Consider the following 141549-nt stretch of genomic DNA (forward strand, 5'->3'; position numbering starts at 1 on the left):
GACAGTGGAGACCCCCCTAAGCCCCACTAATTTTTTTTCCATAGATCCATAGGATATAGGGACTGGAGGTTTGATTTATGCTGATGTAGTTTATTCAGCCCCCACTACTATATTTTTCTAGATCCACCCCTGGTCTTAACGGTCACTCGCCTGATCTGATGACTATGGATTACCAGACAAGTTTGCGAGGAAAATTTGTGAAGTGATGGACGGGTAATTGTCGTAATCGGCAGGGGTGTAGGGCAGGAACAACTGGTGAACTGATTAATCATGGATTCATGGGTTGGTATATATTTATTCAAAAAAAAAAGGTGACATACATTGAACGCAATGTTGTCAGTATCCCGATCCATATCATAGTATCTTAGGATACTATACAATCCTACCAACCCGGAATGATACCGATCACATCTTGTATCCTAATTTCCATAGTATCTCGATTGTACTATTCATTATTACACGATCCTACGAAATCTTGGGTAATATCCTAATTCTACGATCCTACAAAATATTATTTAAAATAAGATGGTTTGAAAATAATGTAAATAAATATGCTCAAGTTTATATAAAAATCAGTTAAATATATCAAAACTAATGTGGTTTCTCTTAATAAATGTCTCTATTTGTATGATATATATTATTACTATATTTTTTTATATATAATGACTATATGTAATTAATACATATATTAATTGAATTTTAAAAAAAATTATAGTATCCCGATCCTACGATACGATATTACTTTGATCAAAACGGATAACCTTTATTGAACGGCGCTGATAGTGGGTATGATATAGATTGATAGACTTTGTTGTTGACTGACTTGGGTCGACGACCATTGACGAAGGCAGTCCAATGAAACAAACTCACATATAGAGAACAGTCATGATGAATAAACAACTGATCCAAGTGCACTAGAAAGTTAAGTTTCAAGATCCAGCAATAACAGAATTAAGGCAAGGCTGCAGCACCACCATGCCCAGTCTCGTCTTGCTCTTGATGATGAATTTCGTGATGATGGTAATTGCCACCTTTCCTGAATTCACATACAACGGATTCAGCGGCGCCAGGAACCTCCTCCTCGACGGCGCCGCTTCCGTGGGAGAAGATGGGATCCTCTCCCTGACGAATGGCAGCAGCGGCGCCCAGCAGCAGGGGCGCTGCTTCTATCCCTACCCTATTCCCCTGCAGTACACCGGTGGTGAGACCCGCTCCTTCACCTCCACCTTCGTCTTCGCCGTCACATGCTCCGGCTCCGGCAGCTGCGGGGATGGGATGACATTTGTCATCTCCTCGACCGCCGACTTCCCGGCCGCCTCTTCGCCGGCGTACCTGGGCCTTGCCAACCCGCACGATGCATCGTCAAACCCTTTCGTCGCCATAGAGCTCGACACCGTCGCAGACCCGGACGCGACGAACGGCAACCATGTCGCCATTGATTTCAACAGCCTGACGTCCAACTTGTCTAGACCTGCAGGGTACATCTACGACGACGAAGGAGCCGTCGGCAACTCTAGCTTTCAGGCGCTCAAGCTTTCCAGCGGCGACCCGATGCAGGCGTGGGTGAGCTACGACGCCGGAGCAGCCCGGCTCGACGTCACGCTTGCGCTCGTCCCCATGTTCATGCCCTCCGTGCCGCTACTGTCTTACAACGTCAGCCTCTCGCGATTGCTGTCGGCGGCCGACGATTCTCCCATGGCGACCAAAGCATATTTCGGCTTCACCGCTTCGACGGGTGGTGATCCCGGTGGCGCTGGCGCCACCCATCAAGTTCTTGGCTGGAGCTTTAGCAACGGTGGATTGCCACTCGACTACTCGCTGCTGCCCCTGAAACGAGCTCATCAGGGTCAGGATTATAGCAGAAGTAGACGAGCCAACAGGAAGAGCTTCGTCACATGGTTGCCTGCAGCTGCATCAGTGCTCGCCGTGCTTGCAGCCATGGCAGCGTGTCTTGTGCTCCGGTGGTGCTGGAAGAAGAACGCCCGGAGTCGGGAAAACTGGGAAGCAGAGCTGGGACCTCGCCGCTTCGCTTACCGAGACCTCCGCCGCGCCACCGACGGGTTCAAGCATCTGCTGGGGAAGGGTGGCTTTGGCCGCGTCTACGGAGGCGTTCTCTCCGCGTCCGGCATGCCCATCGCCGTCAAGCGTGTCTCGTCTGAGTCCAGGCATGGTATGACGCAATTCACGGCCGAGATCATCATCCTCGGCCGCCTCCGCCACCGCAACCTCGTTCGCCTCCTCGGCTACTGCCGCCACAAGGAGGAGCTGCTGCTGGTCTACGAGCACATGCCCAACGGCAGCCTAGATAAGTACTTGCACGAGCACACGTACTCCAGCAACTGCAGGACGCTGGGTTGGCCTCAGAGGCTTCACGTCATCAAGTGCGTCGCGGCGGGGCTGCTCTACCTGCACGACGACTGGGAGCAGGTCATCGTCCACCGCGACGTCAAGGCCAGCAACGTGCTCCTCGACGCCGACATGAACGGCCGCCTGGGCGACTTCGGCCTCGCGCGGCTGCACGACCACGGCGCCGACGCGCACACCACCCACGTCGCCGGCACCAGGGGCTACCTCGCCCCGGAGCTCACCAGGTTCGGCAAGGCCACCAAGGCCACCGACGTGTTCGCGTTCGGCGCCTTCGTCCTCGAGGTGGCGTGCGGGCGCCGGCCGATGGGGCACAACGCCCGCGGCGAGCTGCTCGTGCTCGTCGAGTGGGTGCGCGACGCGTGGGCGGCGGGCGGCGGCGGCTCCGTCGTCGACACCATGGACCCGAGGCTGGAGGAGTACTCCGGCGAGGAGGCGGAGCTGGTGCTCAAGCTCGGGCTGCTCTGCTCGCACCCGCTCCCCGCCGCGAGGCCCGGTATGCGCCTCGTCATGCAGTACCTCGACGGCGACGTGCCGCTGCCGGAGTTCTCGCCGGATTATCTCTGCATCAAAGACGTCGACCAGGTCCAAGTTGGAGACTACTCTCCCTCGGTGGTCACCACGATCACAGGTCTGTCCGGAGGAAGATGACGGCCAATTTAGGCGCCACCATGCCTCATCCTTGACCACGCTACATACTTACATAGTAGGCAAAAGTAATGCATGGTTCCTAAAGGTGAGATGGATGGGTAGCTAGTAAGTTTTCTTCTTCGTTTGTGTTCAAATGTTCTTTAAAGTTGTTGGATTTCTTACATGAGATTTGCTTCGGTTCAACAAAAAGTATCCCGAGGTACAGGTATCTCACGATATCAATCGTTTCCGATCATTGAATCTAACAATGCCCATCCTGTCCAACTAAATCAAACGATAGAAAATGATTTAGTACTGCGAGGTACCGGTACTTTTTGTTGGACTGGAGCAAATCTCCTAACCCTTACCTCTACGGCGGCGGCCACGACGCCCCCACGGAGGGGGTGCCCGACCCATACTATGCCTGGAGCGGCGGCGGCGTCTTACAAGCATGTAGAGGCTTGTGAATGATAAAGTGCTTACACACATGTGCGTGCAACGGATGAAGGCTATTTTAAACTTATTATTTTTATATGGTTTAGTTAAGATGAAATTCACCGTGGGAATTCGTTTGGATATATATATTTTTAGAAAATCATGAGCTGCAGTTTCTGTCCAAGCATCTCAAGTTAGCATGCGAGTTTTTTTAAACAGATTTCTTATATGACTCCTTTTGTATTTCCAAAAACGAACGAACTTAAAAATCGACTCAAATATGGACATGAATTTCCACAAGCGATCCTTCTGTATTTGCAAAAGCGAATGAACTTAAAAACCGATTCAAATACGGATATGTATTAACACAAGCGAACGAACTTAAGAACCGACTCATACACGGATGATGTACTAAAGTACTGGTAAAAACATCTTCAATTTTTATAATAGTAGAGATAGAGATATGTTGTGTGTGCGCGCGCGTATGTTGAATAAACTTGAAGCTGCTGATCTGCGAGCAATCGCCTTTGGTTGGTTGGTTGATTACTGATGAGCATGGGTACTGTAGAGTGCTGATGAGCTTCAGGAAAGAGCTAGAGAGCTTAATATACAGAAAGCCCAAACAAACAAGACAAACAAAGGGATGGCTTACGGAGAGCGCTACAAATCGAACGTCCGATGAAAGGCGAAACATCGGACAAGTTCCAGCACATGCAAAAAAATGTTTCATATGTTCATAATTCGATGAGAAAATGTTTCGACGAGAATTGTTTTAGCATGTTCCATGACTTGATCAAGAATGTTTAATTGCTCTATCGAAAAATGTTTTAATCACATGCAACATTCAAGAACACTTGTTGCAACACACAAAACCAGAATATTGCAACATCAAGAAATTATTGTACCAATTTATGCAACATCCAAAAGAGACTGATCGCAACATCAAGTAAATATTGTGCGCAACATCAAAAGAATATGGCGTGCAACATTCTTGCCCAACTAGTCGGGCACACCAGTCTCACCTTTGTCAGCACCAGCATCTGCTTCTTCACCTGCTCTGACGGAGATGGTGGTTGCAAGAAGCTCCCAAGCTGAAGCCATATTCGTGCCTCTCTCCCCATCTCTATGGTGGCCTCGCCCCGGATCTGTCGATCTGATACTCGAGGTCAGGGATGGCTAGATCTAGCCGGAGGAACACCCATGTTGGGAGAGCTGAGGGTGGGAGAGGAGGAAGAGTACACGAGTTGAAAAGGAGAAGAACAGGAAGGCTTCCTAGGAGCCAAGAGGTATGCGGTGGCGGCGTCTCGACGACTGACGATGGTGGCGTGTGGCGAGAGAGAGGGACGGAGCGAGAGAGAAGAATCGGGGAATTGAAGAAGGGGCAGTTACAACGAGGAGGAGGAGTTGTGGACTTGTGGTGCGAGAAGTGGAGAAACGTGTGGAGCGTCCGATTTTTGTGGTGGTATCGAACGACCGAGTTAAAGCGTTTTTGATGGCTTACGCATAGTACCAATGGGCTGCAAGATCGAACTTGATTTACAGTCCAAACAAAACAAAAAAAAAAGGCCGTAATTTACAGCCCAAACAAGCAAAAGAAAGAATTGGTGACGGACTCGGAGAACCGAACGTACCCGTATACACGCAACGTATAAACGTACGTACGGTCTCGTCGATCGATCGGTAGATCGGCATGGCTATGGCGGCGCTGCGCTCTCTGTCCCTGTCTCTGGCCAGGACGACGACGACGACGACTCTCCGCCGGCGGCCACCGCCGCGTTCTCTCCACCACCAGGTTCGTTTCTTTTCTTCTCTTCGTTCAATTCTCTCCCTCCGATCCGGCCATATATATTCTCAATCCGCCATGTCTGATATATATGTGTTCTTGATCTCTTGTTCAATCCGTCGTGGAACTGTATCTGTAATTCTGAATGTATAGGATAATAAGCTCATGATGAGCAGCTGGAGTACTTCTCGCAACACTACTGGTTGTAAGGGTTGCCAAGATCGGGATCGGCTTATCGATGAACTGGAACAAGAACGGAGGCGGTTTGCGAGGATGACGACGGTAATCATATATATTTATATTTTACTAGAAAAAATGCCCGTGTGTTGCAATGGGTAAAGACGTTTTTCACTGATATATTAAGAGCTGAGCAATAAGTTGAAATATTAGGATCGCTATATACATTATAATTGAAAAAGTTAATGAGAATTTTAACATTGGGATCACGTTAATGAGAATTTTAACATTGGGATCACTATAGATTATAATAAAAAAAAGTTAATGAAAATCTTTCCTGGGTTGGGTCGATAGACTTCCTTCCTTTTCAGCCCTAGGCCAGTCCGCTACCTCCCTTTGTTTGGCCTGCTTCCCTTCGACCCAGCCACAAGTGGAGCCGAAGCACAGCTCGCACAGTCTACTACCATCTTCAGCCAGTCTACTACCTCCCTCCGTTTGGCCTGCTTCCCTTCGACCCAGCCACAAGTGGAGCCGTAAGCGCAAATCTGCCACAAGTGGAGCTGTAGTGTAGCTCACATAGTCTACTACCATCATCAACCTCCCGAAGATAGTCAAGTGGCCGTTCGGTTGCCAGAGCAAATCTCCCCATTAAATCTGGGCCGTACGGTTGCCAAAGCAAATCAGCCCATAAAATCTAGTCGAATTTTTCTCGATCACATTATGGTTGAGGGTTTTTGATCATTCGATCTTCTCTTTCTGTTTTTTTTCCAAAATCAGAGTGTAAAACTATTTGTTCCCATCAAATCCGGTCAAATCTTTCTCGATCATCCAAAATTGGTTGAGGGTTTCTAATCCACTCCTCTTTCCTTTTTTTTCCAAAATTAGTGTAAAACTCGGAATAAAAACGACCATGGAAGATCGCCGTCATCATCTGCAACTGTTAAACGGAGATTAAATCCACCGAATCGAAAAGGAAAATAACGGAGAAAATGATGAGGGAGGAGTGGGGAGTCGATTTTTGCAATCAAATTGGAGGAGAAAACGCACAATCGATATGGCGGCGGCGCAGCGCTAGGGTTCAAACATAAGAGGTGTGCGGCGAATAGATCGGATTAAAAAGCCAGATGAAAAAACCAAAAGCGCATAGGAGAAAAAACCGACGACAAAAAAAAATTACGGAAAAAACCAAAAGCGCCAGGGAGGCGCGATCTTCTTTTTTTACCTATTTGAGTCGGACTTTTTTCTTTCCTCTTTTAACATACAGCGGAAATTTAAGTAGTAGAGATAACATAAAATTAAAAAATCGACTCAAACACGGATGACGTACCAAAATACCGGTTTAGTACTTCATCTGTATTTCTACTATTATAAATTATTATTATCTCTACTATTATAAAAATTGAAAACGTTTCCGCCAGAATTTTAGTACTTCATCCGTATTTGAATCGATTTTAATTCTATGTTTCGTTTTTAATTTTATGTTTTTGTCAAATCATTTTCTTTTTTCTTACTATATAGTGTCCCTCTAATACGCACGCGACTTAATTGGGTCTGCTCCTGAGTCCGTTTTCCACACGCGTCTTTGCGTGCCGCCGTGATTGTTTTACTTTCAAAAAGAACATGCCAATTAAAATAAAGAATAATCGAAGTTGCTCGGATCCATCAATTGGCTTATGTTGTTGCTTCTCAGCATAAGCAGTCTGATGCTTATCGGCATAAGCATTTCCATCAGCCGTAGAAAAGAGTCGGGAATGATTGGACCCACTACCAATGGCTGATGCTTATTCAGCCCAATAAGTGAACCGATGGGCTTTTGCTGAGAATCAGCCTCAGCAACAGCGAACCAATGAGGCCAGCTAATTATGTCCATCATCAATTCCTATCCGACTTGTGATCAAGCTGGATGACAAATCGAGCTCGTGTTTGAAAGCCTAATTGTTTGGCTTATTCAATCCTAGAAGTCAAATTTTAAATTTTAGAACTTAACTTTAAATTCGACTTTTTGGTTTTTTATTATACTTTATTTTACAACATTCGCTTTTGTGTCGCTAAGAACATGTATATAAAAGATTTGCACGCACAAATAGTCTTTTATTTGATAATAAGTGATTCGAATAAGCACATGAATAAATGAAACAATACGATGTGATTATTTATCCATTGCAACACATGTACAAATTAAATTTTCTCTACCCGTTGCAACGCACGGGCATCTTTTCTAGTTTTTATAATAGTAGAGAAGTGTTAATTTTGATGTTTATTCATCGTAGTTTATTATTATTATTATTATTATTATTATTATTATTATTATTATTATTATTATTATTATTATTATTATTATTATTATTATTATTATTATTATTATTATTATTATTATTATTATTATTATCCCTTTCCTTGATGGAACTGTAGGATAATAATAAGCTGGGCGGCACGACATTTGCCAAGACTGAAGCTCCTACAGGGCGGCGCTGGGGCAATTATTTTGAATACGATCCACCTCAGAATTTTGATGAATTGGTTAAACGATATGAAGAACGGATAAGCTTCAACAGGACGGTGATAACGGGTGCTGTTTCAGCATATTGTATTGCCCTCTTCATTCTGTCGTCTATGCGCAATGAAGTGAAGGAAAAGCTTCGCAATATGTAACATCTACGTACGAGTAGTAGTTTTTTACCGCCTATCCGGTGCCTACATATTTATATATATAGTACTCATGTCTCAATGTGTGTGTATTCTTAAAAAAAAAAAGAACATAAGACGCGAATATTGAAGAAAGATCTAATATCAAACAATTAGAATAGGTGAGGCTTCGAACCCAAATCATCAGCCAGAAGACCTTTGTACGTTTCTCTCTGCTCGTGAAGTTAGATTTACGATCGAGTTATAAAGAGCTGCCAGTCATGTCCTATTTATTACCTTATGGTCCTTATATATCTGTTGTCAGTAAAGTATATGGTAAGAAATTGCATGCTAATCCTACCAATTTGTGTTGATTTTCACTAATTTACAATGCAACGGCATGATGTATGCATCTGCTTTAAAGTAACACTTTGTGATGATTGATGATTGATCTATAGCGATGTTACTTCGGATTTTTCGATGAAATTAGAGCGCTATGCACCTGAAATTTCTTTTTAAAGTTTTTATATGACAAAATCTAAATGCTAAAAGTTATTATATTTTAAGATGGAGGAAGTAATATTCAATTAATGATGCACTAATGACTAACCTTATTTTGTGTATCTTACCACTTTTTCTTTTTTATCTACTCTCGAAAACACCCTTAGTGTAAACTTTTAAAGTTGTGTTCGGCACTTATTGAGAACTAATTCCTCGCGCATGTAAAGCGGAACAACTCATTAGCATATAATTAATTAAGTATTAGCTATTTTTTAAAAACAATTAATATGATTTTTTAAAGCAACTTCTGTATAATATCTCGTTTTCTTAGTAAAAAATTACACTGTTTAATAGTTTGAGAAGCGTGTGCACGTGAAAAACGTGGTAGATGAGTTGGGAACCAAACTCGGCGTAAAAAGAGCACGGTTAGCAGCCTAATAGGCTTCAAGAGAGGAAGCCCAAACATTATAAGAAAGAAGCCCATACACATAAGGCCATCATAACTGAGAGATTAAAGTGGCCTAACAAGTTGAGGCAGAGATCGTCGTACAGTCCGGTCCGCATCTATACCAATCTATTTCGATTCTGTTCCTATAAATCGGTTACAGAGATAAAACAGTTTCTCGATGTAACATTGATATTCTCAACCGATCTGCAGTACGGTGTGGTTATCTCGCATTCTCGCTAACATAAACCGCGGCTTGCATCCATCCATCCATCGATCGATCTATCTTGTTCCTGGATCAATCGGTAATTAATCAACTCGATTCTTTCTCTTATTAATCTCTCCTCTTCTTTCAATCACAATCAATCCCCAGCCATATTTCTCCAGCATATCTGATACTATATGTGTTCCAATTCTTGTGTTATTAAACTGTAGGTTAATTAAGAAGGTGAATATATCGATGAGCTGCACAAGTAGTTCGCCTGATCGTGATTATGGAGGAGGAGGCGATAATTACTGTAGGCGTTGCGCAGATCGGGATCGGTTTGTGGATGAACTGATGAGACGAGATGCAGGTCGGAAGAGGTTTTGGAGGATGCTCAAGGTTGTTGCTTCTCTCTATGGCGTAGCCCTTCTCATTGGGATGTGGTTTGAAGGTGAAGCACACCACAACCATGATCACCAGTAGCTTAATTTACCTGTTCTTTTAATTTTAGATAATTGATTGAAGGTTGAGAGAGCACCCGAGCATGCATGATCTAATTAATTATACGGATAAATTACATATTAATAGGTATGGTTATATTTCAGGTGCCTAAACATTTGAAAATTTTCAACCATAAAAAATTCCATGTTTCTATGCCTAATTAAAATTGTAGTGCTTTGTAATGTGCAATTATACTTCTTTTTAATGTTTGTTATATGGTTTTAGTTACTTTGAATGTTTTTATATGCAATTTTGTTTCTTTTTTTATGAATTGTAACATTTTTTGTAGTTTTTTATAGGCTATAATACTATATTGGCTGTGTTTAGTTCGTGTGCCAAATTTTTTTTAAAGTATATGGACACACATTTGAAGTATTAAACGTAGACTAATAACAAAACAAATTACAGATTCCGCCTGTAAACTGCGAGACGAATCTATTAAACCTAATTAATCTATCATTAGCAAATATTTACTGTAGCACCGTATTGTCAAATCATTGCGTAATTAGGCTCAAAAGATTCGTCTCGCGATTTACATACAAACTGTACAATTGGTTTTTTTTTCACATTTAGTGCTCCATGCATGTGTCCAAATATTTGATGTGATGGAAAAGTTGAAAGTTTGAAGAAAAAAAGTTTGAATCTAAACATGGCCATTGTTCGTCCTTTTATGTAAGAAAGAAGGGATTTTGTTTTAAGTCGTATTAGAGCAGTGACGATCGAGAACCATCTGATTGTCATCCAACGGACCCTAGTGCACCCAACAGAGAAAAACTTCTATTGGAATCTGTAAATGGTGCCATATCACTCCTCATGGGATTATTATCGGCTGGAAACACTCCCGTCGAGTTGAGCGGGGCACAGTTGAATTAAGGATGTAAAGCAGAGACAAGTGATTTTCTTCGCTACAAAGACAAAAACCTAGTGTTGGCTTTTATGGTAGAACCTGTTGGGAAGACCTGAGAGCCAGTGGTTTACCCTGTGGCGGATATCAGCAGTTCGAGTCCGCTTATCTCCAGTCCACGAACTTAGCGGATACTATGATAACACTAAAATTTGCCAATTTGATAGTTTGATCTATAATTTCACATGTACGTCATCTACTGATATGTGATCCTTATGAATCATGAATCCACCTGTTAGTGATAGAAAACGGTGTCTTTAAAAGCAAGCATCTCGATCCGATAGAATCCGGCGGGTGCAACCCCGGTGACACGTACGCCTAGTTAAAAAACATGTTTATACTTTATAGCTACATTAGCTTACAAGTGCATCGTGGGTACTGTAGCAACTACACAAATACACTCTGGATTTACTGTTTGCTAAGTACTATAGCGAGTTAGTTAATCCTGTCGTCCGTTCGTGATTCATCGTATAGATCAGGTTCCAAAAAATCACCACACAAAAAGTCATGTGACTGTTTACCTCTGACTTGATTCGTTGAACTCAAGTCTGATTCGCTGTTGAAGCAAACGTACAGGGCCATGACTGATTTGCCGTTGAAGCAAACCAACAAGGATAGAACAAACGGTGCCAAACGATATATATGGAAACGAAAAATAATTTATAAATAAAATATTTATATATGTGTTTTTAGTAATATAAAAGCAAAAGCTGAAAATAATCCACAATGGAAAATCCTAAAATAAACTTCAAATTTAAATTTTGACATACAATCATAAGCGGAAAGATGAGGCTAAAAATTTTCTAGCCTCCTCTCTCTCTCGCTGTATCGTCCTGGTTCTCCTCTGTCATGCACTACTCTAAAGATCGTACTGATATAGCTATAAGCTTATTTTAGCTTGCTCCTCTCTAAAGCTAGCCAAACCTGAAAACCAGCGGCCTCTGCCTGCATATATGATCAACGAGCTAGCTCGAGAAGAAAACGAAATAAAGTATCCCTCACTGATGGAATCAGCTGTACAAGTTTGCTTGCAAGCTTCAATTCCTCCCAATCTAACGCATGCCTTGCCTTGATCAGTCGATCAGGTACTACTGAATACATGTATGTTATGTACACGGTAGCATGTCCACTACTGCAAAATTATTTTCTGCAGACGGCCAAATGTGCTGCGTGTTAATTAAGACGTGGAAAGTGCTTATTTTCATAGTAATCAATCTTCACATGCGGCTAAATTATGCCATCCGTCTACACAAACCAAATTTCGCCGAAAAAAGAAATCGCAGCCAAGGGCAGCAGCAGCCGACGACAGCTTCTTCGAATCCAATCCCAAACATCGATCCCAAATCCACACCAAATCTGATCCAAACATCGCCCAAATACACCAAATCCAGTCCTAATTAAACTTTCCAAATCCACACCAAATCAATCACAGTCTGCGCGGCGGCGCCACGTTGTACTCCATAATCAATAACACAGCAGCTTGAAAAATAAAAACAAGTGTTGAGAAAAATCAAGTAATGCGAGCCTATGTACAGAAAGACGCAGGTAAGTACATGCCAGCTGATGCTAATTCACCCACTGCACGTGGGGCCCACTCGTCAGTGAGCCTTCCGGGACAGTACTGGAGTAGCATACAGCAGGGTTGATGTTACCGTCGATAACCGCGCGGTTACCACGGGGTACGGTAATAGAAAAATCACGGTAACCTCCTTAAATTTAAATAAATTTTAAAAATAATTTGATTTTTTGATAAATTTTACACGGTTTCGTACGGTTTTTCACGGTTACCGTGCTTACCGCCGAGGCGCGGTAACCCCGGCCCCGGCGGTTTGGGAAACCCCGCCATATAGTACGTACTAGCTGGAGTAGTAGTACAAACTAAATATGAACATCGATCGATCTGTACGTTCAATGCATATATCAGGCATATACTGCTGCCTATCCATTATGTAAAAAAAAGGTATATATACACTGCTGCCTGTCTCATGCATACATGAGGTGCATAAATTATTTAATCGAAACAGCTCTGGTACATGCATGGTTCGGTGAGCTAAGGTACATATATATAAGGCCAAGGTTTATCGATAATTAAGTTGCTAGTACAGTAAATGGAAGTACTATACCAACAACATATACTCGCCTTAATTAATAAATAAAGAACACTGCTACTATTACTAGCTACCAGCTCAATTAACCTGAACAAGTACACTGCAATTACTCCATTGCAGCAATTAATTGTGGATCTTCAATTGGATCCTCATAATGATTACCTCGATTGGTATAACTAACCAAATTAAGGACGATATCGGATTTAGCTGCTCTTGATCGAGCTACTACTACTCCAGCTTGCTTGTGATGCTGCCGTATCAATAGCTTTTAGTTACTCCTGATTTTGTACGTGTTGTGTGTGCTGATGTGTGTATCAGTGGAAGGAAGGAGTTGTGAGCAACAGCTGGACCTGGAAACTACTACCATCCATCATTCCATCTAACCACCCTTTGCTAGCTTGTACGTATATGTAGTAACCACACTAATGTTACTGGTTGCTTTGGATCAGCTCATTAATCTCAAGCTAGCAATATACTCCCTCCATCTACTTTTGATAGTCATATTTTATCTTGGCACACAGACTAACGATAAGTGATTCTACTTATCATCCATTTAAACATGCTACTAGTCATTCCTCGTGAACAAGCGATTCATTAATATTTACATTTCTCGATGCCCATGTAGCCAATCTTGTGTGGAGGAATAGAGAATCACGCATTAAATTCGAGAAAGACACTAAGATGATAGGTTGTTGGATTGAAATATGCCTATCAAAAATAGATTTTTCAGATTTGGAAATATGACTATCAAAAGTAGATGGAGGGAGTACTTTGTCAAGTGGTCCTGTAGAAAATGCTCTGTACACTATTTAAAATAATAATTTTCAGCAACAATCTCTTTATTCACCTTCGCCACCCGCGCGGGGGTGTGGGGGGCGCGCTCTCGAGACGGCGAAAGGATTAAAATCCTTTGCAGTCAAATGCACGGTGCATTTGTCACTAATCTATGGGCCCACATATCAGTAACAAAGTCACGTGATTTCGATTGCAGATGATCCTTATCCGCAGTGGTGACGCCCCGAGGAGGTGATGCCGCTGCCCCTGCCGAAGCACACCACTATCATCATCGATGCGCACCTGCTCCGTTGGTCTTCTCGCGCGTCGCTGGACCCACCGTCGTCGTCGTCGCAGTCCACCAACCTTCTCGCACGCCTTCGTCGGCCTACATATTGAGAGAGAGAGGATGGACAGCGGAGGTGAGAGTAAGAGAGAGGGAGAGGGAGCGGCGAAGGAGCCATCGTCGTCATTGCCCCATCCACTGGCGCCGGATCCGCCCACCGTCATTGCCCTAGCCACCATCGCCACCATTGTCATGGCTGAGGACTATATTTGGTGGAGGAAGGGTGAGAAAGGGGGGCGCTGGAGGAGGGGGTGAGGAGAAGAGAGAAGAAGGGAGGAGAGGGGTGAGGAGAGTGTGCGGTGAGGAGATTTTTTTTAAGAGATAGGAGAGGAGAAAAAAGAGGGGGAGTGGGGATGGGCCGATAGCTGACCTGGTGCTAGGTGGGCCTCTTAACAGAACCGCTTACGAAAATAAGTTTATTTTCGCATGCGGGCCTGTTAGGAAGTTCGCCTATAAAAATTGGTTTTCTTTTTCATACGAGTTTTGTCCTCTCGGACCGATATTATCACAGGTGGACGATGTAAGCTAGAAGGTGACTCATATGCCAAAATCCAATTTTATAGTGCGTTATGATCTTATATATCTTTTAAGACAAATATTTGCATGTCTTTTTAAAACTAAGCATCTGAGAAGTTATTGTTTTAAACTTTTGAATCTTATCCTAAACATATGGGTAGTAAATACTTTCTGTTGCTCTCTCTCGAAGGTTTTAAGACATGAGACTCCATTGCAAGAAGCAAACACCGACATACGCACTTAAGTTTCTCTCTTGGAGAAACAAAATGGACGATCAGCAGGCATGTACAGTGCTCCAAGAAGAGTAACAAAGAAACTACCACTACAGAACATGCATGTACAGTGCTCCAAGCTAACATTTAAACTATTTTATACTACTCCCTCCGTATTTTAATGTATGACGCCGTTGATTTTTCGACCAACGTTTAACCATTCGTTTTATTCAAATTTTTTGTGCAAATATGAAAATATTTATGTCATGCTTAAAGAATATTTGATGACAAATCAAGTCATAATAAAATAAATGATAATTATATAAATTTTTTTGAATAAGACGAATGGTCAAACGTTGATAAAAAATCAACGGCGTCATACATTAAAATATTAAAATATAGAGGTAGTACTATATATCAATTTTCTAACTTTCTATAAGTGCACATTGTGAAGGGAATTTGATCCATGCATGCATGAACAGAAGAATCATTTCTGATAATCTGATAGACTGATACTATACACGTGGGGGACGAGTACTGCACGTGTGAGAGTCTGCAATGTGCCAAGAAGCTTACTATTCGATCGCATCGTATCCTTCTTCATCGGGCATTACAAATTTACAATACACTGAGGAAGAAACAAGATCCGGATCATCTTACTGGGTCGTAGGACCAACATGTTTTTTAATCATAAACATCAATTATTTTACAGTCATTTGACTCCAAAGGCATATGTGTACAGCTAATCTCCATATATATTCTTCTACTAGTTCTTCGTTTCATTTCATATACAGAGATCTGATAGAGCCACTGTTTCTAGTCGCCATTACAAGACACTATAATTGGATTTGGCTAATTAAAAATATATTGATGATAAAGTAGCAATATAATGACAGCCCTATCTGCTTTTGACAATGAAAATAATATTGCTATATAGGAGTACTGACCTGGTTCAAAAAACTTTGCAGCTAAGATTCAATGTACTACAGTCCCAACGACACACACACACACACACAGACACACACACACACACACACACACACACACACACACACATATATATATATATATATATATATATATATATATATATATATATATATTACGTGCCAATATCGCCTTGCACGTCGCAATCTCACTAATTTATATGAAAAATTAATTTCTCAGGTCAATCCATTTTGATCTCCTTTAGACAAACATAAAGATATACTTATATATTTTTATTATTTTGTGCAATGTCTAATGGATATACTTATATCTTTATGAACACTAATCCATAAAGGCATTCATCATAATCCCAGCTAAGTAGTAGGAGTACTACAAGATTTCAGGTAGGTACATATAACACTTTTCACATAATTAGGAGTGGTCCGCATCATCAACAGCTAGCTAGCAGCTGCAATCCCCTTTTTATATATAATTTTTCAAGAACATATGATACAATTCAGATGGCTCCAATGCAAGCGATCGAAAGCTTTTGTTAATAACAAGACTGGATTAGACTAAACTAAACTAAATTAATGGCGAACAAGTTGAATTAAGCTGTCATGATTAGCTAAACAAGACGTAATTAACATGCTACCAGCTGATTAGTGTACTAATTAATTTGATGACGAGACAGAGTGTTGGCTATAGCTAGCTATATAGGTAAGGGAATTGATGAATCAAGGGAGGGTTGAGCTGGCATGATTTGGATCCTTGTTTAGGAGAAGAAGGCGAGACAAGAGATAGGTAGAGGAAGAATTAAGCTATGTTTGGTTGGATTTGGGAGGGTTGTCTCATGTCTGGCTGGCTGAAAGCTGCTGAACAACAGCTGGGCCTGACCCTCTTGCTTTGCTTCAATTCAATTCCAATCACATTCGATTTATTTTCCAAAATGGAGGCGTCAGTCGTTTAAATCAAGAAGACATTTGTACCGGAATTCCTTTTCTGCTGGTCCATGTACTGCTACCAGCAGTTGTGGGAAAGAAATTGTACTAGAGCTCTTTAGCATATTTCTATGGGTAATAATAATAATAATAATAATAATAATAATAATAATAATAATAATAATAATAATAATAATAATAATAATAATAATAATAATAATAATAATAATAATAATAATAATAATAATAATAATAATAATGTGTTTTTATAAAATATGCTAGTATTACTTGTTTGCTTATTTGAATACATAGTACTCATTCGATTAAAACAAATATTAGTTTATCGTGTAATATCAGAAAATATATAGTAGAACAATTTGTCAAAGTAAATAATAATGGTGAGCCACCACCACCATTAATACCTTTTCATAGTAGTATACATAAAGGTCTTTATAGGTTAAATGGCATTCGATCTTAGGTTACGTGGGACGGAGACGGTAATACTACTTTTGTCTCAAAATATAATAACTTTTAGCTATAAATTTAGACACATATATAGTGGTGTTTGAATCTCATGAAGATGAAAATAAATATAAAGATTAAGTGTTTCACGTAAAACGAGGTGGTAATAATATGTGATTAATTGAGTTTTAATTACTACAAACTTGAAAAATGGATTAATCTGATATTTTAGAACAACTTTCATATAGAAAGTTTTCACACGAAACGCACCGTTTAGCAGTTTGAAAAGCGTGCCATTTTAATCTACAATTTCATCCACTCCTTGCAGTGGATTCGAATGGGCCATAATTGTTTGGATTTATTGCTAAAAGTGCTTATATATTTTAGGATGGATGACGTATTTTTTTTCTTGCCCTGCATACTTGGATCTTGAAGGCTGGAGTTGTGGCTTGTAAAGTTGCGATGAGCATGGGCGCATGGCGTGCGCTAGCTACGCGCGGCGCGACGGCACCGATCCCAACCACCCACTTCGCAGCAGCAGCACACAGCTTCACTCCACTCTCCGCTCTCTCTGCCACCCGCTGGGCCCCACCCACGAGCCAGTGGGACCCACCCCGCATACTCAGACAGATAGGAAGAGTACAACCCGCCGGGTGGGCCCGGCCTGTGCAGCATGACCAAAGCAAAGCAACCAACGAGACATCCCATGTGGCCGTGGACCCCACAGCCCAATCACCCTTTTCCAGCTCGGCTGGCCCACTTCGGGCTCCTCAGCTTCGTCTTCTTCCTACTCTACTCCACTCCACTCCACTCCAGCTGGTGAGAGCGCGAGTTCCTCTCTCTTCCCTTCCAAGTTCCAACAACAACCCACACACCTTTTTGACTGCCGGGACCGATTTGGCCAAAATAAACTCCGAATTTGAAATTTAAAACATAATAGACACGAAAAGTTTTTATAACTTGTTCATTCATTCATCATGATCCCGAACTTGCTCTTCTTCTTCTTCTGCTTCCTCCTCTGCTTCTAGACTTTAAAAAGCACCTAGAAGTCTACCAAAATTACAAACCCCCTCATCACCATTTCACCACCCAAAAAAACCACAAAAAAATCACGAGTAGTGATTTCAAAAACAAAATAAAAAACACAACACAATCTGATCACCCAACAAAAACGACAGAGACCAGAAAACGACGACGACGAACGCTAGCGCTAGCTGTACAATGTTGTTCCCGATTCCGATCGATCGATCGATTCACCGCCGCCTCGTGTGCCTCACCGGAGCAGGTCGGAGCGCGACGCCGAGAGCTCGCGGCGGAGGCGGTGGGAGAAGAGCCGGCACGCGTCCATGCTCAGGTCGACGGCGGCGGCGAGCGCCACGAACGCCGCCGCGTCCTCCGCGCACCCGACGTTCTGCACGCCCACCTCCACCGCCGGCCGGCTGCATTTCCCCTCCCCCTGCACCGCCGCCGACATCACGAACCCGCGGCAGCTGCCGAACGGCCACATCCCGTAGTCGCCGCTCCCGCACGGGCTGCACGCCGGCGACCCGCTCCGCCCGAACTGTTGCGTTGCCGTCAGGTCGATCGCGAACCGGCCGCCCTTCGACGCCGGGATGGTGGACTCCGCCACGGACACGCCCACGCCCATGCCGGTTGGGTCGGGGAGGACGAGCTCGAACCGGTACCCGAGGCTGTCGCCGGCGGCGGCGCCCGCGCCGCGCTCGCGCCAGCATTCCAGGCGACCCCATGGCTTCCACGTGCCGTCGCCCGGGCGGAGCACCAGCCACGCCCCCGGGTTGGATTTGCTCACCCTGTCCGTCCCCGGCGACGCCACGAACGGCGTCACCATTGATGCCAGCGCCACCGGGGAGCCTGACAGGTCGTGCACCGTCACCGACCACCCCTTCCTCTCCTTCCCCGCCCGCTCCCTGTCGGAGCCGAACGCCGTCAGCCAGTTGCGCCCGCCGCTCCCCATATCGGCCGGCATTGACCTGAATCGTATGAAATTGTCGTCAGAACGATGTGACATTTGACTGGGAATTTGATCGAACACCATGAGGGCAAGAAATTTTACCGGGAGCGGAGGTCGCTGTTGCTGCGGCAGGAGAACTTGCAGGTGAACATGGGCTGCTTCATGCTCCCCTGCACCTGGAGCACCTGCGGGCTGCACTCCGGCTCGCCGTCGAACTCGAACACGAACCTCGGGTCGGGCTCGGCGCGCACCGTGATGTTGAGCTGCGCGTTCGCCGCCGACACCGACGAGGGCTTGCGCCCGCGCTTCCCGATGCAGATCCAGCTGCTGTGGTACACCACCGGCTTCGCCGAGGCGCCCTTGAGGTCGAGCGGGATGACCACCTTCCCGAGCAGCCTCCCGGAGCCGCCGCCGACGCCGCACGTGGTGCCCCTCCGGCCAGCGTACACCACGATCTTCAGCCTCGCCGTGCGCGACCCGAACAGCGACGGCTTCGCGGTGAGGCGGTCGAGGTCGGCCTTGGAGAGGTGGAACGCGGCGGCGAGCGCGCCCGTCGCCGGCGCTGGCGCCGGCGCCGCCGATGCCTCCGGCGAGGGCGGCAGCAGCAGCGGCGCGTCGGCGGTCTGGTACGGCAGCTTGTTGAGGCGGATCTTGCAGTAGCACGGCGAGGTGGATGGGTGCACCCCGGCCCCGGCTCCGGCGGGGCGCGGCGCCACCGGCATCTTCAGCGAGAGGTTGCCGACCAGCACCCGCACGAACGGGCACGGGTCCATCGAGATCGCTCCACTCGAAGCTTCTCCTCTTCCTCGTCGGCGGCAATGGCGATGGCGGTGGGGGAGGTGGAAGGAGTGGTGACGAGGGATCATAGGGTATAAGACTCGCGCGCCATTGCCGTGGCCAGCCTGGATCCCCCTCCCGCGCGAGGCTACTACTATTTCACGCGATCCAGCTCATACCCAACTCACTTCCATGTGGGCCCCGGTGTTTCGTGACCCCACCTGTCAGTGGCTATTAGGTTTCGTGCGTGTGGGTGTGGTTAGGGTGGCGTGGGGATGCGTGTGGCGCGGTCGCACCGGATCCGGGTTGCGGGCCGCTTTTGCGGCGGGGCCATCGCTGTGGCCGGAAATAACTCGAACTCCGCGGTAATTTTTTTCTTTTTTTTCAACCTTTTGCAGTTTTTACCGTGGGTGAAGTGGATGGAAAAGGAAAAAAGAAAGGAGAGGGTTTGCGTGGGAGGAGGAAAGGGAAGGCGGGAGTTCGGTGGGACCCACGGTGTCGGTGAGTGATGATTTGTGCGTGGAGTGGGATCGGGGGTCTCCTCGTGGGCCCCACTGTCAGCCTCAGTACGTGGAACTCCCGCGCCCGCGGGGCTCGGGTGGTTAGTTGCGATTTGAAGTGGAGTCAAGTCGTTAACGGTCGTGGGTAAAAATAACGGAACCCCATCTACAAAAATAATTCTACCCTCGATCCCAAAATATAAAAAATTTTAAAGTTAGAGACGATTATTAAGAAAATATGTAAAATTAAATATGTAAAATATAAAATTATTGAGAAGTGAAGGTATATGGGAAAAATGAATAGTGCAGGATTATGATTGGTTAAGAAGGGAATGTTGGTGAAGATATTATTATATTTTAAGCAAATTCTAAGTATTAAAAGTTATTATATTATAGGACGAACGGATTACTCCTAGTTGCAATAGAAAAAAAGAAAGTTCTTTTACTGCATTTTTTACTCATACTCTCTCCGTCTCAAAAAAAAAAAAAAGACAAACCCTGAGTTTCTGTGTCTAACTTTAACGGTCGGTCTTATATGAAATTTTTTTATAATTTGTATTTTTATTGTTGTTAGATGATAAAACATTATTAATATTTTATGCGTGACTTATCTTTTTAATTTTTTTTATAATTTTTTTAAATACGACGGACGGTCAAATATTGGACACGAAAATCAGGGTTTATCTTTTTTTAGACGGAGGTTACTGATGTTTTTTTTTACCGGGGAGTACAGAATGCCAGTGGCTGATACGGAAAGTGCGGTTTAAATTCCTGCTCGACGAATCACGAAACCTAAACAGCCTGTCGATTTGACCTGCACAAAAAGGATCAGAGTACGCTATCTCTGTTTTTTTCTTTTGCCCTTTTTGATAATCTTGCTGTCGTGCAGTGCAGACAGCAGGGCACGGGATAGAGGCAGAACGTACCAGTACCAAACAACACATGATGAGAAAAAAAAGGGAAAAAAGAAAAAAAAAAGGAACCCGTGCGTGCGTACAGGTACAGCCGCATCTATCCGTCCCGCGAGCTCACGTTACCCTACTGTCAATGTCATGGGGCCCGACGTATGCTGGCCCCACCTGTCAGCGAGAGTGTGTAGAGAGAGAGGATAAGAAGGGGTGACGAGGAGGGGGGCAGCTGGGAACAGGCTGTACTGGATGGATGGGGGTTTGTTCTAGTTTTGATTTAAAATTTTTGAAATTATTATGTTTTTTTTTCTTTCAAATTCGAAATGCCCATGCTGCGGTGGTGGTGTAGGCTGGGCTGGCTGGACCACCTCCCAGCTGTTTGTTTGGGTTGCAGAGCCAACCGAAGGGGGTGGGGCCCACCTGTACGTACTACTACACTGACCAGCTCGTGCTCGTGCCGCTACAGTTATTTTCAGGTAGGAAGAGGGTACGTGTGCTGTCGCATCCTGTGATTGTTGTTTTCCACATTGCCACGATTTCCACAATATAATTAACGCTAATGTATAATTTAACTTGTAAAATATACCAGTCACTTTTTTTAAAAAAAAAATCGTTGCTCTAACTTAAACTACTACTCTATCTGTAAAAAAAAACATAGCAACACAATAGAATATCATCTAATTCTACTAATCTGGACTTTTTTTTAGATAATGACTAATTTGGACATGTTTCAGATTAATTATATTATGTGATGTTTTATTTAGTAGTAGTATTAAGGTTGTTATATTTTGAAATGGACTGACTGACTAATAATAGTAATTTTTTAATGGTTAGACTACGATGAACGAAGATTAGTGCTAATGCTAAGGACATAATAATCTTTGATAATATGGTATCTTTAAGTGCTTATTATTCTTTTTGCAAAAAAAAAAAGATAAGTGGCCCAAACTTGAATAGTTCTTGGTGATAAGTAGTACTTAGGAATGAAGGGAGTAGTTTTTTTATATATAATTATCTAGATTATTTTTATACATAAAGTTATATGCATTCTGGGAGTGATATTTTGTAATTCAGATTGAACTGTTGAGCTAGACTGCCCTTCTAAATGGCAGTCTAAATCTTGTGTTATTCAGATTACTAGCTAGCCTGCTGATTTGGGGCCTGCACTATCATCAATACCAAGCTAATTGAGCTAAGCATGACCTTCCTCCGTTTCAAAATGTTTGACACCGTTGACCTTTTAGTACGTGTTTGACTATTCGTCTTATTCAAAAAATTTAAGTAATTATTTATTCTTTTCATATCATTTGATTTATTGTTAAATATACTTTCATGTACACATATAGTTTTACATATTTTACAAAAATTTTTAAATAAAACGAACGGTCAAACATGTGCTAAGAAGTCAACGGTGTTAAACATTTTGAAACGGAGGGAGTACGTCCTCTGACTTGCTCTCTGTCCTGTCCTGATTGCTCCCAGCTGGAGCAACAAATGGCCACTAATTCTCCTGCTTGCTCCATAGCTGTTGGTTATCACATCATCTTCTACTATCCAATTATTTGTTGCAGCTAGCAATCATTTCTTTAATGCCATCACCTTAAATTATTAACCCTAAATTGATTGGCAATTAGCTGCTGATAGCCAGTGGTTGGGTTCAGTTTCTTTGTCATTTGGCCCCAGCAGGAAGAGCTTTTGTCTGCAAATTCAGCTTCATTAGATTACAGTAGTAGTACTAGCTTAGACCCACAGCATCCTTCTTCTTTTCTTTATCAACAGTTTGACGTTTTGAAAAAGGGTGCACTTTTAATCATCCAAAAGTGCATCCTTAGTTGCATCCTAAATAGCTATAGTAGTACTAGGGGCTTTTTATTAGTTTTTGAAGGCAATTCAGTGTTTGTCGCTGTGTTGTTCATGATTGATATGATCTACCGTTAGGTTCAATTGTACTACTGTCACTCTGTCAGGTGATTAATCTGTAATCGCCCTGTCTTAAGCTAAGGTTTTGTTTGAAGGAGCTCATGATTCGAAATACGACTGATGAATAACCAAAGCTGAAATTCTAAGGTTTTCACTTCTAATTCATTTTTTTATTATATAATCATATATTTCTAGGATCCATGAGAAAATATGTATGGTTTTTTCACTTCTAATTTATTTTTTATTATGTAATCATATATTTTTAGAATCTAGAAGACAATCTAGATGATTTGAGGAGCTGGAGATTCTAAAAGAAACCATACCAGAAGCTCCTTAAACATGGCCTAAAGATCTTATGCTTTGCTTGGCAATGTTGATCAGTGAGTACAATTAGCACAAATCGTTCAATTGAAGAATAATTCAGTAATTAAGCTGCGTATGCTGTATCTGAGCAGGCATCACACAACAAGCTGAGCAGTACAACAACATAGGATTCCACCTGTGCTCTTCTGATCTCGTCTATTGTACAATTTAAACTACTACTAACCACGCCACTAATCACCAAGCTGGGCTTGGCTTTACGCCAGGAGATCATGTGATTAATTTTATCCGATCGAGTAGTGTGCTTGCACTGCAATTTACAGCAACTTGCAAACCTCTGAAAAAAACAAACAAACTTGCAGGCCTCGTGCGAGTAGTTTACTGCTGCAGCATGCGCCCGATTTGATTAATTACAAATGGGAAGAGAGAAATGTAATCAAACATACAGTTTACAAGGATTCGATCAGTGATGGCATGATTAGTTTAAACCCTCGTTGTGAACTTGTTATAGGTCAGAGCTGTGTCAGAGGCTAATTAACTTGCAGATTTTGTTTCAGTTGAGTTGGATACTTTGACCACTACTGCATTGAGGATACCGGTAGCCGATGCAATGCGGCGACAGGTGAACCGTTGCAAAAACTTGAAGACCTTGAGCTGATTAATCAATGGATTAGGAGTAGTAATTAATCCTGATCGACCTGACTGGCGATTAGGATGCAGGGATTAGGACAAGATGATCGATCGAGCTTGTAGTCAAGCCTGGTTAGTGATTGTACTTTGACCAAATTATTCAAATACTAAGGAGAAAGCAAATGTTTAATTGGGGCAACTTGTTTCTCTCCTATATTTGCAGGGAATCTTGCATTGCATTGTTCTTGTTACCATTTTTTTAATAAGAAACACAGAACAAACCTCTCATGCGCTCATAACACGCGTAAACTCATCCTTATAAACGTACACTAATTTACTATTCGATAAGTGCGCTAATTGGCTAAGGAAGTAGCCAACACTAATTTTTTTTCGATGAACTACATATAAGAGTACTACAAAGCTATAAAAATCTAGATAACATTAGTACTCCTATATACTTCCTCCATTTCACAATGTAAGTAATTCTATTCTACATTCATATCGATGTTAATATGAATGTAGAAAATGCTAGAATAACTTACATTGTGAAACGGAGGGAGTAGTAAAATTTTGGAAGAGAAAAAACATATAAAAGAGAGAAGAAATGGGCTAATTGGGCCTTATCAGCCCAGCCCAGCCCAAGCGACGCATGAGGCAGCAGCAAGCAAAGCCTATCTCCTTCTCGCGGCTACGCGACGCCACACGCCGGCGCCATCGCCTTCCTCCTCCTCCGACTCCGACGAGCTCCGGCGACTCCGATGGACTTGGTGCGCGCGCTCGCCGCCATCCCGGCTCGTCACCCTCTCCCTCCCTCCTCGCTGACAAAGGCTCGCCGCCATGGGCCTCAACCATCGACGACCGTTCTGGCGCCGGTGCCAGGTAAACTCGCGTCGCGTGTAGAGGTCTAGGGTTCTTCAAGGCCGCAGCTCGCAGTCTGGGGGAAAAAGAAAAGAATTCTTCATTTGAAAGTGTGAAATACTGCTGCAGAAATTTGTTGGGAATTTGTAGTCCTGTGGTGCTGCCAATACACTCAATAGCTTATAGGAACTCATTTCCAAGCATTTTCTCATGTTATACTTGTCTTGAAACCATGAATGATTAGGATTGAAGAAGCCATTGGTTATTGTGATAGTGCCACTTTAGGCCTCGGGATGCATTTTAATTTCCCTTGTCCAATTAAACTATGTGTTATACTACAATTCTGAATTGGGACTAGTAAAAAAAAATGGCCAAACATTTGGAGCATCAACATAATAGTACATCCCCAAGTCCCAAGTACATGCAATATGAGAACTCAATGTAGTCTTGAGGAGTTATGAGAAGATAAATTTCTTGGGATTAACAATGATGTTAAGCATGATATGCATGTTTACTGGATGAAGAAAAATAATAAGCGAAGAGAATCTGTTGCAAGAATAATTATATTGCATCGATGGATTTTTTTTTTTTGAAGAGCAGGCAAAAGCATCAATGGATTATTTTGACTCCAAAATTAAATGCTTATTACAAGACACTGTTAATTACTTCTGTACAGGTGGAATGTTGGATAGAAGAAGACTGCTGTTGATTCCTGCAATCAGCATCAGCATTGGCTCCTTCGACAAGGGGGCAGCAAAAGCTGAGTTTGCTGATAGTGAGTCATTTATCACACTCGATACTCCATTGAGTGATCTGTTTACTTTTTAGGTAGAATGGAATCACTCTTAGCACATACTGTTAATCATGTCTTGCTTCTTTCATGTCACAATTTCAGTGCCTGCGCTTCGTGGGAAGGATTATGGAAAGACGAAGATGAAGTACCCAGATTACACTGAAACAGAATCAGGTCTTCAGTACAAGGTGAATATATATATACTTTTATGGAGTGATTTACATTTTGTAGCATTATCCAGGCATGATCACACATGTTCCTTATTTCTGTTCATAATTATAATGGTAAATTGTAGGACTTGAGAGTTGGTGATGGGCCTTCTCCAAAGAAAGGGGAAACAGTAGTGGTGAGTTATAAGCACCACATTTGATGTTCACCCATAGATAATCTGTATATTTGCATGTGTTATACATATTTCAATCTTTAGTGTTATCATTTGTTGATTTATGCCAACCCTGATATAGATTTGGATTGTGTGAGTGCACTTAAGGTTGATTGGGATGGCTACACAATTGGATACTATGGTCGCATTTTTGAAGCTCGAAACAAGACCAAAGGTGGTTCCTTTGAGGTACATATTGCCACCTGTAGACTGTAGTTTACACTACAGAAAGGAATACACTCAATAATATTGGAACGCTTTGCAGCACAGATATTTGTTTAGATTTGATTTGAATTATTTATTTTATTTGATTGATTCCACATCTGTAATATGAATTGCAGGGTGGTGATAAAGACTTCTTTAAATTTAAGATTGGATCAGGACAGGTGAATGACAAATTTAATCTAGCCAGCATCTAGTGTATCATTTTTTGGTTCATACTATTTTCCTTTTATCATGGCCATGTTAGTGAAAACTAACTATTCAATTGTTCGTATACAAATGCTCAAAATTTCAACTCCATAGAAATGTAGTCAATTCTGCCCAATTGAGAATCTTGTAGCTGCTGTCTGTAACTCTGTACAAGTGCCTTTCTGACAAATTGCATTTTTAACATTTAGGTCATACCAGCTTTTGAGGAGGCTATATCAGACATGGCTCCAGGTGGAGTTAGGAGGTCAGGAGTCATTTTATCTTTTTTGAAGAACCAGTTTCAATATAGGTAGATCTTTATAGTTTATATTTATGACATGTAAATGTAACATGGATGAAATTTATGCATTTCAGGATAATAGTACCACCAGATCTTGGATACCCAGACAATGACTACAACAAGTTGGGTCCAAAACCAACGACATTCTCGGTAATTTCTCTTCTTTTTTTTTTTTGGCATGGATGCACAAATTATGTCGATCAATTTTCTTAAATAACCAACATAACATTGTTTTCAGGGACAAAGGGCTCTGGATTTTGTTCTGAGGAATCAAGGGTTGATAGATAAAACTCTCCTGTTTGACATTGAGCTTTTGAAGATTATACCAAGTCAATAGTACATGTATATGATGTTCATTTGTTCCTTTGAAAGTAAAGTAATTCTGGCTTCTTTCATGTTCATTTACCGTTCTATCATTTGTCTTGCTTGACCCAGTAAAATGGCTTGCAGGGCAATGTTGCTGACCACTTGGAGAAAAAACACACAAGTTTTTGGCGTCGTACCAGTACCAGTCGACATGTAAATATGGGCCTGTTTAGTTTTCAAACAAAATTTTTCACGCTGTCACATCGAATGTTTGGACACATGCATAGTGTTAAATGTAGAAAAAAAAACCAATTACATAGTTCGACAGGAAATTGCGAGATGAATCTTTTAAGCTTAATTGCGCCAGGATTTGATAATGTGGTGCTACAATAAACATTTGTTGATGACGGATTAATTAGGCTTGATAAATTCGTCTCGAAGTTTTCTGGCAGAATCTGTAATTTGTTTTGTTATTAGACTACGTTTAATACTTTAAATGTGTGTCCGTATATCCGATGTGACATGTAGGGGCAAATTTTTTTGCCAACTAAACAGGCCCTATATATGCCATCAATTTGAATATGAACAGAAAATTTTCTAAGCATATATACATAAATATTGTATGCCAAATGCTTGTTGTACAGAACTGACACCACGGACGAATTCATTACGACAGTAATTATTATTCAAACCATCTTGATATGAGATGAACCACTTATACATCAATGCTACAAACAAAAAAAAAATCTGAATTGACCTCTCAAAATAAGCAGTTGATGACCAGTTTACTCGATCAGATGGCTCGTTATTTGTCAAATGTCAATGGAACTTCAGAACTGGATGGATGTAGCCAGAGTAGCAAGGAATCAGAGCATACGCAGGGACCCCAATTGTTTCTTTCATAATCAGACGACAAGGACCCATTTCATTGACAGGAGTTGAACAATGAGTAGAAAACAGAGTGCATGGCTGATGCAATTGGACAGACATTGCTATGCTACTCAACATCCTCCAGAATTCTCCACAAAGAACATATGCAGAGCACTACAACCTATACTAACCACAAGCATCAACAGCCAGACTAAGAACATCTCCAAGGGACTTGCTATCTCATTCTCCATGCCAAAAGAACAAAAGAAGAAGAAGCAAACATGCAAAAACAGGTGCTCCAACAGATTGGTTTTTTGCATTGCTATTCCATCTGTCTGGCTAAATGTAAATGAGAGAATCAGGTGGCTAAATCTGGCAGCCCCTGTGACTCTCCATCCTGATGATCATCTCCATCTTCTAGCAGAGCACCGAGCTGAGGCTCGAGGTCCCATGCCGCCTCGGAGGCGCGTTTCTTGAGCTCCATTGAGCTTGGCTGCCTCGTCCCGCGCATTGCCGGCTCCCCCCAGCTCTGGCTCCTCCGTCTGCTGCCGCCTCACCCCTACCAGGGCCGCCTCTTCCCTTGGTGGCGTGTCCTCCTGAGCTTCATTGAGCTCAGCCGCCTCGTCCCACGCATAGCCGGCTCCACCCAGCGCCAGCTCCTCCCTCTGTCGCCTCCGCCTAGTTCTGCCTTCAGATCACTGTCGTCGTCGTCGTCTCCTGGTTTGGCAGTGTGCGTGTACTAGGAGTATTGTTGCAGCCATGAATTCATCGTCGTCATCTGAAGACGACGACTCCAACACAATTTGCATGGATAAGCTCAAGCCAAAGTGATTCATTTGTGGTGTGGAGGTGAAGAAGCAAACAAGGAAGAAGAATGTTGTGGTAGCCTGGTAGAGAGGTAGAGAAGGAGCCTATATATAGTGTTGCAAAATAGCTGTTGGGAACTAGCTGTTGTAATATGGAGTCTGTTGGAGTGTGTTGGAATATGGAGAGCGAACTAGCCGTTGGGATATGGAGAGTGGAATATGGAGAGTCTGTTGGAGTGTGTTAGAATATGGAGAGCGAACTAGCCGTTGGGATATGGAGAGACTGTTGGAGTGCACTGGAATATGGAGAGGGAATTCTGTGGAGAGATGGAGAGCCAAATTTGCCAATTTGGTACCTTTCTAGAAGTCAACAATCAGCATTCAGCAACTCCAAAAGGAAAAACCATTCCAGTTAAATGCACAGACTGCCTCCCAGGAGTGGCTTCCCGCTCGCTCACCGTAATCCCACTTGAAGTTCCACACGACGTTCTTCTTTCTGCAAGGGAAGCCAAAACTCAATACAATAGCACATTTGAACACAATCTCAGTGAGACCAGTGAGCAACGCTTTCCGAAAACAAGCAGCACTGTTGCTTTTTCAGATCACCAAAAAACCCAAAGTTAACCCGTCAAAATTAACTTAAGTGTTAAGGAAATTGTCTGCTTCCAAGAAATGCCTATGCAGATCATTACCGGTTAGTTACCTTTTTACAAAAGAACAAAAACACATCCTTAACAGCCACCAAACAAGATAAAACGAGAATCAGAAGCTTTATATTTGCAGTGATCAATGGAGTGGACCTTGCCTGCATACTTATCATCTCTTGTCGAGGTCCTTCAGAATTCTCCAACTTCCACAGCCAATTAGAAAGCAGACGTATATCATAAGATTCAAATCAACGAACACTAACCTAGCATTATTAGGTTTGCACAATAGGGTCCAGCAACAAGGTGGCATTTTTTTACTATACTAGTCTGGATCAGAATTCTCCAACTTCCACAGCCAATTAGAAGCAAACATATATCATAATTCAAATCAAGGATCACTAACCTAGCATTATTAGGTTTGCACAATAGGGTCCTGCAACAAGGTGGCATTTTCTACTATATTAGTCTGGATCTGAGCAAGTATGTTCTTTTTTCTTTAGGAATACCAGAGAAGGAAATCAAGGCAGAAATCTTATCTTTCCAACAACAATCTGTCTTCTACCTTCTGTCACTGTTGCTTAAACATACACCATATAATTTATTATTCAATGATCAAACGATTTATACACGCTGATACATCAAGGGATGATCTAGGCAGAGACCCCAAGGAATTTTTTGCATCTAATACAAGTTTTATTCTACTCACTGCCAATAGACATTCAATTAATTAATGCCAGACACTTAATCTCAATCCATTTATTTAGAATAATACATAAAAGCTACTCTTCAACCTATGAATCAAATAACTTATCCCTATTTTTCCCTGTTGCTTTTCTTTTTCTTTCCTTTGGCATGTGTGGATTATCTGCAAATATTTGAATGTCCAAAAGTTGTACTCTCATCAGCATGTATTGGTAGAATTACGCATTTGTGGACACTTCGATGAATTGGAATTATGTTACCATGCTAAAGACAAAGTGTTGTGTGCAAAAAGACTTCGTAACTGGTACTTACAATGGAGCTCACCATGCCAATGTGAAGGATGTACCACCTGTCAGTGATATTGTGTGGAGCTTTTATGAGAGTGTTTATCCACCAAACAAATAAAACGTAAGCATCTTGATATGTACAACCCTTACTTCCTTCTATATAAGGTGCCTATCACTTCTATCGATCAAAGGAGCACATTTTTGCTCGACACAGATCTCTATAAAACTATTTGCAGTAGTAATCATTTAATAGTATCTATTATCCGACTGAGGATACCTTTGTTGCTAAACGTAGATCTCTATAAAACTATTTGCAGTAATCACTTAATACTAATAGTAGTCCATCTATTATCCAATTGTTGAGGATACCTGCTAAACGGAGATCTCTGCAAAGCTATTTGCAGTTATAGCTTAGTGGATTTCATTCTCCATTCCAGGACATTTATGAGACAGAATTTAGGCATCAATTTCCAAGGATTGAAACTTCTTTTTCAATCATTGGAGCACATTTCCTGGTAAATGTGATCTATAGGAAGTTTTCTATAGCATTCACATAGTAGTATCCAATCTCATTGGAGTATGGTTTTCTCATAGATTTTAGCAAGCTATTTGCAGCAATAAAATTGCAATTCTCGTTCTCCCTTGCGAATGTCTTCCCCTCATACATCTCCACTAAGCTATTTGCAAACATAGCAATTTCCATTCTCCACTGGAGTATGGTTTTCTCAAAATAGGTCTCCAACAAGCTATAATCGATTAGTAGTTCCCATCCTCCATTGGAAAATGGCTTTCTCGCTGTAGATTTGTAGGAACTATTTGCAACTTACACGCGGTAGTTCCCATTATCCATTGGAGGATGCATTTCATACCATATAAATCAACCTAGCTACATGGTATGTAGTTAATCGCTTTCGTTTTTAGGCCATTCAACATCCAAAAATGTCTCTCACCATAAAACTATAATTAGATATTGTTGGTATCGTATTAATTTGATTTCTATTTGAGGATGCCCTTCTCGCTATATATATGTAGCCAGCAAGCTACACCGTATACTATACAGTATTCTCTCTCTATTTACTAGTCAAGTATGGTGAGGAGGGGTAGAAGGAAAGGCGTGAGGTACATCGAAGAGGATAGAGATCGCAGCCTCACCCTCAGCAAGAGGCGTGATGGGCTGTTCAAGCTTGCAAATGACCTCTCCCTTCTCACTGATGCAAGCGTCGCAATTTGCCTACATGACAGCAATAAGGTACTGTTGTCCCACTATGCTTATGAATATGTCATCATGCTGTACCTTGAATTGTATTATTATTATTGTAATGTTAAATGGAATTCGTTTGAAATATTTGGTTATATTATTGCATTATTTACAACAGGCACAATTCTTTGGGGCACCATCGGTGAAACCTGTTGTCGATGCTTTTGTATCTGAGGCAGAGCCATTTGCCGATGAACAACTGAAGGCCAAGCTTACGTCAATGCAAAGTGAGCTGGTCCAGCTAGAGAATGAAGAAGAAGAGAAGGACAAGAAGACTGAAGAATCAATCCAGCGCTTCAAGGAGGCCCAAGAAGAGAGCTTAGGTATGGGTATGGCCAAGCATCTATTCTCCAGGCTAGAGGATCTCAGCCACGATGATATGCGTGAACTTTTAGATGTACTCTTGCCGCTCCAGCAAGATTTCAAGAAGCGGCTGCCTCCCCTACGTCGTGGCAGCAAGCTGCAAATTGGTGGATCAAGTGCGTGGGCACATCAGCAGCCCTCGTGTTCTCGCTTCTTGGCCTCACACCGTCCATTCACTCCATTACTTCCTGGAGGGACATCAGGAGTTCCGATGATACCTCCGCCTCCAGTGCCGGGCTCACCATGGTCTCAGATATTTCCGCTACGGCCACCACTGTTTCCTTCTCCAGAGTTAGTGCCATCCCAACAATTACCACCAGTATCACCGCCGCAGAACACAGTGGCACCTCCTCCAATGCATGCTCCATTGGTGCAACAGCCACTTACTAATCAATCATCGGCGGTTCCCCTGCTGACGCAATGGCAAATGCGTTTTGGGGATCAGCCACCCGCTGAAGTGCAAGCATGCACTCCCGTAGAGCAACCTCAGAATGACAATGCAGTCCATACCCCAACCTTCAGCGACAGTTTCCTTTTGGAGTTGTTGGCTGATGTCAGCGATGATGGCATTGCTACTGCTGAACCATTGTGTTCTCCTCCTATTGATGACCAGTTTTTGGCTGACATCGACTGGCTTGCTGAATTGGACACTATCGATGGAAATTTATAGGTCAAGTTGCTGATGGTTACAGCCTTCCTCAAGCACTTGGTGGTTCTATGATATGCTGCCAGAGTTTTCTTCCGGTGGGGGATATGCTAATGCTATTGCAGGGCACCAAGGAACTGAATTAGTTTTTTTAAACTACTTAATCAGGCCTCTTTGGGGCAAAATTAAAGTGTCGTTGTTTAAGATTCTTAGTTAGGCCTCTCTGAGGCAACAGAATACATGTCTTCTATGTAATAGCAGTAGTACATGCACTGCTGTCTTGAGGTTCAAACTCATGAAGTTTGTTTTGTGAGCATGATCCTCTTGCATCATTGCAATGTCTTGTATCCTCATTTTTATTCGAGTAATGCACAATTATTTTGTTTGAGAAAAAAAGTGAACATGTATCTGCAAGAAGTACTTAACATGTTGTGAAACCGGGCTTAATTTTCTTACTACACTCATGATCTGAAAAAAAAATGCAGTTCATGTCACAACTGAAACCGCGACCTGAGTATGACAAAAACAAAGTGCAAGGTACAAAATAACAGCAAATCTAAAGCAAGATAAAGGTTTTTGGTTCATCTTACATCATCCTCATGTAGCACATTGCAGAATCTAGCCACGCAAACATACGGGAAATTTTCAGAGACAGCAAGAGAAATCGCAAGTAAGGAGAGGAAAGGACTGGATCGCAACCATATCTATCTTAGATCAAGAAGAAAACTAACACGAAGCTAAAAAGAAATGTAATTATGTCTCGGAACATTAACGTGTTCCTCACCTGCTCTGCTCCACGTCGTTGAGAACACCGGCGAATATAATGCTGGAGATCGCCGGCGGTGGTGGATCCTAGCAATTCCGGCGGTGGTGGATCCTAGCAATTCCGGCGGCGGCGGCGGTGGCGGCGGCGGAGGGGGAATGAGCGGCACGGCTAGGGTAACCAAGGCAACCTAGAGAGAATATGGGCCGGGCCGGGCCGGACTTGCACTCGGTTGCTTTGCATGAACCGTAAGGCCCATAAGTACGGCCCAATATAGTAGGTCCAGTAATGGCTTGTTGGAATCGTGGATTTAGGTAGTAGACTTCAGAAAAAGTTATGAAAAAACAATTGCTCTAAAAAGTTCAGTAACCATGAATGAAAAACAAGGGATGACACAGACAGCTAGAGCTTGTGCATGCATGTATCATGATGCATTGTTACTGTTTTCATATCTAACCCCTTTATTTTGAAATGGTGGTCGTTCTACACGTGTAAAAAACAACAATTAATAGCGCTCTTAGGGCTACCAACATGATAAATTTGCTAACATGGCAAATAAGTGGAAAGGAGACAGAAACATCCATGTTAAACTTAATGACGTTGGCTTAATATCGACTCTTACCATTCATAAAAAGAAAATTTTATTATATGGTATAGCCAATTGTAAGAGATTAGCCTCTAAGAGCAAGTTTAATAATATAACCAGCTGCTAGCTTTAAAAATTGACACATTTTTTACACCCAATCTAATAGCCTATGCATACAATAGTTTTATATAAATACATATTGCAACATTAATATTTGGCCTACCTTTCATACACACGCTATATAGCTTATGCTGTAGCTGACTACAAACAAGCAGCCCGTTTTTCTTCTCTCTCTCCTCTATATGTGCTTGTAACTAATCTATAGCATATGCTATTGTATTTGCTCTAAGGCTGTGTTAGCTAAGGTTGGGAACCTTCCCTCCAAGCAACGAAACGGAGCGGTTTATTAACATATGATTAATTAAGTATTAACGAAAAACTTAAAAAATAAATTAATATGATTTTTGAAGATCCTATGCCAGACTCATCCTTTAATATGCCTTGGACTTACGTAATTATATCAGTTAATGCAAAGATGGCTAAAATTGTGAAAACGGCCTCAAAATTGCAGGATAAGGGCTCTACCAGATCGTAGGAATTTCATTGGTGTATAGACCTCAAAATTAAGGTTATTAGAACAACACATATTTACAATCGGAGGGAGTATCTCATATCATATCTGCCACTTTAATCTGAATGCAGATAGAGCCATTCTAAAGGTCAATGGGTTCAGGAATCAGCATGCAGGATAAGCCTCTAGCAGTCTGTAGATGACATGCATGCATATGCATGCTAGCAAGGTGCCAATCTTTGTGTAAGAAAGATGATCAAATCATCATCAAACGCAGTCTCAATAATGACTCAATCCTTGGACCTCACACCAATATATCCAAATCCAACGTCGTCGTAAGCATTGGCTGCATCCTTGACTTTGCACTCGCTTCTACTCTATCTATCTGCTATATATATGTATAGGAATAGGAGTATTCTGCTCTGCCTAGGACTGCGCCGCTATGACTATCAGACTATGCCTACCTCACACAAGATTCAGCGGCAACATCCAATGCATCATCCTGTGTGCAGCTGTAAATTGAAAATAATTTCTCTGCATGCCTTTGTGACATAGGAGTAATATTCAGGCTATCATCAGCATGAACTTTCTGATCATTTGGGTGAAAAACCAATTCCCTTTTGGACTTTTAAGTCTTTCAGTAGAGTTGAATGCTGTAAAAGATTTGGAGAGTTTGGCGAGTAGTAGTTGTTGGTCAACACTTTGCTTGAAACTTCATCCCCTGCTGATTCTGACTAATGAGTAATACCATGATGCAAGTCATGGTGTATACTTTTTTCAGATGTTGCAAGTCTTGATATCCTCTCCCTTTCTTTCTTTTGCTTTTTCATAAGTCTAACCAGTTGGGATATTTTGTTCGGTTGAGTGAAGGAGAATACAAGTAAATTACTAGAAGATGAAGAAGATCATATGGTGATTCTGTTCTGTACCCTGCTTCAACATGACTGACAGTAACCTTGGTTTTTAGCTTTTGACTCCTTACAGATGCAGGAATCAGAACTCAACAATGACAATTGAGATCGACTGATAATCATGGCGCAATAATAAATGATACGTTTATTTACGTGGTCAGACTTTGACATTCATATTGTTGTGACAGTCTGACAAAATTGAGGTTAACTAAAATAAACTACACCACCTGAAGAATTATAGTCTTCACCTTACTTTCAAGCATATATATGTCTCATTTTCCACCTTAATCAGGGAAATATAGTCAACTGAAAACTTTTTAACTTTTTGAATCCTTACAGAGGCAGGATTCAACAATGACAGTTGATACTGACAATCATGGCACAATTAATAATAACTGGTACGTCATTTACATGGTCAGACTTTGACACTCATATGGTTGTGACAGTATGACCATTGAGGTTAACTACAATAAACTAGACCACCTGAACAGTAATAATCTTCACCTTACATTCAAGCATATATATGGCGATTTTGTCAACGGAAATCTAGCTGTTAACTTGTTATTGAAGTTCAGACTGATATATCATCCATTTAGGCTACTGAAATTCTGCAACTAAGCTACTACTTTGTTACATTCATGTCAAATTTACCACTTACATGACATCCATTCAGACTGATCATCATCATCATCAGGCTAAATTTACCACTTACATAGTTAATTACATCTGACGAAACACTTGAGCACTCATCTCAAATCAACCTGTCGATCTGAACTCTGAAAGACACGCACGAACACGACTTAATTAACATCTGATTGATTAACTATGTATTATATATATCATTCACGATCTTGATCGATCGATCGATCTCGCTATATATATATATTTGTTCTTCATCGATCGATGGATCATATCATCATCATCATCAGTATTAACAAATAATTATTAATTTGATCATGAGGAGACGCTGAATGGCTTGTAATGTGCGACGGATTTGATGAGGCCCTGGATGGAGCCGGCGGCGGCGAGGAGGGAGACGACGAGGCAGGCGAGGCTGAGCACGTTCATCCACGTCCACGTCGGCGAGAATCGCCGGACCTTGGCCTGAGACATGTACATCTGGACGGGGAAGTAGACGGTGAGCGGCCAGAAGGAGACGGCGCCGATGAGGCCGAGGAAGTCGTTGAAGAAGGGGAACGCCATGGCGGCGACGGCGGTGAGCACGACGTAGGCCGTGCGCCAGACGAGGCGGAGCGCGCTGACGGGGAAGTCGCCGGCGCCGAGCGGCAGCCGGAGCACGCGCTCGCCGTTGACGAAGGCGCTGTCCGGCCACCGCGAGCGCGCCCAGGCCTCGGCGAACTGGTAGATGGGCTGGCAGAAGACCTGGTAGGCGCCGACGAGGTGGACGACGATGCAGACGTTGCCGACGTCGACGAGCCAGAAGGGCTCGTAGAAGCCGAAGCCGGTGAGGAAGTTCCCCGGCGCGCGGTTGCCGAACGCCGCGTAGCCGAGCACGCCGCACAGCATGTAGAACGTCGTCGTCGTCGAGACTCCGATGAACGACGCCTTCTTCATCACCTCGTTCTCCGCCGGGCTCGACCGCAGCGTGTCCTGCACGTTTACGCACACATTTTTGTCATTTCGAGAAATTTTACAGTTCTTGAAAAATTAAAGTACATTGAGATTTAGACTAAAAATTTTGGTATCTCAAAATACATAAAATACATAGTATCAGGAGATATTAAGTTTTATACTTCCCGATATCTTTTTAAGAAAAAGGATAGGAAAGATTTTACGGTTCTTGAAATGAAAAGGTAGTTCGAGATTTAGACTAAAAATTTTGGTATATCAGAATACATAGTATCAGAAGATACCAAGTTTTATACTTCCCGATATTTTTAAGGATAGAAAAAAAATTACAGTACATTAACTCGAGATATCTAAATTTTATAAAATAATAGTATATTTTAATATCTCTAGATACATGCATATTACTTGAAGATACTCACCTATCGGTAACTCACCTATCGGTATCGGATGATAAAATTACCCAATCATGAGATGCTCTCAAAACGCATCAAATTATTTTCTCACTACTTCATACAAATTAGTGTAAAAATTTGTGTTTGATTGCAATATTGACCTAGCTAGGAGAAGTACCACTAGAGTTGCGTTGAGATTTGCGTGAGACGTAAATGTGCAATAAATGCAGTGAAATGTATTGCCTCGAGACTTGTCTCATTTTTGTCATCCATCAAAACGCCAAAGGAAAGGACAGTATTTTGATTGAGGACAAAGACATTTCAAGATTTGAAGCTCATATAGTATTAGAGCAGGTACAATAACAGGCTATAAGCTAGCTATAAACATATTTTAAAGAGATAAAAGAAGAGAGAGAAAAGCAGCGGGCTACAGATCTGTAGCCAGCTGCAGCACGGACTCCAAGACGTAATGTGTGTGACAGGTGGGACCAGGTATTACTAGTATAGCAAGTAATTATTGTATGAATTGGCTATTCCATTGGCTATAGAAAATTTGGAGCTAGTACTATGCTATACCATTAAACTTGCTCTTAGTAATTAGGTTAGGCAGTCATTTTCAGAAATGGTATTAGTAATTAGATTAGGTAGTCATTTTCAGAAATGTTCTTGCATGTGAACTCTGAATTTCTGACTGCCGATTCATGATCTGAAATTTGATGGCCGACAGGTTAAGTATAATAAGGGATATATCGCTATCTACTTGCAAATTTCATGGCAAAACCAGTGGTTTCAATGAAGAACAGAGACTCTATGTTGACCAGTATGACCAAGATTCTGAAAAGGAATATATCTGTATTTTTCAGAGTATTTTTCATGTGCAGGAAACTGCAAAATCTGTCCTCTTGTAGGGTTCACCCATACTGCTATCTTTCAGAAATCTGTCCTCTTTGACAGAGCTCAAAAGATCACGGGCATACGGAACATCCCCAAAATTTTCCTCCTATTTTTTTCTCTCACTTTTCCTAATGTACTATTTCCTCCCTCCTAAAAAGAATTAAATATTAGGGATAAATTTGGACACATAGATTCATCCTTAGAGTTTAATTTTTTTCTTTTAGACGGAGAGAGTACTACATCAATTTACTTTTCTCATTTTATACTTGTCTAAATTTGTTTCACTGAAAAAGATAGCTTATCGCTCATGTTTGTATCAAGAGAAATATAAGCAAAGGTTAATTAAAATTAATTTACCTGAATTTCTATGAGGACATTGGAGTAGGAGTATGCAAAGGCAATGTCACCAAGTGACTGAAAAGTTCTCCAGATTTTCTCACTTGCAGACACATCCACTCCAACAGTCACCCCTGTGAGGGTTGCCTCGGGGTGGGCCCCACCTGCAGAGAACCACATGAATTCAATCATACAAATGCACTGCATCATGGCCCCCCCCCCCCCCCAACATGGATGATACAAACAAAAACCAACATGTCAAGTGTCCCAGGCTATGTATATACATTTTTGCACGCCTCAATTTTGTTTCTGCCCTACCAAAAATGTATATTTATAATATCAGCATCATATCTTCTTTGTTTTGTCCATTTCCCTTGTGAATTAATTGCATGATGTGTACACGGGAACAGAATAGATGAAGTAAATTAAAGACTTGGTCTCCATTTTTGGACCGAGGAGGACTTGGGTCTCTCCTTTGGAAAGTAGCGGTTTTACAAGAATTTTGTCGGATTTTCACAGGAACCAGTTTCAGTTCTATGTGCGGCGAGAACCAGAAAAAAATATTTCTTGCAATCCTAAGAATAAGATAGCCACACAAATTTGTTTTTGTCATCCATATATATCAGATGGTATATATTTACCTGCAATTTTTGCAATGGAGAGGCCAAGGCCAATGGTTGAGTAGGCCAGTGACATGACAGCAGCGACAATGGAGAGCCACCAAATTTTGTGAAAATTCGGCAGCTGCGAGAGGAGGATTTGGATGCCAGCAAATATGATCATGTTGGTCGTGTCAGATGCCAAGCAGGCTGCGTCGTGGCCGTTGCGATGGAACCAGTTGGACCGTTTGATCGCACTGCATATCATCAACAGATTTGTAAATTAACCATATGTTAGTATTCAGAGAAATTCAGAGTAACACTGACGAAAATCATATCAGAAAGAAAAAGGAGTGTACTGAAAATGAAATGAAAGGTAGGAATCAAGGTAAAAGTGTCTGATTTTTTTGTTTATCAATCATTAGTGGTAGTAGTCTAGTAGATGCTTATCACGAATAAGATTCTTCTCCATAGCCATGCCAATATGCAGAGCAGAGCAAGAACCACTCCTTTTTAGCTCGCTGTTTCTTTTTCAGTGGAAAAAGTTTTGGATACTCACTAGAATCTGAATATTTTCCAACTACTTTTGAACTGTCCAGTAATGTTATCTTCCCCAACTTTTTCTCTCCCACTATATACTCTGCTTTTTTTTGCCTTTGTTGGATCCTCAAGAAGACCACCTAACGTACTCAACCTAATTAATTTGACTGTCATAGCAGCCATGCGACATTTCAGAGAATGAATGAATGCTTTAATTACAATTTGCTTTGCTTTTGAGAATTATGAGTAGCCTCTTACCTATGTTGTCCTAATCATACTGTCAAACCTAATTAAACATGGCGACGCATTCACTATGACAACAATTTTTGCAAATGGCCAAAACATATACTACCTCCTAATGTATGACGCCGTTGACTTTTTGTCCAACGTTTGACCATTCATCTTATTCAAAAAATTTATGTAATTATTATTTATTTTATTGTGACTTGATGAATCATCAAATGTTCTTTAAGCATGACATAAATATTTTCATATTTACACAAAACTTTTGAATAAAATGAATGATCAAACGTTGGTCGAAAAGTCAACGACGTTATACATTAAAATACGGAGGGAGTATTTTTTTTTTCTTTTTGAGGTGGTCGGGCCGCGGGCGTGCCGCCTGTAAGTAAAGGCACGTGGAATTATGGAAATGAGATATATATTTGCGCTCCAGAAACTAAATTAAGAAGCTGACGAAAGCTAAACGGAATTTGGGACATGCAAAACATTATCCTACCACCTAGATATATAGTTACAAACAAACAAATTAACAGAGGGGCAGGCTGCATGCAGAGATATATGATGGAGGACATGTACTTGTACACATGCATCATCATGCATGCTTGCACGGCTAATTAAATTGACTGAATTTTCTCATCTACTGCTACTCACTCTACAGTCTACAGCTCTCAGTAGCAGTAACGTGAAGAATGGGTTAGTGAAGTGTCCTAATCAAGGATTAAGCTTACTCCACACTCTACTATGTACGTGCTAGCTCTCTCCATCCTAAAATACAATAACAATAACGCATATAAATTTAAACAGACTCTGCTACTTATACTTTTTAGATAATGGATTATATTAACCCGGCCTCTACACCTCAGAAGGTGTACACAGTCTAAACCACAATCAAGAGTACATAAGTTATACTGATTCATAGCTAAAAGCTTACTGCCCAAATTTACTAGAGTAATTAGTCATAGTAGACAGTAGGTACCCCATGCTGATGGCCGTAGTGATGGTGTAGCCAATGGTGACGCCGACGAGATTGACGTACTGTGCCACCGAGCAGAGCCTGTACTTGGCCACACCTGCACCCACAAAATATCTCCATCTCCATATTAGTAACAAGCTAAGTACAGTAATTATTACAGTATTAATTAGCAGTAATTGTAGTGATTAATTAAATTTACCTAGGTTGGCCCTGACGGCTTGGCCGTAGGTGTAGTTGCGCTTGCCATGGACGGGGTCGGGAGATCGGTAGCAGTCGGCGAGGAGGCTGGAGCAGAACCAGGTTATGACCGAGAACGCCACCAGCACGGCCGGCCCGATCACCCACCCCAGCTGCGCTATCGCCCACGCCAGCGACAGCACGCCGGAGCCGATCACCGCCGTTATTATGTGCGCGCTCGCCGTCACCAGCGTCCCTGCATATATGCATCCAAGTGTTCGTCCGGCCGCCGCCATTGTTATTACCAACCCATTAGCTTGCTTAATTAGCTTAGCTCTAGCTACCTCATCCATGGACACCGGACATACACCCACCTGTGCGCTTCTCGCGGCCGTCGTCGTCGAGGTCGGGGCGGTCGGCGTAGCCGGACTCGGCGAGGTTGAAGGCGGCGGTGGTGGTGGTGGCCACCTTCTCTTGCGGCCTCTCCATCCCCATTTCAATTCCTAGCTTAGCTAGCGGCGGCCACGTACGTACAGGTAGTACAGACTGAGTGCGCGAGGTGGAGGTGGTAATGGGTTAATGGCGATGGGGGAGGAGGAAGAGGAGGAGGAGGCCCTTTTGTAAGCGGAGGGGAGAGGAGAGAGCGTGTGCGGGTTGGGTTTCGCGAGGAGGACGACGACGAGCGGTGGATTTTCTACGCTCAAAAAGGCGATCTGTGCGGCGTTTCTTGTGTCTTTTCTTTGCTTCTTTTTTTTTCTTCTCTCTTCTTGTCTCTTGTCTTGTGCATCTATACCGGGAAAGATAACTAAATCTCTACTATTATAAAAATTGGAGTTGTTTTCGTAGTCCGTCATTCGTGTTTGAGTCGGTTATAAAAATTGAAGATGTTTCCGCGGTTCGTCATCCGTATTTGAGTCGGTTTTAATTTTATGTTTTTGTTTAATCTATATATCTTCTCTATCTCTATCTCTTCTCTACTAATATAAAAATTGAAGATGTTTTTGCCGGTATTTTGGTACATCATCCGTGTATGAGTTAGTTTTTAAGTTCGTTTGTTTTTGGAAATACATATTCATATTTGAGTCGGGTTTTAAGATCGTTCACTTTTGGTAATACAGAAGGAATCATATAAGAAATATGTTTAAAAAAACTCACATGCTAACTTGAGACGATCGGACTCCTAACTACAGCTCATGATTTTCTCTCTCTCTCTCTCTCTCTCTCTCTATATATATATATATATATATATATATATATATATATATATATACATATATATCGAAGCAAACTCCCACAGCGAATAATGTCATCTTACCTAAACCATATAACAATAATAAGATTAAAATAGACTTCACCCGTTGCAACGCACGGGTATTTTTTCTAGTTTAATTAACATTAAATTTCTCATAGAACTACATGTTTAAGGTGGAGTATCACCAAACTATAGATTTAGTAATAAAATTATCACAAAACTACATGTTTAGTGAAAATTTAATCACAAAACTTACATGTTTATAACTCAAATATAACACTAGTGCTAAGCATTTAAACTCCAAAATCTGTAGTGTTGTGGTAACTTTGTTACTAAATTTATAGTTTTGTGATACTCTACCTTAAATCTGTAATTTTGTGGTACATCACCTTAAATATGTAGTTTTGTGATAATTTGATGAAAGTATATATAGTTTTATGAAATTTATTCATTAATGTATTATATACCACTTCATAAACATACAAATTTAAGTTTTACTTCTATAAATTATAAATAAATAATAATAATTATAAATGTGGATGTACGTAAGAAACGAGGGGAACCCCATCTCACTATCACACTAGCTAACTAGAATATAGTGTTACCTATATAGCTGGAATAAGAATGGAATGGGCTAACAATATATACTACGGACTATACCAACAATGAAATGACAGGGGGGAGAAAATTAGAATAAAGTTAATTTTGAGGAGGCATTAATTGACAAGATTGGAGCTTCTCTCTTTTCTTGAAAAATACCTGTTATCTGCCGTCCATTCTTTATGGTCTATCAAGCATCTGAACCAAACAATTATTGGGTTTGCTTTGACGACGCACTGCAAATCATCCCTAGTACATCGACATGTTTCTTCTTCCTCCTCTTCTTTTGTTGCTAGCACTTGCCTCCTGCAGCTGCTACCTAGCTAGCTATGCTCCAGGTCACCTAAGCTAATAACCTTGTCCGATAATACTAGTACATGTTAACAGGATTTCTCTATGTGCATATATATGTAATGGATGCATGATTTTCAAGCAATTCAAGTGTTAACTATTAACATAGGGGGATTGCTAATTGAAATTGCAAGGAATTTCGGTCACCTTTCAACCTAGCAATCCCCTTTGGGCACGATGAAGAAGCTAGTCTGGTCTAGCGGGCCCTAATACCGTTGTTGGCGTCTTCTGGTATTGACGAGGCTACGGGGAGTGGTTGGAATTGGAGATGATGGTATCAGAGGAGATGAGCGCAGGTGTATGTGTTGCAGGAAAGACGCATATGGGGAGGAAAGGGTACTAAGGTTAATGAGTTTGTTATCTAATTAAAAGTGACTGAAATTTGTGGGTGTTTTCAGACTAGTGGTTGTGTGGAATTATGGAACTAATGAGATGTGCATTGGCTATGTGCTTCTCTAAGGCCTCGTTCGATCTCCTGCTTGGGAGGGAGATTTTTGTTGCACGCAGAACGAGAAAGCTCATTAGTACATGATTAATTAATTATTAACTATTATAAATTTTAAAAATAGATTTATTTGTTTTTTAAAACAAATTTTATATATTGACTTTTTAAAAAATACAATTTAACCGTTTGAAAAATGTGCTAACGGAAAACGAGAAAAAAGAAGTTTGGAATTGAAGAATATAACTGGGCCTAACTGCTGAAGAGTTTAAAGTTTATAACAACGATCGACATCCGCATGTACGAACTAGGTGTTGTCTCCTCGTCAACACTCGAGTCTTCTCTTCAGCTGGGGTCACACACTTACATGCAACCATGTGCTAGCTAGCTAGCTACATGATCAGATGATCCAGTGTACACTGTTCTTGCACAATTCTCCCTTCGTTTTCAATTCGCATATATCAGCTTTTGCAAAAAGGGCTAGCTAAGCTAGCGTAATCTCTGCTATTCATTCTGGCTCACGACAGCCACAAGATTGCCCCAAGAGGCTAGCATTTGGTACGACAAACAGTTGACGACAAAAACAAATGTGTTTACACATCGATCAACAACTTAGCTATCGTGCTCCAACTTTATTCGATCGATGTTACCATCGATGAATATATGCATATATAAATTGTAGATAGCGTGCAAGCAATTAATATTTGTGTATAGAGATATCCTCCAACGAATTAACTTAATTATATATATACAACGCAATTAACCAGTGGTAACCAGTAATAATAATATTAGTAGCTACTCCCTCCGTTTTACAATGTAAAACTTTCTAGCATTACCCATATACATATAGAAGTTAATGAATCCAAACACATATATATGTCTAGATTCATTAACATCTAAATGTATGTGAATAATGTTAGAAAGTCTTACATTGTGAAACAAAGGAAGTAGCAATTATAGATCGATCGGCGATCGCACATAGAAAGAGACTTGAGTGTTGGATAATAGTTTGGCTATAGTGTATTGCAGAATGTCAAGAATCGATCGTTTGTTTGTGAAAATGTCAAGAATCTTTCAGTCTTTCACGGGGCTGCACATATATAGACACCAGCATGCTGCCACACGTAAAAAGCGACTCGTGTCTTTGTATCTTGTGCTTTACGACTCCGTGATGTACGTCGTCGTACGTATCTAGCAAAGGTCAAATGTTCACAAATTACTAATTTGAAACATTTCAAACAATTTTTGAGAGGTTATGAAAGCGCTAACAAAACCACTCAAGACAGATACGTGGTGATAGAGCAGTGGGTGGCTGGGTGCATATATACATATATATTCTACTATTATCTATAAAAAATATACATATTCTACTATCTCCTTTCGGAAATATTTTGCCTACATCAAACAAAGAAAAATAAAAGAGTACTTATCAAGATACAAGTCCTAGTATTCACAATTAATTACACACATATATGCTCTCCATATAGTATTACATCAAGGTGATATGATTTTTCTAAGAACATTTCTAGTCTATACATAACTAAGATGTACGCAGTCGAACATATAAAATCATACTAAAAAATGTGTATACCAAATGAGAGTTTCTCGAGCATAACAAGACAATCACTAATATTTCATCTTCTAATCTCAAGTCCTCAATATTCTAGTGGAGACTGGAGAGTACATAAATTCAGTGACTAGTGAGAGTGAGCCAAAACTCCTTTTTGACTCTTGGGGCCCCTGCACGAATTTTTCAAGCTGTGCAAAACAATGGAGAAGGAATCAATATCAATCAATCAAATTATAATCCGCACGGAACGATCACTAAATAAAGAACATTAATCAAGCCGCTCAGGCATGATTGATGGCCTAAATTTAAAGACAAGGGGAAATGCAGATTAAAGGCGAGGAATGAATCATTTCGGCCTGATTATATATTATGCTGCTGCATGCAACTACTAGAACATTGCTGTTCCTAGCTTACATTATTACACAGGTACAGGATGTGACAAGCTTTATTTCGATTTACAGAATATCCGCATACGTATACAGTACACGTAGCAAACACCGCACATTTCTTGTTCTTTGGAAATTGGCTCGTGGGTTCCACTGTATGTTGGGCTATTTGGTTAGTAGAAATAATATGATTTTTTTATTAAAACACTATCAAAACCTCTTATTTGCAGGTACTTTTTAGGGCAACATATTGACTCCAGGGTTAGGCTCAACTACAAAGGCACGATGATGATATCAAGCTAATAAAGTATGCATGTCGTAAACTTGAGTCGACGATTACGCACCTTTACACCAACTTCAGATAGAGATTCTCAGATAGAATTTAGTAATTGTGGGTTCTTTTATCTTGTGTTGGTGTTTACTAGTTTGTGTTTACTTTATGTTATGTTAGTGTGTGCTGAGATTGTTCATGTGTGGACTTTGTAATAATTGAATGTAACTCGTTGAGCAAAGGTCGGAATGTTATTCCATTATCTTAAAAAAAAGACCGAGTTTTTCACCTTGCCCTAGTTCTATATAATTCCAAGCATTTTTTTCCCTAAATTTGTAAAGAATTTGTATGGAGTTAAGATCCTAGACCTAGAGCTTGAGTCCTAGCTAGTCCGCTTAGACCAGTGGTATATTTTTGATCTTACTATATCTTTTGTTAGAATCTTACTATAATTACTAACATTAAGATTGAAAGAAAAATAGATTCACGTATACATATAGCATCCCACTTACGACACCATAGCGGTGGCAACTTTGCAGGCAGTGCCGGATTCTCAACCCCTGGCCGAAACAAAAAAAGTTGCAAGTAAAGATCGTGCTGAGATGCATTATACCCCACCAAGTAATGTACACGTGGACGGCCAGGAAGGCAAGATTCAGATCTCACCGCGGGATGAGATTGAGTGGCTCAGAATGGCTCTCGATCAGTCTCTCAGTTACACCAAGTGGCAGCATGCACTCATCACTGATCGCATCATCAGCTGCAGGAAATTAAATCGAGCAGCTAATGTATAGTGGCCGGGGCAGTGGGCCAGTGGGACCCACCTGTCGGCCTCACGTGTTCAAGAGCGAAAATAAAGTAAAATATGACCATTTGATAGCCACCATGCATATATATATATATATATATTTATATTTAAGAGAAAAAAAGGGAGAAAAGGAGGTTCTAGCTTAGGTTCTTCCACGTTCAAAAATTCATTCCCATGGGTCTGGACGGTTGCCATGGAATGTCCTGCCTTTCTTCACCTAACGAACCAACATATCGTCACTGTTTTTTCCGAAATGATTAATCATGATGCTCCCCACTACCAAGCATGCATGTATCAAGCTCCTATTGACACGAGTAAAGCTCAAGCATAGCCTTCAAATTAATTAAATTGACCTCTAATTAATTAATTTTTGTTCAAACCACACTTACGTAGTTATAGTGATGGAGCCAGCAACAACCGTAAAGCCTAGTCAATGAAGAGCTCCTGGTGATTATTGGTTTGTCGGTTGTTCTATACAATAGTTATTTGGGTAGCTCAGCATGATGTATACTGACGACACTAATTTATTCGTTAATGGCTAGAACAAAACAATTGTATGAAATTGTGAGTATATATATGCATTTATATAAAGTGTTCTTCAAGTACGAAAAGTTCGATTGGAATCTTGTTATGGAGGTCAGGATACATGGAATCACAATCACCTTGATCTGCAAGTGGAGGGTCACTACTCCATGTCTCCACATCGAAGGGACCAATTTGGCTATCTAAGTAGGGTATGCTGCCTTGACAAAGAGTGCATGTGTGTGCCTTTCTTCACAGTTCACAGTTACCATACATTGTGGTCTTGTGGATGAGTTTGGAACCAGATCAATGCTAGCTCATACAGCTTTCTTTAATTTTTATCTTGCATCTCCATCAATGTTTGGAATGAAGCTTCCTCCTATCTAGCTTAAAGCTGTCGCACTACATTGACACATGTCACATGCATGGACACTTTAGTAGATATGTTAGAATGAAGGCATGAGCTAGCTTGTGTGAATGTCAACTTCAATTCTGTTTGTTACTCTCGGTCCATTCTAAATTGTATTTATTTTTAGCATGCATTAAATATTACAATATTAGAATTTAATATTTTAACATAAGCATTTCTTCACCTATGTTCTTGTCTCAACCGATCACTATTATGTCTCATTTTATTTCTCACATACTTTAATTTCTCATGTCCCATCTCAGATCCAATCATAACTATTTATCATCTCGATCTTAATTTCTTCTAAAACTTTTATAAATACTTATATTTTAAAACGAGGGGATTACTATTTGACGCAGGGCTGCGAACAAATTAAATCAAACAAGCATGGACAACTAGGGCTTGAGCCTCATGCCTGACTCCATGATCTCCATTAATTGTAATCTTGAACGATACCGTGCAATTTTTGAGAATATTTAAACTTCCATTAGTTAAACCCTACGCGTGTAGATTTTCTAGCTCTGCCACTATCTCTGAATAATACTACTGTTCATGTGTTGAAAACATGAAATGGATGGGAATAAAGCCGAAAATCCTGGCACAGGAAAGTCTAAAAAGCTAGCTCGATCGATGCAACCAGCAGATGTGCCTGCAGCCATCCATGGTGGATCTATCAATCATGTCTATTGGCCGGCTGGCCTGGATGGAATTTTCTCGGCGCGTGCCGGCCTAGCTTCTTCGTCTAATGGATTAAAGCTACCATTTGGAAGATGAGATAAGAATTTAACTCCCAAAGATTTTGAGAGCAACTTTGTTTTGAGGACAGTGTTGACTCAAAGTCAACGACACAATAGGATCAGCGTATGTACAGTAACGGTCTGTTTGGTTTGAGGAATCAAATAACCATCTAGGATATGGGTCACCTATTATGAGATCATATCTCAAATTTAGTTGAACGTTACATTTGTCATATTTTTTTTACTTGGTACTATATGCTTTTGATGAGTGAAGTCGATCGATGGGCAAACCAATTCCCATTACATGTATATATATAGACCAAACTACACATTTAATTAGAATCAAGTCATCAGTTGACCATCTCAGTACTTAAACCAAACGCCCTAAACCACCCAAAGAGTATATATTTTGCGTGGTTGCTATTGCTGATCGATATATATTTATAATATATTTTGACTGAATTACAGTTTGGGTTATTTTTTATTGCTAAAGTTTCACGTTAGACTATCCTTGAACAAATCATTTCTACTTTGAATTGGGTAATTAAATTTACAATTCACTCATATAACATAGATGGTTAGGGACTTATGGTGTGCGTCTAGATATGAAGAGATTGTCTACATTAGACTACATTGAAAAATTACTGAGATGAAATAAAATATATAATGTATCTATGTGGGTTTTAGTCCAAAAGCCTCAAGCCACCTAGATCCGCTCCTGCCGATGGTAACATTCTCTAACAGTATGACAAGCATTAATCAAAATAAGTGTGTATTTTTAAGTTTTTTAAGCAAACATTAACAATCTCTATAGATCTCTCTATTAATTCAAAGAAATAGCTTGCCTCTATTATCCTTAACTAGGAAGATAGCCCACGCATTCACGCGGGCATGTGTCGTATGCTAAGTTTGAGATATTTATAAGAGCGAAATATTAAACGGAGAACATCTACCACGATTTCTTCATAAATTATTTTCGTCGGCATTAATTGATTTTATAATTTTCTAACCTATTAGTTTTATATTGTATCATATTTAAATAATATCTCAAAGCAATTATTTATAATCTTATTTATCATTTGAAATTAAGTAGACTTATTTTTTAGAAAACATGTCAACTAAAGTAAAAATAAGGTGTTTTTGAAATTGCATATCTATTATCATAGTTCATTAAAGGATTAATTAGGTGGAACATGAAGCTCCACTAAATGTTTGGGTTTATATAGTTTAATATGATTGATGTAGTTTGAGAGGCGATCATATATGAACATTTCATGTAGGGTGGGTGAGAGGCTCCATGCAGCCTAATATGAATACGATAACGACGAAATATAATTGCGCATTAATATTTTAAAAATATCATGTACCATGAATATATTCTTATTTTTTTATTATGTAAGATAGATTTAACGATTATAACTAATAGTTTACTGGTTTAAAAGGCATAGGAGTATTGCAGAAATGTAGTTTAAAAATTATGGTTGTTTTAACATCCAACGTTATTGCGAAGTGAGCGCACCTCAACTGGTTAGGTTTCTTGTGGTGGAACTTGCCCACCTGGATTCATGTCCTAGATTTGACATGGGTATCAGTATTTACGACTAATTATTCTTTCAGTAGGTGACGTACCCATCGACAGCAAGACGTCGTGGTAACTTCTTCAATCTCAAAATGTGCCGGCTCATTCTTTTAGAGGTACTAAAGGGGTAGGGTGCGTGCAGTTTCTGAAAGATTTCCAATATTATTGGTTGTTTCTGTTTTAGTTTTATAGCTAAGAGAGAGGGAAGGGACGCTAAAATCAATTTGATTTTTTCTTAAAAATGTATGGATTAGTGAACAATAGCTAGTCCGTAGTCCGTAGAATATATATAATCCGAAGTAATGAAGTTTTTTAATAATATAGTTAACTTGGTTCTTTAATTTTAAATTTTATAGTAAATAATCTAATTTATCTCTACTTAGGCTACATTCGATCTCATTGGTTGAGCTTATGTAGGGCACACAAAACGATATAGGTCATTAACACATGATTAATTAAGTATTAAATATTACAAACATGAAAATAGTTTTTTTATTAAAAAAATGTATAGAATGTATTTGCACAACATGCACAGTTTAGTAGTTGAGAGAGCATGCTCAAGATAAATAAGGGAGCCAATCTGATAAGCACATTACAACTCAACCTTAAATTTGTTACTTATGTACTTAAAAGCGTAGATTGAGCCATTAACGACTAAAATTCTGACCGTGTTTAGCGAGAAAAACATGCGACATATTTTTAGAAAATACATTTTTTATTTGTGTTTTCAACAATGTCCTGAGTAATATTTTAATTACTCATTATTTCATCTTGAACTATCAATACAGGCTTATTGATGAAAATAAATTCTATCTATACTCAACAATAATAGTGTGAAATGATACATTTATTTGTTATTTTATATTATATTATAGATCTACTTTTGGCTGTGTATGTTTGTGAAATAATATATTTTTCTTATACTACCACCTTCACCAAATATATGACGTTGGTCATCAATATATAAAAAAAATAAAAATACAAAGGAGGCATAACAGAAAATCCAGATTAAAGAGCGTTGTTTCTTTCGGTAGTTTCACTAAATATTTAACGTTGGCCGTCATAAAAAAATACAGCGGAAGTGAAAATCTAAGTTTAAAAAAAGCGATATATTTTTTTAAATTTCCAGTAGTACGTACGTATACAGTATTTTTTTGCCGTATATAGTTTCTTCTTTTCTCAGTGATGGTTGTTAATTTGTAGAGTAAGTACGTATGCCTTCTCAACCTTTTCTGGTCAATTTTTTATGGAAAGTGTTACTCGGTAAATTAGGAGGGATAGATTACTATTTATAATAGATCTAATCCAATGGTGTAAACTAATGGGTCCACCAACTTAAATGAAAATCGAGGGCTAGATTTTTTTCTTTCTTCTCAGAATTTTTAAGTTTTTTCTATTTTATTATAGCGTCATGTAGCAGCTTGAGAGCGTTTTTAGAGCACAATGTGGCAGCATGAGAGCGTTTGTAGGAAGTTTAATGGACTTTTAGTATATAATAGATAGAAGATAGATAGATAGATAGATGTACATAGACAATGTACTCCCTCCATTTTATATTATAAGTTATTTTAACTTTTTTTCTTAAGCAAAATTATTTAAATCCGATCAAGTCTATAGAAAAATATATTAATATTTTCAATACAAAACAAACATATTATCAAAATATATTTAATTTTAAATTTAATAAAATTAATTTGGTGTTGCAGATGTTGCTATTTTTTTATAAACCTGATCAAATCTAAAGAATTTTGATTAAGAAAAAAGTCAAATAACTTATAATATAATACAGAGGGAGTATGTCTACTGCGTAGCCTACCACACATGCCCTAGTTGCACAAAATATGATTTTTGCCTATATATGACGATCTATGTGCCATCATATATTCTATTACTCAATCAATCAAAGTAGTGAGCCCATCAAAGTATATAAAGTTTATATATTGGGAATATTATTTTCCTATTATGATACAAGACAATGTGGCTCTCACGTGTAACCGCTATAGTTTCTGCCTCTCCGACACCCTAAAAGCTTTTACACTATTTATACCTCGTAACTAATGCTCTTGGTTCCGCCACTGATAGTGCATGCAGTAGTGATTCTACTCAGCTTGAATGAGAACATACATGGCATCTCGATATATCTCATCAACCATATATATGTGGTAGCAATGCAAATTGGATCGAATAAACCGATCCATACCTAACTCGATCTGTTATTTTTGACGTGTGGGCCCTGTCATCGTACACATTCCCTGCACGTACACTTCTTCGGCCGTGTGCATCCCGATCAATGTCGACGACGATCGGAATCCTGACGTCACATATATAGCACCTCTGTTTTTTAATTGATAACGTTATTGACTTTTTGTCACATGTTCGATCATTCGTATTATTAAAAAAACATTATTCTAATTTATCTTGTTATGACTTGTGAGTAGTTTTATCACTTAAAGTACTTTAAGCGTGATTTATATCTTATACGTTTGCATAATTTTTTTAATACGACGAATGGTTAGACATATGTTTAAAAGTTAACGGTGTACATCATCATTTAAAAACCGAAGTATGTACCTAGAAACCTTATCGTTGACAGTGAATTAGTGCGCGTATATCACATGAGATCGATTGCCAGACCGATCAATGCAAAGGTAACTAATACCTTTTGACACCAGAATATTAATGTGATGGATCTGGATCAATTTCAGGGCCAGAAATCGCCTGAAGGAGCTAGGGAGACAGCAGAATATATGATGAATCCTGCAGTGACTGGCCTGCAGAGAACGTAACTGAAGAAGTGGATGCACTGGTCCATGCATCGAGATCGATCGATCAGTGTCGACACAGGCAGCTGCTGCAATGCATGGGCCAGATAGATAGCACTTCGGGTTTGTCAATTTGGCTCATCAGACATTCGATCGAACAGGTCAAATTTGCATCCATATATGGTACCCTGTAGGTATACTGGCCCTTGGCACCGTCTAGAAGCCAGGGCATACATGCGTATCGCGATCCATGTGTACATGTGTATCGCGATCATTGTATATACTTCATTCGTCCCAAAACTGAAAACTGTTGATTCCTAAGTTTAAAATTTGTCGTAATATTAAATAAGTTGATTTATACTCTTTTATTCTCTTTGTCCTATAAAAACTTGATTTCTAGTTTCAAATTTGCACTAGGGCATATTCGGGGGAGTTCAGATTCAAGTTACATAGATGCAGAATTATCTGGGATTCACACAAGCTGTTTCTCAGAATCTAAGGCCCTATTTGAAGAAGTACTTTCTGGCCGCCGTAGCTTCTTACATAATCTCCACTTCCTCCAAATAGTCCAGATTCTGAGAATTTGTAGCTATAGAATCTTAAAATAAACTAAAATCCAACTAAGGCCTAGTTTTGTTCTCAACTTTTTCTTCAAACTTCCAACTTTTCCATCACATCAGAACTTTCCTACACACATAAACTTTCAACTTTTCCGTCACATCGTTTCAATTTCAATCAATCTTCTAATTTTGACGTAAACTAAACACACTATGCTTATTATAATTTTAAGCTCTCCCAGACATGCCAAACTCTCCTACATAGGCAAAAAAAAAACTTTACTTTTAGGAGAGTTACATTAATTAGTAATAGTACAAATATTTGATTTTGGGATAAAGAAAGAACGACGAGTAATTAACAGGTGGAAAAATTAATTTCGGACTTAGGGGAGTATGCATACTGCTACTGATTAATCTGATCCCGGCCGGTGGCTTACTAAACTATCGGATCACATGCATCGCATCAGCCATCAGGTGATAACATTCGTCTCCGCAGCTTAAAATGCACAGAGGTCGAGGCGCCGCCCTGCACTCACCGACCGTCAGATCGACCATCTTAGTACGCATGAATGGAAAGATTACATGTTAATAAGGTTGATATAAACAATTCACCAGTTAGCTTTCGTAGCTCAGTTGGTTAGAGCACCCGTTTAGTAAGCGGGAGGTCTTGAGTTCGACTCTCAACGAAAGCATTTTTTTTTCTCTTCTATTTTTGTTCATTTTGTCCCTCACAGCACTTGTCTTCACGTGTCAGATTTCACCAACTATCAAAATGTGCATGGTTGAGTGTATTCCAAACTCATCTTCTTTTTTTTTTTTTTGGTTTCATTTTGTCCCTCACAACAGTTAGTCTTTTCACATCAGATTTCACCAATTATTCAAACTCTGCATGGTTGAGTGTAATCTCAAACTCATTTGTTTCCATGTCACTGATGACACATAATCGCACAACAAAATTATGCATCCGATGTGATTAAAAAAAAATTGAGCCCATCCACCGTGCAAATAAAGATCTAACCACTTCAAATTGGACTTGTCCATGCTGTGTCCAAATGGCAACAATTACTGCATGCCACTGAATTTCCCAGAGCATGAAATGGTTGCAATCAGTAAAACGTTAGTGGAATTAGATACCCATGTCGCATCGAATCTTAAAGCAGTCTGAATGTTGGACAAGTCCTCAATCTGGCCTGCAGAACAGATGCATGCTCATGAATCATCTCACATCAGGATGACAGGATCAGTTGCAATTTGCCAGTTCAGCTCCAACAAACCGAGGTTGGTGATCCGGGAAAAAGTTTAATGAAAAGTTGTTAATGTCCAATGCTGCATTTTGAAGGCAGACAGATGGGAACATGTGTGAGTTGGCTCTGTAATTATTTCAGGTGTTGTTTGTAGTAAACTAGTATTGTTCTTGCTTTGCTGCTAGCTAATCTCTTTTTGACCATGGTGCATATTGATCCATCTGGTTTTGACCATGTGCTTATATATTTCACCTCAGATCAGCTCAATTAGTGGTGTTGCCTTTTGAATATAGATTGACTAACCTTGTAGTCAAATATTAGTGGAATTGGATCTTGTCAATCTGAAATGTGTGGAGATGAAAGCGCGAAATCGGTGTCTGTTCATACAATACAGGCTGCACATACTTTGGTCAGGGCTAAATGATCGGTTTTAGAATATAAAGGAAGAACAGCAACTGTTCTTTTCGCGATCGGTTTTTTTTTTTTTTTTTGAAACTGAGTTGACTACTGAGGAAGAACAATGAAACTTGATAATTCCTACTTCCTAGTTTTCCAAAGAGGTGGGAAACCTGTTGAAGATGACAAAAGGTGGTCACCTAAGAGGTGATCATTTTTTTCATGGTTTATCTGGTTTCTTGATTAGTTACTATACAATATCGTGTACATATTCTTTCCGGTTTCAAGCTCTTCACTTTGATACATTTTGCAGGTTTAATTTGTTGCTTTTTATCCTTTGACAATTCTGTATGAGCTTATGTTCTTTGCTATTGCATTTGCATGACTTGGATTATGTCTATGTTAATGGGCCCAAATTATGCCATGGAAGTAGCACAAGTACCATGATTCTGAAGGCCCATCACTGCAAGTCACTGGGCCTCTGCTATGAACATGCTATTCCTGAATCTTGTGAACCTTCAACAGTTTTGGGTCTCAAATGCACCTCTACAGAGATCAAATTTTTATTTTAAACACACAAGAGATCAAAGTATGAAAGTAACAATTTTAACAGTGTACCGTTTGGAGCATCTTGAAACTTACCAAAAAAAAGTAAGGTGTTAATTGATCAATTCCAAGTTGTCAGAAACACACCTGAACTTGCATGTGCTTCCCATGGTGCCAGGCTTGTATGAGCTACTGAACCGAATTCAATCAAGTTTGGGTGGTCCATCTTAGCATGGATTCAATGTATTCCAGAGCACACTAATTAACACCATTGGCTCTGCAAGAATTCTCTGATCATGAATTCTAACATGTTGACTTGCATTTAGTTTTCTTCCTGTGCCATTCCCATTTCTGAAGGTTGAGTACAGACATGTTTGCTCTGAATTCACTGCATTCAAGAAGAATCCAAAGCTTGAGTCTTTGGACAAGTCATTGAGATTTGTTGGTTAAGTCAGTGCAGGGAAGTACAAATTAAACCATTTTCAGCAACCAAACATCATTTCATTAGAGAGAAACAGTATTGTTCAGATCATCTACTGTAACTGAGATGATGCTTACTATACATGTGTCACTAAACATTTTCAGAGTCCTACTTTGACTATGCACGCAGTAAACTTCAGTGCAGAAACAGCTGAGGTGAGTTGATTACTGCCTCCAAAAAGCACCACAGGGTGGTCTGCAGACAATAGTACCTGCAGAAATTCAGATCTTTTCTCTATGTCTTCTAGTTTAACCTGCATTTCTAGTCATTTCTATCCAGTTAAATGATGAAACCATGTAATAATTAGGGTTGGTCGATCGTGTGTATCTGATGAATCGATTGATTCCACTAAGATCTGTCTCTTGTTCTCTGAAACAATGGCACGTCAGTCTTCACTCTTCAGTCTTTCACCCACAAATTTTATAGATTTTTGTAAGGCAAAAAAGCTTTTTTTAAAAAATAACCCGGCTTTAAGACTATAGTTGGATTGCTATTATTGCAGATTAATGTTGGCCCTTCTAGATGAAAATTCTTTGCCCACAAATTAAAATTAGATTTTACTGAAAAGTGAAAGTAAAAAAAAAAACAATTTCTTTGATTTGTGTTATTAGACTGAAGTTACAGGTATGCAAATGTCATTGCTGAAAACACTGGTAAGATCAGAACATACAGTTATACTTATACTACACAACATTTGTGTGAGCCACCTACTAGATGCTAGAAGTAAAATAGTTTACCTCTCCTCTCTCTTTTTTTTTCTTCTGAGCATGCAGCAAGTCATGCATGCAAGAACTGCACCTAGGAGCTTGTGAGAAAAAGCATTCTTCAGTTTCTTTCAGAAAAACATGATTCAGAGCCGTAACTGTAAGCCTGTAACAACTGTTTCTATCCTCTCATCATCCATCTGAAGAGCAGAAGAGAAGAGGAAGAAGAAAACAACAGTGTGACAGTATGACAATATAGGATCAAGCTGCTACATGTAATTAATCTGTAGTACTATATATGGTCCCCCATTATTCATAAAAAAAATTTCTAATGTGCAGCATCCACTGCACAAAAATAAAAAAAAACACAAACTTCAGTTCTGGACCACCAAAAAGCCTCCTTTTTTTCCCCACAAAACACTGTGGATGGATTACAGAAGCAGTCAGTCCAAAACACATTCAAGAACAAACAAATCATTTAAACTGATCTGAAGTAGTAGTTCTGAATCTAACAAATGTATTGCTGGAGCTTGGACAGCACAAAAGCATCAGAAACTAGTAGTAGTGTCAAGTTTCTAATGTTGACTGATCAGAATTAAGTAGATTGGTCAGTGTGACCAACTTATACTCAGCTTGCTCTGAACTTTCTGATGATAGCTGTTGCCAAACGGCAGTGCATAAGCAATCGAAGATCTGTGGGTGCGTGTGCGGTGAGCCATGATCTTATCTTGAAATCGATCTTGGCCTGGCTGGCTGAATCAAGAATTGCTCCAAAAGACATGAAAACTGCTAATAATGTAATTCGAGTACTTGCAGTGATCATCGATGCATGCATGCTCATCTGTAAAGTGTACATATGGCAGTTGGTGCAATGGCTTTTCAGTGGTTTAATTCATGGACTCCCTTCAAGGAGGCAGCCTCCTTTGCTCTCAATCAATGTGAAAAGAGGATAGTGGAGGATAATACTCTTATGTTTTAACTACTCCCTCCGTCTCAAAATATAATAATTTCTAAAAGTTTTAGCAGAAATTAAGAGATTAAGGTGAAATTAAATCATAGATTGTTGTGATTGGTTGATGCGAAGAAGTATGCAGAGAAATTAAATAGGAGATGGTAGTAATTGGTCGAGATGAGGGAGTAGGTGAAGAAGTTACTATATTTTGTGATAAATTTTGAATGATAGAAGTCGCTATATTTTAAGCGGTGTAGAAAGGTAGTGTGAGATACTGCAAATTATTAGGGTATTAGAGAATATCACAAATTAAAGCTAAATACTATTGGACCTTCATGTGCCTCTTTAAGAACCATAAAATTGCTCTTTTTAACTATGGTAGAAGTAAATAGTGACCAAGATAGGCTTTTTTGGAGATCACAACATTAGGTTTAGGCTTGTTGGTTAGATTTCTTGTCACCTTTGCAGTAGGAGTGCCATGTTCTCTTCATAGGACGACAAGAACATCAAGTTGGAAAGGACTATGATAATTGTGAAATTGCAGATGCTCAGGAACCCACTTAAGAAGAGGACCCTCAAGTTGGTGTGCATATATGTGTCTGAATGATTGAGTGATGGATAAGATTAGAGCAGTTGTACGGGGCTAAACACACATGGTGTTGCTTCCTTGCGATTGTGACCGGGGAGATCTGATGCTGATGACATCATGAAAATTTTCCCAATTTGCATCCCAAAATTTTCCAAACGAATGGTTGCCAAAAAGAAAAAAAAGAAAAACTGAATTCATCTTGTTCTTTAGCACTGATGTTTTACTGAAGAATTTACCACAAACTCAATATTTTTTCTGCTAAGAAATAACTAGAATGTAGATAGTTCAAGGATGTGTTTATGGACCTTATGGTCAGGGAGGCAAATGTCAAATGTGCAATTAGTTAGTAGGGTTTAGGTAGAGTTGCAGTTGGAGCCTCCCAGGCTTCTCTGAAGAAAACAGCAGAGTTGCTGGTCCAGCATGAAAAGTCAATGACATGTGGGGCCCACTTTGGAGTGAGAGAAGGCTGGCATCAGCCACCATGCTATCATGGATCTTACCTCATGCACATCCTTCCAGCTCACACATTTTGACCTCTTTACAGAGATAGTAGTATTGGGCATCTGAAAGTACTCCTAAGTTTTATCAAGTCAAGATGCTGAGTGTGCTACTCTGATGAATCCTCTCTCGCTTTCACTTCACTTTAAAGTTTTGCTCCCATACTGCTGACCTGATCCTGACCTGCAACTCTGCAACCACAGGTTGGTAGTTAGTTGTTGTTATTGTTAACTGAACAAAATACACCTGTTTGATGTTGTAAAGTTTCACTCTGAATCTTGCCCAAATCCTTTTGCAAAGCCTTCATTATGCTGATCATTGCTATTGGAGATTTGGAGTGATTTGAATTAGTATAGCCAGCCTGCAGTAGTAAACTGCATTCGAAATATGATGAACCATTAAAAGATGAGTAACATGCAGTAATGTATTCGGTAAAAGAAGAAAGAATGGTGAATGAGTATAGTAGCATAATCTTCAGTAAATTAAGCTAAGCAAGCAAAGCTTAAGGACGAAAGCATTAATATCACCCAGGGTACATTTCAACAGTCGAGGAGAAGCATCTTATACAGTGGAGAAAGGGATGATATGCATTAACTGGCCAAATCTGAATGAGTGGTTCTTGTTCACCAGATGTGAAAGTACATTTGTTCTTTGCCTTCAGACTTGAGGTTTTTGAGTACAACTCTTGAATGCAACACCTGCTCACTTCAGCAGTTTACACTCTCAAGTACAGATAACAGAACACCTTGATAATCATGATTCCACAGTTAAAAGGTTATGCTGTCACATTGGATGGAGATAGCATTTGACATTTTGGGGCTCAGATTGAAAGAAAAAAAAAAGAAGCTAAAATGGATTCAGATAACTAAGCTCTTAACTTCCTACAAAGTTTCTTGATTGTAGCAGGAAACTGGAGGTTAAGAAGCTTATATTTACAACACAAATACCTAAGATACCAAAGATACATGCCACACAAGAAATTCAGTGGCCTACAATTTCCACACCCTAAATGCGAAGGCCTACATACCACACACCCTAAGCATTCCAGATTAGAAACCCAAACTTCACCAAATCAAACTGAACTGTAACAATTTAGTTCAGCATTTCTTCATATGCTGATGAGATCAGGTGGCGGTGAAGATGGTGAGTTTAGCTGCTGCTGCTGCTGCTCTTTGGCTTCATTGGCCTCTGCAGATTCAGCTGGCACTACAAGATCAAACACAGCACCTTCACCACTAGGAGGCTCCTCTCCTTGCTTCGATGTCGGCTTGGGAAGCTCACTGAGGATCTGCACCACCTCCCTCATTGTCGGTCGCTGCACGCTCTGCTCCTCGACGCAAAGCAATGCGACGTAGAAGACGTGCATGACCTCGTGGACCGGCACAGTTGAGAGCCTAGGGTCCAAGATCTTGATCACATGTTCCTTGTTCGAGTCCGTCATCGTCTTGACCCACTGAACGATGTCGACGCCATCCCCAAACTCCCCTACCGGCTTCTTTCCGGTGATCAGCTCAAGGAGCACAACACCGAAGCTGTAGACATCGCTCTTCTCATCGACCTTGAGCGTATATGCATACTCTGTAAATCCACAATCACAACACAGTGCATGATTAGCCAACTTGAAGACATCAATTCTCTTCTAGAATAGCAAGACAATTCTTAACAAGTTAAAACAAGACTACAACAGAAACACAATAGTGGTATATCAAAATCAAGCGAATTTAAACCATATACGAAGGCAGCACAAATGAACCAAAGATCAATCTTTTACCTGGAGCAATATAACCATAAGAGCCAGCAATTGCAGACATGCACTCTGATGTGCCAGAGTCCTGCAAGAACTTGGCAAGCCCGAAGTCAGCAACATGCGCTTCGAAATCGGAGTCAAGGAGAATGTTGTTCGACTTGACATCGCGGTGCAATATCGGCGGTGAGCAATCATGGTGCAGGTAGCAGAGCCCCTTGGCAGCCTCAACAGCAACCTTGTACCTTGTGTCCCAATGCAGGTGGCCACCCTTCTTGCCATGGAGTAGCTCCCCAAGGCTGCCATTGGGCATATACTCGTAAACGAGTAGGTTCGTCTCATTGTTCGAGCAGAAGCCGAGCAACCTCACAATGTAGCGGTGCCGGATCCTCCCGAGCGTCTGAATCTCTGCGGAGAACCCGTGATCATGGGAGGAACCACGGCTCATGGCGGGAAGCCGCTTCACCGCGACATGTTCACCATCCGGCATTGTCCCCTTGTACACAGTCCCAGCTCCACCTTTGCCAATGATGTTCTCCTCCTTGAGACTATCAAGCACATCGTCGCAGGTGAATTCGAGGCGCTGGAATGCGGTGAGCTTCCAAGCACGCGCCTCACTCGCCTTCTTCAGTGATCGGGCCTTCAAGATCGCCATGGCAGCAAATGCAATTGAAAGGGCAAGCAATCCTAGCACAATCAGCAGCTTGAAGCTATTGGAGAGTCCACCATGGCTGCGGCCGCCATGGTCAGTGCCGGGAGCACCGGGATGGCATGGCCCGAGGTACGGCCCGCACAATCCCGGGTTGCCGACGAAGGATGTGGCATTGAAGTAGCTGAATTGCCCTGTGGCCGGCACGAGCCCGGACAGGTTGTTGTACGAGAAATCCACGGCGGTGAGGCTTTGCATTGCGGCAATGGTGGCCGGAATCTCGCCGTCGAGCTGGTTCCTTGACAGGTTCAGATAGTTCAGTATCCGCATCCCAGAGATGGCCGGCGGTATCTCACCGGAGAGGTTGTTCCTACTGAGGTCAAGGTAGGTGAGCAGCCGGCATTTCCCAATCTCCGGCGGCACGCCGCCGTCGAACGAATTGCCACTGAGGTCAGCCTTGGACAGCTGCTGCAGCCGGCCAATCTCCGGCGGGATTTCGCCGGTGAACGCGTTCTGATCAAGGAGCAATTTCTGAACACCGGAGAAGCTCCCGATGAACGCCGGCAATGCTCCGGTGAGCTGGTTGTTGGAGAGGCTAATCTGGCCAAGATTCGGCGCGCCGGTGCCGGACACCGCCGGGAAGCCGCCGGAGATGAGATTATCCTGGAGCTCCACCTGAGTCAGGTTCGGGAGCTCGAAGAGACCCTCGGGGATGGAGCCATTGAGGTAGTTGTCGCCGAGGCGGACGCGGGTGAGCGACGTGCACTTGCCGAGGGAGGCGGGGATGGCGCCGAAGAGCGAGTTGCCGAGCGCGATGAGCGTCTCCAGCTTGCCGCCGGCGCAGAGGTCCGGCGGCAGCGTGCCGGTGAGGCGGTTCGACGAGAGGTCGAGCAGCTGGAACCTCCCGTTGCGGCCCAGCCGGCGAGGGATCCCGCCGGTGAAGTTGTTCTCCCATAGCTGCAGCACCTCGAGGCTGGGCAGGTCGCCGACGAACTCCGGGATGTCGCCTCGCAGCTTGTTCCGGAACAGGTTGAGCAGGGTGAGGTTCTTGAGGTCGGCGAACGTCGCCGGGATCTCGCCGGCGAGCGCGTTGTTGGACAGGTCGAGCGAGCTGAGGCTCGCGAGCTTGCCGAGCTCGCGCGGGATGCCGCCGGCGAGGCCGTTCACCTGCAGGAACAGCGTGTCCAGGTTCGCGAGGTTGCCCAACTCCGGTGGGATCTCGCCGGAGAGGCCGCAGTTGGCGGCGTCGAGGCGGACGAGGTCGGTCATGTTGCCGAGCTCGGGTGGTATCCCACCGGAGTAGCTGTTGAAGTAGCCGATGTAGAGCTCCCTGAGGCTCGTCAGGTTGCCTAGCTCCGGTGGTATCTTCCCGGAGAGCTCGTTGCCGGAGACGGCGAGGTACTGGAGCCTCCCCCACCGGCCGTACTCGGGCGGGATCCCGCCGGAGAAAAAGTTGCCGCCGAGGTGGAGGTGGCGGAGCTGCGCCATGGACACCACCTCGAGCGGGAGCGCGCCGGTGAGGTTGTTGTTGTAGAGGTCGAGCACCCGGAGCGCGCGGAGCCGCGACAGCTGCGGCGGGAAGGTGCCATTGAGGCCGTTGTTGGAGAGGTTGAGGTGGGTGAGGAACGGCGCGAGGCGGGACAGCGCCGCCGGAATGGGCCCCGACAGCGCGTTCGCGGCGAGGTCGAGGCGCGCCAGGTGCTGCAGCCCCGACAGCGCGGCGCCGGGCAAGCCGCCGGTGAGGTTGCGCCCGGACACGTCGAGCCCCACCACCGCACCCCGCGCGTTGCACGCCACGCCCGACCACGCGCACGGGCTCGAGGTGGTGTTCGTCGTCCACGACGCGAGCGCGCCCGTCGGGTCGTCGAGCGCCGCCTTCACCGCGAGGAGCGCGTCGGCTTCGCCACCGGCCGCCGCCGTCGCCGCCGCCGCCACGGCGGCGAGGAGGACGACGGCGAGGTGGTGGTAGTGGAGGCGCATTGCGCGGCGCGGCGTGGCGTGGCGCGGCGAGTGGAGACAAGAGAGTGTGAGGAGAGTGAGGAGGCAAAGGTGAGAGCTTTTTGGCAATGGAGTCGTCTCCTCTCCTCTCCTGCTGGCTGCTACTGCTATAAAAAAAACACATGTGATTATTTTATTTTATTTTTATTTTTATTTTTGCTAGGAAAAAGAAACATGTGATGTTTTGTTGGATTTTATGCTTGAATTTTTACTCTCTTTATTTATGGACGTTTTTTCCTCTTTTCTTGCATAAAGTTTGTGTTCTTGTTTTTTCTTTTTGGTTTTTGGCTGGGGATGGATGGTGTGTTGCTGTTGTGAATTTGTACTGGTGTCTGGTGTCTTTGAGTGTGAAATTGGGTGTTGTTAACTTTTTAGGATGGGACAGACAAGTGTAGATTTGTAGTTCAAGTGTTATTTATCAAAAGTTGCTTTTCTGAGGTGACACTTTTTTTTTCCTTTTTGTTGCTTGGCTAAATATTTGGCTGCCAAGTTTCAAAAAGGCTAGGTAGCATTTGTCAATAGTAACCTTGATTTAAGGTGGTGTTTGGATTCAGGGACTTAACTTTAGTCTCTATATTTAGACACTAATTTAGAGTATTAAATATAAACTACTTACAAAACTAATTACATAAATGAAAGCTAATTCGCGAGACAAACTTTTTAAACCTAATTAATCTATAATTAGAGAATGTTTACTGTAGCATCATATAGGCTAATCATGGATTAATTAGGCTCAATAGATTCGTCTCGCGAATTAGTCCAAGATTATGGATGTGTTTTATTAATAGTCTACGTTTAATATTTATAATTAGTTTCCAAACATCCGATGTGATAGGGACTTAAAAAGTTTTAGTCCCATCTAAACAGGGTCTTAGCTTGATTGTGATCAATCTAAGGTATATTATTTTTTATAGGAACCTTGCAACAATTATTGCAGGATTATGTTGGAGCTAGTACTATATTTGTGTTTAAGGTCTTTGTTTTTAAATTGAGGTTGTTATGACTTTGTGGCCATTTTAGACATGCCGTTTTGGCCTACAATTTCCCCTGACAAATGTAAATTATCATTTTTCTGAAGGGCTGGAAAAACAAACTCATATACCATGATCTCATCCCTGAAATATACCATGAACAAAACACATCACTTTCTAAACTAACAAGACATCATTCCATAATCATCCTTAGAAGTTTAGAACATGCACTTAAAAGAGACAACTGCATATTTAGTGGTACATGCAAGAGCCATTTTCAGGGGCAGATATCCAATTAAACCCTGTCAAATTCATACAACGTCCGGGTCAGGTAAGACCTCACATCCAATACCAGTTATCATCGGCAAATTCAACATAACTAATTTTTGGAGTGGTATATGACACGCCCAAAAATTCACTAGTAATTTCCGAACTTATTTGTGCATAAAATCCTCGTCCAGGAATCAGCCGAGGTACACAAACTGACAATTTAATATACAGATTCATCAAATTAACTAAAACGATAAATACTTACTTAAGAGGCACTTAGTCCTCACCATGAAGAAAACTGCAGCGGAAAATAAAATCTAGCGAAGCTCCAGCTCCACTCCCACAAGCAGCTCAACTGGGGTATAAGCCAAACGCCTTCTCCTTCTGGATCCTTTTTCTTTAACTGAGGTTGATTGATTATTGCAAGGTGAGCATATGACATACTCAGCAAGCCACACAGCAAATATGCAAATGCACAAGGATACCAAAGGATGGCATAATATAGTCTCATTTGCGAAAGCAACATTTAGCAAAGAGTTAAGAGTAGTAAAACAATAGAGTAATTAATCAGAAATTTTAATCAACACTGAACAGCACACCCATGCTGCACAGGCCCAACCATCCTGAACAACCATACCCGGCTGTACAGATCTAATCTCCAAACCAGGAGCTAAGCAAATTATTACCAGGTATAACATCTATAATTATTGTGAGAAGTGTGAGACTAATCACGAAAAACATTGCTCAACCCGCCCATAACCGCGGGCACGGCTATTCGAATAGTTTTACTCTGGCCAGAGGTGTACCACTGTACCCACAAGACACAGCCCCACAACATGTCACCATGTGCCTCAGTACCACCACGGTACCTCGGAAAGGAGCTGTGACATTACCCCTCGCATAACACAATCCACCGCAGCGCACCATTCCTGAATCATAATCACCCCCTCAAAAACCAGAGGCATGGACTCCCCAGCCACTTCTCAGTCTGGTGCCCCACAATGAACCATGCTATACAAAAGGTAAAGCCGTTGCCCACACTGGCTTGTGGTTGGCACGGTTAATGTTTCACAATAGTAGCTCGCGAACCGGTCCTTAATCGTCATGAGCACGACTTTCAAAACCATGTGCTCACAACCCACCTTTACCATATTTTAGTTGGCAAGTAATTATTTAACCAATCACGATTGACCATCGTGAACTATCATTAATCCATCATTAAATAATAGTGAATAATAAGTTATCCCAATAGTGTGCTAATGTTTCTAAGCATGGCTAAGCAATCATATCTAATATCTAGCTGAACCAATATATATAGCTCAACTAGTTAAGTTATAATAACCCAAGATATCAAGGAATAAAGTAATCAATACAAACAGGCCATAACAAAGGAATAGATTCACACCACCCGGTGACATTCGAAAATAAATGCACAGTTGAAATAAATAGAGAATTTAAATATAGGATCAACATGCTCAAAGGATTGTGTTTAGGATCTGTGTGACTTGCCTTGCAATAATCGGTCTTCAATTAATCTTCTTGAATACTTCCGGCGCACTCGCGAACCTTCACAACGACGGAAACGACAAGCTAACACGCAAAACGAAGAAAAAGACTAATAAAAACCAAATAAACAATACATAAAAAGTAAACAAACAGGTAGATCATAATTTTAGATGAATTATGAGACTTGAACGGCCTCATTCTGACTTCAAATGAATTTATTATGAATTTTACAAGATTAAATCTAATTAAAGCCCATTTAAAAAGAATTAAATAAATTTAATTCAATTTATGGACAATTTTAATATGTAGATCTTTATTTTATACAACTTTTGCAACTTGAACCACATTAAACTGAGTTACAATGAATTAGTTATGAATTTTCAAAGATTAAATCGGATTAAAACCTTTATATGGATTTTAATTGAATTATGACGCAATAATGAATTATTTTTGAAAAGGAAAAGGAGGATTATTGCGTCAGCGACTAGGGTTTGCGGTGGACCGGGTGCACGGCAGCGGTTCACGGGAATGGACGGCCGAGATCGATCCTATCCAAAACGGACAGCCGAGATCAAACGGTCCACGACCGGCTCACGGGGAACGGCAACGAGACGTCAGCGATGACGTCAGCACTGGCGGCGGCTCGGCAACGCAAGCTCACCGGCGAACGACGGCTCGACGACGCGAACGGAAGGCACCAACGGGTAGAGGGCGACGCGGCGAACTCACCGGTGACCAAAACCACGGCGGAAGAGCAACGGACGGCGGCGGCGACGAGGAAGAAGCGGCGGCGGTCTTCGGGTCGACGGTGACGACGGTGCTCCGACGGTCTTCAACGACGGCGAAGGGGCGGACGAGGACGGCGACGACTTGGCGATCCCGACGGTGGCCTTCCCGAGTGATGACGACGACCGAAACGACGGCGGCGCACGGCTGAAGCGGCGGCGACGACGGCGACGCTAGGCTGCACGAGGCTAGGGCGCTACAGACGACAGCGAGCAAAGGCGAGGGTGGCGGCGGGTAGCGGCGGACTTGGGGATCCTTTTATAGGTGCAAGGAGGCGGCGGCGAAGGCCCACGGCGACCGGCGACGAGAAGGAAACTTCGGGTTCGGGAGAGAGAGAGGAATCCGATTCGATCTCGAATCCACGAACTTCCAAAGCGAGATAGACGATGATTCCAAAAGAGAAAAGGTAGAGGAGATCCCGAGGATCATTTCCCCTCTATCATTCGGCCGGAGAAGGAAAGGATCGACCGAATTTGGAAAGCGACGACGGCGGCGGCGCTAGGGTTTCGGGCGGCGGCCGACGCGAGGAGGACGACGGATCCGACAGGTGGGACCCACCTGTCAGCGACGGCGAGGGCGCGCGCGCGGCTGCGGACTGGGCCGGCTGGGCCGGGGGAGAGAGAGAGAGGTTTTGGGCCGACTTTCGGCCCAAAGCCAAAAGAGACTTTTAAAAACCTTTTTCAATTTAAATTATTCATGAAATGCAATTCCATTTATTAAAAATACTTCCTTAGCTCAAATAAATCCCAGAAAAATCTAGGAATTATAGAATTAAGCAAAGTATTTAACAAAATTTTATCTAGCCCAATTTTATATTGAGATTTAACAAATTAAAATTAGATTTTCTCTTCTAGGCTTTTAAAATAAATTCTAATAATTCCAATTAAACAAAAATTTATATATTTGGGATTTTTAGGGTGTGACAGTATATCATTTATGTTTGTTCATCAGGTTCAGGTTTAGCCATTGTTTCCAAGCCGAATCCAATGTGATCCATTAATTCTGATCATGTTGGTAGCTGCTAGCTATGATGCAAATTTGGCATTTTGACAGCTCTGTCGGCTAACTTCATACAGATTCATGTATACATCTTGTTCATTAAAGTTTTTATTTCTCTACCAACATCTTTGACTCGGCAGAAATGCAACATTGCATTGTACGTATACCAGCTAGGTAGATTCCTTGTATTCCTCCGAAGAACAGTGCTGTATAGTAGTGCATCATTGTACATTAAAACTCCATAAGGGCGATGTTTGGATGCAGCATAGGAAAAATATAAGACTAGGGAGAGAGGGAGAGAGAGAGAGGGAGGGAGGGAGGGAGGGGGACATGTTTGAGATAGCTGAAATTGATGGATAATTTATTTTTTTAATAACTATTTGAGGGTACTCATAAATAAGTGACTTAACTACTACAAAGTTGGAAAAGTTACTTTAGAAAAGTATTTCAAGAAAATTTCATATAATTTTTGTACACGAAATACATTGTTTAGGAGCTTAGGAAGTGAGCAAATGAAAATCCAAAATCCATGTAAACGAAGAAGATTAATTTTCTCCAAAAATTTCTTTGAATTAATTAAACCATTTTGGAGCATATATATGACACATTTGTGTGTTCTAAGACCTCTAAATAGAATCTCTCAACCTATTTCCTTTATTTCAAAGAGCCATATATAATCTTCAAGTTTTGGCTTTTCCTTGGAACACTGGAATTTCACAGCAATTTTAAGAGAACTTTGTGTTCCTACAATCACTCTAAAATAACAAATTAGATAATCACTCGTTCTATCTAGTACCTAACATGCAATGCATGATACAAGTGAGACGAAGTTCCCACTTGATATCGAACAAATTCTCACAAGTTAGTCACAAAAAGAACACGAACGTGTGCTTGGAAGCATGAAGGTCATCATTGTAAGTAACTTTGTTTAGTTTAATGTTCTTACTCGTAACAAAGCATACACTTTCTGTTTTATAGGTTCCTTACTTGAGAGCATGCACGCTTCTTTTTTTTTCTTTTCTTACAGAAAAAGAGCATGCATGCAAGCTTGATGACTCACAAATGTATCATCTTTTTCTGCTGAAGCTTCGACGATTGTTAGCTATTGGACACTAGCAGCTGCGCTCTGCCTCATTGTATGTTGTGTTTGAACTGTTAGAATAGGTGTCGAATATACTAGTCTTATTTGGTTACAGTTAGACTTGGAGTTATAATATGTGTTAGGGGATGGAGTTAGAGTCGGACTCTGTAACTCAGAAACTCTCTTAAATAGAGAGGGGGGCACCACAATGTAACGATGGCATCTACAATGTAGCGTAGACACGCAAGGAGATGATGGCGGCGAGGCCATGGACTCGTAGCGGCTAGGTGCTATATTGGTTGGGGAGGAGCGCCCATAATCAAAGCCTCGGGGATGTAGGCTTCGGCTGAACCTCATTAACAAATATCGTGTGTTCCTGTGTTGTCATCTAGCGTATCTTAGATGATCAATAATTAAAGCGATCTAGAAGGTTAGTCATCGTTCCGCTATATCGACTAACTTTTATAACATGAACTAACATCAATTTATCCCTTCAGGTCTCAACTATTACATTTGTCAAAATTCACCCCAATTTAAAAACGGGTACTAGACACATCTTAACTCTTAAAATTGTTCAAATAACCCCTCAATTCAAACTAAGCTGGTTTTTATCTGTTGGTGCTAGCATGACGGTACAATCGAGAGACCCAGGCCCAGGGCACTCTAGGCCATGGCTCGGGGCCTACGGCTAAGAACCCATGAACCAACATTGATTTTCGCTTGTTAAGCTAAGTTCCTAGAAAATTACCACAAGCTGACCCGAGATTTGCTATTAGGCCATGTCCGCCCTTAAGTACAATCAGACACAAAAATAAAAGAAATTTATAGACCCACCTGTTAGTGAGCCCTTCATCTCCTCCTTTTCCATTTGATATGCTTCTTCCTTCTCCCTCATTGTCCCTTCTATGTTGTTGAGATCTCCAATGTGTCTCTCCTCCAAGGTACTACCTCCGTTCCATAATAAGTTCATTTTTAGCTCAATCAATTTATCTCAAAATAAATTCGTTTTTAGAGTAATCATTGCATCTGGGTTTGTGAAAATAGAGAATATTTGTATTCTGAGTAGACAAAGTGATGAATAGTTGTATTAGGATTTGTTAAAGTAAACGTATTCTAGTCTTTTTTATTTTGTATTGGTATATATGTAAGAAAGATGAAAAATAAACTTATTTTGAAACAGAGGGAGTTTGTCCAAGGCGAACTCAGCTTGCCGAGATCGGCGACCACGAACGAAGATCCAAGTTCCTCCAATGGATTGTTAAATATGTGATCTGAATTTTGGACCCACAGTATATCCGGATTAGTTATCTAATAGGACTCTAGTTTATAGGATTAGTTTCCTATTATGACTCCTAGATTTCTCCTATATATATCCTTGTAAGCCTTACGGGGAGGGTGCGATAGCCCAATGTATCTCTTGCGTTTGTATCCAATTCCTCTATAGTGATCATTACCGGCCGGCGTGTCGGAGCCCAAAACTAATAACTTGGATCCAACTGAGATTAATGTATCAATCCCTGGATCAGTAAAAATTGATACATACAATATAACTGGTTCTTCATTGCATACGTTAAAGTCTTACAATACTAAGGGTTTTACAATAATAGGTACTCACCTATTTAATTAGTACACAGCGGAAGTTTCTATACATTCTGACTAGTGAGGTATAACCTTTAGGGATTTTCTAAGTTATCGGGGTCTTCGTAGTAATAATCATAAGGGTCCTCCTCTTGACCCAGATCTGAAAAAGGGGTTATTAGAGCAAGGATGAGTATTCACAATACTCAGCAAGTTATCACGGAATTATGTTATGCATTGACATATAATAGGGTTCTTTGCAAAAAGCAGTATTGGACAATCTGGAAAACATTATAGTAGAATTTATAAAACATAAAAACTTTAGATTTCTAACTAGGGTACCATATGAGTCCCGGTACTCAACTCCATGAGTACGGCTATTCGAATAGTTTTGTAGATATTCTACTGCAGCAGATGTACGCTTTACCCGCAGTCCACGACTTGCTGATAATTATCGGCTTTAGTCATGGCCCAGCATTAAGTCATTAACAATTATTGCACCTGTTCCATGAACTTATATCCTCATATGCTCTGAACGTAATGTTAACAGCAACAAGAGGAGTTCTGGCATTCCCGAGGTATTTAAGGGGAACTGATCGTATGACACCACGTCATCTTGATCAGGGTTTAGAAATATACCATATAGTTTATACTCGAGTATCACAAACCATTTACCTGTACATGGTAATGGTTAAAGTTGCCTTTCGCGGCTATAGTTGCCTCCTGCGCGAGGACTTAAAAATAAGAACCACTATACATAGGTGCCATATTGCCAATTAACCTAATAACTAGGTCTGTCCCCATTCTAGAAACTGCGGTCGTACCCGTTCGTTTGACATAAGTACCTGGTAAAACTTATATCGATTGAGACAATACTAGCCACCCGGAAATCATCCAAATCTTACGTATTGTCCCAATCTAAGTATAGGGTATTTTAACCAGATTGTAAGCAAAATAAGCAATACTAAATTATCTGGGTTTCTATGATTAATTTATGCATAGAAAATAGAATATTGAATAGAAGGCTATAAATAAATAATTTGTAAAATATAGGCTTAAATGATCAATAGGTATATGGTAACTTGCCTTGCTCGATGTCCTGAGATTGATTGATATTATCTAGAGTGTCAAAGGAATCCTTAAGACCTAGGGTTAGACATATAAAATTCAAATTCAAAAAGGAGTTTAAATAAAATCTAAAAAAATAAGAAAAATAGAGAAAATAAAATAAAATGCAAAAATAGCAAAAAGGGGCCCAAAAGATAGAGAATGATTTTAGGAGAATATTGGTCCAAGTTTCACTGAAATTGGATTTATATTTTAAAAGATATGGGCTTCTAAAGTTTGAAAATCGAATAAAAGTGAAATGGCACTGTGTGCGGTCCCACCTGTCAGTCTCTCTCTCTCTCTCTTCTCTTCTTCAACCTCCGGCCGTTCCCCCAAAAGCGGCCGGCGGCGCTAGGGTTTGGGATTGCGGCGGCGTTAGAGGGAGAAAGTGGTTGCGACCGAGGAGGGGAGGGAGCTAGGGATCTCCGGCGATGGCGAGTGGCGGCGGAGGAGTTAATTTGAGGTGTGGACGGCTTAGCGGCTAGGGCCGCGGTGGCACGGTTAGGCCGAGATGGCGATCAAGGTGATAAGAGTTAGACATGGCTAGGGGAGGGGTTCTAGAGCATCTACGAGGTGTCTAGAGGGATTTCGACAGCTTGCCAACCTTTAGCAAGGCGCGGAGCATAGTTGCCGACGAGCGCCTCCCTAGGCGGCGGCCGTGCTCACGTCGGCAGCTCAGAGGGTGGCAAGATAGTGCAAACCAATTGCAAAAATGGACTCTAGGTGGTATGTAGATGGTTAAAACGGAAAAACTTACCGAGATCGGTTGAAACGACGAATTGCGGCCGGAAAAACTTCGCGGCGGCGAAGAACAGAGCAGTGCGGGGGTGGCGGTGCTCGGCTTGGTGCGGCGAGGTAAAACTTGACGCAGTGCTTTGGTTAGGGCTTATTATGCTAGAACATGGTAGGATATAGGTGTTCTAAGGGTTATTTAGGGGGGAGGATGGATAGAGAGGGGTGGAGTCGATCGCGCACAAGGTGTTCGACCGACGGGGATGGTGGTTGATGAAATGGATTGGTGAGGCAGAGCTTTGGGGTTGTGGGGTGATGGTTGTTGATGATCGATGATGGACAAGGAAGGGATTGGGGTCCTATTTATAGGGCTAGAAGGAGCGGATGAGCTCGGACACCGTCATCGCCATGGATGAGCTCGACCTTAGGATAGGGCTGGGGTGGCAGGGGCTGTGAGAGGGCGGCCAAGATCAATTTTAGTGGTGAGAAGCTACGTTCGAATACTTACCGGCGAAGGATTGACTTGACCGCGGTTGGAATTAGCTGGCGACGTGAGGGCGCCAATCCGGGCGCGACGCGCGGCGGCGGCGTAGGTGAAAACGGCCGGCTCGGGGGTGAATGGTTTGAATTGTGAGAGGGGAAACCCCTGTCTATTCTCAATTCAACCGTGCGGCAAGATTTGGCGCGATTCACCCCAGGTAGAATCAAAATCGCACTCGGCAGCGGCTTGGACGGGAGCGCACGGCGTCAAGCGGCAAATTCTCGCGGCGGTCGTTGTCCCAGCTTTGTCGTAGTCACGATTGGTGCGGTGGCGGTGGGCTGAGGGCGTCGGACGGGCGACGGCGCGCCAAGACAGTAAGGCACGCGCAAGCGGCCCCGAGGCCGACGTGCGGCGAAACGGCGCGCGGCTAAGTCGGATGCCCGGGCGGCGCGCGTGAAGGGGAGGAGAAGGCCAACTAAACCACGGTTTTTGAGTGGGTTGTGGTCCCCTAGGATCAAATCTAAACTTTGCACAAGATTGGGTAGTTGTTAGGCTGCTCTAGCTGGGATGGGCATTTCATCGAGCACCTTATGTGCGATGAACAGTGAATTTCAGAATTTTTGAATATTTCCCTAGAAAAGATTTAAATTTAAACTATCAATTTGCAATTTGGATAGGTTTCACTAGGGTTTGGAGTAAAGTAAATCCTCACTAATATTAGGGTAAGCTAAGGAAATAATCTATAGTTTGAAATTTGAGAGAATTTGCTCAAATTCACTAAGGTTTGGAATAAAGGGAATAATTAGAGTAAGTTAGTAGGGTTCTAAAGAAGTAATACTTGAACCAAATTAAGAATCAAATAGATTTTTAAAACACACTAATTTAATCAAAAGCCAGCATGATGCAGTCAAATTTTAGTTTAAAATTTAAGGATGTTACACGGCGTCCGTGGTTTTTTCCCGCAAGGGTTTTCCACGTAAAAATTTATGTCTTCGTTGTGCATCTATTTCATAACAAGTGGTATCAAAGCATTGGAGATCGATCTAATACCATCTCGGCTGCCGACGAGTTCGTCTGCTTGGAGATCCTATCTGCAAGTTTTAGCCGCCGGTACGCTCGTCGCAAGATTTGATCGGCAGTAGCAGGCGCGTGTCGTCGCGTTGTTCCATCTATCGCTGCCGTCAGATTGATTTGTTTGCCGAGATAAGATTAACCGGTACGAAGCGGAGTCACCCGTCGACTCCGATCGGGATTTGGTGCCGCCGTGCAGCGTGTTGGAGAAAAAGCAGCAATCCATCTACTCCAGCACGTTGATCAAGGAAAGAAAAATCAGCAGATGCACTCAGCCTTGTTACTGTTCATGTGAATTGAATTTCACGTTGGTTTTGTGCGCGTGCACATGCCCCTTCGTACCAGGGATTCAATTCAATTGCGGTGCTTCGGTTCTGTTTGGGTGAATCAAATTCAGGTTCAATTTTGTGCTATGTTCACAAGCCATGTTTACCAGGAAGTTGTATACGGAGATCAACTTCGTTATATGCACCCAGAGTGTTTCGCGTTTCTGCTAGGGTTTGTCAAATTGTACCAGCAGATTCAGGATTTTATTCCCAAGGTGAGTTTGAAGTTTGATCTACTGCTTCTGGATTGAGATGCAATATTCTCATTATGATGAGCGAAGTTTCATTATGGCAAGTGAAGTTTTGCAGCGGGGTATTTACCTAGGAGGAGAAGTATGCTAAAAAAAAAAGAGAAGCACATTCAAGTCATCGAGAGGGAGTCTCGCTCCTGTCTAGATCACAAGGTGATCAAATTGTCCGGCGAATTTTGCTACCATTGTACCCAACATACAAGGAGGTTATCAGGGGATCTAAGTACTTCATTTTGTGCACAAGAATTTTTCGCGTTTCTGTTTGGATTCCAGAAATTAATGCCAGCAGATTCAGGATTTTATTCCCATGGCGAGTTTGAAGTTTGTGCATCAGTTTCGCGTCTCTGCTAGGTTCAGACAAGTTAATACTAGCAGATTCAGGATTTGTTCCCAATGGCGAGTTTGAAGTATGGTCTACCTCTTCTGGATCAAGGGTGTTATGGATTATAGTCCAAGTGACTATTTGGCGCATATTGATCTTATCATCACGAGGTTTTTTTTAGAGATTGAAGTTTTTTATGCTACAAGGGAAATTCGTCTCAAGGTGGAGATTGTTAAATATGTTATCCGAATTTTAGGCCCACAGTATATCCGGATTAGTTATCTAATAGGACTCTACTTTATAGGATTAGTTTCCTATTAGGACTCCTAGATTTCTCCTATATATATCCTTGTAAGCCTTACGGGGAGGGTGCGATAGCCCAATGTATCCCCTGCGTTTGTATCTAATTCCTCTATAGTGATCATTGCCGGCCGGCGTCCGTAGTTTTTTTTCGCAAGGGTTTTCCACGTAAAAATTTGTGTCTCCGTTGTGCATCTATTTCATAACATGGATTGCTTCACAAGCCCGCCATCCTCTTCAAGCTCCTCCAGAACTATGTGTCACCTCTCCTAGCTCTAGCTTCACCTTCCTTGACAAGTTTTGCCTCTTACGCCTCAATATCGATCCCACGCCGTCTGCCACAGTGGATGAACTTGGTCACCTTTCCATACCTTAGTTCTTGGCCTCTAGTGTAATTGCCCACTATGACGAAGTTAAAATCGATGGTGATTTCTTAAACTTCTCTTCATTTTTAAGTTGACGGTGATTTTTAGAAAAATGTGGTAGTTGAAGGTGGTGATAAAACGGCTCTTATCCCAATTTTAGATACACGGACTGTACCATGACCTGTAAAAGAAAACGGAGGTAACATTATAAATAGGTAAACATGTTGTGTGCAAATTAAAAAGCTAGGCATTCCATGCAATTTGTCAAGATTCGAGATTGCCCGTGCAACGGTGCAAGCCAGCAATCGCGATGAGACATGGCATGTGAGACAAAAATATTTGGACACGAGTTTTTGTGGCTATATATGCGCGACTAATTATAATCAGGTCGTCTTCCCTGTAGATCAGGGCTCGGTCTAGTGAGCAAATCGATCACTGTAAACAAATGTCACTAATATGTTAGTGAAGTGGAGTATATGATGCAGTCCCCGTTGATGCTAGTAGAGCAACAGACTATAAACCAGCTATAAATATATTTTAAGAAGATAAAAAAAAAGATAAAAGTAGCGGGCTACATACTTATAGCCAGCTGCAGCACGGACTTTAAAACGTATGTGTGTATGATATGTGGGACCAGATATTGATTGTGTAGTATATTTATATATAACTATTGTGTAAATTGATTATTAAGTTAACTATAGATGACATCTATAAAGTTAGAAATTGGCTATTCTATTAAACTTGCTCGTACTAGTAGCTATGCCTAAAACTTTGGGTTATGTAGTGATCGATTTAATTGATAGAGTTGCACTACCTCGAGCCAGCCGTATCTTGTCCCCTCTTCCAACAACCACATGAACTCAGATCAAATACTAGAGCCCTAGTTGTAGTTAACTAGTGGAGTATACTGTACTAGTACTACTATTAGCAGGTTTTTTCGTTGATGAACACTACACGATCTGATCATTGATTTAGTATAGGCTTAATTAGTGTTTAGACACTCAAGTACTACAATACTCCTACATTGGAAGCTGATCGAACAAACAAATCTTGTACACATGTCCACTGGAATATTGTTACTATGATCATAATTAAGCAGGTTCATGATATTAAAGACTCGAGATTTAATTAGAAGACTAATTAAGTACACAACGACACTGTCTGCTAACAGTTTGGTTTAATTTGCAATAATTCGTGACCGGCCTATTACGATGACCATGATGTCTCAACGCCAGTCGCAGCAGCAGTACAGTACACTACTGGTGGCGACATAATATGTCAGCATCTGTGATCTTGTTCATCTCATCTCATCACTTGCAGGGATCAGTGCCCCCTACACCATTCATCATGTACTCCCATAATTAATTAATTGAGACCTATTTAAGCTAATGGTATTATTAATTATATATTTGATTAGTACATTGGAGTACGTAGAATTCTACTGTTGCAAACCACGCCGATGCGTGCTATCGATAGGAGTAAAATACTGTCCGCGAAGTCTGAAACTTGCACAGTCTTTGACGCATGCTTGCAGGTCTTCAGAAACCACAAGTTCAGAAGAACCCATCATCCGGCCGGCCATTATTTTAATCTGCCAATATTCCGTACGCTGTCAAAAGAAGAAGAAAGAACAGTCGAACAATGTTGTACAGCTCGATCCGCAGAATCGATCAGAGTTTAGTACTTACTACTATAATTGTTTAGCATGTAGAATTGATTAGAAGTAAGCACTAAAAGTTCAGAGGAAGTCAAGGAAGTTCAGAGGAATCAATTAACTTGCAGATTAATTCAACAAAGCTACCAGCTGATATATGCTCCTAATGATGATGATTGCCATGATCATAAACTTTAGATTCTTCCATGCTCCATGGTGAAGTCTTAAGCTAGTTTGGCTGTTTATATTAGGGCCTACACATAGGTCCTGATTGGATCCGGAGGGCTATTAAATAGCCCTCCGGAATCTTGCTATTTAGGAGTATTAAATGTAGATTACTGACAAAACCCATTACATAACCCTTAGGCTATTTTGTGAGACGAATCTAACGAGGTATAATAATCCATGATTTGCTACAGTGATGCTACAGTAATCAGTCGCTAATCATGGATTAATATACATCATTAGATTCGTCTCGCAAAATAGCCTAGGGGTTATGGAATCGGTTTTGTCGGTAATCTATGTTTAATACTCCTAAATAGCAAGATTCCGGAGGGCTATTTAATAGTTCGGAGGATCCAAACAAGGCCATAGTTAAAGTTCAGAAAAATGATTGTCCTTTTATCTGAAGAAGTATGTACTACTACTGTTGCATGCAATGAACACGTACATGAGAGAGTAGATGGATCTGATCGATACTGCTACTGATCATCCAGCCTTGCAAATTATCCAAGGACAGGACAGGGAGACAGAAACCAATCAATCAGACGAGAAGATTTGCGACTCGACGAACGGCCGGCCGCCATATAGGCAGGATTCCAAACAAGGCCGCGGTGATACCGTTGGGTTCTCAAAACCGCGCTTTTAATTTGATTCATCTGCTCGCCAATTAATCTTCCAATCTTTGATCTGTACTGCTCCAATCCACTGTTCGTATAGTATTAATTTTTAGTAATTTTTAGCTCGCCTTGGCTACCCATCTTAGTAGAGAAGTAAAGAGAGAGAAGAATGGTACTCTTCTCCTATCATAAATACTAATTGATTTAGCATAAATTTAGATCATTTTTACTGGTACTTTGATACGTCATCCCTGTTTCAGTCGATTTCTAAGTCCGTTCTCTTTTAGAAATAAGAAGAAGTCGTATAAAAAATCTCTTTAAAAAACTCGTATGCTAACTTGAGACGATTGGACTTTTAATTGCAGCTTACAATTTTATAAAAAAAATCCAAGCGAACAACAGTAATAATATTAAAATAGCCCTTCACCCACTGCAACACACGGGCATTTTTTTCTAGTTATGATAAATATAAAAGGTTTTGTTACTATGGCAATGCCTTCTTAAGGTGAATCTCTGTAGTGTAACATTTTGATTTTATCACAAGTCAAACCTCTCTGACTTTAATCTTGTTTATAGAAAAAAACATCAACATCAACACATACTAAATTAGATTTTATCAAAACCATCATGAAATATGTCTTGACATTGTATTTATCTGTTAGTGCATTTTTCTATAATTCAGTCAAAGTTAGAGAATCTCACTAAAGACAAAAAGAATAATTTTCAATATGAAACAGATGTGGTGTATATTTGATAAACTATTGATCAAATGCCAAAATATTTATAACCACAGTAACAGAATAGCAGTAAGGCAAAGCCATACGATACGACGACAGTCAGCATCTATCGTTTGACCCGTATATAAATGCATGGTACGAACGCTAAAAAACCAGCGTTACTACTTGATGAAATTATTGATCAGATTGGCAGTAGCTAGGCATGCTTTCATTTGATGGGTTTTTTTTTTTACTGGCATAGGATTCGCCGGAGTTGAGGTGAAACTTGTGTTCTTTGTACGGCGTGTCCGGCCAACAAAAGATGGGCAGCGTTGAGAGCCAATGCAAGGCAAAAGGGTTGAGTTTTTATCGGCAGATATGGAGGCCGGAATGGCGCAGGGCGGTCGGTCGGCCGGCCGGATTCGCGCGTCGGAGCATGGGTCACTACTCACTACTGTAGTCCCTTTTTTCCCTCTGCAAAATCCAGCCCTGCAACCTGCATCATTCCTGCTCTCATGTTCTATGGCTTCTTGCTGATTCGTTCAAAAAAAAATGCATTGTACTACATTTGTAGCATGAGTCTAGCTCTGTTTTGAAAACGCGGGATTGAAAAAACAGATGAATAGAATTTTTTTTTAAGATTTTGCTAGGAATACAAGTGCAAAATATAAAGTTCCGAAAACGGAATGATCGTTTGGTTAGGAGAAAACGTAGGAATCGGATAGTAAAAGATATAGACTCAAAGGGAATTTTCCAAGAGGTTAGAGCTCTTGCTAACCTTTTCTCCAAAATCTCTCTCTCTCTCTCTCTCTCTCTCTCTCTATATATATATATATATATATATATATATATATATATATATATATATAGTAAATTTGTTTGGTGCTCCATGGTGCCCGGGCACCATTGTTGAAATTGAGTATATACCCAATTCAAATGAGTATGAAACTTTTTCAATTACTTAGGTATTAACATTAACTACTTTACTAACTAGTTTAAAGCAAGTTTGAACTGAATTTGAACTTGTTTTTGTTAGATTTTGATTCTAGGTATATAGCATCCATACATATAATTAGTTAGGTATGTAATCATGGATTGTGAAATAAAGTTAAATTTGAGTTGTTTTGTTGATAAGTATAGGTATGAATCAAATTATTATAACTAGGTATATACTCACAATTTAAAAATTTTGAAAAATTTGAGTGATTTTGTGCATTAGATACCATGGTGTCCGGGCACCATGGTGCCCCATATGAGTGTCCTATATATATATATATATATATATATATATATATATATATATATATATATATATATATATATATATATATATATATATATATATATATATATATATATATATATATATATATATATATGTCATTCCATAGGAACTTCAAAGGAAAGGAAATGATTCAACCCTTATAAAGGATTTCATAGGAATTTTTCATATAAGATTGAAATCCTCCAAATTTACTATGTTTTTTTTTTTACAAGTCAAAGGGGTCTAGTAGTTAGAATACCTTATAGCTAGAAAAAAACAGAAGAGGATATTAAGTTACATGCACCAGATAGTTCACATGAAAGTTTAAACTGAAGCATAAGCTGAGGAGAAAAGATAGACAATTTACTTGTATTTCAATAGAGGACGATACATTGAGATGGATAGCTTAACATATTACATATCTGACAATAAAAAATGGCCTTCCAGAACTGTTGTTGATACAAACCAGAAGATAACAAATCAAATTTCAAATACTGAGATGGCTGAATATGGCGGCCCTTGTTCTACAAGTTGGGTCATCTCAGATGTTGAGGTAAAAGATATCAGTGATTCCATTAGACAAAATGGGGTATTGCATCAGCTTCACAGAGCAAACTACAAGCCTATACATCTGCTAAAAAAATATGGTTACATCATTTTGTTTTGGCGTCACAGGATTGTGTACATACTATCTTCTACCACCATCTTTCTTCGAAAATATGCGCAAGTTTGCAGTCTGCCGGCGCCATTCATTTATAGGGACCTAAATTCAGTGGGCACAGCAAACATTTGTGAGTGAAGGAAAAAGTTAAACATGTAATGTCATAGCTATAAAATGAAAGGCTTACTGCTGGAAACCCGCCATAGTCACCGGGTTTCTGAATATCCTTTGTCACCGAACTATTTGCTGCAAGCCGAACCTGTAAATGGATTGAGGAAAAAAAAATTGAATGGTTAAAGGGCCTTTAGAGTTGGTCAAGGCTTAAAAGAATAGATTGAGCAATGTAGTTAAATTTGTAATACAGATAAACACAAAACTGAATAGAGACTGAAGTAGTATTAAATCATGTTAGCAGGAAGCTATGAAAAAAGAACAGAGATGGGAAAACAGCACCTTTGAAGCAATGGAGACGTGATCCCGAATTGCCACCCTACCACCCAAGGTTACATAGTCCCCCAATCTGTTGATACATGCCAATGACACAAGTTACTAAATCTCAAAAAGCAGGCAAAATAAACATTTAGTCAATGAGATGAAGGAATGCATACGTTGCAGAACCAGCAATTCCTGCTTGTCCACAAATCATGCAACACTTTCCAATTACTACATTGTGACCAATCTGCAAGAGGAACTGTCAATTTGGACAACAAGGGCGGCGGAAGTCCAATCACATTAAGCAGAATATCCAATACCTGAACAAGATTGTCAATTTTGGTTTCATCTCCAATTACTGTATCTCTCCAACTGCACTTAGTAAATAATGATGAAAATTTCCGCTCGCGGGTTAGGTTCAACCAAACATATATTCACAAAGAAAGAGCTGATATTACAAAATGTTTGGTATATTTAAATCAACCATGGAGTGGCCAAAGGAACATTTGCCATTTCAAGGCTGACAAATTACCTCCCTCTGTCAATACATGTATTTGCACCTATCTCCACATGATTTCCAATTTTTACATGCAACATCTGGAGAAGCATAAAGCTTTTCAACATATAGCCATATGATGTTTCAATTGAATCCAAAACAAAACATCTAAATACAGTCTATGAGAGTGATAGTCATCAAACATTTGTATCAGAAGTACTTCTCCCATGTCACTGGCATTTTCTCAGTTTCTTTTTTCTGTATCTCTGATACCAGGTAAGCACATTGGGTGAACGTGACAAATGAAGGACTGAGCATTTCCTTATCCTTTTAATACAAAATGAACCCTCTTTGCGATCCTAGAATATTTCAGCTAACCATTTCACTGCCCTTCCATTTGGAAACTACTAACTCATCATCTTCACAGAACGTTTACTAAGAAAAGGGTTGTTAGAGAGTACTAGCCTGCAGTTTCTTCTTAACCTGTCCATCATCCCCCACAAAGAAACCAAAACCTGAAACAGATGCATCAAACTAAATAGCATCAGGATGCAAGTTTTAATGCTTGATCGGAGTACATAAATCAATATCTACTGGAGCATCAAACAAGAATAGCATAAAAACAAAGGAAACCCAAAAGGTTGACATTTAAATAGATGGACTGGACTTCAATCCACAACAATAAATGTAATTGGGCAAAAGTAGTGAAATTCTGAAGACAGTTCACAAGTTGAGAATTTTTTTTCCTAGTTTGACATGTGTGCAGGTAGCAGAAAGAATCCAAGATTGCAGCAATCTTGCTAGTTACTAGTACCCTCACTGGCAGAAAGAGTCCAAGATTGCAACAGTCTTACTTATCCCTCACTGCATCGTTGATATCATGTAATCGTTTGAGAACTGAATACATAGATGTATGCTCACCATCTTGACCAATGCAGGCGCCATTGTGGAGAGTGCAGAACTCGCCCACCGAACAATTGCTCAAAACAACATTGTACCTGCACACACATCAACATCAAGCACACTCAGCTCACTACCAGCAAAATCAAATCACCAAATCAAACAGAATTCCCCCCTTTGTATTCAGATCGAATCGTAGATTAGAAACACCATTACCAGATCCTGGTTGACTGACCGATGGACACGGAGGGCCCGACCACGGCTCCCGAGCCGACGACGACATCCTTGCCAAGAACGGCGCCGGAGTGCACGACGGCGCCGGCCTCCACCACCGCGGTGGGGTCAACGGACGCGGCCCTGTGCAAGACGCCCCCGCCGTTGTGCCACGGGACGAACTCCCCCGAAGCAACCGCCGCATCTGGAAACATCCAAGAAGAAGCTAAGCTAAGCTAACTCAAGATCAAGACGGGAAGCATATATAGGAGAATATAAGTTGATTGCTACCGGAGGAAGCAGCGGAGGCGCCGCCGAGGAACCGCGCGAGGCGAGCGGCGTGGCGCGGTGGTGCGGAGAGCCGGAACACCGCCGCCGCCGCCATGGGAGCCGCGGTTCTGCGCAGAGCGGCCGCCATGTCTAACAACGGCGGCGATTCAAGGTTTGAGCGCGGCGTTCGCCGGCGGCGCGGGTAGGTGGGTCTGGGGACTCGGCTTTCAGGCCCATGGGTGGGCAAGGAGATGGGCCAGCGTGCTGGGCTAAGAGGAGAGAAAATTGGGCTGGCCTTCAGCCTGTAGAATAAAGAAGACAAAATTGGTTATATAGCATCAATGTTCACGTTTTTTTATTTTATAGTATCGAAAGATACCGGTTCACTTTAATAGCATCTAAAGTCCACATTGTTTTCCGTCCGTCTTGATTGCTATTGACTCAGCCACGCACACGGTATGATGTCTCTACCCCTCATTGCCATGTATTCTACTCGGGTACTATTAAAGTGAACCGGTATCTTTCGGTGCTATAAAACCAAAAACGTGAACTTTAGATGCTACTATATAACCAATTTTCCCAATATAGAAATGAAGGAATGCCATAAGCCTATAATAACTTATTGAGTGGAGGAATTAAAAAAAAAGAAAAAAGGGGAGGATGAAAAAGGAAAGGGGGAGAAAAAACTATTCCCTTTCTTAAAATGTGCCTTCTTCGTGTTTGAAATTTGGTATGAAATTATTGACGAAGAATTTGATCTAAAATATAAAAACTTCTAGTGTGCTACTTCTCATAAATCACTTGTTTATTTTTACCTAATGTTATCCGCAATGCACCCTTCCAGGCTTCCACTCCCCATCCCCTCATTTAGTGACATTATATCACTTTTCTTTTAACCTTAATTCCTCCGAAAAGACCCCAAAAGTCTTTTTATGGAGTATATTGGAAGGAGTGAGTAATAATTATTTCGTTTATTATTATGATTATTAGTTAAATTTGAATTATAGAACTTATTTTTGAATTTGAATTTTTGGTTCTTTCATCGTAGTGTATTTTATAGCATTTATTTTTTAGTCGCTAAGGACACATATGTATAAGTTTTACTCATAAATAATTTTTTATTTAATAATAAGCTATTTGGATAAGCATATGAATAAGCGAAACAATGTGGCTGGAGGAGTGGAAAGAGTTTAGATAAATTTCTAAAATTCCTTTATTTTCAAATATAGAAACTGTTAGAAATTGAAACTAAAACCGAAAGAAAAGAAACTAGAAGTGTGACAAACACACAAAAAAAAACCAGTGACGAGGCCCACAGATTCATGAAAATGGAGAAAGCAGCATGAAACTTTAGTCCGCACTCGCCCCACCGAGCGAAAAGTTATTCAAGCCCACAGATTCACAGGTCTTTCATGTGGTTGAAGGAATCTCACGGAAATTAAACTTAGGGCTTGCTTAGTTGGCAAAACATTTACCCATACATGTTACATCGGATATACGGATACACATTTGAATTATTACACGTAGTCTAATAACAAAATAAATTACAGATTTCGCCAGGAAACTGTGAAACAAATTTATTAAGCCTAATTAATCCATCATTAGTAAATATTTACTTAGCACCACATTGTTAAATCATGACGCAATTAGGCTTAAATAATTTATCTCGCAATTTCTCGGCGAACTGTGTAATTGGTTTTTTTCTACTTTTAATACTTCATGTATGTGTTAAATATTCGATGTGACAGTATGAAAAATTTTGTTTGGGAAGTAAACATGCCCTTAAGAAAATCTGTAGTACGATCCAAATGAGCCCATCCACAAAGGAATACTTTAGGAGTTAGGACGGCTGACAAAAGTGATCAGGCATAGAAAAATGGACGAATCAACTAAAATATAAATAACCCTTTGCATTTATATTATTAGTGATTTAAAAACTAGTGATGTAAAATAGACTAAAGAAAATTCCAAAATTAATTTTAAAATTACATTTCGGTTGGCTACGGCTGATAAGCCAATATAACAAAATACAGACATTAACGTTGATACTCCCTCAATCTTAAAATAGAGTAACATAGTACTAGCATACGCACACTTTAGGACAAAATATAGGAATTCATGGCAATAGTAGGTTATAGGCTGTATATGTTACTATATTTTACTCTTCCCGTTGTAAAACATAGGGATTATGATGTGTCTTCGTTAATTTTGGTTAATAACTTAATATATTTTAGGATGGAGGGGTAGAAGTTGTAGAACGGTGAAAGTGGTTAAGGGTAAGTACTATGAGCATCCAAGCACAATCTTTTAGATGTCACATAAGCTAAAATAGTGAGGTGGAGGAGAGAAGAGATGAGAGAGATAAGCAGCCACCTCTCATGCAAGAGGCAACCACTGTATAAAATTCAAGACAAAAGGAGAGAGGGGAAGAGTAGACTGGACAAACAAACATTGGGGCTAATGTATTAAAATTAGTATAGATGTGATATATTGTACATGTTACCTCTACATTTATTAGTTGATGATGTGGTCAAGATTAGATACAACATCCACCTCTTTTATAAAACTTGCCCTAAGATTGATATTTTATTTTGAAGGAGGGAGTACACAGTGGGTCTGTTCTGTTATTATTTTTCACGGCTGCGGCACAGCCGACACGAACAGAGCCGTACTCAGTGTGCGCAGCTGCAACCGCAGCCGCAGCCATGGTAGCCGACCTACCGAACGCTCCCGTTGATGGTCTTAAGGCTGTGTTTGGGAGGAGCCGACACGTAAAACGAAGTACGTATTATTACATGATTAACTAAATATTAATTATTTTTTAATTTAAAAGGATTAATATGATTTTTTAAAACAACTTTCGTGTAGAAATTTTTTATAAAAACACACAGTTTAGCAGTTTGAAAAATATGTGTGTGAAAAATGAGGGAGGTGAGTTAGAAAATCTGGGGGAAGAACACGGCCTAGGCGGTCAGCAGCGAATTTTGGTGAGCAGTGTTGGTCGGCAGCGTGCTCTGGATTATGGATGAAACTGGTTCGGATAGTTTCCGTCTGTCCGGACCATTTTTCGGATTCGGATAGTTTCGGTCGGAATTATCCGGAAATTATCGGATTCGGAAACGAATTCGGATATTTTTTTCTCGGAAACGAAAACGAATACAATAAGGGTACTATCCGTCGGAATCAGAAAACGGTCGGAAACTATCCAGAATTTTTTTCGGATATCCACAAACATTGAACAAATTTTAGAAAAAACACGTATATATACATAACTTTTTCATACGAAATCGGATGAAGATAAACTTTATATCAATATTGTAGAGCTCGATGAGATCTACAACTTTATTATTGACTATTTTATTATTTGAGGTCATTTAAGGGTCTAAATATTCATTATAATATACCATATTAATTTTACAAAATCTTAGATCTACAATTCAAACGACATCTGATGGAGATGTGTTCCATATCAAAATTGTAGAGCTTAATGGGATCTACCACTTTGTAGTTTATAACATTTGTATTTGAAGGCATTTAAAGTATAATACAAACATTACAAGTTTTGAAGATGTGAAGTAAAATAAATAACATCTCTAATTTATACAATGGTAAGTAAGTTATATATCTAGTAAAAGGTCTTGGGAATAGAAAATAATAATCATATTTGCATATGGTCTTAGAGGAAATCGATTATCACATACGGTTGTGGGACCGTCTACAAAATTGACGATATAAATGTTGGAGATGTTGAACTAAAATAATAAGTGATATCTCTTCCTTGATCAAGAAACTCAATTTGAGGGGTTTTTTATATACCGGTAAATATTCGCTACCGTATTCGTTCCGTCTCGTATTCGCTCCGTATCTGTATTCGATAATATTCGATTTCATTTCTAATTAAAAAAAATAATAAAACTAGTTTTCGTCCGTTTTCGATCCGTTTTCATCCCTCTGATGCCGCCGGCACGAGCGGAAAGGTCCCTGCACAGCACAGCACTACACCTCCGCTGGTAGGGTAGCCACACGTCCGTCTTGCCATCTTGGTGTGCCTTGGTGCTTCTGACACGTAGGCCACCGAGTGAGCATTTTATATTTTCTACTTACCTTTCGGCAACGATTTCTTTTTAGTTTATTTATTATTATCACTCCTCACATGCACATGTCACTCCTGTTGTTTATGTTACTCCTATATAACATCATCCATTGTACAGTACTAGTACCATGTGGATTTTTTTATTTTTTTAGACTTTTTTATTTTAAATTTTATTAATAGACGTTTCTAAAAAGTATTTCCAAATCAGAATCCCGTGGCCAAATAACTTTGTCAAGACAGTGTTGTTAGCTAGCGTGACATTCAATTTTCAGAAATACTTTTTAAAAAGATCTATTAATAAAATTAAAAAAATAAAAAAATTATACCACATGTCAATGTGTGTTCTTCCGATAATGCTTGCTAGTACAGCAAGCAGCAACCTTAGCACGGAAGAAATGATGAATTCCACAGGATGGATTATGGTTTCTTCGGTACTAGTAGTAATTCCTGTTTGAGGATTTTTCACAAAATTATGAGTTTCTCCGGCTCTAATTTAAAGAGCAGAAAAGTTCAACAAAAGCATATGATATACCAACTTGACTACGCAATCAGCAGGCAGCATCTATTCCTTGCAACAAAAGAATGTACCAGTACTGTTCCATCCAGATCCGGGCATCTCACATTGTCATTGTCAGCTCCTCCACAATTAAGCAACCTAGCCTTAATCATCTGCGCTTCCCAACGCCCAATTTGTTCGGTAGTGATAAAAATAAAAATACAGGAAACTATTAAAACACTACTAATTGAGTTTTAATTTTTTTTTAAAAAATAAATTTATCTAAATATTTTAAAATAATTTCTATATATAAAGTTTTTGTACAAAATATATCAGCTGTTTAAGAAACATGTTAAGAGACACCCAAATAAAATAAATCTGACGTGTGTCTCTCTTTCTTCTTGTTGCTTCTTGCAAGTTAAACCAAACCAACCCAAACCAAAGCAGCAGCAGCCAGCAGGAACAGCAAATTAAATTTGTCCAATTAATGCCATGTTTAGTTTCAAGATTTTTCTTTAAACTCTAACTTTTCCATCCAAACTTTACTACGTATAAACTTTTAACTTTTTACTACACACAAACTTCCAATTTTTCTATCACATCGTTTCACTTTCAACCAAACTATCAATTTTGGGTGAACTAAACACAGCTTTTTTTTTCCTGGTTTCTTTCTGCTTCTGTGTTCTTACCCACCTTTTTTTTTCCTTTCCAATTTCCATTTCGTAGTTTACTTTACTTGTTTGTTCCTCCTCTTCTTCCCTGACACGACACGAACCCGACCACACGAGCCTTCTCCGCTCGCGCCGCCGCCGTCCACGCCCATCGCTCGCCGTCGCCCCCCCCGCAATTCTCGTCGCCTTCGAGGCGCGCGCTGGTCCGCCGCCACGCCGGCTGTGTGGGGGTCTCGCTTGCCCAGATCGCTTCGGCTCGCCTCTTCTTCCCCGACATCGCGTCTCCGCCTTTCCTCCCCGCCGCCGCCCACAGGTGAGCTCCTCGTATGAATTCTGAGCCACAGCAATTATTTTGCAAATGTGCCAAGGTAGAAAGCATCCTGTAGTACAGAGCAACAAGCTTTTTTTTTTTTTGCATGTGTGTTCTTCCCCCATGAAGAGACAAGTGAACAATTGCTGCCAGAACTTTTGTTTTTCGTATGTGTGTTCCTCCTTCCTGAAGGAAGAGATAATTGAACAATTGTAGGAGTCTTGGTACCAGAACTTTTTTTTTTTATGTGTGTTCTCTTCCCCTGAAGAGTTAAGGGAACAATTGTAGGAAGACCTAGTACTAGAACCACTGCAGTAAAATAGGGGCTTTACTATACAGCTAATGAAATAAATATACCTTGTAGGATACCATGCTAATGTGTTTAAATTGTGTTATCTTCTGCCTGTGGGAGTAGCAAACAATCCACGCATTTTTTTTAGGATCCTTCCTTTTAAGTTGAATTCAGGGCAATGCATTGAATAAATTCGTTTGATCTGTTAATTTATGAGCAGCAAGGCACATTCTAGTTTCGTGTGAAAAAAGATGGATTTTTCTTGCGTCCACTTCATGTTTCTGTTTATCTTAGTATGTTTCATTTTTGTCTTATGCCTCTGAATATCTTTTAGAAATGATTTCTGATGTTGACGTTTGAGTTCACTACTCGCTTGAATGAGTTTATACATCAGCATTTTTTTTTATTTATGCAGCTCTGACCACAAGTCTGGAACATTTCTCCAGTGACCAAGTGCTCACACTTTCTGCTTCGGTTTCAATTATGAATTCTCAGTGACTCAGGGAGCCATATTTCTATGGGAAGAGAAAAGCTGCGCAAGCAACGTTCTGGTCGTCTGATTGAAACCCTCAAAATGGAGAGGGTCAGGACTATCCTGACTCATAGATACCCATACCCACATGAGCACTCAAGACATCTCATGATTGCTGTATTTGCCATCTGGCTTTTCTTCGTTTCATCGGATAACTTGCAAACTCTTATAATGAAGTTGGACAAGAATTTCAAATGGTGGTCGATGTATGCTTGTTTAATTGGTTTCTTCTATTTCTTCTCATCACCTTTTATTCGAAAGACTATCAAACCGAGCTATTCAAATTTTAGTCGTTGGTAAGCAACCTCTTGAGTCTGTGAGAAGGTAAATTAAGCAAAACATGGTGTATTTGTTCTCTAAAGCCGTTCCCTGCTGCAGGTATATTGCTTGGATATTCTTGGCAGCATTATACCATCTCCCCAGTTTTCAGTCAATGGGGTTGGATTTACGGATGAACCTTTCTCTTTTCCTCACCATTTATATCTCCTCTCTAATTTTCTTGATCGTATTTCATGTCATCTTTCTTGGCCTGTGGTATTTGGGCCTCGTTTCTCGTATGGCCGAGAAAAAACCAGAGATGCTTACTATAATCCAAAATTGTGCAGTAAGTTTCTTTGGATACAGTAATTATAGAAGTGTTTTTTTTATTTTCACCTAATCTTGTTTAGTTACCACTTATCAGCTGTTCCTTATCTATGTTTTTGCATTTTGTGCTGTGTTGCAGGTTATAAGTATAGCTTGCTGCGTACTTTACAGCCACTGTGGTAACAAAACTATTACGAGAGATAAATCCATTGACCGTAGAACTGCTAGCTGGGTTGCGTTCTCTCTGTGGAAAAAACATGATGACAATTCACTGATTTCAAAGCTATTGCGCATGCATAAGTTTAAAGAGCAGATTTGCTCATCCTGGTTTGCTCCGGTTGGCTCTGCTAGCGATTACCCTCTCCTATCTAAATGGGCAATTTATGAAGAAGTTAGTATTGCTTCACCTTCTGTGTTTCTCTTGATTTTTTTTTAGTTTATTCTTATTTTTTTTATGTTTGCTCCAGTTAGCTTCTAATGGATCCGGGCATTCCAATGACATTTCACCTGTCTACTCTTTATGGGCTACATTCATTGGTCTTTACATAGCCAATTATGTCGTGGAGCGGTCAACCGGGTATGTCAACTATCTTAACGTATCCACCTGATAACTCACTTGTGTACTATGGAAATTTAGAAGACAAATATATGGATTCTTTCATCTTGAAAAAGCAACAGTTGATATTGGAAAGGGAACTAACTTCACCATTTGTTCATATAACAGAGCTGTATATAATATGTTAATGTTCGGTTTTTTAACTTTCAGCTACATGAATATTTAGACATGTTCACAATTTCACATGCTTATGAAATCTAGGAGATAACTAAAAAGGGAAAAACCATGTTCACACTGTGTAATGGCCGTGTTTTGGGTTTTCTACCACAAACCAGATCATTTGAAATATAATGATCTGAGTTCTAATTCTTTTTTGTATAATGGCCAAATAATAAAGAAACTAATTGTTTCCTTGGTTATTTAGTTTTTCTCAACTCACTTTCTTATCTTTGTTTCATTCGAGTTGCTTATAGATGGGCTCTAACTCATCCTTTGACAATGTCGGAGTACGAAAAATTGAAGAAACAACTGAAACCAGATTTTGAGGACATGGTTCCTTGGTACTCTGGGTATGCTGATGACACTCTACCTCTTGCTACCTCGCTTGGTGTACACAGTGACTAAATATTCGTCGATTTGCTTGCTCTGCAGGACATCAACTGATTTATTTAAAACCGTTTTTGACCTCATGGTATCTGTGACTCTTTTCGTTGGTCGGTTTGACATGCGGATGATGCAGGTATGTGACCTGTTGAAGTTGAAACTTGTTCCTCACTTCCTCTTTTTATTTTGGTTGTTAGTTTTCAGCTTTTCCTTATCTCGTGAAGTCATGATCCCCTCTTCACTATTTTTTTCCCACTATGTTTCCTGTTAAATGGATAGCACTAGAATGATATATATATACTTCCTTTTACATTGTGGTTTATGTTTTCACTTCCTATCGAGGTCATTTGTCCTGTTAACTTAACCATTGATATTTTCTTTTTAATTCTTGACCAGGCTGCTATGAACAAAACTCCAGATGAATCTAAGAGTAGTGACCTGTTTTATGATCATCTTGATGGAAAAGACGAACTCTGGTTTGATTTCATTGCAGATACTGGTGATGGTGGCAACTCGACTTATGCTGTAGCACGGTTACTTGCTCAACCTTCTTTAGCCATAAAATCGGATGGCTCTAGGCAGACATTTCCCCGTGGACAGCTACTCCTTATTGGTGGAGACCTAGCGTATGTTTCTATCTTTGGTCATACAATTTGCGTTGTAAAAAATTCTCGATTAATATGGCCTAAGTCAAGGCGAGCAAAATAATTCATCGCAGAATGTTTTTGTTCTGCAAGCTGAAATTTTAGCTATGGATGATATCATATATTGTTTTTGTGTCATCTCATTAGTACCCTTTCCATTGTTATTAGTTAACTTATACAGTTTTGGAGTTTCCATATTGATATTAGTGTACTATTCCACAAAGATGATAATTTTGTTCCTTTTCCCACAGATATCCAAATCCGTCTTCATTTTCATATGAACGGCGTTTTTTCTGCCCTTTCGAGTATGCCCTCCAGCCTCCTGCTTGGTATAAACCTGAACATATAGCATTGGAGAAACCTGAACTTCCCCTTGGAGTTTCTGAGCTCAGGAAATATCGTGGACCACAGTGTTTTATGATTCCTGGAAACCATGGTAACTGTCACACATCTGTAATTTTATGCAGTAGCATCATGGTTTACAAAGTTTTCTTACCATGTATTCCTTGTCATTCGCTGATGTGTTCTATTTGTTATGCTAATGATGTTTTGGTATGGAATACCCAATTATATTTCCATGACGCTACTGTGGGTTGATCTATTGAAAAACAGGACTGACAAAATCCACATTGTTTTGAGCAGATTGGTTTGATGGACTGCACACATTCATGAGGTATATCTGTCATAAAAGTTGGCTGGGTGGGTGGTTCCTACCTCAGAAGAGGAGTTATTTTGCCTTAAAGCTTCCTAATGGGTGGTGGGTTTTTGGCCTTGACCAAGCTCTTCATGGTGACATTGATGTCTATCAGTTCAAGTTTTTTGCAGAGCTATGTCAACAAAAGGTAAGTACATTGCGTCATCTTTAGGCTATTAGCAAATTATTTTTGTGGTGAATGCTATGGTCTACATTTGTGAATTTGTTGTTTCGGTTCTTCTAGTGAAAACACAATTTGATTGTAGTACACCAGTGACATTATTCTACAGGTTAGTAATATGTACTAGACGTTGTTATCATGACCAGAAAATTATGCATAATTTCACGTGAAGTTTACCGCGTGTGGGTTTTCTTATTGACTAATACTACTTGTAACTATGCAGGTTGGAGAAAGTGATTCTGTAATTCTTATAACTCATGAGCCAAATTGGCTTCTTGATTGGTACTGGGGTGATAAAACTGGAACAAACGTTGAGTATTTAATACGTGAATACCTCAAGGGAAGATGCAAACTGCGGATGGCTGGGGATCTGCACCATTATATGCGCCATTCTTTCATTGAATCTAAAGAACCAGTTCATGTGCAACACTTACTTGTAAATGGTTGTGGTGGGGCCTTTCTGCATCCAACACATGTCTTTGAGAATTTCAGAGAATTTTATGGGAACAAATATGAAACAAAGATTGCATATCCTTCTTATGACGATTCTAGCAAGGTAAGGTTGATTCCTGCTTGTGTGCCTTCAGCCCTTCATTTGGTTCATTACATAGCAGAGCTTGCCCTTTCATGTTCATGAGCCGATTCTATTTATTGCCAATTTGACTTCTCTCCATTGTTTGCCCTTCCAGATTGCACTTGGTAATATTTTGAAGTTCCGAAGGAAGAATTGGCAGTTTGATGTGATTGGTGGTTTTGTGTACTTTGTTTTGGTTTTCTCGATGTTTCCGCAGGTGAGAGACTAAATTATTTATGAATTATTTAATTCATAGTAAATCATTTTGCTTATGCACTATGTGGTTAATGTGAATACTTATAGCCTAGAAAGACCATCCAATTTTCATATGCACGAATGCTATATTGTAAAGTCCATGAAGGATTGTTCTCCAACAGCATATTATATGCTTGTCTGATTAAAGTAGTATCGTATATGTTTGGCACGGAAAAATAACCTTGGTGGTATGAGTTCATTGATGATTATGCCCTGCTACTTACAATTGATATTGGACATGACCTATACTCTCCAGAGTATTTTAGGACTTAAGAATAATGCCTGATATCCTCTATATAGTTTTGTTTTTTGTTGCGTTGAATTGGATTTAGGAAAATTATTAGGGCTTTGCTCATAGAATCATTTCAGGCCTATTCCCAAGGGCGCATTAACATATCTGAGACTTCATGAACATTTCTCATAGGTTCATAGTTGTACTTTGTAGGTTTAGTTGCCTGTAGTCTGCTCCATGAACTCTATGGACCAACAGTTGGTGATAAATAATGTTCATCTAGACAATTAATGTGCATGCACCATATAATAGAAGCTAAAGCAACAAGAACCACATTTCAACTTTGGGCACTAGAGTATCAAATTTATATTAGAGCAGTGCTAGAAGTTTCTCAATTACTGTTCTTTTGTGGCCTGACATAAGTATATATTATTTTCAGTGTGATTCCTTTCGTATCTTACGTGAAGACTCTTGGGCTGACCGTGTCAATAGTTTCTTCACTGCAATGTGGAATGTTGTTTTTGAGATTCTGGAGCATTCCTATGTATCCCTGGCTGGTGTTGTTACTCTATTGATGGTATCTTTTTTCTTTGTACCCACAAAACTATCGCGTAGAAGACGTGCCTTGCTTGGTTTTCTTCATGCTGTGGCCCATCTAACTTCAGCAGTGATACTGATGCTGCTTATGGAATTGGCTATTGAGATATGCATCCGCAACAATCTATTGGCAACATCAGGTCGGTGTGTTATCTTTCTTTTTTTTTCATGCATCGTTGCTTGATATATCATGTAATGTTTGTGCAAGCTTTAATCCTGTGTTCTCTCTTGGTTTAAGATGGCAGCATTCCATTTTTACCACGGCTTACCACAGCTGTCAGAAACTTAATGCGGTTCTATAATAGTCTATATTATTTAATGTCAATTTCTTTGGTTATAACTCCATTTTTTTTTCATAAGAACTTGTGTCTAACTTTATTGTTACAATATGGGTAATGGTAGTCATCCTAAGGTTATCAGAAATGTTTGGAGAAGAGACTAGGACAGTGTACTAACTTGCAACCATTGTGTATTCTTGAATTGGTTTCTTATACCCTTTTATGAGTTGGCAATGTGGCACGTGTTTATTTGTACCTCTATTTTATGTCTCAACTATTTAATGCCTGAAATGTTCATTTTCTATTCCTGTCCTTATCCAGGCTACCATACCCTCTACGAGTGGTATCGCAAGGTCGAAAGTGAGCATTTTCCTGATCCCACAGGACTTCGCACTCGTCTGGAACAATGGACTTTAGGTCTTTACCCTGCATGCATTAAGTACCTGATGTCTGCATTTGACATCCCTGAGGTTATTCTTCATAAATATACCAGAATCGCTATTTCTGAGTTCCTGTACCATTTTCAACCCTGTAATGTATATTTGCTATTTCAGGTTATGGCAGTTACGAGGAGCACAATCTGCAGAAAAGGAATAGAGTCCCTTCCTCGAGGAGGAGCGATCATCTACTATGTTTGCGTCTTCCTGTACTTTTGGGTCTTGTCAACACCAGTTGTATCACTGGTGTTTGGGAGCTACTTATACATATGCATAAACTGGTTTCATATTCATTTCGATGAGGCCTTCTCCTCACTGCGCATAGCCAATTACAAGGCATTTACACGGTTCCATATCAAGAAGAATGGAGACCTTGAAGTTTTCACCTTTGCTGTCGACAAGGTAAGAAGCCTGCCGATTTAATTTATGTTTGTCAGCTTAGCAATGCATCGATCAAACATGCTCGCTCTCCTACATCTTTCATGTATCTGGAACCCCAAGACTAAGATATTTATTTAACTCCTGGAAGGCATCTGTAAAACATCCAAAAAAGTTCTCAAGAAGCAAATAGCATTTCCTATTGATTTTTCTCCAGAACTAGACTAGACCTAGGTTATGTAGACTCGGAATTATATGTCGCACACTGTTCCCAAGGATTAGCAAAATCGAAATAGTGAAATTCTTGGGTCATTTCAATGGGTTAAGTTATGGATTTTTTCAGTGAGACCTACATAAATGTTTCTCTTTAGAAAGAACCAAACAAGCTGTTGTGCTTTGTGAATCAATCAGGTGCCAAAAGACTGGATGCTGGATCCAGACTGGGACATGGAGCCAAAGGAGCCATTCCAGATGAGCTACACCAGGAAGTTCCCCAGCAAATGGAGGGCCGCCTCCGGCTCGGACCCAACCAATGCGGTGCGGATCGTCGACCATTTCGTCATCCCTCGGACACCCCCAGATTCCCCAACCTCAGGATCTGCTAGTTGATCAATTGTAGCCTAGCTTAAGATCATAGTGTTGTAATGTACAGTGTAGTAGCTATCTTGTTCTATCTCCCTGTATAAATTGTACAGCAACACAAGAAGCCTTCTGACATACTCTAGCATAGAAGAAATAGGGAAAGAAAAAGAAAATGAGAAAAGGGTAGGATGGGGCACTGCTTGTAATGCTACAGATGTTTTTGTTAAACGAAACATTATTGGTTCAGTAATGATGGTTCATTGTTGTATGATCATTGTGCAAATTGCCTCTGATGCCTGGGCAAGTGACTTGATGGGAATTTTGTGCTGTCAGTTTGTCAACTCTACTGTTTATGGTCACTCCTAGTTTTGGTGCCATACCCGTTTATGATTGAGTACTTACTACTACTAAATGACTGTGTATCAATGCAGGTAATAACATTGTTTCGATCAGATGTTTATCTTGACGATAACATTAACAGATGATGTTGCCTGCCAAGTTTTCTCGATATCTCTAATTCAACAGTAAGTAATTCGTTCCTGGCAAATATTCACTCGATATCTTTGCTTGTTGGCTTATTAGACATAGTCAATTTTAAATTTTAAATTTCATTTTTAGAGTTGATTTTATGATTTATTTTATCCTTTTTTTCTGCTCTTATCTTTAAAACTACTAATAATACAAATATAAATTTTAATCATATACTACTTCCTTTTTTAATAGATGACGATGTTCACCTTTTGTCACACGTTTGACCGTTTGCTTATTAAAAAAATTTACGTAATTATAATTTATTTTTTATGAGTTGTTTTTATCACTCAAAAGTATTTTATGTATGACTTATATCTTATACATTTATATAAAATTTTTAAATAAAACGCATTGTTAAAAAATGTGTTCAAAATTAACGGCTTCATCGCTTAAAAAAACGAGGGAGTATTACTTTTAGTCGCTTGATTTATTCCTCTACGACTCATCGGTCGTAGCTCAAAAACCCAAGACAAGGAAACAATCAAACAATGGTTTGCGTACAGAATACAAACAGAAGACATGAGGAAAAATCAAAAAGCAAAGAGCGGCCGACATGTGAACAGTAGAACAAGTCGGTGGGCGAGACGGAGACCGGAGGTGGAGAAGACGGTGGAGCAGCGAGACGCACCGACCTCGCCGGCGGCGTGCGTGGCGGCGCATGCCGGTGAGCCAGTGGCGGCGCCGTACATTGCTCCTCCCCCCGATGGGCCATGGCCGACGCAGGCCGCGCCGGCGATCCCGACTGTAGCCGTCCAGCCCATTAAGGCCCAATAAGAGTCTTTCCAATGGTGGTGAGTGGTGACTAACGAAATTTGGACATATTGACTCTTTCGAAAAAACTTATTTCAAGAATAGACCGTGTCAAAATTTGTTGTAAAAATGAAATAATTTTCTCAGCACTGCCAAACCTAGATGTCTCTGAGCTATAACACCTGTGCCACAAGCATTGATGCTAAGGTCCTATCCAATGTATGTGATGCTGAGCTTTGATAGCACTAAGCAAATTGTTAGTTTTTAGTAAATTTTTGGCACAATCTACTTTTAAAATAAGCTTTCTAAAAGGGTTAATTTGTCAAAATTTTGGGACTAACCGTGACAAACATGCCACTGTATGACCTCAACCATTTGTACTGATGAAGTGCTATTAGGTGTACATAAAGCTCGCGATTGTGTGAATTTGTAGTATGGTCATCGATTATAAAGTGTTTGTGTGAGTTTGTGTGTGCTATTGCCGTAAGTATAATAAAGTTGTGTGTGCTATCTTTAAAAGTGGATTAGATAATAATAAGGTGAAGAAAAGAACTGAAGAGACAAGATGCGATGAGTCATCCCTTACTTAAAAGACAATATCTACATAACCTCTAAGAAAAAAGTAGGAAGAAAGCGATATAGTATGATTAAAAAAAATAAAAAAAGGTTTGTATATAAGAGGTTATGTTATACGTATGCTACCTTTTAACCGATAAGTAGACGATATAACTAAAGTTTAAAGGTAGTAATACTACAAACTACAGTAAAGATCAAAGAACCGATTATCACATTGATGGTTTCAAAGTTGAAACCTTTTGGTGATTTGAAAGTTGCACCTCTCATGCTCCTAATGGCTGAAGTACTCCGAGTCCATTTAATGTAATTATAGTACTAATATATTCTCTAATCCCAAGGACTCTGACATTGCAACGTCAACTTAACAATTTGTATGCATACGTGTAGCAGCTAACAGCCACAACAGGGGCGTTTGCATGCAACCATGTAGGAGTACTCTACTAGTGTACGCCATTCATCCCCTCTCTTATTTTAAACATTTCTTTATTGAAACAACACTGTTTAAATTTAAACAAACCTACAAACAGTTTCAATCGAAGTAGACAAGCTACACCGGTTGGTTGGTTGCCGGCGTGAACGCGTCAAATTTGGCAAAATTCATACCAACAAAATTTACAGCTCAGTACTATACTACTACTCCTACCAGTAAAAGCCAACTAGAAACTGTATAAAAGGGCACAAACTGCGCCGTCCCCGTCCATCCAAACGAAACGGTAAAACCTGTCCGCCGTCAGCCACACACCCCACTGACAACCGGGCCCCACTCGCACCCCCGCCGGCGCCGTCCCCTCCCTCCCGGTCACCGCCATGTGGGACCCACCCCAACCCTCGCCGGCCACCTCCCCACCAGTCAGAGAGACACGGGCGCATTGAATCCGTGGCAAAGGCAGCGCGAAGCCCGTGGGCCGGCCCGGCTGGCACGTGGGCCCCACCAAACCGCTTTTTTTTTTTTTTTGGTGTGGTTTAGTCGCTCGCACACATGCCGGTTTCTTGTCTCGTCTTCTCTCCTCGCCTCGCCTCGTCGCCACCTCCACCCCCACGCGCCGCAGTCAACTCCTCCCCCCACCCCACCTACGCATTTCGGCGAACACCTCGCCTCCATGGCGGCGCCGCGGTGAGTAGACGAAGCAGGCATCTCATCTCCCATCCCATGGCGCTGCGGGCGCGGTTGAGGCGGTTGCTGGTGGTGGTGATCCTCGTCGTGGTGGAGGTGGTGGTGGCGCAGCAGCAGCAGCAGGAGAGGTTGGCGTCGGGGTCGGATTTGGCGGGGCTGTTCAGCCTGCGGGCGTCGCTGGGGATACGGGCGAGGGAGTGGCCGGCGAGGGTGGACCCGTGCGGTGGCGGGTGGGCCGGGGTCACCTGCCGCGGGGGGCGCGTCGTCGGGGTCACCGTCGCCGGGTTCCGCCGCACGCGGGTGGGCGCACGGGCGCCGAGGTTCGCCGTCGACGGGGTGAGGAACCTCACGGCGCTGGAGGTGTTCAATGCCTCCGGGTTCCCGCTCCCGGGGGAGATGCCGGCGTGGTTCGGGCGCGGCCTCCCGCCGCCGCTCGCCGTGCTCGACCTCCGCTCCGCCGCGGTCAATGGCACGCTCCCGCCCGATCTCGGCGTGTCAGGGAACCTCACGAGCTTGCTCCTCTCGGGAAACAGCCTCTCCGGCGCCGTGCCGGGGTCGCTGCTGTCTGTCGCCGGGCTTCGGTTTCTTGACCTCTCCGGCAACAATTTCACCGGCGGGCTGCCGAATGTCACCCCCGTCGCCGGTGGTGGAGCCGCCTCGCTGTTCAACGTTTCTGGGAATTCGCTGTATGGTGTGGTCAGCGATGCCATTGGGGCCCTCAAGGGGAGGTTCCAGGTGGTGGACCTGTCAAGCAACTACTTCGATGGGGTTTGGAATGTGTCTGATGGAAATGTAGATGTTAGGATGAATTGCTTCTCCGGTGCGCCAGGTCAGCGCAACCGTGTTGATTGTGAAGAGTTCTATAGGAGGGCAGGGGTGAGGCTTGGTGATGCTCTAGCTCCCGCACCTTCGCCGGAGACATCACCGGGGACGACGACGAAGAATAATAACAGTAGGATATCCAAGGGTGTACTGATTGGAGTTATTGCTGCCGCGGCAACGCTGATGGTTGTGTTTTTTGGTGCATTGGTATTCTGCTTGGCAAGGCAGAAGGCGGGAAGAAGAGGCGCACGCGGGAGAGGGGTGGATACAAATGAGGAAAGCACACGTGGCGTGCGCAGGAGGGATAGTAGTGTAAACCCGGTGACATCACCACCAGTAGCAGTGTCCCCAAGTGCCAATTCTGGACATAAGGATCCGGTTGTTGTTTCCGGTGAATTTACCTTTGAGCAGTTGGTCCATGCCACAGGCGGGTTTGGAGATGACAACCTCCTCAAGCATGGGCACTCTGGGGATATTTACCATGGTGTCTTTGAGAGTGGATCCCAGGTTGTTGTCAAGAAGGTCAACGCACAGAGCGTCAACAAGCATGCAGGTGAATTGGACTTCTATAAAATGTATTCCCATGAGAGGATTGTTCCGTTGCTCGGACATTTGGCAAAGGATGAAGAGGAATTTATGGCTTACAAGTATATGCCTAAGGGGGACTTGACCAATGCATTGCACAAGAAACCTGTGGACACAGAAGATGGCTTGCCATCATTGGATTGGATAACAAGACTGAAGATTGCAACAGGTGTGGCTGAGGCCATGTGCTTCCTTCACGATGAGTGCCGCCCGCCATTAGTCCACAGGTAATTCCGTATTCTATATGATCCACAGGCATCTAAGAAATTCATTTGCTACACCATGTAATATCCTATTGGTTAGTGCACCCTAATATTGGCCGTTCTGTCCTAATTTAATTTGGTTCATAGTTGAGAGAATTATTGATGGCTCACATGCCTTATTTTTTATTAAGTTGTAGCCGTACTAATGGTGTAAGTTATGTCAAAGGCGGGAACGATATAAGACCAGTGAAGTAGAAGAAGTGTCTAATTGAAATTGAATTGTTTGATTTGTGATTTCTGTGGCTCCTCAGTGTGGTTGCTGTGCCTTTCTTGGACTTATTTACTCAGCGGTTTACTTCATATTTCATTGAGGCACTTTTTTACTCAAGAGCGAATCTTGCATATGAAAATTCTTTTGGTGATAAATTATTCATAGGCCTGGACAAAAATATCATGCTTGGAGACTTGAATATGATTTATCTGTGCATGTTGTGTCGTTGCCTAGAAGCATTGACCCACTGTAATTAAAAGTATACATTTTGATATGACTTGTCATTTTCGGTAACCTTATTGGTACTATAAAATGTTTGTTAGTTTGTTTCTCTTTCCACATTCGATATATTTGTTTGTGTCTCTTTCTTCATTCAGTTATGCGTTCTAACGATTTGAAACCACATATGGTTTCTTTTTACTAGTGATCAACTATAACAAGTTCCCAAGTCTCTATCAAAGCTTTAGATGCGCATTCAATATTCTACTTGTATAGTGTTCTGTGTATGTCATCAACAATTCCAGGAAAATTTAGGTTTGGTGCTTTTGACATAACTGGTAGTGGTCATAATTTTTTTCCCACTTGCCTGTCTTAATTTCTTCGTTTTTGCTGTCTTATGTTACTTTTTTATCTAGGAAATTTTTTATCAGTAGGTCAGCTCAACTTTTCTGATTCAATAAGCCTTACCTCCAAGTTGATACATGTTTTGCATACCTCAATCTTCTCTGACATTATGTTCACATTGTTATTTATTATGTTGTGATTTCTTCAATTGTAATCACAGAGATATCCAAGCAACTAGCGTTCTTCTTGATGATAAATTTGAAGTGCGACTTGGGAGTATGAGTGATGTATGTGCCCAGCAAAGTGGGGGAAGCCAGAGTGTCTTCTCTCGGTTGTTGAGATCATCAAGGTATGATTATGACCTGTCATGGGCGGGAATGAGAAAAACTACACTTATTGATGGCTGAATGTGGTGGTTTTACAATTTTTTGAATTCTCGTAATCACTGGTGACAGAATTTGATGGTTTTGCCCCTCTTTTTTTTTCTGAATTTGTATTTTAAATTTGGAAACAACATAAACATAAAATTGAAGGTAAGAGAAACAGCAACAGTAGTATTGATAGATCATGGATGATCCTATGTAGAGAATGCAGTTCCCTACTTTCCTTACTATTGCATTTTTTTAAAAAATAAAAATAAAAAGGGTAAATAACAGAAGAGACCAACCTGGTTCGAACCAGTGACCTCAGTCAAAATACTCTACCATTGAGCTATGGAAATGGAACTGTTGATCCTTATTAACGTAATTTTCCTTTTGGGTTCACTTGGGTTTACACTAGTACTGATGTAATTGCTGTTTGTTTTCTCATTCCTCGCTGTTTACAACTTGAATTCCGTAATTAATCTGATAGAATAGCAGAGAACTCTGCAGCTATCTGAGTTTCTATCTTGTTGGATGGTACACCAAGAATATGTGCCTGCTCAAAAAAAAAAAAAGTAATAATATGTGCACCAAGGGGTTGGTGATTATAGATAACCTAAAATGTTATTTTATTTTCTATGCTGATTGCATGCTAGTTGGTATTTGGTAGTTCAATGTTCCGAGCACACACACCTACTTCCTTCTAATCCTGTTGTCTTTTAGTTGAGCAAACTTCCATCTTTATCTGCCTTAAACGAGTCACATCTTTCTGAAAACTTTTGTTTACTGCTAACTAAAGCTCCTAACTGACAATGATATTTGGTTCTTTCTTGTGGCAGGTCGCTTGATAAGAACATATCAGGTACATAAATCTTATACATGGCTATTTATTACCACTCTAATTCTGTGGTTCATGTACATGCGCACAAGGAAGTTTCATGGTTAACATTCCCTTCTGCATTTTTTACATGACAGGCCCACCAGCAACTTGTTCTTATGATGTTTACTGCTTTGGAAAGGTGATGCTTGAACTAGTAACAGGCAACTTTGGTGTAAGTGGATCAAACGATGCTGCCTCCGAAGAGTGGATGACAAACACACTAAACCGCATCGACATGAACGACAAGGAGAGCATTTCTAGGATCATCGATCCTTTGCTTATTGTCGACGAGGATCATCTCGAAGAGGTGTGGGCCATGGCAATCGTCGCGAAGACATGCCTGAATTCAAAGCCATCAAGGCGGCCTTCTGCTCGGTACGTTCTGAGAGCCCTGGAGAACCCGCTAAAGATTCTGCGAATGGCGTCCCGCTCCAATTCAGCAAGACTCAGGAGCTCATCATCCCGGAGCTCCTGGCAGTCTGCTTTCCTTCAAGGAAACCGGTACCAGAGCCTTGAAACCGCGTCGTCGTCAGGGCAAATGCTTGACAGGAAACATTCAACTAGATCACATGGAAGCGGAGGAGAGACTTCCTTCTCCTTCAAGAGGGCTTCCAGGGAGATTGCTCCGGAGCCAGAAGGGTTCGAGGAGAATGTTGTCGTGTAGAACTGAAATTACACCGATTCTTTCGAAGAATTTGTGATTCATTCATACCTGTGTATAATCTGATCTTCTGATGAGCATGATTCGGGGTCTCGAAGTGAGAATTGTGCATATAGAGAAGTTTTCGGGGTTTTTATTTCTCTTTTTTTTTTCCTTCATATGTTGGAGAATTGTTTTGGTTTACTGAACGCATGGTACTTGATGTTCTCATTGTGCACATAACATTTACCCTTTTTTTTCCCTTATCATATCAAGCAGCAAGCTCTTTTACCGTAGATGTTGCTACTTTTTCTATAAACTTAGTTAAATTTTAAGACATTTCACTTAGAGCAATTCCAAAATGTCTCATAATATGAAGTGGAGGAAGTAGTAACTACGATTTGTCGCAATCTTAGTAGAACAAAATCAATACGAAAAAATCTGGCATATATTATGCCAAGTGCAGTAATCCGCATTTTTCTTCTGGTTTGTGTGATGTGATGCAGGGACTATTTTGAAACACTCCTACAAGAAACGGGGACCAAGTTGTAAATTGTAGGATGTAAATAGTTGGACCTCTACCAACGAAGCGATACAAAATACTAAAATAGGGACTTAAATGCAAAACATCCTAATCCTCTACGGGTGTACAAGCAGCCGTCAGATCCACAATCAACGGCCCAGATTGATCCCCTTAACTACCGAAATGCCAGAGTGCGACATTTCTAAAAGAGTCCCTCGAAAAATATATTTTACGATCCAATCCCCTCTACTCGAAGCAATCAAGCAAGGAGAGGATAGAGGAGAGCTCAAGCTCCACCTCCCGCTCCAATGGCGGCAGCCACTCTCCCACCCTCCCACCACCGCCTCCACCTCCACCTCCACCTCCACACCCCCAAACCCTCCCCACCTCGCCGCCTCCGCCTCGCCGCCGCCGCCGCCGCGTCGCGCCTCCAGAACCCGACAACCACCCACTACCCGAACCTCCCGCCGCCCGCGCCGCCGCCCTCCACCTCCCTCGTCGCCGCCGAGGAGGCCTCCCTCGCGCCGCGCCGCACCTACCGCTTCCCCGGCTCCGTCCCCTCCTCCCCCACGCTCCCGGACACTGCGGACGGCGGTCTCGCCGCGGCGGCCGCGGTGGCGGACGACGCCGTCCTGCGGCGCGCGCTCGAGGTGCGGCGCGCGGTGGCCGGGGAGGTGCTTGTGGCGGCGCTCCGAGGCGGGAAGGTGGGCGGGCTGACCTACATCAGGAACCTCACCTCCCGGATGGCGCCGTTCGTGGACCGCGTCGTCGTCGAGGCCGCCGCCATGCGGCGCGACCGCCCCGAGCTCGCGCACCAGTCGTTCAACGCGCGGGCGCGCGTGTACATCGAGGAGTCCGGCCTCGTCGCCCTAGTCAAGTGAGGATGCAGCTTTGATGTTTTTCGTTTATATACTTTGTAATATATCGCCTCAGTTCATTTCTGTTTCGGAATGCACAAAGAAATTTGAATTCGAAGTAACACCAACTATCAGAAATTCAGAAGAATTGCGGATCATACAAATGCAATTTTGGTATATTGTGTATGGGAAAGGAAAGAATTAGAGGGAAGTGATGATTCCGTGTTCGAAGTAGGCATAAGCATGACGTAGCGTAATTCATTAGAGCTTAGGAGTTAGGAGTAGTTTAGTTTGTTACTATGCACATAATACTGATTGATCATGGCACCCACCATCTTGGCTATGAATTGTGAGCTCCCTCATGCCTCATTTCAAGTCTTCAAAGCTCATCTTTATGTCTAATTAGCAACCTGGGCTACAAATACTTAATTTGGAGGCATGATCGTGGTTGGTGTTGAAAATGGCCAGGCTAGAACTGTACCGAAACAATCTGAGTTGAACCTTGGCTTGGCTTGAATTTATTTGATTTCTTGTCAGAACTGTATTTATTTATGCACTGTAAAATTATTAGTACCTGTTTAAAAATATGATTTGAACTGGTATGATTTATGACTCTGTTAATTCCCAAATAGGCTCACATCCCTGGCATCTTGTCAAACTCCTAAGCAATTGCACAAATTCGTAATATATTACATAATGTTTATAGTGTTTTATAAATACAATTTAAATCCTGATCCTCAGGTGGTTCAAGCACAACTCCATGACTTATCCCCAAATCGCCAAAGTAGTTTGCTCATCCTCTGGCAATCTGGAGAAAGTGAGAAGGATGATAAAGTGGTTAAGGTCCATTCATGTGAAAGGAGAATATCTAGGACGCGTGCTTGCAAAAGGTGATACTTTTTTGAGCCGCAGTTTTGAAGAACTGGAAGAGATTATTTACTACATGGAAAGCTGCGGTGTTAGAAAAGATTGGATTGGTCATGTGGTTGGTAGGTGTCCACAGTTACTGAATCTGTCCATGGATGAACTGGAGACTCGTGTGAGATTTTATACAGATATGGGCATGAATGATAATGATTTTGGCACCATGGTTTATGATTATCCAAAAGCTCTTGGATTTTTCAGCCTAGAAGAGATGAACAGTAAGGTGTTTTATGTGCACTAAAACTTGTTTTGTGCTTTTTTGGCTCCTTGTTCATTCAGAATTTTTTTAGCGATTATTTTAGCAATATCATTTCATTCTCTTAATATGAACAAAGAGTGTTCATTGATATCTGTGGACAAGTAAGGATCAAATTAATATTTCAGACAGTTAAAAATCGATTTCTGATTAAAAGTGAACTATTAAATCGGACAAAACTGAGGTCACGATCTGGTTATTTCCCCTTTTAGATATGAATGAATGTAACTGATGATGAGCTGGTTAAAGTTACTTTTCTTGTAATTCTGAAAGATGTTTAGATAAAGTTACCGAGTATTCTCAACGTTCTCTTTCTGCTATGAGCTTCATTTTCTAGTTGTAGTCAAATAGCATTTGTTTATGTATTCTCTCTTTGTCAGATAGAAACTTCATTGAAGATAATGGCATTATGGATCACAGGTACAATATCTGAAAGAATTTGGACTGAGCACTGATGAACTTGGAAAGTTGATGGCTTTCAAGCCACAGCTCATGGCCTGCAGCATTGAAGAAAGGTGGAAGCCTCTTGTGAAGTACCTGTATCATCTAAACATTTCACGGGATGGCATGAAGCGTATGTTGGTGGTTCAGCCTACGATCTTCTGTCTTGATTTGGAAACAGTAATTGCACCAAAGGTACTCTTTTGATTGCTTTGCATGCATTGTATTTCCAAATTTTCACAACAATTGGATACATTTTATTTATTACTTCACAGCAACATATTAGGAACTTGTTAGTGTGTTCACTAAATATAGTCTTGATCGTTAAAGAGTAACAGCATATTGTTTTAAGCAAATGCACAAAGTGGATTTATAGCTCTTAATATGCTGAGATCTGAACAATGTGATTCTTCTTACCTCTATCCTATCATTTGTTTTAGGTACAATTTCTACAGGATATTGGTGTGAGGAGTGATGCCGTTGGAGGTGTGCTGGTGAAGTTTCCGCCTGTACTAACTTATAGCCTATACAAGAAAATACGCCCAGTGGTACAAGCTCTCAATTTTCCAATTCTTAATTAGTATTGACCTGCCTTGTTGATTCTTTTGTTTTTAAGGTCAGTAGGATCAGTTTGGAGCAGCTAAGCATGGCATAGAAGGCAGTTTGTCAAATCTCATGAAACCACCATCTGAAATGCTAAAACTTGCTTTAAACCTAAGTTGCCACAGTAACTGAACATGGACAGAAATTTCAATTGTTTTCAATATTGGTTTGGTTTGCCATGATGAATGAACACACCGGCAACTGTTGAATAACCAGTTAAAGCATAAAGGCGAGCGCGGCATTGCGTAATGCACCTTGCAGCAAATATGTGTAAGGCCAGGAGTGATGAAGTTGAAAAATGTTAAATGGCCAGTTGCTCTATTTGTATGACCAGCAGTGGTGATGTTGATGAGAACACCCAAAATAGTAAAAGCAGTTCATCCACATATAGTGCTTCTATGTTTTTCTTCTTCCTTTTTTAATACATAATTGCATACCTTGATGATCTACTCCATTTGGCTTATGCTGATTCCACATGTAGGTAATATTCCTGATGACGAAAGCCGCAGTAAAACAGGAGGACATCGGCAAGGTCATTGCCCTGGATCCACAGCTCCTGGGCTGTAGCATTGTGCGCAAGCTGGAAGTCAGCGTCAAGTACTTGAGATCGCTGGGCATCTACCACTTCGTGCTTGGTCAGATGGTCACCGATTTCCCAACGCTTCTCAGGTACAACGTGGATGTTCTAAGGCCAAAATACCAGTACCTGCGGCGCGTCATGGTGCGACCGCTGATTGATCTCGTCGAGTTCCCCCGGTGAGTCTGTCTAGGGTTCATGTTTTGATTGCACATCGAAAGATGAGATCATTGTGAAACAACTGCGAAATGCTTATCAACTCTACACTGCATTTTTGTCAGGTTTTTCAGCTACTCTTTGGAGGACAGGATAGTGCCAAGGCACCAAACATTGGTGGAGAACAGGATCAACATGAAGCTGAGATACATGCTAACTGGATCTGACGAAGATTTTTCACAAAGGGTACGAGAAGCTGTTGAGAGGAGAGCCAGATTTGAAGCTGGAAATGTTGAGGCATCAGATTCGCAGGCGACTACCGACGGAGCAGAAGCCACAGCACCAGCATCTCAAGACGGCTGGGAGGCAGATACATAGATAGAGCAGGCAGGGCAAAATTGTAATCTCACATTGTGATGTAAAGAAAAATAGAAAGAAAAAACGCTTTGCTTCCATGCCATTGATAAGCACAGCACAGGGGACCGTGAGTCCATGACCACATTGTACTTGCATGAGGCGAAGATCATTGGCAAGCAGTACAAAATTTCATTTATACAAGTTGCCCAGAAGGGACCAGTTAGGCACTAGCATTAGCATGAGTTTGTCCTTTATTTTTCTAGCAAATTACACAAAATACCGAGGGAAAAAGGAGGATGGAATTCAGGTCGCACTTTCAGCTAGGAATGCCCAGCCCCTGAATTATTAACACCACACAGAATTACGGCGCTGCGTGAATCCCGAACTAATAAACACGCGCCTTGGGTGGGAACGACTCAACTTCACTGTCCAATGTGTTCATGTGGACTGGCCTGTATGCCAAGCGAACCTTCTCATTCTCCCAGTACCTGTATAACAAGAAACATCGAGAATTCAGGATCAAATTACATATAAAAAAATTATACCATCAGAGAGAAAACATGTTGATTTCACATTCTACAGTGTTTTAACACCTAATGTGCATGCATGTCATGTTACAGCCAATGATAAGTAAGGTTGACATTCTTTTAAGTGCTACAATAATTTGTCTCAATATTTAACTTAGGTGTCGTGGTGACAACGTCTAAAGCTGCAACCCACATCAAAACTACTATACTGCTTGATGAACAGAGTATGCTTACCCCAGCGAGTGCTTCATCCATTGCTCATCATCTCTTTTCTGTAAGCAGTAAGGAAGAATCAATTGTCACTACAACATAGAAGCATGTGGGTGCGAGGCACCAAAAAGAAGGGAAACAAGAGAAGTACAAACCGTGAAATCTTCACGAGCATGAGCTCCTCTGCTTTCCTTCCGAGCCTCTGCTGAGTGCATGGTTATGCATGCATTTATCAAGAGATTTTCCAACTCAATGGTCTCTATCAAATCTGAATTCCTGTGAAACAAATAGTGAATTATAGATAGCCAGTGTAAGATAGTAACAAGCAAGCAAAATAAGTCGGTGCAATCCTTGCAAGAAATGGCATACCATATGAGACTCCGGTCACTGATCTTCACATCATGATAACTTTCCCATGCCTTGGTAATCAATTTGCAACCTAATAAAGCAAGGTCGAGGTCAGTGGGAAATATTTATGAATCATGTCTCTTGTTATCTTAACTATTTATGCCATGCTTGATTACTAGCTAATTATGAAGCTTCAATCACTAATTCTTGGTATTATGGTACCTTTACTATACTTTGCTAATCAGCTAACAACCTAATAAAGGTCTGTGAGAACACATTGATACAACAGTCAAGAATCATGACTTTCTACTGGGGTCTATCTTTACTGTTAAATCCTGCCTTCCTTGCTTCCTATTGTTAATGACTAGGATGATCTATGGTGACAACAGACATTTCTATATCACCAGCGTCATTGCCTTAAGCTACAAAGGATATGTGCAAAACTGCATTACCTTCCTCGAGTGTTTCTTGCGTACGGAAGACAGCAGCATTATTTTGCATAACACGTTGCATGTTTAGACGGATCTTGGAAGTTGGCAATGATCCATTTGCATTTCTCAGCTTGTCTAACCAGGCTATGGTCTTTTCTCCAGCACTTTTTTGAAGAGGTTTCTGCTTCTCACCTATAATGTTGCATCACAGACATTAGGTGCATCAGGATGAGCAAATCAGCCAACAAGTTATGTAGCACAGGAGGGAAACCTACCTGGCTTAGCGGTTTCAGCTACCCTGTTTGCACAAGCTCTGCCAAAAACAACTATGTCAAGAAGTGAATTTGCACCCAGACGATTTGCACCATGAACAGATGCACATGCTGCTTCTCCCGCAGCCATCAAACCAGGAACAACAGAATCAGGATTGTCACCCTTCATAGTCACTACCTGATATGCAGAATAGAAAACTTCTATTAAAAATCAGCAAGAAAAAAGTGATCTACAGTAATGTTTATTGGTTACTCAACACAAACCTCTCCATGGTAATTTGTTGGGATCCCACCCATATTATAGTGCACAGTAGGCAAGACAGGAATGGGCTCCTTGGTGACATCAACACCAGCAAAAATAGCAGCAGTTTCAGAAATACCAGGAAGCCTCTCCTTAAGAACTTCTGGAGGCAGATGGTTAAGATGCAGATAGATGTGGTCCTTCAATGGCCCTGAAGTAACCAGAACAAAAGATAAGTTTCATCCCAACAGCCAACACAGTTCTGTACCTCAGGTGTTAAATGAATGGACTTGGGCATACCAACACCACGGCCTTCTCTGATTTCCATTGTCATAGATCTTGAAACAACATCTCGAGAAGCAAGATCTTTTGCAGTAGGAGCATATCGTTCCATGAAACGCTCGCCTTCACTGTTCCTAAGGATACCACCTTCACCACGGGAACCTGATGATCAAATGAGAATGAAGACACGAAGATTGTCAGTAAAATTACATATGTGCAACATCAACAGTATAAATGTCCTGCCCATAAACTAGGATAAACAAGAGAAGTCCTTAGAAGCTAAGCACATGAAGAAAAGAGGAGTATAGAACCTTCAGTGATAAGGCATCCAGCACCATAAATGCCTGTAGGATGGAACTGCACAAACTCAAGGTCCTGCAAACATATATCATGCAAATGTAATCAGGATAGAAGCATGGAACAGTAACTAACAATTCAGCACTAAATAATTGGACTAACCTGAAGTGGTAAACCAGCACGTGCAACCATAGCGTTGCCATCTCCAGTGCATGTGTGAGCTGAGGTTGCTGAGAAGTAGGCTCTGCCATAACCCTGTTTCCACAAGACAACACAAAAATGAATCGCCATAGTCAAGAAAGCTAGCACATTTGTCATCCAAAATTCAAATCTGTGAGATATCTTACTCCTGTGGCCAGAATTGTATTTGTAGCACGGAAACGGTGAAGAGTGCCATCCTCCATGTTCAAAGCAATAACCCCCTGACAGGTGCCTGAATATTATTACAAAGTAATCAATAGAGCTTCTATGGCATGGAGTAATCGACTGCTTGAATAAAATTCACAAGTCCTAATACAAGAAGCAGGAGGGTAAATACAAGGATATGAATGAGATATTTGCAACTACTGAAGAGGAAGCTACAGTGCCAAGTGTACTTGTGTTATGCTTGAAATAGCCACACACACACACACGCACACAAGGAACAAAATAATTAGAGTAAACTGCACTTAGCACCGGATAAAACATTTGTTTCGCTTTGCACCAGATTTAGCACATACTTTCCTTTACACTAAGGTTGTATTGAAATAAGTTTCACTTAGCACTAGGATACATAATCTTACCTATCAAGATTGAATAAGTTTTATAAGATATCCTCATATTTTACAATATTTTGTTCAATTATAAGACATAACCAAGTGCAAAGTGAAATCGAATTGAGATACCCTGGTATAAAGTGAAAGTATGTGTTAAACCCAGTGTAAAGTGAAACAAGTTACGCTCTACCCGGTGCAAAGTGCAATTTACTCAAATAATTATCAAAAGAAACCAATTTAGCAATGATGGATTACAACTAGGAGTTTATGACACAGATAGTAATTAGAAAAGTCTTCTATCATACACTTGAGTCTTGCATAGACTACGTAGACACAGGGTTGACGGATATGATTATCTAAAAAACTAGCCGTCTTACCTTCACTGTCCATGATAAGGTCTAGCGCAAAATATTCTACAAAGAACTGAGTATTATGCTTCATTGCTTGACCATACAGAGTGTGTAACATAGCATGTCCTGTTCTGTCAGCAGCACATGCACATCGATAGGCCTGCCCACCTGAAGAAAGCACACACAGTTATAGGGACTGGAATAATATATGTCAAGATTGTCTTTTCAAAATAAATTTAGAAAGCTACGACCTTTCCCAAAATCTAAGCTCTGGCCTCCAAAGGCCCGTTGGTATATCTTTCCATCTTCAGTTCTTGAAAATGGCAACCCATAGTTTTCAAGTTCTATAACTGCTTTTGGTGCTTCTCTGCACATATACTGAATAGAATCCTGGTCACCTGGAAATGGATAAGAACAAAATGTTAGAAAGAGAGTGAAACTGTAGAACAGTAGGGTAGTTGATATAAGATGCCATTCCATGTTAGTAACTCTTTATTATAACCTCTAGGTGTTTTGCAGCCTAAAAGAAGTAAAAAAGGGAACCAGGAATTAAGGCAGCTTACCAAGCCAATCACTACCCTTGACAGTGTCATACATATGCCATCTCCAGTCATCTTCCGTCATGTTTCCAAGAGCAGCATTTATGCCACCCTACATACACTCTTGTAAATTAGTACGTGAATGAAGCTCATAAACATACCAGAACAATAAAAGAAGTAAGAGAAGGCTCTAATGATGAACATCAATGGAGCAAAATACATCAACCAACAAAATTGAAAAGTTTAGATGTTAACCTAGGCATTTAGACATACCAAAAACAACTGTTGCTGAATGACTCATATCAACAAAAAGTATAAAAAATAAAGAGGCACAAAAAAGATTCAAACATGCAAAACACACAAAATAACTAGGTAGGACAGTAATATAGGCATTAATCAATTAAAAATTTATATGTATAGCTTCGATATCGGTAACAGTAATATCGCAAGTCAAGGAATACATCAGATCTGCATAACAATCCACTGTGAAATGCATATCTGACTTAAAGGCCAGAGAAACAGAACAACTGCTCTTCAAAATTATCTTAAATACATAGAAAGTTTAGAACAGACAACCAAGAATGGCAGGACTAAAAGTCCAGGACACTGTATTTATTCCTTTAAAATGATTGTTGATTATAAAACACACCGTCTTAGTGACACGTCCATTCACTGAGTGCTAATATCAAGAGCAGATGCAATAAAATAACTGGCCTTTTCTGTTGACAAAGCATTTTTTTCTGTTGACCATTGGTGTGCAGTGAATTCCCTGATGAAAGGGAGCTATGCTCAAACTGGCCCTAGTACTTTAGCTACTACCTAACCATATTTATCTCATTTGTACTGATTTGGTTAGCGTACTGCGCAGTACACAAAAAGCATACCATAGGACAAATGAACCTAAACAGATGGAAATTACTTAGCACATAAATCACAAATGGACATAAAGCATCACATCAAACTAATTCTAAAACTAACCATCCAACATAAATCATCGTAAACACAATGAAAGCACATCACAACCAGCATCTCAGTTCCCACAATACCCAACCAATGTTTGCATGATGCACAACAAATCTATTGTCACTAAATGCAAGCCTAAGTAAAGGTGTTGCAGCAAGTTTTTCACAGTACCTGCGCCGCGACGGTGTGCGACCGCGTGGGGAAGAGCTTGGTGATGCAAGCCGTGTTGAACCCGTGCTCGGAGAGCCCGATCGCCGCACGGAGCCCCGCGCCGCCGGCTCCCACCACGACCGCGTCATACGAGTGATCCACCACCGTGTACGACGACTGCACATCAACAAATAAAAAACCAATACCATCAATCGCCGCCCATTTCTCGAACCAAACCCTCTCATCGCATCACAAATCAAACTCCCACACCACCACCACCACAAGCAGCCAAAAAAAATATAAATAAATAAATAAATCCCATCCCAAAATAGAGCTCATCGAATCCCACCCAAAACAATCCGAACACACAGTCGCGCGGATCAACTGAGGTCGGGGGATCGAGGGGACTACCGAGGCGGTGGAGAAGAGCCTAGCGGCGGCGGAGACGGGGGCGGAGGAGGAGGAGCCCTTGCCCTTGGAGAGGCTCCTGAGGCCACGCGAGACGCAGCCGCGCCACATCTCGGGTGGATCTCGGTGCACCGCACGCCGGCGATGGAGATCGGCGGCACGAGAGAAGGCGGAGGCGGAGGCGGTGGAGGAGGGAGAGGGCGGCGCGGAAGACGACGAGGTGGGAGGGTGGTCGAGGGGAAGGTCGTTTATTCTCGAGAGGGGAGGGTTTTGATGGGACGATTATGCCCTCGGTATTGACGGGTTATTTACGATAATGCCATTTTCTCCTTTTCTTTTTCACTTTTTTTTCATTTAGGAATTTTTTAAAATGTCGTGTTAGTACGTACTCCATCCGTCCCAAAATATAGCAATTTGTGCTTGGATGAGACGTATCCTACTACGTACTCTCTCTTGTTCTTGTTCAGATTCGTAGTCCTAAGATACGTCCCATCCCACTAAAAATTGCTATATTTTGGGATGTAGGGAGTATTTTTTTTACAAATGATTTTTTTGTTTGGTATATAAAGTTTTCTTTTTAGGTACCATAAAGGAAATGGCTTCTCCCAAATTATCTATAAATAAAACTCAGAATTTCTTTGGAGTGGTGGTCTAGGTTAGAAACGTATGGAAAGAAATTGGAAATTATTTTCACACAAGTTCAGTCCTTTTAAATCCAACGACGTATAAACACTTTCTCTTCTTTCGCTACAACACAACATTAATAATTTTGGGTTGGATGGGGTTATCTTATAATAAGAAAAGAAATAAAGTAATATTACGTCTCTTTTGAATCATGGGAATTTACTCCTGATTACCAAGAAAATGAAAACCATTCCAGCGTTTCAGAGAGCCTTTACTAGTAAAATATACACTTAATGAATTGAGATCAAGATATATAGCTCTGCGGTTTTTTGCGTGGAAGTTTATGATCTAGGTGAAGCAAAACCAACCAAGGAGAAACAAAATTTGAGAAAATTTGGCCATAAATTAAGTTCCCAGCTAGATCAGCCAAGGGTAAAAACGTAATGCAAAACCAAAGTAAGATGAATTGTTGGATTACTTGCAGAAGAAGAGGAGAGCACTAGTTGTTGAGAAGTTGAGATGGCTCCAGCTTCAGTGGAGGGCGGCATGTACACGAGTGTGGCTGCGCAAAGCGAAACGCGGCGCGTCCATCTCCCAACCAAACAAAGCACAGTGTGACTCGCATGACTCCCATCGCCATCGCTTGATCGGCTACTTGCTAGTACTTCACCCACGTATACGTACTCCTCGTATGAATTGTTCTTCTTCGTTATCCTTTTTCACTTTGGGTTGCGTTAAGTGATTCGATGTTAATGAAACCACAAGGGTACACGTAACACGGCTGTATAAAAATTGGTCTGAAAGATAGCACAGTTGATCAATCGTTTCGTCATGAGCCGATGCCAAATTTTAAATTTTAAAAGTTACTATCCTATATAGAAGCTCTTGCTAAATACAATTTTGGCAAATTTTATTATGGTACACTAAACAATGTAAATTTGGTTTTATAGACAATGCAAGAAGTCACATTTGCCTATGTGAATTTTAGTGGACAACGCACCTATTATTTATCATTTTTGGCTATTTCAAGGAGATTTTTTTGAAGCAAGTATAATAATACCCCTAGGACTAAACCCATCACTCAACCAATAATTTTTATGTTAGAATAAGTTCAATGATATTATGATATTTTTTAGGCCAATATATATGTATACAATTTTAAAACTAAGCATAGATGATTAAAATTTTATAACAGAACACTACCATGAATTTAATGCCTAATAAATTAACAGTATTAAAGATGACTCATCAGGGTGTTAATTCATCGCGGGTACCAATACGGCCTCCAAAAGGTTAGATAATAAACAACTTTATAACTAATGATCGCATCGCTTCGCTTATTCGGGAAATAAGCCAAACATCATATTTGCAAACAAAAAATAATTTGTGAATACACTTTTATATTTTGTGTTCTTAGCGATCTAAAATCAAATGTTGCAAAATAAACTTTGATGAAAAAAACCCCCAAATCAACTCTATTTTTAAGGTTAAAAATTCAAATTTTGTCTGATAAGTATAAACTTAAGCGAAAAGACGAGGTTGTAAGGTTAACCTATAAACAACCCATATGTTTGTACAATAGTAGTATTTCTTAGTTGATGAGATATAGTGTGGTACCATATCATTGTGTACGCCACCCGTAGTATTACAATAGTATCGTTCACACAACTCCTATGTATAATATTTTGAAATAGCCCAATTTAAACATCAAATGATCCATCATTTGTAACTCGTGTAATGGTAAGCGTGGGTAAGAAATAGATACGCTAGTATCTGTAGTATCTAGAATATACCCATATTAGTGCATTTGGACTAATTAAGGGTTCATTTGGTACAACTCTTACTATGAGGACGGAGCTAATTAAGGAGCGGTTGGGTTGAAATGCCACTTCATTGCTAGTTCTTTTTTCTGAGGTGTTATTGGTTGGCCCTTATACTTATAAGCCAAAATTTAAATTTTAGAAGTTGATTTGAATTTGATTTTTTTTGTCTTTTCATCACTGTTTATGTTTATTTTATAATATTTGTTTTTGACTTGCTAAGAACAAGTTTTATACTCATAAATATTTTTTCTATTTGTTACTACCTCCGTCCCATAAAAATTGAATTTCTAGCTTTAAACCTTTGTCCCATAAAAATTGTATTTCTACTAATGTGGGACCCAGTAAACTGTAATCTTCTTTCCTTCCATCTCATCTCTAACCCATTGTCGTGACATTCCTTTTAATCAAGTTTATATATGGAATGTGTGCATGTACTGTGTTCATTAAATAGGGTTATTGTAGTCATTAGTCTATCCTATTAATATGTCCTTAATTCTCTAGAAATTTAATTTTTATGGGACGGAGGCAGTAATAAGTAATTCGAATAAGCCAATCAATGTCTTCCACTAGCCTGGAGTACGCGGCAATGTCTTACCGTTTCCTAATATGAACCCTATACTTTATGGTAATTAAAGTAGGTCATTCACTCACCCAATAAGTAGGGCCCGCATGTCATTGGGAAGAGACGTGGCTAGCGCTCAACTCATGGCTACCGGCGCCGGTGAGCGGTGCGGCGTCGGCGCGTCGCTACGGCGGTTGTTGGCTCAACAGAACCTTGGCATGTCATCAACCGAGGTCAAGAGCACTTGCCCCAACTTGGATGAGGCAAAGACAACTGAGGTGGCGCGGTCTCGATCCAACGATAGTTATAGTCGCTAATGATGTAATATATAAACATTACTGTAACTTGATTGACACTGTGACATAATGGGCCTATTCTGTAGTAGGTCAAAGTGAAGTGTTTTTGGCTGTACAGCACAGCCCTATATATGGCCATATGGCCCGAGGCTCGATGGCCCGCTCAAGGCCCGATAAATTTGGCCCAGGGCCCGTCCAAGGCCTAGTAATTTTGGCCCGGCCAGGCCCGTGCTGGCCCGGCCCAACAGCCGTGACGTGCCTGAGCTTCTACCTCGACACGCTAGGCTGGCACTAGGGGTGAAAAAAAGCTCGGGCTCGCCTCGAGCTTGGTTGGCTCGGCTCGTAAGCCAAACGAGCCAAGCCCAAGCCTCCTTTTCAGCTCGTTGCTGAAATGAGCCGAGCTGGCTCGCGAGCCGTTTGTTTTGGCTAGCAAGCCTAGGCCATCATGTGTTTATATCGATTATTTCACTTTTTTTGGCGTTATTATTTGTCAACTTGAAATTTATCATTAAGATTTTTTTTTAAAAAATGAATATATAAACTTATTTAAATTTTACATGTTGATGATTTGTTTTTGTTTTTTTTAATAATTATAAAATATATATGAAGAGGATTTTCAATAGGAAGGCTTGCAAGCCAACTCGAGCTGGCTCGAGCCACGAAATGAGCCGAGCCGAGCTCAAGTTTTAGCTTGTTGCCTTAACTGAGCCGAGCCAAGCCAAGCCTAGTTTGTTGCGATCCACTGCAAGCCGAGCCGAGCTAGGCTTCGCTTGGCTCGTTTCCACCCCTAGCTGGCCTGGCCCGGCCCAAAGTTTAGTGATGCGAAACAGACTTATTCTCAACCATGGCCCTTTTTAGATTCCAACTTTTTTTTTCAAACTTTCAACTTTTCCGTCACATCGAACTTTCTTACACACACAAACTTCCAACTTTTCCGTCACATTGTTCCAATTTCTTTAAACTTTCAATTTTGGTGTGAAACTAAACACAGCCCATATGTAAGGCACGTCACAAAAATATAGGGAGACAAATAGACTTATTATATGGTACGACCCAAAGAGTAGAGATGTAAAATAGACTTATTTTAGCTCTCTCTCTCTCTCTCTATATATATATATATATATATATATATATATATATATATATATATATATATATATATATATATATATATATATATATATATATATATATATATATATGCCATAGCCCAAAGAGGAGGGGGAAAATAAACTTATTTTAAAAAAGGCATGATGGGCCGCACGTGCCTTCGGGCTGGCACGGCACGGCCCGACTACTGGTAGGCCGTGCCTGGGCCTGAGGTGCAGTACGTGGGCCGGCACAACACGTCCTGAAGTGCCGATCGTGCCGTGCCGGCTTGATTGACTTGGGCCGTGCCTCGCCCGTGCCTAGGTCGGGCCGTGCCAGACAGGCCTTATAGCCATCTATATACACATCCCTAACCGAACGGTAGGGGCACCGCAGCGAATGGTCATCTAACTAATAAGAATGGTAAGTGGCTAACCCGTGAAGCTCACTTATAAGTCGGAACAATGTAAGAATCCACTTTATTTTGATCTATAGGTGAGCTCGCGGATTAATTAGCCACTTACATCTCTATGGGTGTGTTCGGCACCCCTTTTCCCAACCCCTCTCTCGTTTTCCGCACGCACGCTTTTCAAACTGTTAAATAGTGTGTTTTTTTTAAAAAAAGTTTATATACGAAAGTTGCTTAAAAATTAAATTAATTTATTTTTCTTAAAAATAGCTAATACTTAATTAATCACACGCTAATGAACCGCTCCGATTTCCGCGCGTACCGGTTGGGAAGCTGTACTAGCGAACATACCCTATATATGAAATATCGTTGTAATCTTGTCCCGTTGTAGCTGTTGTGGTAGTGACAAGTGTAGCTACATTCATGTTTCAGCAGCTAGTTCTACCAAACAAGTCTATTGTTTTTTAGGCTCCACTCCAATAGTTATGATTGATATTTTCCCCAACGTTTGGACGGTCTACACAATGGTCGCGGAAATGATTTAAGCATTTTGTTTGGACTGTTTTCTTTCCTGCACGAATCAATGGGCTTGTTCACTTTGATGTCATTTCTAACCATACCATTTTTTAGCAAGTTACTAAAATTGTGCATATGTTTGGTTTCTTACCAAATTTTGGTAAAAACGCCAAAATTTTGGCTACATTGCCAAAATTTGGCAACAAAGTGAACACATCCAAAATGGCTATATTGCCTAAATTTAGCAACATTGACAACCTTACAAAAATTTTGACAATAACAAAGTGAACAAGCTCAATATGATACGTCCTGGGTCGATTTCCCGCTCGAACGCGTGCTATGCGATTATATTTCTTCCATCCACTGATCCATACAGGCACAATCCTTAATGTGAATCTAATACTCCATTAAGGTTTGTGCCTGTACGTGTATATTAGAAATCCATCGGCAGTTCTTTGTTGTAACATACGGTTCTCTACATAATACTATGCGTGCATATGATGCAGTACGTACGTACAGTACCACCGGCCGGCAAATATGGAATGGAGTAGAAACATTCGTGGATCAGTACACGCGAGATATGTTTCACGAAAAAAAAAGAGAGGGAATGTTTCAAAACAAAACATACTGTCCTATACAAAACCAACCCAAATTCATTATACTAAGGGCCTGTATACTTCGCGAAAAAAAAAATTTGGATTGCACATCGGATGTTTGACCGGATGTCGGAAGGGTTTTTCCGATATGAATGAAAAAACTAATTTCATCTCGCCTGGAAACCGCGAGACGAATTTTTTGAGCATAATTAATTCGTCATTAGCACATGTGGGTTATTGTAGCACTTATAGCTAATCATGGACTAATTAGACTCAAAAGATTCGTCTCGCGATTTCCCCCATAACTATGCAATTAGTTTTTTCATTTATCTATATTTAATGCTCTATGCATGTGTCCAAATATTCAATGTGATGTTTTTAGAAAAAAATTTGGGAACTAAACGGGGCCTTTAAAGCTATATAAAAAACGTTTAATCCTGTATTAGATTGAATTTTTTTTTAACCGAGAGTATGTTCCTGGTGTATCAACGAAAGCACCGCTGTACGTTCTCAAAAAAAGAAAACACGCATCACTCCTCGCTGGATCATCAGGTCGTTTTTGTTCACATGGCATGGCGCAGCGCGTGACTAGCTGCAGCAGCAGTGCAAAAGCAGCAGCATTAGCCTTGGGTCGTTGCGTACCGTGAAGCACAGTGATCCCGTGCAGAGACACTGCAGCACGCATGCACTCCTACTCCTATAGTATAACTGACGAGCTGTCACATGCAATCATGGTCAATTTCAGATTTCAACTGGGATGGATGTTCAGGTCTGGTTACATCTCACTTCAAAATTTTTTAACATGTTAAATAGAATATTTGAGCACCTACATAAAATATTAAATATAAAATATTAAATATAGACTAAAAAATAACTAATTGTACAGATTGCGACTAATTTACGAGACGAAATTTTTAAATCTAATTGCTCCATAATTTAGTAATGTGGTGCTACAGTAAACATTTGCTAATGACGGATTTGCTATACTGGAAGGGGAAGCCCGTGCACCGCCGCCTATTTCCCGTCGGTGCATCGTTGCCGTCGGCTGCTTCCCCCTCCGCCGTGCGTCGTTTGTGTTAGATTAATGAGCTAGGCCCAATTAAATCATAATAAATTCCATTGTCCCACATTAAGAGCTATGGGTAATAAACCACCTTGAAAATCTAAGTGAAGAGGTCTCAACTTAAATACAGAGCTAGTGGAGAGTCTCTGTTGAACGGTTAAGATGGTGTACGGGACAAGCAAGTGCCTCTGGAACTCCGTCCGCGCTTGAGAACCTGCACGGGTAGGCGGGCGATCAAGTTTCATATATATATATATATATATATATATATATATATATATATATATATATATATATATATATATATATATATATATATATATATATATATATATATATATATATATATATATATATATATATATACTCTGTAGTACCAAAGGAAGAACTTCCCGACTCTTGCACTTGATTCATATATATACTCAAGTTTCATATATATACTCCGCATTGCACTTGTTTCATATATATACTCAAGTTTCATATATATACTCTGCAGTACCAAGGAAGAACTTCCCGACTCTTGCACTTCGAGTTCCTCCTCCTTTGTTCCTAGTGTACGGGACGAGCAAGTGCCTCTGGAACCTGCACGGATAAACGGACGATCAAGTTTTTGGGTAGCTTTTTCAAGCGCGGCTGCTCCTATTCTTCGACGACAACGTTGCATCTTCCTCTGCTTCTGCTTCACCATGGCTTATACTGGAGAGAACGGAGGAGACAACATCAACGGAGGCAATACAAATGCCTCAACATCTTCTGCATCGTTCTCTGGGTATAACATTCTAACTTTATTTGATTTTCTTCTTGGTATTTACACGTTCATAATGTTATTCATAGGATTGAAATCCTACGTGAATATCAATTGATGTTTATGCTTATTTTAGCTTAAGCATGCTCATGTTTATGTTTAGCCTTATCACTAGATCGCTTCTTATTGTGTATGTCATGTTTATTGTCTTAATATTTTGGATTAAAATATGCCAAAATATGACCAAATTTCCAATGTTTTGCTGCTTCGCCTCCTCGCTCTCGCGAGATGGAGGTCGGGGGAGACGGCGTGAAGTGGTACAAGAGAGAGGGATGGGGGTAGGGTGGTGCCATTTGCGGGTAATTTCATCAAAAATATGTGGGTAATCCTTTAACGCGGTTGGAGTTGGAGTTGAGGAGCGATAAAAATGCCACCGTCTGCCGGTACATTTTCCCGGAGCGATTCTATGCGCTCCGCTCCAGTTTTGATCAAATCTGAACCGTTTGGTTGCACTCCAGCTCTAGATAAGATGAATCTGAGAGCTGGAGCCCTGCCAAACGAGCTCTTACACTAAATCAACCACCCTATCTAAATTCTATCACAATACCCTCGCAAAATAATGAGATTCTATTATAATAAATTTTTGGTAATATTTGCACATATTGCAATGTCAATGTAATCATGCATGTTTACACAAATTTGTCTGAAGACTGAAGTATCATTTTCAATTCCACCCTAGCTAAATTTAAATTGTTCGCCCTACTACAAGTATGGCCTTGTTTAATTCCCAAGATTTTTTTCCCTAAAAATATCACATCGAATCTTTCGACATATGCATAGAGCATTAAATATAAATAAAATAAAAAAATAATTACACAGTTTGCATGGAAATCGCAAGACGAATCTTTTGAGCCTAATTAGTTTATGATTAGCTATAAGTGCTACAGTAACCCACATGTGCTAATGACGGATTAATTAGGCTTAATAAATTCGTCTCGCATTTCACGTACCTATTTTGTTTCATTCATGCCGTGGCTGGCTTAAGTAGGTGCGTGTAACAGAGGCCCTTAATTTGTTGTTTCAACCTAAAATTTGGGGTGAAAAAGTTTCAGCAATTATTTCATCAGAGTTTCTTCTTTCCCCTACTTATTTACTCAATGGCATGGCTGATGTTAAGTTGGTGCAAAAGAAGCAAACTGATTTTCCCTTCTTTTGTTGTTCTAACCCAAAATTTGCTTGAAAATCACCTAATCCTTTCAGTTCTAGCTGAATTATTCTCTGCGTGCATAGTATTGTCTCTTAGTTGTCCGCTTGTACATACTAGTAGTATGGAACAACTATCTATGGCTAGGCAAATGCAAGATGTAACACTTGAGGGTATGTGCAACCTGACTAAATGAGCGACTAGTTATGATATTAATTGCTAGCCCTTCCTCTGCTGTTTGGTCTTACTTGAAGCAACAGCTGCTTTGTGGTTTGCACTTGGCAATTCCTAGCAATCAATCTGATTATGTTTCTTCCTTCATGTGCGAACCATAGGGCACGACATCTCCCAAGACTACAACTCCTACTACCAAGAGCTGGGAAGAGAACAACCCTGAGCTTCTTGCTGAATTGGTTAAACACAAGCAAACTGCGTTCCCCTGGATTAGTTGTTTGAACCTATTTTTTTTTTTTTTTAAAAAAATCCATCAACGTCTCTTCTTTCACGTACCTATCTGCTTCATGCCGTGGCTGATTTAGCTAGGTGTAATGGAGGCAAACTGATTTCCCCCCTTAATTTTTTGTTTGAACCTAAAATTTGCGTCAAATCTTTTTCATCAAAGTTTCTTCTTCCTCCTAAAATTTGCGTCAACAGAAACAAACTGATTTTTCCCTTAGTTTGTTGTTTTCACCTAAATTTTTCTTCGAAATTACTTATCCTTCTATTCTAATGGATTTTGTTTGAAACCCTGCCTCTCTATGCGTAGTATTGTCTCTAGCTTAGTTGTTCGCTTGCTAAGCCGTATATACTACACTAGTAGCATGTAACAACTATCTCTAGTTTTAAGAGAGAGAAGGCAAAGCGAGAGGAGATGAGGAGACATACAGGTATAGAAGAGAACCAGCCGTAAGTCGGCATGGGGAGCGCCGCCATCGCGCTCCCTCCACCTTGATGTTGTTTCTCTTCTCTTCTATTCCTTCCCCGTGTCGGCTTGCTCATTTTCGAGATCCCGGATCATAGGTTTAATCCACCGTCCTCGCGCAATTATGCCAGCTCGCTCCCCGGGCTCAGGATCTGTTTGTTCTTGATTTCGCGATTCAACCTGCCCTCCCCGGACCGTGATTAGAGCCCAATTTGGGGGGAAAAATTTCAGTTTTTCCCATCAAAGTTTCTTCTTTTCTGTATTCATTTGCTTCAGGCCTGGCTGATGTGCAACACAAGAAAACTGGTTTTCCCTGAACTGCAAGTTGTTTCAACCTAATATTTATGCTTCGAGATTACATCTTTTAGTTGTACCGTCACCCTGCCTCTGCATGCATAATAGTATTGTCTCTTAATTGTTGGCTTGCTAAGAGTAGCAGTATCTATGGCTAGGAAAGTGTAAGAGGTAACAGTTCATAGGATATGTGCAACTGACTAGTTATGATATTCCTCCGCTGCTTGGTTTTACATGAAGCGACAGCTATTTAGTAGTTTGCACCTTGCAATGCCTAGTAATCTGATTATGTTTCTTCCTTCATGTGGAATTGTAGGATAAGCTGCGTGGCACGGCATCTCCCGGGACTACAGCTCCTACTGGCGCTACATTTGAAGAGAGGAACCCTGAGCTGTATGCTGAATTGGTAAAACGTCTTTCAGATCAAAAGAGAAATTCCAGGAGGATGAGGCTGGCTGGTGCTTCTGCCTATTGTGTTGTGTTCGTCACCCTGTTGTACCTTGGCGATCGTGAGAAGCGTTTGTTTGAGAAGTCTTTCGGTGTTGGCAAATAGCTTTATCATCTATATATTATTCACCAGGGTTATGTATTTTCTGGTGCTAAGTCTAATGGTTTCTTAGATCGCCGTCTTTACGTTCTGAGACTATTGACTTTGTTATCTATGACTCTCCTGTAGCATGCGTGTGACATGCATTTGTGTACGATTAATTAATTATCTATGTATTACTACCTTAAGTACCTTCTATATATCTGATATGTGCAAGTAGATGCTATGGCGATCTCCTATAGCAGCTTTGGCTTTAATTGCTCTATCGAAAATACATATCCATCCATCTTCATCCATCCGTTAAATACCTCGAACAAAACCATTTTTTTCCGAGGTACATTGATACACTAAGACAACGACGTTACAGTGTATAACAGCTGAACATCGCGTATAGACGACAGTAGTTGAGTTTGTAGGAAGAAACATGAATTTGGAAACCGGGATAATATACTTAGCGTGCAGGCGACGTGGCTACAGTTAAAACCGCACCGGCACCGCACGTACTACGTACTATACTAGGCCGGAGCCAGTTTAGCTGCGGCGCGGGGCGGGGCTGAAGGGAACCGTTCGATTCATCCACGTGTCGTCCATCCGGCGCGGTGACAAACTGACACCAGCACTTACGCACCCACTCACTCCTTCTTCCTCCTCTCTACTACTCTCTTTCCCCCTCTCCTCTATTGAAGGTGAAAGAAACCAAAAAGAAGAGAGAGAGAGAGAGTGTGTGTGAGTTTGAAAAACCCAACCCAAAACCCTAGCCTTCGGGAAAGCCTCATCGCCGGCAACCAATCCGATGGCGCTTCTTCTGAGGGTGGTGAAGAAAGGGAGGGGGATGGCCGTCGTCGCCCAGAGCGGCGGCCGCGGCCTTTCCATGGTGGCCACGAGCGCCGGAGCCGCGGGAGGAGGAGACCTTGTCCCGAAGCTGCTCCGCCTCGGATGCCCACAGCATGTGTTGAGATTATAGGCATATAATGATTTAATTTATTCCATAAATAAATCATGGCATTGCAGATGTATACTAGCATTAACGCATCATTAGATCTACACATGTAAACTAAGCAGTAAAACATGAACAGATCAAATATGCGCAACATATTGAACACGTACCGAGGTGGTAGAAAGACCTGCTGCTCGGCAGGAACTTTTCGCGATTGCAGGCGTTTACGAAGGCGCGCAGCATGCGAGCGAAGAGGAAGACGAGCCATCGCGGACGAACAGGGAGCAGTCGCGCTAAGCGCTTCCCAAAAACCTTATTGCCGCCTTCTCCCGGTGCAGGACGTCGAAGGCAGAGGTTCCGGAGACCTGCTCTCCTGATCGCCGGTGCACGCCGGCGAGCGGGATGGAGTAATCTACGAGCGACGGCGCAGCACAGAGTAGGAGGCAAACACTAGATTGATTTTTCGTGTGTTGCGTGAAGACGGCAGGTCGGTTTATATAGAGAAGGGTCGCTTGATCAGGGCGCCCGCACGATCTCCACTGCGCGTAACCGAACCGGATAAGTCGCGCGTAACTTATCCGGACTCCACGCCGTTTTCACGCACCGGATTTTTCGGAACATTTCCAAAACAAAAACGAATCCGAATTTGCAGCAAAACAAAACTGCAAAAGGAGGCTGCATCTGCGCAAGGTGAGGAACTAATTTTTGGCAGACCATTCGACGCGTACGTCGTGCACGCGCGCCGCCTGCCCTGCCAGGCGAGGCGAGCGAGCGCGCGCGTGTTCCCCCTCTTCTCTCCACCACACATGCTTCAAGTGACTAGGAGGGCATTCTCCCTTTTAAGGAGGTCTCCCTCTCCTAGAATAAGTAAGGTGGTACTAAACTCCACATGCATGCCATCCTATGAGGTGGGCTTTTGTGATTTTCTAAAGAATTAATCTTCGAGTGGGCTAAGGCCCATCCATTAATTCCAACAGCCTAGAGCAGCGGCGGCACCACTCGTCGCCGGAGCCGGCGTCACCACAACCACTGCCACCGCCATGGCTGGGGCCGCGAAAGGCGCAACCTTTCCGCCGCGTTCCGGGGCCATGGCCAAGCAGGATCTGGTGGGGGTGGAGAAGGAGCTCCGCTTCGGATCACCAGCCATGGCCACGCCCACACCCACCAAAGGCGCCAAAGGAGCTGCCTTTCCGTGCCCTGGACCAGGAGCCTTGGTCACTCTGGACCTGGTTCCAAAGAAGCTCTCGTTTGATCCACTGCCCGGCGCTGCTGCAGTCGGTGGCGGCGAGGCTCCCAAGAAGGTGGTCACCTCGTCGCCGTCGTCACCCTCGAAGAACGCTCGTCTTTACACTGGTGGAGAAATGCTCTTTACTCCTGGTTTAGAACCCTTTGTAGTCCCGGTTTTCCAACCGGGACTACAAATCCGGGACTAAAGATCGCTATCTTTAGTCCCGGTTCAAATAACCGGGACTAAAGATCGATCTTTAGTCCCGGTTGGTAACACCAACCGGGAGTAAAGAGGGGGAATCTTTAGTCCCGGTTGGTGTTACCAACCAGGACTAAAGAGGGGAAGCGACAGTTCCTCGAGATTTATTATTATTATTATTTTGTTGTTGATTTGCTAATGGCTAGTGTTAATCTATGTATTTTCTCCCGAATCCAATGAGATGCACATCCCCAAATCAACATCACAAATCAAATACATCACAAATACTACACACAGATCAACTACATCACAAATCCTAAAAACTACACACAAATTAAATACATCACAGATTATACAAATTATACATCTTAGATCCATGCGATGCAATGAATCACAAAATCTAAAAAATTATACATCTAGTGAAACACAAATTATATATAAAAAAACCGAGCCAGCGCTCGGCCGCCGCCCGCGCACAGCTGCCTGCCCGCGCACAGCCGCGGCCGCCGCCTGCCCGCGCGCAGCCGCGGCCGCCTGCCCGCCGCCGCCGCCCGCCGGCCGCCCGCCCGCGCGCGGCCGCGCCGCCGGCCGCCGGCCGCCTCCACGCGCGCGGCCGCGCCGCGCCGCCGCCCGCCTCCACGCGCGCGGCCGCCTCCCCGCGCGCGGCAGCGCCGCCGCCGCCGGCCTCCTGCCCGCCGCCGCCTCCCCCTTCGTGGCCACGCCGCCCGCCGCCGGCCGGCTGATGGAAGACGGAGTAGAGGAGAGGAGGAGGAAGGAGAGGGAAGGAGAAGAAGAAGGGGAGGAGGGGAGGAAGAGAGGGGAGGGGAGGAGGAAGAGGATTGGATCTGAGAAGAGCAAGAGAGGGGATGTTCCAATCTTATCTAAATATCTGTCTGGGACTTAACCGATCGGATGTGGGAGATAAATATTTACTCCCGGTTGATAACTCCAACTGGGACTAAAGATCAATCTTTAGTCCCGGTTGGTAATACCAACCGGGAGTAAAGATCACTCGATCTTTAGTCCCGGTTGGTGATACCAATCGGGACTAAAGTGGTAATCTTTAGTCCCGGTTGGTAGTATCAACCGGGACTAAAGATCCTCGACCCCCTGACATACATCTGACAGGGGATGAACCGGGACTACAAATCATCTTTAGTCCCGGTTGGTGTAGATCAAAATTTTTTAAACCGGGACTACAAATCGTTTTTAGTCCCGGTTTTTAATGGAACCGGGACTATTGTGAAATTTGGTCGACCGACCAAAGATGGTTTCTCCACCAGTGTTACGGCACCGGGAGCAGCAGAGGGGGTTGGCCATGCTAGGCTCCGCCGGAGGCTTTGGACAACCTGGAGCGGAGGATCCTCGACGACATGAAGCAGGCTCATGAAAAATATCCTCGGTGTGGAGCCTGCCATTGCAGAGAGCAAACCTCGGTCGTTTTGGAGGTCTCTATTTCTCTTCATCTGTCGCTGTGCAGTGGGATTGGCAATGTTTGGAGTCTTTGGAGATTTCGCGCTCGCAGCACTCAAGAGATGGGCCTTCGATTTCCTTCAGAGTCCGGAGGTGACTCAGATCCTCAAAACCTTCATCAACAACAGATATTACGGATATGTGACTAAATTGGTTATAAACATGTAGTTTTGTTAGACCAAATCTTAAATATGTATTTTTTTTTATAAAATTAATATTAAATCCGTAGTTTTGTGATACATCCAGTTAAATTTTTAGTTTTACGATAATTTAATCACAATATCCGTGAAATTTACTCTTAGATTATAGACTAACCATGCATACGGTAACAAGTACTCCCTCCGTCTCAAAAAAAAGACAAACCCTGGTTTCCGTGCCCAATGTTTGACCGTTCGTCTTATTTGAAAAAATTATCAAAAAAATTAAAAAGACAAGTCACGCTTAAAATATTAATCATGTTTTATCATCTAACAACAATAAAAATACGAATTATAAAAAAATTTCATATAAGACGGACCGTCAAAGTTGGACACGGAAACCCAGGGTTTGCCTTTTTTTGGGGACGGAGGGAGTATACTCCTATATTAGTGCCTGATCGATGATCAAAGTATATATCACGATCCTATTGGTCTGTTTAGTTGGTGAAATGAAAATTTTTAAATGTCACATCGGACGTTTGATTGGATGTCGGAAGAGGTTTTCGGACACGAATGAAAAAACTAATTTCATAACTCACTTGGAAACCGCGAGACAAATCTTTTGAGCCTAATTAATTCGTCATTAGCATATGTGGGTTACAGTAGCACTTATGGTAATCATGGACTAATTAGATTCAAAAGATTCATCTCGCGATTTACATACAAACTGTGCAATTAATTTTTCTTTTTATCTATATTTAATGTTTTATACATGTGTCCAAAGATTTGATGTGATGTTTTTGGGAAAAGTTTTTGAAGAACTAAACAGCCCCTATAATATACTCCACTTTGGAATACTCCTTGTGATCATGCGAGTTTTCTTTTGTGCGCTCTGAAGACAAAAAGGAGGGCAACGTAGCGACCGTGTGGATGCTGCCTACAAAGGCTGCCAGCTTACTCGTATCCGGTCTACTCGTAGCTCTACTGCTGGGGCGGAGGATTTGTCCAAACATGAATTCGGCAATAATAAAAGGGGGTAGCGCACGAAACCTAAAAGTGGATGGATGCGGAGACAAAAGATTTAGACAGGTTCAGGCCCTCTCAATGAGAGGTAATACCCTACTCCTGTTTGGGGATTTGAATCCGCAGGGTGTAGTATAGATCTTATGTGCTCATACCCCCTAGAGGGCCTCCTGCCCACCTTATATAGGATGGAGGGCAGGATTACAAGATAGAAACCTTAACCATTACGGTATCGGTTTCCTAAATCTACTTTACAATATTATCAAACTAGGACTTTAGGCCATTCCGTAATATAAAAGAAACGTAATACCCAAGTCATGATCTGTTACATATTCCATAGATATAAGTTATCACATATAACTAGTCGGATAACCACGCCGTGTGGGTATGGGGTACCCATAATCTCCACAGTAGCCCCTGAGACCTTCGCAGTCGAAAAGATAATCTTCTCTCGAACTAAATTACTCCAAAGCCGAGTGCTTCAATCATCTTTGCCATGGTCTCCCGAGTACTTTTACCAAATCTGAAGACTGTGAAGGGCTGAAAAATAAACTCAGGTGCATCGACTAGATGCACCTAATAGGTGTAGCCCTCAACTATATGGTTAATTGAACAAACCAAGCATATAGTCAAGGAATAAATAATCCAACCAACCGAGTGGCTTCGATAATTATAGTCAACCAAGCGACTTGATATTAATATGTAGCATATGCGGTGTGAATCCCTAAATAACATGATCCGAGTGATATACCGACTGTTTTGTACAATATGATGAGTGTAACCTAAAGTTGGCTACATCATTGAAAATTCACATAGCAAAACAGCTATAAAGAAGCTTATATGTTGTGAATAAAGAAATTTCTAAAGTATTGGGCATACGCCATGCGCACACTGCTTTAACAGATGTGCTTAAGTCCCTAGAAGACACATGGTTCCACCACACCTGGAAATATATGGCATATGTGGTATAAAATCCGAGTAAATAAACTCATAAAGGATTCACCAACCGCCTGGAAAATGACCAAAATATATAATCAGCCTAAGCCATAATATTGGTCAATAAAAGTGCACACTTACGTGGCAAAAAGCAATGATATTGTATCCAATCAATTGCTTTATGAACCCAAACAACGCCTTGACTTATATAAAAAAGTCAGCGGGGAGCTATATAAAGCATTACTGTTTGGCACCTTTTAAAATGCATTGTACCAACTCCTAAAAAGTTGAGTAACTGCGGTATAAAAGGATTTTAAGGTATAGGGCACATAATCACGCGCGCTTTTGCCTAAGCAAAAAGATGCCTAAGTCCCTAAAAGAACGTGACATGCCACACCTGAAAATATGGGCTGCAGACATATTAGGCCTAGGCCAAAAAATATGCCTTCGACACCCTTTAAAGGATGACGCATGTAACATGCTCCCGAGTAATAAATCTTTCGGGTGATATAGACAAAGTGTAACTCATATGAATAGCTTCTGATCTGAGTGATTATCCTTTATGGGATACTCCAAAATAGATATAACAATTGAATTCCGACTGGCGCAAGTATTCGGTTGATAACCCTTACGGGGAATAATAAATAGTCCAGTCTTTGAGCATAGAAAATAGACCCATGATCATCAAATTCATGTTGCATGTATCCGGAACAAGTCCAAATTGAAGGTATGATACTTGTGTTTGAGGTAGTGAGCCCCTGAGTATATAGCTTGTCCTTCTGTCGTAGTCACAATTGTCCATTGATGGTAGCTGACGCGGTTGGCATAGAGACAAGAAGACCAATATAGAGATAATATTGCCCACCAGAGGTGGCAAAAATATTGGTAGTAGTGAAGATAGTGATACCAATCAAAAGTGATGAAGTTGCCCAGCGATAAAGTTGTGTAGCCATGGCAGTGAAATAATCATTCGGTGACAGACGATGCAGCTGGTGAAGAAGATGAAGATGCCCATTAGTGGTGACATAAGCTATCCATGAAGGCGAGGATACCGGTCGGTGGTGACGAAAGATAACGATGTCGGTGATCCAGTCGATAGCAACCGTGAAAGTGAAATAATAAGTCGGCGAAGACATAGTCATCCATTAGCAACAGAGTTGATGTCAGGGCCGATGAAGCAGAGGTGCTGGTGATGATGTCAGTGACAGTAATCCATCAAATTGGTGTTATAGCTGTTGCAGATGCTTCACTTGGAGGAAAGTAGATGATGTTGTCCAACTCGTCGAAACTGAGCTGATTGGTTGATAACTCTGCTATAAAGCAAAGACGAAGATAATGACTCCTAGAATTGACTCGTTGGCTGATTAATTGATTGCTTCAGCTTGTCGAATTTTGAAAGTCTTGTATTTGTGTAGCCCCCGACTCTTTGGTTAGTTGGGAAACAACTGAACATAGAGTCGAGAACTGTAACTTCTTGTCGTCGAGTAGTCATTGCTTGAGTGAAGATAAATATTGAAGATTGGAACACCACTTGTTGTAATAAAATAACACGGCATCATATTTGGTGACGTATGCCGAGGTGTCGAAACTCTTGTAGTCGTCATGGTTGGTGAAGTAGCAAAGCTTGCGAAGTAGAGGCAATAGAGTTTGCCGATGCCGAAGATAATAAAAATGAAGTTGCTCCACCATGGTGACAAAGTTGCATATCCGTGATGAAGTGAACACGAGTCGGCGGCAACAGAAGCAAACCGGTAGTGAAGACGCGCAATTGTGAAGATAAAAGCACCAGTCGGCGGCGGCATAACCAGTCGGCGACGGAAGACGATGATGTCCATCAGTAGTGGTAGCTGTATAAACCAGACGTAGAGGCGAGGGCACTAGTCAGCAGCAGACGAGATGACCAGCGATGAAGACGATAAGGCCAATCAACACTAGCAGAATCATGCAGCCATGGAAGTGAAGAAACTAGTCGGCAGCAGACGTAGGCAGCTTGTGTTGAAGATGCTGACGCCTATTAGCGGTGACGGCGATGTAGCCAGCCGTGAAGAAGATAGCATCAGTTGGCGTCATAACAGGCCAGCCGTGCAGGCGGTGACACCAGTCAGCGGCGGATGAGGCGGCCGGTCGGTGAAGCGGCCGGTCGGTGAAGACGTAGACGCCAAACAACGGCGGCATAATAGGCCAGCCGTGCAGGCGGAAACACCAGTCGGTGGCGGACGAGGCGGCCGGTCGGTGAAGACGTAAACGTCCAACAACGGCGGCATAATAGGCCAACCGTGCAGGCAGAAACACCAGTCGGCGGCGGACGAGGCGGCCGGTCGGTGAAGATGTAGACGCCCAACAACGGTGACATAATAGGCCAGCCGTGCAGGCAGAAACACCAGTTGGCGGCGGATGAGGCGGCCGGTTGGTGAAGACGTAGACGCCCAGCAACGGTGACATAATAGGCAGCCGTGCAGGCGGAAACACCAATCGGCGGTGGACGAGGCAAGTCGGTGGTGATGTTCTAACTGATCCATTCATGGAGCGTAAGAGATAAGCTTAAAGCCATAAATCCCTTTTATGCATATCTGGATCTGGATCCTGCAGAACAAACATATAGGATGACTAGTATCTGATATAAATATAATACTTGAGAAAAATTCAAGTATTTTAAAATATTTATAAATATGTATTTCATCTCTTGTCAATTTTGATTTCCCCGAGCAGATGACTCATTACGTTTAAACACTCTGCCCGACTAGTCATAACCACCAAGCACCGGGAGTCGGCCTAAGCACTTCCCAAACATGCATATGAGTGACATGAGTTCGTCATTAATGGAACAAAGTTTCACGGGTCGGAGTTTACTACTCGGGTACTTTTGCAATTATTAAGAGCAGAAAATAAATTATCTTATCTCTATGCTTTTGATTTATTCCAAATAATACTTAGCACCTTGCGTTATTCAGTCCATCCAACAAGCCCCCAGGTGCTAGGAATCGGCCCAAAGGCAACTATCCATTGGCAAACCAAACGGAAAGCATAGGAAGATGGAACTCCATAACTCGATAGGCACTTTTGTACTCAGAATATGTCGCAAGCAATCAAGATAAATATTATGAAAATTGTTTAAAAAATATGATATAACATCTGTAGCCCCCGACTCACTAGTCAACGACGAACCAGTTGATGTAGTGAGGCAAAGGAAAAGGCAAAATATCATATAAAGAATAAAATAAATGATGACTTAGCTTTGTCGTATTCCCTCGGTGACAGCAAAAGTAGCCGATGTGGGAACGAAGCAATCCATCAATGGTGACAAAAACACCAGTCGACGCCAGTGGAACCAAGCCAGTGGTGTAGATGATGAAGTCCATTAACGGCGGCGAAGTCCGCCAACCGTATAGGCGAAAACACTAGTCAGTAGCGGCAGAGGCAGGTCGGCGGTGAAGTCGTAGACGCCCAACAGCGGCGGCATAATAGGCCAGCCGTGCAGGCGGAAACACCAGTCGGCGGCGGCGAAGGACAGCCTGTCGGTGAAGACGTAGACGCCCATGTACGGTGGTGTGACCAACCAACCGTATAGGCGAGGACACCAGTCGACGGACGCCCAACAATGGCAGCATATAATAGGCTAGCCGTGAAGGCGGAAACACCAGTCGGCGGCGACGAAGGCAAGCCGGTCGGTGAAGATGTGGATGCCCAACAACGGCGGCATAATAGGCTAGCCGTGTAGGCGGAGACACCAGTCGGCGGCGGCGAAGGCAGGCCGGCGGTGAAGTCGTAGATGCCCAACAGCGGTGGCATAATAGGCCAGCCGTGCAGGCGGAGACACCAGTCGGCGGCGACGAAGGCAAGCCGGCGGTGAAGTCGTAGATGCCCAACAGCGGCGGCATAATAGGCTAGCCGTGCAGGCGGAGACACCAGTCGGCGGCGACGAAGGCAAGCCGGTTGGTGAAGACGTGGATGCCCAACAACGGCGGCATAATAGGCCAGCCGTGTAGGCGGAGACACCAGTCGGCGGCGGCGAAGGCAGGCCGGCGGTGAAGTCGTAGATGCCCAACAGCGGTGGCATAATAGGCCAGCCGTGCAGGCGGTGACACCAGTCGGCGGCAACGAAGGCAAGCCGGTCGGTGAAGACGTAGACGCCCAACAATGGCGGCGTGACCAACCAACCGTATAGGCGAGGCTGATTTGCATGTAGATTCGTCTCTCTGATTTTGTTGACATGATGGGCTTGGTGCAGCTAAACGGCCTTAGAGGTTGCGTGTGGCATGAGCAAACGCTACATTGGTAGTCGAGCCACGCACTATGTCCTGGTGTACCCCTCTTGGCAACATGGTAGCAGTGGGAAGCATTGCACCGACGGCCGTACATGCAATAAAAAATCGTGAGAAGATTAGTGTACGTTAGTAATTAATCTAAATATATAAATTACAAGGAGGTTAGGAACCGGCAGCACAGCCAAATCCCATCACTCATTAAGGAACGATTTTTTGATCTCGATTGCCATCCTGTGCATGTGACCAACCATCGCTCCAGTATACATGCAAAACAAACAGATATAGTTTGATTAGCCTTAAAATATTACACGCTTAATTGTGTAATGCATATATCAAGCTAGGGTTTGATATTAAGCCGTGCATATCAGTTGATCAACACATGCACGTGAAGCACTCAGTCGCTGTTGATCCCATGGACATGAATTGTCCCCGTGTCGTATGAAGGTTACGCCGGCACCTGTACAGATCGTACCAGGCGACGAGCAGACACACCGGGACTTCGTCTCGATCTCAGCCGGTGCGTGAAAACAAGAAAAAGAAAAGTAATAGGAGATTAGTCTGCAGTTAGAGAATAATCTAACTAGTGAAAACGACAAAGCCAATGATATTAATTGGAGATCGAATCGATGAAATTGCCAAGATTGATCCCTTCGACTGGATTGAATCCGAGACGAAAAAGACATGCTTGATGAATCCGGCGATGTCAGAGATTGGTTCCATCACACTTGTGATAGGAAACTCGACGAACCCCTACCTGGCGCGCCAACTGTCGAAACATGAATTCGGCAATAATAAAAGGGGGTAGCGCACGAGACCTAAAAGTGGATGGATGCGGAGACAAAAGATTTAGACAGGTTCAGACCCTCTCAATGAGAGGTAATACCCTACTCCTGTTTGGGGATTTGAATCCGCCGGGTGTAGTATAGATCTGACGATCATATGTGCTCATACCCCCTAGAGGGCCTCCTGTCCACCTTATATAGGATAGAGGGCAGGATTACAAGATAGAAACCTTAACCAATACGGTATCGGTTTCCTAAATCTACTTTACAATATTATCAAACTAGGACTTTAGGCCGTTCCATAATATAAAGGAAACGTAATACCCAAGTCATGATCTGTTACATATTCCATAGATATAAGTTATCCCCTATAACTAGTCGGATAACCACGCCGTGTGGGTATGAGGTATCCATAATCTCCACAGGATTATATAAAGAGTAGGACTTAATTATTAAAGTATGAACTTCTGGAACGAATTTTAATAAAAAATTAGTAAATTTCTTGGTATTTTTTCTGCCAGGTGTCACCTGGCTCCTCCCCACCAACAGCTAGCGGTGCAGCAAGCTCGAGCAAGCAGAGGCGAATCATCCATAGCATTAACTAGTTCTCACATCACATTAATTTAATATTAATGATTGGTCCTGTATAGATTTCAGAACTTGAAAAACACCAAATCAATTCAAACAAATATTTTCCTTTTTTTTTCAAACACGTTAAAGGATCGAATGTTAATACTATATCGTATGAAAGCAACAATCAGCAGCGCATATCGCCCATCAGCTGAAAAGAACATTATTGCAGAGACAAGCGACGGGAAGCTGAGATAGCATCGGTCGTCAGTCTTAACAAAAACTAGTGACTACCCCGCGCGTTGCCGCGACACTTTTATATGATAAAAGAAAACTTTTAGATGCAACATATATCTAGCCTGATGTATTCCTACGTTGGCACTATTCTAAATTTATACATTACTTCAAGCGTAGGGTACACTTGATTGTTGTGATTAAAATACACCTTGCAACTATTAAAAAACTTACAAAAATTCAACAATTAATAGCAAGATAGAGTTATGCATTTTCTGATGCTTGCTTCAACTGAGTCAAGGTCGTTGGAAAGGAAGATTGTTCATTCATCCATGCTAACGAACTTAGGCTGACATGCATCATTCCGATACTAACAGAGATATAGGCCTCCTATGAAATAGCAAGTGAACTTTAATTAGTACCCGAGAATAAACTTAAAGAACCATTGCCGTATGAATGAATATCATAGAAAAAATAGTGGTCTGATAGGGAGCTTAGTTGATCATTGCCATGAAGCAACATCATCAGGATCAATGTCCATAGAAGCAGTAGAAAAACTGAAGAACTTCAGATCGCGGTGAGCAAAAACAGATAAACAAAGAACACATGAGAAAGAAAATAGTAACATACGAGTAAAATAAAAATAATAATTTAAATTGTAGGCCGAGGAAAGAAACACACCACAAACCATGAAGGAATGACTGTAGCATGGCAATGACAGCATGACATCAAAAAAACCATCAATAATTTAAAGAGATCACAGCCATTGCATCCACTGGTTTCACAAAGAATCTGTTTTGATCCTATACGATGGCTAAGACATGCCATTGTGGAGAGGCATATAAATAGTGAGGTGAGAGGATAGGTGAAAGGAAAGGTCGAGTCAAGAAAAATGCAATCGATGAATATATGCATGTAACTGTTTAGTTTATTGATGGTAGTAATTAAGATAGAAAATTAAGCGATATGCATGCAACACAATTATCATGGGAGTTGGGCCGGTCTCCTCGATCGATCCCGCATAGGTTTAATCCACCATCAGCTGCGCGCAATTAGCCCCGCTCGCTCGCTTCCTGGCCTCAGGATCTGTTTCGATTCATCTCGCGCTCTCCCCACCCGACCCAGATTAGAGAGCACAATTTGGGGAAAAAGTTTCAATCGAAGTTTCTCTTTTCTCTACTCAATTGCTTCATGGCCTGCCTGATGTTAACTTACCTTGTCTCTGCATGCATGCATATAATATTGTCTATTATACTCCCTTCGTTTCATAACGTAAGTCATTCTAACATTTCCCCACGTTCATATGGATGTTAGTGAATCTAGACATATATACATCCATATGAATGTGGGAAATGCTAGAATTACTTACATTATGAAACGGAGGGAGTAAATTGCTGGCTTGGTAAGCTAAATATTTAGGCCCGGTTTAGTTTCCAACTTTTTCTTCAAACTTCCAACTTTTCCACCACATCAAAACTTTCCTACACACACAAGCTTCCAACTTTTCCGTCACATCGTTCCAATTTCAATCAAACTTCCAATTTTGACGTGAACTAAACACACCCTTAGGGCATGTACAATGGTGTCTAATAACGGGCTCTCTTCATTGTCATGTAAGTAAATTTAGTGACGTGGAAGAAAGAGATGGAAGGAATGGGTTGCTACGCGAGTCGACTCTTAGCATTTATTAATGGAAAATTTGTTGCATGAGGGCTCTCTTCATTGTCATGCAAGTAAATTTAGTGACGTGGAAGAAAGAGAAGGAAGGAATGGGTTGCTACGCGAGTCGATCCTTAGCATTTATTAATGGAAAATTTGTTGCATGAGGATGGAGAAAAGGAAATAAGTATGATAAAAAATTGCAAAATTTGTTGCATGAGGATGGAGAATAGGAAATAAGTATAATAAAAAATTGTTTGGTGCATTAATGGTTTAGAAATCTTATTGTCTCTACTATTGTAGGAGGATAGTCTTTAGTGATATTAATTAGTATATAGAGCTCATATTAGACTCTATCATTGTACATGCCCATATATTATTAAGTGTGCATGGATAGAATCGTGCAAAGAATTAGTGTCCCTCTATATATCTACATACTGGTAGTATGTAACAGCTAGGCAAGTGCAAGATGCACCAGTTCAGGGTATGTGCAACTGACTAAATGAAATGAGCGACTAGTTATGCTAGCCCTTCATCTGCTGGCTGGGGGCATTTTTCTTGAATCAACAGCTGTTTGTTTGCACTTGGCAATGCCTAGCAATCTGATTCTGTTTCTTCCTTCATGTGGAACCATAGGGCACAGCATCTCCCAAGACTACAACTCCTACTGGCAAGGGCCGTGCCTCTACTCTTGAAGAGGACAACATCAGGTTTCTTGCTGAATTGGCTAAACGACATGCGGATGAAGCAAGATATTACAGGATCGTGGCGCTGTCTGCTGTTTCTGCCTCTGGTGTTGTGTTCTTCACCCTGTTAACCCTTCGCAATCATTTGAATCACCTGTCTGAATGTTAGCTTTACCATATCTGCGTTAGCCCTTCGAATCATGTGATTCACCTGTCTGAATGTTAGCTTTACCATATCCTTGATGGTTATGTATTTTGTGGTACCAAGTCTAAGCACCTTTTATCTATGAGACGATGCAAACCTGTGGCTTTGTATTGATATGGCATGCATTTGGATAATGTGTAACGTATGCACTCTTATGTATTTCAACCTTATATATATCGTTCTGTGTGCAATTAGATGCTAAGGTGAGGTTCATTCTTGGATGAATTTGGAGCGTTCACTGTTTATATGTAGAGACTAATACGGATAGCTGTTATGGTGGAATCATGAGTCATGACGAGGGTTGCAAAGGAAGGAATTAGTTGGGGTCGCTTCTTTGCCATGCCATATGCTTCTGTTCTGTTTTGGATCATTATTCATCTTTTCTCCTTGCACTTCTTGTTCGTTAGTGTATATGAATCAGTCGATGTGGATTACAATGAAAATATATAGAGAGAAGCATCCAAATCAATTATAAGTAGTGGTGGTCTTGCAAGTTGCTACTACTAGCTAGTGAAGAACACAAGATATGTAATTCAAAATAATTGATTGCCCGTCGGCCAGGGCCAGTGCGAGTTGTTCAAAATATAAGCAGTTGAAAATCATCTCATGGTGTAGTGTGGCACCGATCGATTATCGAAACCTCTTGGTTGTTGTTGGGAGGAATATTGATCGATAATTCGATATGGTGCATCTAGGGTTTCGATCGTTCGGTTTCTTTCTTAAATTTTTTTTTTGGGAGCTGGCTGGCCAAAATCTATACCTATTCCTACTTACAAAATACGAGGGACGTCGGGTCCAGGGCCCCAATCGCCGTCTCCCCAAACCCAAGTGCCACCTCCGCAAACACCCTCACCGTCTACCTCTCCAAATGGCTCTCCTTCGCCATATTCAGGGTGTGTTTAGTTCACGCTAAAATTGAAAGTTTGGTTGAAATTGAAACGATGTGACGGAAAAATTAAAAATTTATGTGTGTAGGAAAGTTTTGATGTGATGGAAAAAATTAAAAGTTTGAAGAAAAAGTTTGGAACTAAACAAGGCATCAGAGAAGTAGAAATTTGGGCAGGGTAAGTTCTTTCAAACATTTTTTTTTTTTGCTTTTCCACCTTTCCTGTTTCTGAGTAGTATTTCTTGAAAGTAGTACAGGGCATGCTTACTATTTTTGACAGAAAAATAAATTAAATCAAACATAAAAAGTTTGATCTTTCACAATTTTTGTTCATTAGTTATACTAAGCCTGATCAAACAGAGATTCCAAACCAAACAATGCAAAGTTCTTACAAAATAAATGTTGGCAGAATTCCTTTCAAGCAAAACATAGTATTCTACTGCAACCTCCAATGACTTTCGGTCTCATCTTTTCGCTTATGCTTATTAGCCAAAATTTAAATTTTCAATCTTAAATTTTCCCAGGAATCAATCCGGAAAACTCTGCAGATCAAACTTCAAATTCAAATTTATCCTCAAAATTTGGGCTTTCCAACTCTGCAGGTATTTAATTAACTAAACATTAAATTAAAGACACAGTAAATGCAATTAAGTAACTGGATTTCACCCTGAAGATGCAATGCAGGCTCCAGCAAGTCGAATCCTTCCCACATCTCACTGCTTAATTAACTAAACATTAAATTAAAGACTAAATAAATGCATTTCAGTAACTGGATTTCACCACCCTGAAGATGCAATGCAGGCTCCACGCTCCAGCAAGTCGAATCCTTCCCACATCTCACTGCTTCTTGTTTCCTTGAGCTCCAGCTGGGACGATAGCAACGGGGCTCTTCTTGTCACGGGCACCGGCACCCTTGCTGCTCCAGAACAGGCTCTTGATCATCTGACGGAGGCTTCTGGCCGTGAAGATATCCTTAACAGCTGCATCCCAAACCTCCGCGGCGACAACCCTCCTCAGCTCACAAGCTTCCGGCTCGCGTGAGAACTCCAGCAGCTGGTTCTGGGCCTCATCCTGATGGCGCCTCAACACAGCAAACAGCTCAGGGCAGTCAAGGAAGTCCAAAAACCTCATCCTGAAAAGCTTCATGAGAGCAGCAGCAAGCAAGGCTAGACGCCAATGTGAGCGCCTTGTCTGCTCAATCAACAACTTTTGGTTGCCAACCCAACACTTGGTGATGCGCTCTCCTAGTGCTTCTTCCATCTTGTTCAAATGGGCGGCGATAACCTTGGCGATAGCCTTCTCCTGATCATCCCAGGCCTCCGGCGGAGCCTGGCATGGCCAGCACCGTCGGGTGACGTAGGACCGAACCCCCTCGGTGATGGCGGCGGCCTTCTTCTTCACCAGAGATGGCGCCGCCTTGCCCTCCAACGCCAGCTTCTTGGCAGCAGGGCCGGCCATGGAGGTAGGCGCGAAGAGCAGGGCCTTGGGCTTGGGCACCAGGTGTAGTGACGATCCCCCCGCGGCTCCGGCGTACGGAAAGCCCGAGGCTTTGGCCGGAGATCCCGACTGTGGTGGCGCCTTGGGCACCGGCGGGTCGACGGTGACCAGAGCGCGTTCCCGGGCTCCGGCGGTGCACGGAGCACCCGGTGGCGCGAACAGCAGCGCCTTGGGCACCAGGTCGAGCGTGACCAAAGCGCGTTCCCGGGCTCCGGCGGTGCACGGAAAGCCCGATGATTTCTCCGTGGCGAGGCCACGGGCGGTTTGGGCGACCAGTGCCCTCGCGGCGGCCGTCGTCCGGCCTTGCTTCGCGGCGTTGAGGAGGAGGAGGGCCATCGGCTGGTTGGTGGCGGCGCCGGCGGCGGGGAGGAGGAGGTGAGGGGGCTTAGGGTTTTGAGACGAGGAGGACGAGACTAGGCTAGGCTACTAGCTTTCTCTCTCTACTTCTTGGTTCTTGCTTGCCTTGCCCCTCTCTCCTCTTTTTACTCCGGTAGAGGAAGGAGGAGGAGGAGTGGGTGCCAGCCTTTCAATCCCACCCGGATGGCCGACACGTCCACAGCCCTATCAATCCAACGGCTCCCGGCTCCTGACGCACGCTGACATCTGAGAGCCGAGCCATATACTACTATCTAGGAGTAAATAATAATAACTTTCACATAAT

At 41.5% G+C, this 141549-nt stretch overlaps 10 protein-coding genes, 2 long non-coding RNA genes and 1 other non-coding gene across 18 annotated transcripts; 7 read left to right on the forward strand and 6 right to left on the reverse strand.

Annotated features, from left to right (window-relative positions):
• Window positions 1–895: 895 nt before the first annotated feature.
• LOC9268564 (L-type lectin-domain containing receptor kinase SIT2-like) lies at window positions 896–3160 on the forward strand. The gene has a single exon (XM_015790062.3). It carries the CDS (start codon window positions 976–978, stop codon window positions 3013–3015), a length of 2040 nt encoding a protein of 679 aa, XP_015645548.1. The 5' UTR covers window positions 896–975; the 3' UTR covers window positions 3016–3160.
• A 5977-nt stretch (window positions 3161–9137) lies between these two features.
• Window positions 9138–9876, forward strand: LOC136357516 (uncharacterized). The gene is made up of 2 exons (XR_010742844.1): window positions 9138–9265; window positions 9396–9876. It is a non-coding gene; the product is annotated as an uncharacterized lncRNA (long non-coding RNA).
• Window positions 9877–17795: 7919 nt separating this feature from the next.
• Window positions 17796–19669, reverse strand: LOC4342341 (uncharacterized). Its single transcript, XM_015790039.3, has 2 exons — window positions 18931–19669; window positions 17796–18847 (listed from the first exon to the last, which is right to left on the reverse strand). Exons 1-2 carry the CDS (start codon window positions 19599–19601, stop codon window positions 18130–18132), a joined length of 1389 nt encoding a protein of 462 aa, XP_015645525.2. The 5' UTR covers window positions 19602–19669; the 3' UTR covers window positions 17796–18129.
• A 4866-nt stretch (window positions 19670–24535) lies between these two features.
• On the forward strand, window positions 24536–27565 carry LOC4342342 (peptidyl-prolyl cis-trans isomerase FKBP19, chloroplastic). Of its 3 annotated transcripts, none has more exons than XM_015789358.3 (10): window positions 24536–24763; window positions 25419–25517; window positions 25638–25723; window positions 25831–25881; window positions 26026–26106; window positions 26259–26303; window positions 26538–26593; window positions 26704–26779; window positions 26868–27005; window positions 27080–27565. In XM_015789358.3, the coding sequence occupies exons 1-9, from the start codon at window positions 24643–24645 to the stop codon at window positions 26964–26966; spliced, it is 714 nt and encodes a 237-aa protein (XP_015644844.1). In that variant the 5' UTR covers window positions 24536–24642; the 3' UTR covers window positions 26967–27005; window positions 27080–27565. The 3 variants fall into 3 exon arrangements, with proteins under 3 accessions (XP_015644844.1, XP_015644842.1, XP_015644843.1); XM_015789356.3 differs by having other exon boundaries at window positions 26868–27000; XM_015789357.3 differs by having other exon boundaries at window positions 26868–26971.
• Window positions 27566–27817: 252 nt separating this feature from the next.
• Window positions 27818–33426, reverse strand: LOC136357161 (uncharacterized). Its single transcript, XR_010742326.1, has 2 exons — window positions 33299–33426; window positions 27818–29107 (listed from the first exon to the last, which is right to left on the reverse strand). It is a non-coding gene; the product is annotated as an uncharacterized lncRNA (long non-coding RNA).
• A 2525-nt stretch (window positions 33427–35951) lies between these two features.
• Window positions 35952–41676, reverse strand: LOC4342343 (amino acid permease 6). Its single transcript, XM_015791957.3, has 6 exons — window positions 41464–41676; window positions 41112–41345; window positions 40916–41009; window positions 39199–39413; window positions 38579–38721; window positions 35952–36956 (listed from the first exon to the last, which is right to left on the reverse strand). Exons 1-6 carry the CDS (start codon window positions 41582–41584, stop codon window positions 36300–36302), a joined length of 1464 nt encoding a protein of 487 aa, XP_015647443.1. The 5' UTR covers window positions 41585–41676; the 3' UTR covers window positions 35952–36299.
• Window positions 41677–53953: 12277 nt separating this feature from the next.
• On the forward strand, window positions 53954–54027 carry TRNAT-AGU (transfer RNA threonine (anticodon AGU)). Its single transcript has one exon. It is a non-coding gene; the product is annotated as a tRNA-Thr (tRNA).
• A 5446-nt stretch (window positions 54028–59473) lies between these two features.
• On the reverse strand, window positions 59474–63233 carry LOC4342345 (leucine-rich repeat receptor-like serine/threonine-protein kinase BAM1). The gene is made up of 2 exons (XM_015789185.3): window positions 60517–63233; window positions 59474–60323 (listed from the first exon to the last, which is right to left on the reverse strand). The coding sequence occupies exons 1-2, from the start codon at window positions 63116–63118 to the stop codon at window positions 59854–59856; spliced, it is 3072 nt and encodes a 1023-aa protein (XP_015644671.1). The 5' UTR covers window positions 63119–63233; the 3' UTR covers window positions 59474–59853.
• Window positions 63234–80097: 16864 nt separating this feature from the next.
• Window positions 80098–82925, reverse strand: LOC4342346 (probable UDP-3-O-acylglucosamine N-acyltransferase 2, mitochondrial). The gene is made up of 10 exons (XM_015789650.3): window positions 82749–82925; window positions 82461–82662; window positions 82266–82342; window positions 81810–81859; window positions 81381–81445; window positions 81169–81220; window positions 81025–81095; window positions 80870–80936; window positions 80604–80675; window positions 80098–80518 (listed from the first exon to the last, which is right to left on the reverse strand). Exons 1-10 carry the CDS (start codon window positions 82873–82875, stop codon window positions 80444–80446), a joined length of 858 nt encoding a protein of 285 aa, XP_015645136.1. The 5' UTR covers window positions 82876–82925; the 3' UTR covers window positions 80098–80443.
• Window positions 82926–88077: 5152 nt separating this feature from the next.
• Window positions 88078–95985, forward strand: LOC4342347 (uncharacterized). 4 transcript variants are annotated; one of them, XM_015792214.3, is made up of 16 exons: window positions 88078–88300; window positions 89005–89417; window positions 89500–89725; window positions 89846–90097; window positions 90174–90283; window positions 90736–90831; window positions 90914–91001; window positions 91262–91491; window positions 91761–91945; window positions 92152–92351; window positions 92608–92940; window positions 93074–93175; window positions 93885–94182; window positions 94642–94790; window positions 94875–95159; window positions 95547–95985. In XM_015792214.3, exons 2-16 carry the CDS (start codon window positions 89107–89109, stop codon window positions 95742–95744), a joined length of 3063 nt encoding a protein of 1020 aa, XP_015647700.1. In that variant the 5' UTR covers window positions 88078–88300; window positions 89005–89106; the 3' UTR covers window positions 95745–95985. The 4 variants fall into 4 exon arrangements, 1 of the variants encoding a protein (XP_015647700.1); XR_010742674.1 differs by lacking the exons at window positions 94642–94790; window positions 94875–95159; window positions 95547–95985 and having other exon boundaries at window positions 90178–90283; XR_010742673.1 differs by lacking the exons at window positions 92152–92351; window positions 92608–92940; window positions 93074–93175; ... (2 more) ...; window positions 94875–95159; window positions 95547–95985 and having other exon boundaries at window positions 91359–91491; window positions 91761–91912.
• Window positions 95986–98566: 2581 nt separating this feature from the next.
• Window positions 98567–103311, forward strand: LOC9266449 (probable LRR receptor-like serine/threonine-protein kinase At2g16250). Its single transcript, XM_015792388.3, has 4 exons — window positions 98567–100322; window positions 101354–101482; window positions 102335–102357; window positions 102471–103311. The coding sequence occupies exons 1-4, from the start codon at window positions 98725–98727 to the stop codon at window positions 103037–103039; spliced, it is 2319 nt and encodes a 772-aa protein (XP_015647874.1). The 5' UTR covers window positions 98567–98724; the 3' UTR covers window positions 103040–103311.
• Window positions 103312–103795: 484 nt separating this feature from the next.
• On the forward strand, window positions 103796–107939 carry LOC4342349 (transcription termination factor MTERF2, chloroplastic). Its single transcript, XM_015791507.3, has 6 exons — window positions 103796–104415; window positions 105137–105542; window positions 105996–106211; window positions 106457–106564; window positions 107101–107375; window positions 107478–107939. Exons 1-6 carry the CDS (start codon window positions 103847–103849, stop codon window positions 107728–107730), a joined length of 1827 nt encoding a protein of 608 aa, XP_015646993.1. The 5' UTR covers window positions 103796–103846; the 3' UTR covers window positions 107731–107939.
• Window positions 107782–113724, reverse strand: LOC4342350 (succinate dehydrogenase [ubiquinone] flavoprotein subunit, mitochondrial-like). Its single transcript, NM_001402993.1, has 16 exons — window positions 113486–113724; window positions 113096–113251; window positions 111986–112073; window positions 111674–111820; window positions 111450–111590; window positions 110665–110750; window positions 110480–110572; window positions 110332–110395; window positions 110039–110182; window positions 109762–109949; window positions 109501–109675; window positions 109247–109417; window positions 108816–108885; window positions 108602–108722; window positions 108471–108508; window positions 107782–108197 (listed from the first exon to the last, which is right to left on the reverse strand). The coding sequence occupies exons 1-16, from the start codon at window positions 113591–113593 to the stop codon at window positions 108095–108097; spliced, it is 1893 nt and encodes a 630-aa protein (NP_001389922.1). The 5' UTR covers window positions 113594–113724; the 3' UTR covers window positions 107782–108094.
• Between the last annotated feature and the right edge of the window lie 27825 nt (window positions 113725–141549).

This window comes from Oryza sativa, chromosome 7, assembly GCF_034140825.1.
Source record: "Oryza sativa Japonica Group chromosome 7, ASM3414082v1".
Taxonomy (NCBI): Eukaryota; Viridiplantae; Streptophyta; class Magnoliopsida; order Poales; family Poaceae; genus Oryza; species Oryza sativa.

Coding starts and splice junctions, on each gene's coding strand:
- LOC9268564 (XM_015790062.3), top strand. CDS start 976: ATGCCCAGTCTCGTCTTGCTCTTGATGATGAATTTCGTGATGATGGTA.
- LOC4342341 (XM_015790039.3), bottom strand. CDS start 19,601: ATGGACCCGTGCCCGTTCGTGCGGGTGCTGGTCGGCAACCTCTCGCTG. Junction 18,848..18,930: donor AACAGCGACCTCCGCTCCCG/GTAAAATTTCTT, acceptor CATACGATTCAG/GTCAATGCCGGCCGATATGG.
- LOC4342342 (XM_015789358.3), top strand. CDS start 24,643: ATGGACTTGGTGCGCGCGCTCGCCGCCATCCCGGCTCGTCACCCTCTC. Junction 25,724..25,830: donor AATCAGGTCTTCAGTACAAG/GTGAATATATAT, acceptor GGTAAATTGTAG/GACTTGAGAGTTGGTGATGG. Junction 26,107..26,258: donor CCAAAGGTGGTTCCTTTGAG/GTACATATTGCC, acceptor TATGAATTGCAG/GGTGGTGATAAAGACTTCTT.
- LOC4342343 (XM_015791957.3), bottom strand. CDS start 41,584: ATGGGGATGGAGAGGCCGCAAGAGAAGGTGGCCACCACCACCACCGCC. Junction 41,346..41,463: donor CGGCCGCGAGAAGCGCACAG/GTGGGTGTATGT, acceptor GCATATATGCAG/GGACGCTGGTGACGGCGAGC. Junction 38,722..39,198: donor CTCCATTGCAAAAATTGCAG/GTAAATATATAC, acceptor GGTTCTCTGCAG/GTGGGGCCCACCCCGAGGCA.
- LOC4342345 (XM_015789185.3), bottom strand. CDS start 63,118: ATGCGCCTCCACTACCACCACCTCGCCGTCGTCCTCCTCGCCGCCGTG. Junction 60,324..60,516: donor TTATGGTTATATTGCTCCAG/GTAAAAGATTGA, acceptor GTGGATTTACAG/AGTATGCATATACGCTCAAG.
- LOC4342346 (XM_015789650.3), bottom strand. CDS start 82,875: ATGGCGGCCGCTCTGCGCAGAACCGCGGCTCCCATGGCGGCGGCGGCG. Junction 82,663..82,748: donor CGCCTCCGCTGCTTCCTCCG/GTAGCAATCAAC, acceptor GGATGTTTCCAG/ATGCGGCGGTTGCTTCGGGG. Junction 81,096..81,168: donor AAATTGACAATCTTGTTCAG/GTATTGGATATT, acceptor TTCCTCTTGCAG/ATTGGTCACAATGTAGTAAT.
- LOC4342347 (XM_015792214.3), top strand. CDS start 89,107: ATGGGAAGAGAAAAGCTGCGCAAGCAACGTTCTGGTCGTCTGATTGAA. Junction 91,002..91,261: donor TTGACATGCGGATGATGCAG/GTATGTGACCTG, acceptor ATTCTTGACCAG/GCTGCTATGAACAAAACTCC. Junction 91,492..91,760: donor CTTATTGGTGGAGACCTAGC/GTATGTTTCTAT, acceptor CTTTTCCCACAG/ATATCCAAATCCGTCTTCAT.
- LOC9266449 (XM_015792388.3), top strand. CDS start 98,725: ATGGCGCTGCGGGCGCGGTTGAGGCGGTTGCTGGTGGTGGTGATCCTC. Junction 101,483..102,334: donor CGGTTGTTGAGATCATCAAG/GTATGATTATGA, acceptor TTCTTGTGGCAG/GTCGCTTGATAAGAACATAT. Junction 102,358..102,470: donor GCTTGATAAGAACATATCAG/GTACATAAATCT, acceptor TTTACATGACAG/GCCCACCAGCAACTTGTTCT.
- LOC4342349 (XM_015791507.3), top strand. CDS start 103,847: ATGGCGGCAGCCACTCTCCCACCCTCCCACCACCGCCTCCACCTCCAC. Junction 106,565..107,100: donor ACAAGAAAATACGCCCAGTG/GTACAAGCTCTC, acceptor TTCCACATGTAG/GTAATATTCCTGATGACGAA. Junction 107,376..107,477: donor GATCTCGTCGAGTTCCCCCG/GTGAGTCTGTCT, acceptor CATTTTTGTCAG/GTTTTTCAGCTACTCTTTGG.
- LOC4342350 (NM_001402993.1), bottom strand. CDS start 113,593: ATGTGGCGCGGCTGCGTCTCGCGTGGCCTCAGGAGCCTCTCCAAGGGC. Junction 110,183..110,331: donor TGGATGCCTTATCACTGAAG/GTTCTATACTCC, acceptor TTTGATCATCAG/GTTCCCGTGGTGAAGGTGGT. Junction 108,509..108,601: donor ATGCTCGTGAAGATTTCACG/GTTTGTACTTCT, acceptor TACTGCTTACAG/AAAAGAGATGATGAGCAATG.